The sequence below is a fragment of the Triturus cristatus genome, chromosome 5_1 (assembly GCF_964204655.1).
Source record: "Triturus cristatus chromosome 5_1, aTriCri1.1, whole genome shotgun sequence".
Classification (NCBI taxonomy): domain Eukaryota; kingdom Metazoa; phylum Chordata; class Amphibia; order Caudata; family Salamandridae; genus Triturus; species Triturus cristatus.
The window spans coordinates 828748395-828892573 of NC_140587.1; positions in this window are offsets into that span (position 1 = coordinate 828748395).

Sequence of the window (144179 nt, forward strand, 5' to 3'; positions counted from 1 at the left end):
GGAACATTAAAAAACATTTACACATTTTTTACTCAAAACCAATATTTAGAACACTTTTATGTTACGTGTTAATGTAAATTAATTTTACATATTTATTTAAAATGTATAATACAAGAGAAAAAGGCTATCTTGCCATTATCTGCAATTAAGTCTTTATTGAACTCAAATATAATACATTTAAATTATTTTCAGAACTTTAAATAATAATTACCCATCTAAATAAACACATATATTTTTTCCTTATGCCTTAATATTTATTAAAGGTGATGTATGCAATAATTAAAGGTGATTTAATTATATCTTAATGAACAAAAATGTTAACTTTAATGTTTAAATTCAGAAAAGGTGATTGAAATATTTTAAATAATAAATATGTACTATAAGGTGGTTAAAATATTTTATAATGAAATAATAAATAGGTACTATTTTAGATTTTGTTAACGTTAAATTGTATTTATTATATTTTTAACAATATCAAATAATGCATTTTAATTTAACATTATTTCCTATAGGATTTTATTTAAAGGCCCTAACTTTATTGCATTCTATGGAAAGGTGCCCAGCACCAGTGGTTGGCCATGTGTGGTTCTGGACTTACCGAGGTGTCTTTTTTTACAGTAATACTTTACAATTGCATTTTGTGAATACCAACTGTGTGGAAATAGATTTTTTAGTGTTATTGTAGTACTACAAGACGGTCTACAAAATGTAGTTTATGAATCAGGTCCTAAATCATTTTGCCTATTTTGCAGCAGCCTATTGTGTACTGTTCGTAATCAATGACTGTCAAATTTTCAGTGCTTACAAGCGCAGACTGGGACCTCACAGCCCTATAAATACATATGTCTCTATTCCTCCATTCGCTAATCAGGGTTCATTTCAATGACTGTCTAGTTATATGCAAATTTGCAACAAAAATGTATACTACAACCTCTGAGTAGCAGTGGAAAAACAACCTGTGGACAACTCTCATAGATGTTTTAAAAGACCCTCATTCACTCTATTAGTGGCATTTCGTCAATGATGATATGCTATACATGATTTTGGTGAGGGAAACTGTAACCTGCATTCCTAGAAATTCTCTCTCTCCTTCTGATCTACCGTTGCTCTCAGTGGCATTAGTTCCTGGGTTTTTGCTGGTTACAAACATAAACATCTGCACTGATCACATTACCCAAAAGAGTTTTCATAACATAAAAGAGTTCATTTCCCACTGATTACTTTACCTTGCATTGATTTTTCATTCAAATTGAGTGTGTTATATTTCATATAAATGATATAATCACTATGTATGATATGCGCTGCAGTGCAATGTTGCCATCCGACCCCTCTCCTCCAGTCAGGTGTGTACTAGCCAGGAATCTTCATTTGGGTGGCATCAATGGAATCCCCCGTACACCCAAGAGCACACTAACAGTGGGCATTGAAAGGCAGAGCCATCTGGTCTCCTCCTCCGATCTAACAATGTCTACCGGGCTCTATGTTCCCAAGCGCTCCAGCGAGTAACAGGCGATCAAACTGCACGCCCTGGAGCCTGGGCCCGAACTGACCCCTGTGCACGCCACCAACAGACAATATCAGCAACTAGAGCCAGCTAGGGGAGACCCCCACCAGTCTTCTGTGGTGCCCTCGGTGATGTAGGTCGGCCGCAGGGCAGGGATTTCTCAGGACATGGTGTTTTTATTATTTTGTTTCCCTTAGAGGTGTATTTGTATGCTCTTTTTACCAGTAGACACTGAAAAGTGACGTTGGGCTGACTAGCGTGATTTTTTTTGCCGCAAATCGGCTGGTCATCACTTTTTTAAAGCTAGTTTTCTATTGCCTTAATGCTAGTGTTAGCTACAATTTTTTCTGGCCACTAGCTGATCCTAACACCATGTAGTGACTTCTTGTAAATACGTTGCAAACATAGCGTTAGGATTTGGCGATCAATAGCTGTAAAGAAATTGCCGCTAAGCAACGTCAAAACTGCTTAGCGGCAATTCTTGTAAGTATACCCCAAAGTGTTTGTGTTAGGAAAAGAAAATCCCCAAGGTTTTGTTTTGGATAATTGTTTTTCACAAAGTTTTGTAAGTTTTGGAAACATTGAAAACTTCACAAACATTATTAACGAATCAGTCCACAGTGGGGCAATGTAAAGCTTTGTAAAGAAAAGCTGAGCTTTTTAAATGCTCACAATATTTGCAGTTATATTGAATAAATAATACTGTAATCGTTTTTCATCCACTGAACCAAACCTTGCCCTTCAGAGGATTGCGTAAAGGGAAAATGTACCCGGTGATACTTACACAATGACCTATAGAAAAAATCAACATAAACTACCGTCAACGAACTTGTAGTTGGAAGTGGGAAAAGGTACACATTTTGTTTGATGTTGCTTTTATATTGTAAAACAGAAAAAAACGTATTTTGTATTACACACACTAGTATTGTGGGTGGACCAAATGTCTCTGCATCTTTGCATTTCTGAAAGTTTATTTACATCATCCATTTTTTTTTAATCGACCGATTTAGCACGGATATTTGCAGTACTGAATGATTTAAACTATATATCCAACTATATAGACATTCAATAAACAATAAACACTAAACACATTCTTTAGTTATTGTAGTAAATGCTAACATATGAACTAAGATTTTAATTTTAAATGACTTTTTCTTGAAATACGATTGACGGTAAACTCAATAAAAAGGTATTTGCCCTGTCCATTAGATGGTGGTTGCACACCATTTGGATGGATGCCGTGGTTTAATCTCTTTTAATTTTTTTATTACATTTTACGATTTTAAGCTTGGCGTGAAATGTTTTAAACATGCTGCACAGCAGAAATGTGTCAAAGATATGCAAATTTACACAAACAAGAGTTCTTTCTATATTGTCGTGAATAGCTAAATCAATAAAGGAATCTGGGGGCATATTAACAACAACCGGCGATAATTATCGCTCAGCGCTTAGCGTGAGGATAATTATCGCCGGCTAGCGTGAATTTTTATCGCTGAGATAGCGTGCTATTAGCAACGCTTATCTCAATAGCGATAAAAATCCACACGCTAACAGGCTAACGTGAGATTATCGCTGGAAACCCAGCGATAATCACACGTTACCTTGTTGATAGGGACAGGCAAACTTAGCCATGATGTCCTCCTTCCATAGGATATCATGGCTAAGTCTGAAAATTAGCAGACGTAAAAAAGCAGCGTTAACCGCGGTTAGCCCTGCTTTTTTGTCTCTAACAGGGTTAGCGACATTCTTGATAATAGTCTGGAATGCCCACTTTGCATCTCATTAGAGATGCAAGGGGAAGCGTAGAGTAAAAGGGTGCTAACATGCAAATTTGCGTGTTAGCACCCTGTTGGTGATAGGGCACTAGTTTTATCTCTGTTTTTTTGGCTTTTAAAGCCAAAAAAGCAGAGATAAAGCCCTTGTTGATATGCCCCAAAGGTACTGACCTCCCAGCAACAATTCGTCATAAATTACAATCAGGTTACGCACATCTGACAATGTTTTCCTGGGCACATTTCACAAGAAAACATTCATGTTAAGGAAACAACAAATGAATCCAAATCAAATAAGCCATCAACATTTAGAAGCAAAAAGGAGTAAAATGATTTGTTAGGATTCAGCTGACTTAATAAAACTGTCACCAGAAGAGACTCCCAGCCATAATCCTTCTTTAATAACAGTAGAGAAAAAAGATATCAGCTCGACTGGTGCATTTCGCCTATGTGTCCTTTATTCTCAAAGCTAGGTCAGCTGTGAAAGGCAGCTGATTTACAACCCGGAGGCGATTTTCATGCAAATGGGAATCAAAAATGTCTTTCAGAGAAGTTGGCTGAAGTGGAAAGCAACTTTGAACACTATGGAGCTGACACTGGCAGATCAAATGATGAGCAAAAATGAAGAATGTGTTCAACTTTTTCAGAGCCTTGATATGCAAGACACGTTTAATTTAATTTAAAGCACAGAACGGTGACATGTTACCGGACAGACTTGATCAATGCAGTGAGCCCATACACAATGTGACATTTGAGAGACAGGCTTTCCATCAGGCGTGACAGCAGCAATTGGAAACCATTGCTGGAACTACCAGTTGGTCTTGTGGTTAACTCTGTGTGCTGTCATGGCAAGCGTTCAATTTCTCAGCAAATGAGGCTAGCAAAATATTATTTTGAAAAAAGAAAATCTAATGAAAGCATGGTCGTTCAATACAGACAATGATTTTAATAGTTAAAAAAAATCGCCCATCCAAATATTTGCTGATCCTCCCAGATATATGCATCTGAATGAGTGAAATTATTATTGATTACATTTTATTACATAGTATTTATTGTGTTGAGGAGGTGAGTGCACAGTTATGGAACACACCTTAACATTTAGTTTGTTGTAAACCCAACAGCTCCAGAGCTAGAGTGCAAGGCACTTGCTTCATGCCACTTTAGAACACTGGAATGTTGAGAGCTTCACTGAAGGCAGCAATGAGTGTGCAGTGAGGGTCTAACACAACAAGCATTAGCAAAGACAAGCGGTCTGGCCTTCTCAAGGTGATGCAATCTTGTTTTTTTATTTATTTTTTGTCATGCATAAGCTACACAAATAATGTGAAAAACATGCAATCACCTAAACGTTGCTGCCATTTGCTCGCAATCAAAATTAGAAAATGTTTAAGAATCACTTTTTATGTAACAAGCTTTTCAATTGTGCCATGTATTTTTTTTTTACTAGTACCATTTGTGAAGTAGACAAGAATGCATGGAACTCCTCAGGGATGTCCATTATGGCCCCTGATTTCGGTATTGGATATTGAGCCATTAGCGTACTGGCATTGAGATTTTCATTCCCACTGAGGGATACAGGTATGTTGGGTCAGATATTTCTTTGCTTATATGCAGAGGATAGCATCTTGTTTTAACAGCATCTACAGGGGAACATAGATCTGCTCATCTGGGATATTATAGGATTTGGAGAATACTCAAGTCTCCAAATTGATTGGCCCAAATTGCAGTTATTACCATTGACAGACTGCCCAACTCCCTGGTAAAGGAACTTTTTACTGCACTGGATGGCAGATGGAGTAAAATATTTGGGAGTCCATGTCACAAAAGACATGGAAGAGTTGACTAGGCAAAATTACGGCGTGGTACTCCACTTACTCAAAGCCTGAGTGGATAGATGGAAACAACTGCCCATATCCTTGCTGGAGTGAATCTCCATACTTAAGAGGATTGATCTGCCAAAGTTTTTATATTTATTTGAATACGTCCCTGCAGTCTTAACCAAAAGTATTCTTCCACCAATTACAGCAAGTACTTACCAAACTGATTGGGTGAGGGGTGCAGCTGATATATGCTGGATGGTTCTCATGCAGTTGTGATACACAACAAATCCCCCCAAGTGATTTTTTTTTAAATGTTCAAAACTGTCACATGCAACATATTCATGTAATACCAGCCTGCTCCTAGACTTACACAAAAATGTGATGGGGTGTTCTCACACTCCACCAGATCTCATGCTTCTTCATAGGATTCCCCACGCTCATCAAATCCCCAGTTAGACGTTGAGTGGGCTAACGCCCTTAACTCAGGGGGGCACTTGTTACTAAGGGGTCCTTTAGGATGTCGGGGGGTGGCAACACCGCGGTGCTGTTGGTGCGGAAAAATACCTTTTTCCGCCCGCGAGCAGCGGTCCTCACGTCCACCATATTAGTATGGCCAAACATAGCCCATTTCCCATCTGCCGCGGTGCAACGCACACCGCAATCAAAGTGCGCCCGCCACCGCGGGGGTGGGAGCTAATGAAGACTCTCCACCCTGCGGAATGACGTCCGCCCGCTCCACAAATTAGGCCCCAAACAAGCAGACGCACCGCAGCGGAGATACCACCCAACCAGAGACAGCAGAAGCTGGACAGCGGAGAGTGAAACCAGAGTCACGGTCCACACCACCCGGTCACGACCGCCATGGATCCAGCTCTACACGTTTTTCCGGTGCTGTACCTGTTACATCACTAGGAACTCATGGACCGCTGTGGACACCGCCACAGGAACGCAATAACACAAAAACAACCCACAACATATGGGCTGAAACAGTGTCCAAATCCACATCAGACACCCTGGTGGGGACAGGGACACATCCACAAGTGCACCCACACATCACCCACCTGCCACCAAGTCACTCCTCTGCATCCCGGACACACAGAAAGCGCCACCATGCATCAATGTCCCGGTCACGTCACCGCAGCAGTGAACACAAGGAAAAACATGTGCACAATGCAGAAGGCAGGGCCAGTGCCAGGCATGGGCAGGCCACAAAGACCACAGAGCCACACCCTCTCCCACCACACAATAGCACACCCCATGAAGGCACATGCCATGTGCCCCTCCTGTGCACACCATGCATAACAACAAGCAAGGTGAATACACACCCTGCACCACACAACAAACAACCAGGGATACAGCCACTGCAGTAGTGGCTGCACAGGAACACACAGCACACAGCACAGTAGCACAGGGCCAGGGAAACACACACCACCACAACACCACACTCAGGGAAACAAAAATGAGGACAAGCACCAAATGAACACGCACAAGGAACACACATCCATATGGACACATAGCCTGCCAAGTCACACAGACATACCACAGACTGACACAAAGACACATACACACACCACATGCCATCAGCAATGGAGCACAACAAATAGGAAAACCAAAGTGGGTTGCACACAAATGGAAGGCCATGGAGACACAAAACAAGCATGTGTACATCACATGCAAGACAAGGAACAGAGAACAACACCCTCAGACCAACAAAGCACACACGGCTGGTACAGTCAGTGAAGTCAAACCACAGACATCACAGTGCAACAACACAGGGAGACAGTAAGGCAAACTAGGTATAGGCACAAGGATGAAAGGAAGGCCCTGAAGTCAAACTGTGAACAGCCACACATCTATACAACTACTTCACAGGAGTACACCAGCAGTACTACACACAGGGCCTATTGACACACTCCATGACTGACAAACACCAGTAGGAATCTCTACACGTACCCCTCCTCACACCAGCAGCACATAACACCAGTGCCAAACACATTGAAGGCTGGCAATACTTGCCAATCCATACACACACAAACAATCACACACCCTGGGGGTAGCCACAAACATCACACACACACAGGGTTGCCAGAACAAATGCCTGCACAAAAACAACAGACAAACACATAATCCACCAGAAACACACATACAACCACAACAAGAACAGACATGCCCTGTGCAGCTAAATTGTGGAAAGGCAATGGGAGCACAGACCCAATAGGAGTGCACAACCTAATCACTCAGCAACAATGCACAGACAACATACCACAACACACACAAGAAGTGCACCATCACAGAACAACAAAGCCACATCAAACAAACAACAGATGCACAGGCAGAAAAATCACAGAGCAAACACAGCAGGACATCAGGGGATGCACACCAGGCAATGACAAGGCAACATACACACACAGCACTGCATGCACAACAAGCAGTGTGTGCACACCAAGCATACCAGCCACACACAGACATCAGTGACAGAAACAGCAAGCCACACAACACCACACAGCACAGCACAAAGACAACAGCACACCCAGGAAGTGAAGCAATACTACAGCCAACACACATACATCCAACACAACACCAACAGATGCAGAAGTCTGGGACACAACGGTGGAAACAACTTGACCAGATGACTGGGCAGCACACACAGTTGAACTGCATAAGAGCAACTATGACTGACAAACAGCACCAGAACATCACACACAACCCATAGGTGAAATGCCCTGAGTGACACATTGACCCTGGCCAAAGAACTGCAACACAAAGCACAGTGTCACAAAGGAAGTGATGGGGAGACACACACACATGTAAACCAAGGGGACAGCTGACACCAAAGTGAAGTGTACTGCATGGCAGGAGTGTAAAATACACAAAGAGAGGGAGTGCAGACCCACATTGGGTAGGCATCTTAAGCACAGATAGGGGATGGTATGACAACACACACAACATGCCACACTGGAGGCAAGAAGGCACCATGTGACAGCAATACATGAGAAAACACAACCACAATGGCAGTCTTGAACAGCAGGTCTGCACAGTCTCCACAAACAGCAACAAGACACATACATGGATGTGCAAAAAAACACAACACTGACTTGCCAGTCTCACACTCTGCATACTCACAAGTGACAAAAACAACAAGTAGGAGTAAGACAGAACTGCAAGGACACACCAACACACTGTACAGTGCACAACATACAACTCACACATGCGCATACAACCACATCCACAGGGCTGAACAATCAAAACAACAGGCATACAATTCCTGGATGACATATGTGGGTAGTTGACAATGCAGGGGCATGCACACATCAACATTCCCGATAAACACCCCCTTCACACTGCACACTACCTGACCATCCAAGAGCACACATGGAAAGTAAGCCAGGTGTGTGGTCACAAGATGACCACACACATACACCACCGGGCACACATAAAGGAAGAATACACATACATGATGACCCTGGCCAGCCTGCCTGGAATACTGTGTGGAGAAACCCACTCTGTGCTGGCAGTGCCCCCCAACCTGACATGTGTAGAATATAGCCAACTTGAACAAAGTAAGTAAATGACAACTGCTTTCCACGGAAAATTGACACCATTGCCCCCACAAGTATCTGGGTCAGGAAGGACTAAAGACCCTGTCACCCCTCAAAAGAATAGATTAATTGAGCCCAAACATTGACTATGTTGAAGTGGCACACAGACCATGTGGCACAGTATAATAACTTTATTCAGTAAGGACACTGACAAAATAGACAACACGAGCAACTGTCTTTATTCACATATTGCAAAGATAGGCACCACGAGAAGAGAAAAGCAAGGCACAAAATGCAGAGCATGTCCATGAGAACCTGCACAGGCAAGGGCAAAACATCACGGAACAACAAGGCCAGTGGCCACGGCAAAGTGCAGAGTATATCCATGATAAGCTGCACAGGCAAGGGCACAACAGCAGTGAACAACAAGGCCAGTGGCCAGGGCAAAGTGCAGAGTATGCCCATGAGAAGCTGCACAGGCAAGGGCAAAACAGCAGTGAACAACAAGTCCAGAGGGCAGTCCAGGGTGCAGAGTATGTCCATGATAAGCTGCACAGGCAAGGGCACAACAGCAGTGAACAACAAGCCCAGTGGGCAGTCCAGGGTGCAGAGTAGGTCCATGAGAAGCTGCACAGGCAAGGGCAAAACAGCAGTGAACAACAAGGTCAGTGGCCAGGGCAAAGTGCAGAGTAGGTCCATGAGAAGCTGCACAGGCAAGGACAAAACAGCAGTGAACAACAAGGTCAGTGGCCAGGGCAAAGTGCAGAGTAGGTCCATGAGAAGCTGCACAGGCAAGGGCAAAACAGCAGCGAACAACAAGGCCAGTGTCCAGGGCAAAGTGCAGAGTAGGTCCATGAGAAGCTGCACAGGCAAGGGCAAAACAGCAGTGAACAACAAGGCCAGTGGCCAGGGCAAAGTGCAGAGTAGGTCCATGAGAAGCTGCACAGGCAAGGTCACAACAGCAGTGAACAACAAGGCCAGTGGCCAGGGCAAAGTGCAGAGTAGGTCCATGAGAAGCTGCACAGGGAATGTGTGTGACTGTATCTTTACATGGTCAGCAACACAGTCAGTGGGTAACAATGTTCAGTACAGGCCTATGTGTATGAGAGACAGGTGTGTGAGGGTGACTAACACCCAGACTTGGCTGTCAGGTGGACTGGGAGCTGGCTGTGTCTCGGGGAATGTCGGGACACTTGACCGGGGAGAGAGCGGAACAGCTGAGGTAGAGCTATCAGCGGCTTGGCAAGCCGGAGGGCTCCTTGGACCAGGTGGTGTAGTGGCACGTGGAGGAGGAGTCATGCAAGACGGGAGACATGGTGTGGCTGGGAGATTGTGGAGGGGTGCCTTTCCACTTCTTTGGGATCGTAAATGGCTTGCCTGACTCAGGATCAATGGGAAGTGGTGTGCATACAACAGGAACACTCACCACCAAAGCTGCATCAGGTGCAGACGCTGGCCCCCCCTCTGGTGATATGCTGGACCCAGCACATCACATCGCCTCTGCCCCCCTTCCCCTGTTTACTAGGTGTCACCCCTACAGTGCTTCCCCTGCTTCACTGGGCTTGGAATGGGAGTCAAGGTGGTAGGAGAATCTTCCTTGGAGCCCTTCCTAGGTGTACCCTTGGCATGCACCACCTCCTTGGTGGGCACAGGAACTGCATGCTTCTCTTTGCGAGATGCTTTAGGTGCAGGAGAGTCCTTGGATGGGGATGCCTCTGAGGCATGAGTGCCTGAGGTCTGCTGCTTTGCTTTTTGTCCCCTGGTGTCGCCTGACGGGCTTTTCTCTCTGCGCTCTGGGGTTGCTTTGGTCTTCTGTGGGGATGGTGTCTGTGCCCGGGACCGCTTAGTTGCAGCTGCTGTGTGCTTCATGTGCCGTATCGTGACTTTGATGTATGTGAACCATGGTCACTATCGTCAGAAATGGCCACTGTCAGGGGGGTGGACAAAGGGACCGGAGCTGGACTGTGAGTATGTGCCTGTTGAAGGGCAGACGTCACTGTTGAGGAAAAAAGCCTGGACAGTCCGGTGCAGCCCACCCACATCTGAATGTATGCCCTCCATGAAAGCAACCACCTGGGCCAATTTTCTGGCATGGTCAATGAAGGCATTAAGGAGCGCTGACTGGCCTACATACAGCTGGCACAAAAGGTCCAAAGACTCAGCACTGATGGTAGCGGGGGGACAGGGGCAGGGGCAGCGGTGCCAGGGGTGAAGGACCCTCTTCCGCTCTTACTGAGTCAGACACGGGCAGCACCAGAGGAAGGGGCTGGGAGGGTGGGCACTGGCCGCTGTGTGGTGGAAGACGATGCAGAGTCCCCGTTTCCTGTGCCCGCCAATATGGATGCATCCCCGCTGGCATCAGATGATGTGGTGCTTTGCGTCTCAGGCTGGGATTCCTCCAGCAGACTCCTGTCCCCCTCTGAGGTGCTGGTGACATCTGTGTCACTGGGCTCCTGTGCAGCTCTTGTGCTAGTTTTACCCCCACTGGTGTCCATCTCCTGTCCCTCCGTGACCACAGGAGATGCTGCATGAGAGAGAGAGATGTAGGGTCAGGTCAGTGGCAGCAACAGAACAAACATATGCAAGCAATGCATAACAAAAGATGACCAAATCTACATGTTGCACACCACCCTGGGCAATCACATCGTGCCAACTCACTATATAGACTTAAACAGTGTGTGAAAAGTGAAACTCAGGCAGGAGTGAGCCATGTGATGACCACACAGCACAACACCCTGCTTGTGGCTCTGTTCAACCAGACACACAATTAGCTCTGAGCACACCAAGGGATATGATGGGGGCACACTACTTGTTGCCAATGACAGATCGGGATGGAACAGGAGGGGACGACACAGACACAGACTACAACATGACAGTCCACAATGGCCATTAGCCCATGCCACCCACAATGTCATACTTTATGGCCCAAAGACTGGTGCACATTGTCCTCAGATGTCTAGTACTCCCCATTCTGGGTGCATGCAATGGACGCATTGATAAAGACACAGTCAGATCGGGCACACTGCCGTTACCTCCCATGGAATTCCCAAGACTACCCCAATGCAGAAGAAACCTGAAGAGCACAACTCTGAATGCAATGGGAATGTAGAGCATCCAAATCACCTTTGTAAGTACAGGTAGGGCAAATGCATGACACTGGCACCCAGCCCAGCGGCCACTTACATGCCACTGCATTATGCTACCAATATCACATAGGCCAGCGCTGGCACAGGCTCTGTACACATGCAGCCACTTCCAGCCAAAGTCACCCTCCCCAAATGCTCACCTCTGGCTTGCTGCTGATGCTCCTTCAAACGTGCATCCAGCTCAGGCTGTGTCACCACCAAGATGCGCCCCATTAGTGGTGTCATGCTACGCCGTGCTAAACGCCCAGTGCGAGGAAGCAGCCCCAAGGTCATATCCGCCACGTTCTTTGCCACCCGGCTGATGTCGTCCCACCTCTTGTGGCAGTGGGTGCACCATCTGTTTGAGACCCCCAGAGCTCAGACCTTCGCTGCAATGGCCCTCCACACGGCCTTACGCTGGTGTACCTTGAGCTGCAGGCATGGGAGAAAAGAGGGAAAAATGATCAGTGAAACAGTGTTATGTACCGACAGCTCTCTGTATAGCAGCAAGATACAGACTCATCACATATCCAACGATATGTCTATCAGAGACTAGAGTACATCTCACATGGTACATCTGCATGGGTAATGCTGATGTAAATGCATGCAGGTGTGAGGGGGAACACAGTCCCTGCACATCTCACACACATGCAGGATGCCAACACTGAAACACCTATGTAGCCTGCCCACATCTCTAGTCCATTGTTGGGTTGAGCAACACATACATCACATATCGACCTGTGTTTGGGGGTAGACTCACTGTGTACAAGACTGTGCAGACCTCAATGTCTCTGCCCTGTGAATAGCTAACTGTGTCATGGCTGTCACATTGAGGGACATGATCTCACAAATCCAAAATCCTCTCCACAAGGCCGGTCGTGTGCAATCTACAGTGCTGAGATGGCCCATAGCTGGAGTGCAATGTGAAAAGACTGATGTAATTCTCTGTGAGTGAAGTGATGTGTTCTTGTCTTTGTGGGCGGGGACTGTACTGGCCAGCTGGGCTCACACTGAGGTGGACTACAGGGGCACACACAGCCATTCAGCCACGCAATCACTGTCCTGACTCCTGCATGAACAAACTTCTGTGTCACTGTATGGCTGACAACACAACACAGGTCACTCATACATACATACATGTGCAGGCAGGGAAACCTTTGGCATTGCGTACACACACCTTCCCCCTGGAGACAGCATGTCAGGCAGTGCATGACACAACCCCACACTCCCAGGCACATACTGCATCAGTCCAACTACATGTGTGCCCCCCCGCCCTATCCCCCACTGTTGAGGACTTACCGCGACATTTGGGGCACCATATAGCCTCAGGTACTGTGTGAGTACCTCGTCCACCAGGACCTCCAGCTCCTCACTCGTGAAGGGACTAGCACAGATCTTCTCTGTCCTTGCCCTCACTTTGGACAGGAGACAACAGCGGCGGAATTGGGTGGTGAGGGGTCTCTGGCAGCAGTCCCTGGAGGCAGCAGCAGGTGAGGGGTCTCAGGCAGCAGTCCCTGGAGGCAGCAGCAGGTGAGAGGTCTCTGGCAGCAGGCTCTGGGAGCAGTGGAAATGTGAGGATCACTCCCCCTGGGCTCATTTCAAAGGTGCCAAGCTGCAGCAATTGGTGGTCCAGGTCTGCATCTTTCAAATGCATCCAATCACCACCTCTGTGGTGGCAGAGCACGCCTACCATGATCTTCAAAATTGCATCATGCCACCGCAATCAAGGTTACCATTGGCTCTAGGGCATGCTCCATGGCGGTGACACACCGCCGGGGCCAGGCGGTAGCTACCGTGATATGGGTGCCATACATTGACACAAGGCACCGCGATTCAGGCGGCGGAGCATTGCAACCGCCATTTACCCATGTCTACATGCCTACTGCACTTGTGTGAATGGGGGGTGCTGGTGACATACCGCCAGGGCCAGGTGGTAGCTACCGCGATATGGGTGCCGTACAATGGCAATGGCCATCTGGCAAACATCAACAGTGCACAGTGCCCACATGGTCAATGGCACATCATTGTGCACACGATGCCAATGTTCCATTTGCTCCCAGGTGACTACGCATGCCATGTTTGTGCATGTGATTTCGTAGATTGGCCTGTACTCCCTCACATGTCACTTATGAATTTGATGGTCGAGTAGGCAGGAAAATGTTGTCCTGGGCTCTACAATGTGTACCCATGACAAAGTGTTGAGGTGCAGTGACAATCACAGCAATGCTCGTCTCAATGAATGATGATCCTTTTTGCATGGCCTCTTATGTCTGCTCATGCACACATTTGTCATTTCTGCGCCGACTGTGGTCATTGATTTGTAGATGTGTGCCATGTTGAAATGACGCATGAAGGTGTGAAAGGTACAGCAGCTATGTAGGAGACAGTGAGGTTGATTTGTTACACATATGCGGGATGCTATACTCCCAGGCGTACCCATGTGAAATGTGGCCATATCCCTATATGCATTCACAATGACCAAGGTGCTGTTTGAGCTACTTGTTTTTTGTATGTTGACAGGTGTGCCCTTTGTGTAGCTGAAGGTGTCCCTGCATGTAAGCTGGTGTGTAACTCACTGTTGATGCAGTCATTGTTGTCATTGTGTCATCCAGAACGTAAGATGCTGTTCCCATCTCATGATGTATTGCATTGACATGTGTCCACTTTCATCTCAAATAGGAGGAGGCCAAATCTGATTCGTCACTTGATGGTGCTGGAGGAGGTGGAGGATGTGGCGATCATCCAGAAATGCCGGCTGGATAGAGCCACCCTAAAAGCCCTTTGTTGCCCCACCTTCAGCCTCGCAGGGTATATCCAACAGCTTTCACCCCTACTTATAAGGTGATGGCGCCATGATGATATACAAGGACAGATACATCCATTTCCCCAGGGGTGCTGAATTGCCAGTTATAAAGGGAGACTTCTATCCCCTTCGCCACATCCCCCATGTTGTTGGTGCCATTGATTGCACCTATGTCGGGCTTGTGCCACCACAGGCAAGTGAGCACATTTACAGGAATCGCAAACATTACCAATCCATAAATAGGCAAGTGGTGTGCCTGGCAGATATGATCATCTCCCACGTGTGTGCTGAATTCGCAGGCTCGGCCCATGACTCCTACTTCCTGCGGAACAGCATTGTGCCCCAACTGATGGCTAATCTGCTTCCCGAGCTTGCATGGATTGTGGGTGAGTGTGCCTACTCATATGGAGTGCTGAGTGTGTGACCTGCTGCCCTCTGCCTCAGCAACATTGCAATGTCTATTTGTGTTTGTCATACCTAGGTGACTCTGCATATCCCAACCATCCCTGGTTGCTGAGCCCACTACGGAATCCCAGGAGCCCAGCTGAAGTCTGCAACAATGAGGACACTTTGTGTGGTGGAACGTACTTTTGGTCTGCTCAAGTCACGTTTCCGCTGCCTGGACAAGACCAGAGGTGGACTGGCATACTCACCCGCGAAAGTGTGTCAGATTGTAGTGGCATGCTGCTTGCTCCACAACCTAGCCATTCGCAAGAAGATTCCCCTGCTCCTGGAAGATGGTGAGGACCCAAGGCCCCAACCTGCAAACCAACCCGTGTCCAGTGATGAGGACAGTGGATAGGAGGAAGGTATTGACCTGTGTGAACAGCTCATCAACAGCTACTTCACTTGAAGGTGGGTGACAATGTACAATATACCCATTGTCTGATGATATTGCTGTTGTCGTGTAGGGGTATGTGAGAATTATAACAGCAGCCAGTTGCAGACTCAGCAGTGGTTGACAATGTTTCTGAGACAGGTCATTTGGGAACATCTACAGGACGTGTATGTTGACACTTGTTGCCCATTGTGACGTGTGCATGTTGGATTATCTTGATGGTAGGTGTTGTGTGATGTCTGTGATGCCACACCCAGACCAGTGAATGTTGTTCTGTTGTGTTTTCCTAGGTGCCTTCAACTACTCCTTGTCTACATACAGTCAATGCCCCTGGTACATTGTGGTCATGTTGAAGACTGTACATCCTGCAATAAAGACGGAGCAGACACAACAACATGTGTATAAGGATTTTTTATTTGCCAAGGTGACATGTTAGGGGTGGTGTACATTTCCATTAAGGAGGTGGTGGAGCAGTGAGTTGACAGATATGGTAAATGAGATAATAGAGTGTTCACCACATTGATGTGGTGAACCAGTCCAACAGACAGATGTCATTTACAAGGCACTGTGGGGAAGGACAGCCCAAAAAGTCAATGCAGTGGTGAAGAGGGTTGCCATCAGGGCTGACTCCGTGACTGGTGTTTGGCAGGTGCCTCCAGATACTCCCAGGGTCTTCTTAGGATGGCTCCTTCGTCGCTTGGCAGGGGGTGCCCTGCCGCAGGGCTAGTAGGGTCTGAGGACTCACCCCTCTCTGTGGGCTCAGGGAAGGATGGTGAACTGTCAGCCTGCGGCCCACCAGAGGGCGGTGTAGTTGTTGGTTGTGGTACAGGCCTGTCTCTCAGTACCGCGACTTGCTGGCCCAAGAGTTCCACAATTTGTCCCATGCGGGTGTCGATGGACCTCATCAGCAGGATTAGCTTGTGTAACAGATCGTCCAACCGGCCCGTTCGTCCCTGTGCCTGTTCATATGCCCCAAGGACTCTGGTGATGTGTTCCAGGGATTGGGTCCCAGCCTCCTGGTGTCTGTGGCTGACCCTGACCCTCCCACCTACCCTGCTGCCACAGACCTGTTGCCTCACAACTGTGGCCACCCGCATCCTCTCCCTGGCCTCCCCAGTCGGTGCTGTGGGATGGTCATCCTCTGGGACAGGAAGGGTGTTGCAGGCAGCACTGGTGGTGGTGGTGTCGGTGGCTGCACAAGCCGTAACACTAGGGGTCTGCAGTGAAGTTGTTATTGCTGCAGATATGGTAGGAGGGACGATGGGGTCCTGGGACCTGTTGCTCCCTAGAACACCAGATGGGCCGACTTCGAGCTCATCATCCAGAGAATCCTGGGAGTCAACATCCGAGAGTCCATGTACCAGTGGGGAGACTGGGGAGACTGGCTCTGCAGGTTGCTGGTGATGTCCTCTGCAGTGAGTTCTTGGTCACCTGTGGATCAGATGGGAAATGGTCATTGTAGTGCACCCCGCAAGCTTTGTGTTAGCTGTGTGTCATTCACTGTTTGTATACTGCACAATTGCCTGTTCATCACATTGTTTCCTATATGCACTGCTGTGCTTCCTGACATGATGCAGTGGTACATGCATTACTTGTCCATAGTGTGAGATGTCAATGCATACCATGTGACCCGTGCATAATTTATGATTACAGGGACCTGTTGTCATCTAGGGACTGGCACAACATGTTTTTCATTGAGGACTCTTTGTTGATTTGTCTGACCTGGAAGATGTCACATCTGGCCATGGACTGGCCATTGTCATCTCCTGCATACCTTTGTCCTGTCATGTGCATATCTTGATTTATACCACCACACATGCTTTCTTTTTTCTAGAATGGTCCGTCTTGCTCTTGCCCCATGCCGATGCACTTGTCAATAGGTGCTGTGCATGATGGTGCCCAGACTTTCTTCTACATGTGTCACACCTTGGTAGCTGTGACAGTTTCCTTTGCTTACCTGTGTGCACACTGCGCGTGGCAATGGGGTCGGTGTGCATATTTGTGCGATCATATGTTGTCATATGGCACCATTTCTTTTGTGACAAATGTGTGGGTGCAAGTATTGGTAACTTACCGGTTACATGCTCGCATTTGTATTTGTGATGTGACACATCTGTGGGTGCATGGTTGAGGCTTACATCCTGCTCAGCGGGGTCATGATCCTGAATGATATGGCTACATATCTGTAAGTTTGTTTGGTGTACTGCAATGGCTTCCAACTACTTCTGGGTGGGGTGGGGGGAGTGTTCCATCCTGCTGAGCTGTGGGACAGGGGGAATGGTGGGAGTAGTGGTACAGGCCTCCCACCCCCAAACACCATCCTAGGGAAGATGACTACCTACCTGTAAGTTTGTTTGGTGTACTGTAATGGCTTCCAATTGCTTCTGGGTGGGGTGGGTTCCATCCTGCTCAGGTATGCGACAGAGAGAATGGTGGGAGTAGTGGTACAAGCCTCCCACCCACAAACACCCTCACTGTGATCTTGGCTGCCTACCTGTAAGTTTGTTTGGTGTACTGCAATGGCTTCCAACTGCTTCTGGGTAGGGTGGGGGCAGTGTTCCATCCTGCTAGGCTGTGGGACAAGGGGAATGGTGGGAGTAGTGGTACAGGCCTCCCACCCCCAAACACCCTCACTGTGAAACTGGCTACCTATCTGTAAGTTTGTTTGGTGTACTGCAATGGCTTCCAACTGCTTCTGGGCGGGGGTAGGGGGAGGTTTCCATCCTGTTCAGGTGTGGGACAGAGGGAATGGTGGGAGTAGTGGTACAGGCCTCCCACCCACAAACACTCTCCCAGGGAAGATGGCTACCTACCTGTAAGTTTGATGAGGGTGATGTGATGTGATGGCTGACACATGCTTCTGTGTGGGGTTTGAGGGAGGGTTCCATCCTGCTGAGGGGGGCAGGGGGCATGGTAGGAGTTGTTGTGCTGGCTGCCTGTGCACATGCCCCCATGGTAATGTTGGTAGCTACGTTTGGGAGGAATGGGAGTGGGTGAATGTTGGATCTGTTGAACATGTTTTTGTGAGTGTGTGGTGCAGATGGATGGAATTTGTCCTAAGTGGTGTAGCTTTGTAGTTGTGCAAGACAGTACATATCAGTGTGGTGGTAGTCATTTGTTTGTACTTACCAGCCTCTACTCCCCCAGCTACTCCTGTGAGACTCTCTGGATGCAGTATGGCAAGCACCTTCTCCTAAGAACCACAGTTACACCCAGGGTCTGGCCCGGGGAGGGAACTAGAGGCGTTAGGGCACTAGAGAACGGTCAGCCTCCAACCAAAGTTATGAACCACAGAAAGGACCGTCTAAGAGATGCCCAATTTAGTGGGGGCAAATCACAAAAATTGACAGACTGGCATCACACACCACCAGGTGTCATGCTTCATCATCTGCCAGTCCTCGCCCTCTAAAAACCGCGTTTGATAGAGGGCGGGCATACACCTGCTTCTCCTCTCTTTGACAACCCTCTTCAGATCATGCCACCGCTTCATGATCTCCTTTTTGGATCTTGGGGTGGTCCCTAATGCATTGACCCTTTGGACTATCCTTGCCCACATTTGTGTCCTTACGGCAAATGGTGTCTGTTGTACCAGGCTACCAAACAGTTGTGGTTCCACTCTGACTATCTCATTTACCATGACTGTCAACTCACTCTCTGTGAATTTTGGCATTTTGTGTGTTCCCATGGTGTGTGGTGTGCAAAGTGATTGTCGGTGCAGGGGTGTGAGTGGTGGGTGTGGTTGTGATGTGTATGGTGTGTGATGTGCAGGGGGGTTAGTGGTGCAGGTGTGGAAGTGATGGTGGTGCTGTGTGTGGTGTGGCTAGTGAAGTTGTGTTCTTTGCCTCTCCTTTAAGCTGGGGTGTAGGTCCCTTCTCCCCTGGAGTGTTGCAAAGGATTGTGGTCAGGGAAGGGGCTGGTTTTCTACTCAGCTATGTGGGTGTGTCCAAATGGGGTATTGCTGTCAGGTGTGTTGTGTGTGTTGTCCTGGAAATTGTATTTTTGTATTTGCCATGTGGTTGTGTCATTGAGGAGTGTTTTGTGTGTTTGGGGGGCATGGCTAGTTTGCTGTGTGCACTTTTTGGCCTTATTGTGCGTTTTTTTCTTCGTCTGCCATATTTTTCAAGGTCCATTCGCAGCGGTGGCTATGCTGCAGCTCTTCCGCTGGCTCTCCCATTCATGCCAGTGTGCGACCGCGGCAGTCGGTAACAGCGGAATGTACCGCGGGACTGTTGGGGAAATCCTAATTTCCCATGCGGTGTCTCCACTATGCTTGCGGCGGGTTGTTGTTTTTCCGCTGCGTATCCGACCACTGCGGACGGATTTTGGCAATCACCGCCCACTACGGGTGTTTTTTCTTGGTACTGTTCCGCTGCGGTCGGTGTTTTTTGTAGGCCCGGGCGGTAAATTCCGTTCCGCTCGCGGAATTTGCGGAATTTCGGTAATTTTGCGTTCCGCGGAGAACGCGAAATCGCCCAAAATTCTGCTTTCCGCGACTTCGCGAAATTTTTTCTTGTTCGCGTTCTCAAAATGCGTGTTCGCAAGATATTTCTCCCCGAGCACGCAAACAGCAACTGTGAACAGGAAAAAAGCATCGCGAACAAGCAATTCCGCATGTTCGCGGAATTTCTGCATGTTCGCGGAGATTTTTTACCGTTTTGCGGAGATTTGCGTAACGCGATTACGCAAATTCCGCCCACCCCTAGTTTTTTGCCGGATGATCCTAATTTGCCCGCCGGTTTTTCCACGGTGCCGGCGGGTGGTTGTTTTCCGCTTCCATGGCGGTCGGGGTGGTTTTCCGACCGCCATCCTAATAGGCCCCTAAATATGGATCCATGAAAAATATCAACATTTAAAAAAAATTGTGACAAATCTAGTCGACCCTTTATACTCTATGGAGTGCAACTCGGTAGTAAAAATCAGACTTGAGGAATAGGGGAGCTAGTACCCCAGCCCCACTAAACCGTCAACATGTTTCTGCCTTGTGGCTCAACAGTTTTCATAGCATTCGTCAGGATGGACACTGGATCATCAGGTGCAGATGTACCGTACACAGGCCACTAGGTATGCGGTCTAACCTATGTCACCACCCTACGCTCCAATGTGCCTAGGTTCCTGTAAGACATTAAACATAAAGCAAAATTACAGACAGCCATAGACAGGTTGATAATTCATGGTCAAGGATCTACAACTCTATGTAGACATCAAATGCATGTGGTATAGATGTGAAACTGCACTCGTGTACCACACGCATCTCAAAAAGTGTCATGCTGTGAGACCAGCTCACATATTCTAACAAATTAATCAGGGTCATCTGGACCCCATGGAGAGAGGGCTTGGGATCCTCTATAGTCACACACTTCCAGCTCGCTACACAATCACTGCCATAAGAGGTGCCTGCATTTGAGAAAGTAGTTCTCAGGGAAATGGATTGATTGATGACAACAGTATCAACACTTTTCACAACCTCACAAGGATTGAATCCCGAGTTCTAGAAAATCTAAAAACTAACAATGAGCTGGTAATAAACCCAGTCAACAAACCAGAGGCAATAGTGGTTATGGACATAGTGGTCTATGACACTGAATGTGGCCGCCTCCTAGCGGATAGATGTAACTATAAAATCTTACATGAGGATCCCAATTCCAGGCTGTGCAACAGGGTTAAAATTATGGTAGAGGAGGCCAGCACACATGATTGGATTACAAGACACGAGGCAGAATTCCCCATAGCTCAGAATCCTAGGATCCCGAGATTCTGTACTCTGCCAAAAATTCATAATCAGAGATATCACCCCCAGTGTCCCTTTGCCTCTGGGATTGGGTCACTACTGGAACCTTTATCACAGTTTTGTGACTGGTTTCTTAAACCTATCATTCAGAGACCTATGGCCTGCCTGTGTGACACAAATTGTTTTTTTATGCCTGTTCAGGGAACTGGATATTAGAGTGGCAGACAATATGCTCATCACAATGGATATAGAGGCCCTCCATACCAGCATCCCACGGAGATGCTATATTAAAGTAATCAAAGGGATCCTGGAATGCACTGAGTGGAACTTCATTACTCCACTGAGGTTTGTGATAAAGTGCGCAGAACTGGAACTCACTGAAAACATTTTTGAGTTTAAATGTGTGATTCACCACCAGATACAAATAACTTCAATGGGCAGCACTGTTGCCTCCTGTGTAGCCGGCCTCTAAGTACACCACTTCGAGGCAGACCACATATTCATCCCAGATAACCCATACAAGGATGACATAAAAGTCTGGTGCTGGTATATTGACACATTGCTAATAATATGGCATGGCAATGAGGAGCTGACTGCTAAATTTGCAGATAGGATAAACTCCAGAAATAGACTTCTGAGCTTTGCATACACAATCTGTAAGGAGGAAGCAATTTTCCTGGCCTGGGCAATCAGCATTGAAAACAATGAAATTGAAACCAATGTGCACAACAAAGTGATACAGTGCACAACAGTTTTTACCCGAGGCCCTTAAGGAAAAATCTCCCAGTTGACCAGTTTAAAAGAATGAGGCACAACTGCTCTTCTTTAGAAACATTTGAGACAAAGGCCACAACCCTAGAAGACATGCTGATTGCACATCACTACCTGTAGAAAATAGCAAGAAAAGACAGAAAACGGCTTAGAAACAACAACAGAGAGACCATACTGGAGATGAACCCCAGACCTGAGACAGACAGGATCACGTGTGTAGCCACTCATACTCTGATCCCCAACAGAGAACAGACTATTGTCTGGAAACACTTGAGAATACAAAACAGCGGAACCAAGCAATGGCCAACCCCACTCTTCGTGTTTAATTGCAACACGAGCATATGAGATATGCTTATGCATACCAAGGTTCATAAAACCGAGGTTCTACCACAAAATACTCTCTAGGGGAGCCAACCCTTGGAGGACATTTACCCTGTGGTAATTGCATGGCAGGTACCGTTACCGCTCAAATGAAGGAAGTGAACATTAAGATAGAGAAACCATGGAGACATAAGGCTCTCATCAACTGTAACAGTGAAGATATGGTCTATTTAATCACCTGTCCATTTTGATTGCTCTGCATGAGCATGACAACCAAGAAAAGAAAGGTCTGGATTAATGAACCTCTAGTACCATCCAGTGCAAAAAGAATAACACGAAGCTGACACGCCACTACGTGGATGCCAACCACACTAATAGAGAACTTTCCTGGGTGGTCCTTGAGAAAATAGTGACTAGTGTGCCTGACATTTCCAAGAAACTTTTCATCTGGGAACAACGATGAGTGTACTGCCTTAGCACATGGTAGGTGGGCCATGGCTCCAACCATTAAAGGTGAAATCTTTGTCGTATACCACCCTGGTAGTGGCACATGGATTTAGGTCCTTATTTATAAAGAGCTTGCACTGCCAATAAATCAAAAAGTTTGACACTTTTGCGGCGCAAACATTACTCAACATTTATAAGCTCATGTAACTGTAAGTATGCGTCTCTTTTCCTACCCCTGCGTCAAGAAAAAACTGCATCGGAACGAACTGCATCACGTAAGTATTAAAATATGCAAGGTAGGAATTCCATAGTAAATTCCTGCATAAAAGTGGTGCATGGATATTTATGACATTTCACACAAGTGACGTAGCTGCAGCTTAAGTGTCGCAGTGTTGTGGTTACATCAAAATCACTGCGCCTGCAAAACACACGTGTAAGACATGACGCATCCATACAGATATATAGTGAGAGGGGCTTATTTACAAGCCACTTGTGCCACTGGTAACACACTTTTTATATGGGGAAAAAAATTATGCACCAGTGGTGCAAGGGTCTTGTAAATAAGCCCCAGAAGCTGGACAGAACAGTTCTGCAACTATAACTACAGCATTGAAGTACTAATTATGCAGCTGTGAGGCAGACAGAGATGACCACCACCACCATCCACCCCACCACAACTACCCTCCCCCCCACCATCACCCCCACAAAAGCAACACAGGAGAAAGGAGCACTCTGACAGACCTCAGGGAGGAGGAGGTCATCACTCTTTATCGCCTGAAGAAACAGTCCATAACAGACCTGCTACACCTGATTGTTCCAAGGCTAGAGGTCACAGCTAACAGGCATCTCAACATACCTTCACAGGCTAAGCTCATGGCAGTGTTACATATGCTGGCATCGGAATCCTTCCAGACAACAGCTGCCAGAGTGTCTGGAATATCTCAGCCATCGTTCTCCTCATTCATTCTCACTGTCCTAGATGCCATCATCCAGCTGACACCTCGCTACCTCATTTACCCCAACATCTAGGAGCTTCAGATGGAGATAAAGCAAGGTTTTTATGATATAGCTGGGTTCCCCCATGTGCTGAGTGCCATGGATTGCACACATGTGCAATTTGTATCCCCTGCAGCCACATCACACATGTATAGGAATCGGAAGCACACTCACTTCATCAACATACAGGCCAGTGTGGATCATCTGGGACTTTTCACCAACGTGCTGACCAAATACCCTGGAAGTGTGCATGATGCTTTTGTATACCGACACTGCATCATTAATGACCGCTTCAAGAATGGCCGATATGGCAATGGCCTACTTGTAGGTTTAAATCGTAATACCTATCACAACCCCTAACATGCATGGATGGGTCATATAATACCCATCATAGTGTCTTTTGAGGCAGATAGAAATTGAAGTAAGAGGCATGTGGTACTCATATGCACCATGTATCATGGTAAATGAGTCAGGTAAACCAATTAAATGACAATGTTAAGACATATAAAGGCACTATGCTGTAATTAGTATTGTGGAAGTGTATAGAGCAATGTATGTTTTGGACAAATGTGGTGTAGCATCCATGTATGTAAGTAAATGCATCCAGTGGGGACGTGTGTGTGTCAACACGGAACCGCCATGGTTTAACTGGCATGTCAGGTATCCCAACACACACATTTGTGTCTATTCATGGACATGTCAAAAGGTCCCGATGGCAGAACAACTACACAAGTATCTAGCATTTCCTGCTGGTTGAATATTGTTGTGTGCGCACATACCATGCAGTGCATACGAGGTACTCTAATTAGACATCTGTGCAAAATTTAAAGATTCACATCACATTCATGAAGGTGATGTGTATGATCTACTAGCTCATGCTCATCATTTACATAACAGAGAGCAATGGATGAGAAAAGTCCCAATGTATCAACAACTGAGTGCCTGACACATAGGGGCTTAACAACAAGCTATTTCCACTGCCGGTATGTCACTTTTTATATGGGATAAAGTGATGCACCACCAGTGCAAATGGCAAGTAAATTTGTCCCATATTAAGTTAACAAAGTAAAATATACGTGTGATAATGTACCAACATATAAGGCATATGGCCTGCCTTGTATCAGTAACTGTTTTCAAATAATTGACAGTAGTATTTTTGTCGATTTGTTACAGCTGAACAGGGATATCAGATCCAGCTGTGGGTCATGATACCCTATGGAAACCCTCAAATGGCCCCGGAAATGGCCTATAACCAGGCTCTGTGCAGGACAAGCAACATCGTTGATAGGACCTTTGTCCTGCTGAGGGCCAGGTTCAGGTGCCTTAATATTTCAGGGGGATGATTCCTGTACTCCCCACAAACAGTCTGCAAAATGATATTGCCGTGTGCAATACTGCACAACATGTGTGTGCAAATAAATGTCCCCAGGGATGATGAGATCCAATTTCCTGACCAGATGGAGGAGAATGAGGAAGAGGATGCCCAGGCTCAACACAATCTAAACACAGCAGTAGGCATTCACGGACGTGCACACATTGTGCAATTTTCTTTTACATGAAACATGTTTGTCACTGTGCATCATACAACATGAATGGAGTTTTCAACATCTTAATAAATGACTAAAACCAGTACTTGCCAGTGTGTTCATTACATGTTACCGAGAATATTTCAAATTACAGACATCCTGTCACCTAGCACTAGCCTTCAGAAATGAACAGTCATGTAGGATGCCAGGCATATGCCGCTATCAGCTGTAAACTATGCACTGCCCATTGGCAAGTGTGATAAGTCAATTGCGCCTTTATACATGACATGTTGTTGTAGTATGTTATTATAATCTTCCCTCCTGCCCTTCTCCAATTCCTTCCTTCCTTGTACACCCCTCCCTTTTATACCTAGTTGGTACCTACCATTCTTTAGAGCTCTCATGTAAAGATCACATTAGAATGTTGAGAGAATCCTGTTAGTAAGTGTTTGAGGACCACTGAGAAAAAAACCTGTTCTACATTTCTCTAGTGTCATCTTTTCTTAACATTTTGGCAACGAGGATGGGATCCAAACCCACGTGTGCATAGCACAATAGAACAAGACTATTGCCTTTGCTTTTGCTATTCATAGCATAAGTTCTGCAGCCTTTTTATTTTATTTTATTTTGCCTGTCAACTGCTGATGGGCACAGCTACTACCATCTATGTGGAGGTTTAGTCAATTACTGGAAAGAAAAAAATACATATATTTTTATATTTCGTTCTCCATTTAATTGCAATTAATATGTTCTAGCCTTGGAGTGTATTACATGGAAGTATTTTTATCAACATTTGCTTAAGTTATAGTGTTATAGCCTTCTTCTTCTTCCTCAGTCTCTACCTTACTATTCTTCTCTTGATTTCTTCTTCTTTCCTTCTTTTCTGCATTTTTTTTCATATATTCTTCTTTTTCTCGTATCCATGGCTTCCTTTGCTATGTCTTAACCTCGTTCTTTCTTGAATGATGAGGGTGAGCCACTCATTCCTTGGAAAAAATGGGTTAATCTTTTTGAATCCTATCTAATAGCAACAGGAGGTGACAGATTTTCCAATGTGCAGAAACAACATATTCTTTTACATAATTTGTGATGATCTTCCCGATCTTGCATCAAAGTATCAATGAGGATGCAATGGGTGATACTCAACTCAACGTCTATCACAACACCCTTAAGAAATTGGATATTTGGTTTGGGGAAAAATTAAATGCTGTTTTAGAATACCATACATTTTTTTCTAGTTCCCAAGGAAAAAATTAGAAAGTTATTAACTATATAGCAGTTTTCAGAGGGTTAGCTGCAACATGCAATTTTGGTACGTTGACTGAATCTTTAATTAGGGATCTGCTGGTGAGATGTACCAGTGATAAAAAAATCCAAGAAAAGTTATTGCCCAATGCTCCTGATCCTAAACAAGCTATAGACATCACAAAAAGCATAGAACATACAGCTTTTTGTATGAGTGAAATGAGAGACACTGTAGATGTCAAGCAAGTCATTGATAAATTGATAAAGGCATGTATAAAGTATCAGGAAGAGACAATAAAAACAAACCTGTTAACACTGAGAATCTTAAGTTAAAAAAGGAAACTACTAAATTTTAAAGTTACAGGTGTGGCAACTCAAACCATTTAGCCAATATTATCAAGCGCCCTGCTAGAGGAGTAATATGCAGGAAGTGCAATAAACGTGGGAATTTTGTCAAAGTTTGCAGAGACATGAAAAATAATGTTACACACTTGGTCAATTGTGAGGAGGTTCCTAGTCAAGATATCATTTTTCAAATTTCAGATAATCTAGAAGTCTAGAACAACAATTACCACATGCAATATATTTTTTAATGAAGTTCCTTTGACAGTTTTGGCAGATTCATGCTCCCCGTATACTCTGATTAACTAATCATATTTTATGGAGAATTCTAAGAACACGAGCTACACTCTTCAACCTCCTGACATCCATCCTGGGGTTTATAATAATGATCCCTTACCATTGGTTGGAATGCTTGTTATGCAGATTAGCTTCAAGAACAGATACCAATATTTACAACTAAATATTTTTGTGCAAATACCATACATTCCTGCAAAGAAACAGTACTTGGAGACATGTTACTCTTTCTTTTTGTATTGCAGAGAGAGGAAATAGCGAGGAGAAATATATATATATATATATTTCTCCTTGTTACACCTCTGTTGGAAAGAAGTACCATTTTGACCTATTCCCAGGTTTAGCATTCTTAGCAAATCTGGAAATGTACTAAAATCCATGGGTGGATACATGGCAACACCCACACTACAGCCATGGAGCACCTTTCAAATGCAGAGTAATGATAGGCAGCAATTTACGCTGCCTTGCATTACTCTAGGTTTATGAAGCCATGCAGAGCCACGCAAGGTAGCTTTGTGTGCTTAGTAAACCTGAAGTATGGGCTTGTTTTGCCTTCCGTCACCTTGCATAATGCAAGGGCAATGCAAGCACTTAGTAATTCTGGGCTAGGCTTTCCTGTCACATCGCTAGGAGATACGATTAGAAATGTGTAAATTACCTCAGGTAACCTTAATTCTCTGTTTTTTTCTGCCATAAACACTTTTTCTTTTATTGAAAAAGTGTAAAACATAACTTTAACTTGTCAAATGTGCAGGACAGCCTTATTGACTGATATGAATTCTGATTTAGAGTTTTGATGCTGATTTTCAGCAGCCTTTTGTTTTTACATAATTGTATACAAATATTTTGACTTGAAGAACCCATGCATCATTCTGTTTTGGTTCTCAAGAAATTCCTCGCCTTTTTCTCGTAAAAGTTTAGATTTAAGGGTAATGAGTGAATTTCACAGATTGAAGCAGGCTCCTGCTCACCAGGGTAGTCTCTTTGTCTCATAAAATGTCATCTTGTGTTGATCTTCGAGTTTGTCAGAATTAGCAATCAAGGCCCCTTGTTAAAATTACCATTTTTACACAATGGGAACATACAGATATCACTTTAGAAGATTAAATTATTGAAAGCATTTCATGTTTTAGTGGCAACTGACTTGTGTGATTTAGTATGCTGCAATGTATTCATTAGTGAAGTTACTGCAAGAGTTTATTAAATAAACCAATGCAGTGAAAACGTCTATTCAGTTCGACTGTGTTCTCTCCTGCCTGGATCAATGCAATTCAGTAAAATCCACGTGTAGCTGAAATGTTTCAAATACAAAATGTGTACTTCATGCAGGTGTCTCTAGGACAGATTCTGTTTGCTGTGAAAATAGTAAATTAGCTACAAAAAGCATAATTTGTGCTCTCACCATGAAACCAAGAGCAAACAAAGGATGGACGGAATGCTGACAATGTAAACATTCTCCCCCAGTCAAAAGATCTAGGTTAAATCCATCGCTCTTTTGCCCTTCACCCCAGTTTGGACTCAGCAATATGCAAATCAGTCTTGACCCTGTGCCTCATGGGAACAGTCCAGACCGAACTGTCAAGTCAGGTCCTCCCTGGACCAGCAACAAGCAGCCTGGGAGCAGTTTCAGAATATCTCACCCTTCTTCAGCCAGGCTAGCTTGAATCCAGTGGCGCAGTGTGCAAGGGACCCACGTCTGGGCATGCCCATATCACTGAGGGCGAAAAGTGTAAGAGCAAACAAATGATGGCCGGAATGCTGACAATGCAAACATTCTCCCCCTGTCAAAAGATCTGGGTTAAATCCATTCTTCTTTTGCCCACTACGCCACGTCAGTTTGGACCCAGCCATATGCAAATCAGTCTTGACCCTGTGCCTCATGGGAACAGTCCAGACCGAACTGCCAGGCTTGGCAGTTGGGCTGGACTGTTCCCATGAGGCACAGAGTCAAACCTGATTTGCATATGTCTGGGTTCAAACTGGAACGGCATGGTGAGCAAAAAAACGATGGATTTAGGCCCAGATTTCTGTACTGGGGTGAATGTATGACATTGTTCTGCATTCTGTCAATCAACTGTTGTTTTTGCATTTGTCACCCCGAGTGGGAAGGGTATGCCCAGATGTGGGTCCCGTGCTCTCCATGCCACTGGAATCAAGCTATTCTGGCTGAAGAGGGGTGAAACTCTGAAACGGGCCTAGGATGCTTGTTTCCAGTCCAGGGAGGAACTGGCTTTGCAGTTCGGGCTGGACTGTTCCCATGAGGCACAGGGTCAATACTGATTTGCATATGGTTGGGTTCAAACTGGAGCGGCATGCTGAGCAAAAAAACGATGGATTTAGGCCTAGATCTCTGTTCTGGGGTGAATGTATGACATTGTTCTGCATTCTGTCCATCAACTGTTGTTTTTGCATTCGTCAACCCGAGTGGGAAGGGTATGTCCAGATGTGGGTCCCGTGCTCTCCATGCCACTGGAATCAAACTATCCTGGCTGAAGAGGGCTGAAACCCCAAAACCAGTCCTAGGATGCTTGTTTCCAGTCAAGGGAGGACTGTGCCCATGAGGCACAGGGTCAAGACTGATTTGCATATGGATAGGTTCAAACTGGAACGGCATGGTAAGCAAAAAAACGATGGATTTAGGACCAGATCTTTGTACTGGGGTGAATGTATGACATTGTTCTGCATTCTATCCATCAACTGTTGTTTTTGCATTTGTCACCCGAGTGGGAAGGGTATGCCCAGACGTGGGTCCCGTGCTCTCCATGCACTGGAATCAAGCTATCCTGGCTGAAGAGGGGTGGACCCCGAAACCGGTCCTAGGATGCTTGTTTCCAGTCCAGGGAGGACCTGGCATGGCAGTTCGGGCTGGACTGTTCCCATGAGGCACAGGGTCAAGACTGATTTACATATGGCTGGGTTCAAACTGGAACGGCATGGTGAGCAAACAAACAATGGATTTAGGCCCAGATCTCTGTACTGAGGTGAATGTATGACATTGTTCTGCATTCTGTCCATCAACTTTAGTTTTTGCATTTCGCACCATGAAGCCAAACCTCACCCCTCAAATGGACCCGTAATGATGACCTCACAACATTAATACCAATACATTATAGGACTTACCAAAACAGGCTGAAATCACAGCTATTATTATCAAACATGTAGAACTGATAGCTGGACTCAGGTTCTGAATTTTGCTACAGAACCCAAAAAATACTTAAGGTGTGTGTGTGTGAAATGTACTTTTCTTTCTACTACTACTAGTACTACTATTACTACAACTACTGCTACTGCTACTACTACTACTACTACTACTACTACTACTACTACTACTAATAATAATAATAATAATAACAATAATATTTTTTGCATATGACATAGGAAGCTTCTATCAAGAACACGTGGATACGAATCTGGCTAATCACTGGACTGATGTTATAACAGTGTCCAAAGTGGTTACCAACTGTTCTGACATCCTTTGCTCCATCACCTCCCCTGAGTCCATAGAGACCTGATCACAGTAGCAGAATGGTGGATAGTAATCTTATCTGCCTTCTCTTCTGCCTCTATTGGATCTCCACAGATACAAGGGAGGTGGTAGAACACAGGCCTGCTCCAAAAGCCTTCTTTCCTGTCAGTGCAGTTCTTTGCAGAAGCACGGTGACAAGAAAGGAATCCTCCATGCACTGGCAAGCAGCTCTTCCAGAGCAACCATCAGCACATTGCTGCCTCTCTGCTCTCATTGAGAGTGGAAAGAGTACTTTGGGCAGGGAGGGCGTGGGAGAGGGTTGGGAGGGTGGCTGGCTGGAGGCCACATGTTTATTTATCAGTTGGGCAAGGTGGAAGGTTATGCAGAGGGCGTTGATGATGGATGGTTGAATGTCACGCTTGTTTTTCAATTCGAGGGAGGTAGGGAGGGCGTATGTTGAGGGTGGTGAGGATAGATGAAAGGAGGGCAAGCATTTTGGATGTGGGCAGGAGTCACTAATATGCAGAGGATGGTGGGAAGAAGGAATGTCCATTTCATATGTTCATCCCCCATTACTCATCTGTCCCTGCATATATGTTGTAAGCAGGGGCAGATAATTTAAGGGGAAAACAACATAAAGTTATAGGTGGATAAACTGTGAATAACAGTGACATCATGAACAGCTCAAGCTTTGCTCTTATTCTCAATTTGATGTCACCAAGAACCCTGCAGTAAAAAACATCCCTGTTTTTCATAGTGACTCTATATCATAAAACAGCAGCAGATATCAAAAGAGAGACGTTTTACTGTATCCCTAGTGCTGCAATCAATAATATGAAGGGTAACCCTGGGTGTAGTTCGCGAAGTAGTACTTCGCGAAGCTACGCAAAGTGCAGTTCGCACTACGCGAGCTATGCGTAGCACTTCGCGAACTGCGTAGTACCTTGTTCGCACTGTGCCAGATGTCGTTTTCAATGATTGCACAGTGCGGACAAGCAACCGGCACTGTGCAATCATTGAAAATGGCATCTTGAGCAGTGCGAGCTGTAGTTTTCTGCTGCTCGAGTAGATTTTTACTCGAGCGGCAGTTTTCTCAACGCGAACTGGTAGTTTCTCATCGCGAGCGGTCGCGAGCATACGCGATCACTCGCAATGAGAAACCTGACCTCCTCGCGTTGGGAATCTCACCGGGAGGTTTATTTTCCATGCTCGGGATCGCCAACTTGATGTTGCTGATCGCGAACAAGGAAAAAGTCTCGCCGGGATGTCATTTTGCTTGCTCGCGGTCGCCAACTTGACGTTGAGGACCGCGAGCAAGCAAAAAATGACCGCAGCACTACGCAACACTACGCTACGCGTGTTCGCACTGTGCTACGTGCAGTTCGCGTAGTGCGAAGTAGCGCGAACTTCGCAAACTACGCGAGCGTAGCGTAGTGCTTCGCCCAGGCTTAATGAAGGAGAAGATAATATGAAGTGTCACCAGTGAAGTCTTTAATATGAACTACTATGTCATATGCTACATCACAGATGGAACGTTTTAATCAAGCCTGGGTGTAGTGGGCGAAGTGGGGCTACGTGTAGCAGCGCGTAGTGTGGCAAAATCTACGCACACTCGCGCGCTCCGCGTAGCCCCACGTGAGAAATGCGCATGTGCGGGCGTCCGCGCATGCGCATTTGCGTGAAGAAGTTACCGTCAGAAAGAAGAGGGAGCCCCGGGACGCCGCGCTGAAGTTAAGGAGGTTTATATTTACTTTTAACCTTCTTTAAATTATTTTAAAATTAGGGCGGGCGGGAGGCGGGTGGCGGGCAGCTCTGCTTTGCTACGGTGTGTGCGTAGCGCTGCCTGCTACGCCTACTTCGTAAACGGCGAAGCAGGCAGCGCTACATGCACTCCGTGGGCGAAGCGGAGCACGATGCCCAGGGTTGGTTTTAATGAATTTTCACGGAATAAAATAGAAAGCTCTGCCAATATTCACAAGCAGGCCTGGAAAAAAGTTTAATTATGCCCGAGTAATCAGTGTAATTTCCGTAATCATGTATTACTCTTGTGATGCGAAATACCACAATTAGACCAGCATGAGTAATTAAGAGTCATTTGAGACTGTTGCAGGGATTCTGCACATATACAGAACTATGCGGAGGAAACCAGGACCTCAGTGAATAGTGGTGTACCAAAAACCCACCCTAGTGCCCGGAACCCCAATCTGACTAGCTATAGTGTCTCATTCGTTCTCGGTACTACAGCGAAGCTACCAATGATTAGACATCCTAGAACATGGAATTCAGATTCTCCGGGAATCGTGGGAGAAAGAATACTCTTTCATTCACTCACTCATACTTGTCCACATCATGAATAATCAGAGACACTGCATAGTTTAAAATGTTTATTTTAACTAACGTGCTCTTTAATGCAGTGTACGAGCCAATACTAGCAACAAATGCATAAACACAAGAAGTAAGCATTGTTACAATTCCATAGAAAATGAACGGGGATATCATTTTATAAAGATAGTGGAAAAAGGACTACAGTGGATTGCCACCCTCCCCGTGCTTGGAACTAGTTTATAATAGAAATAGAAAGACCTCTGGGCTTTGTCAGGAGGGACCCCATACTTCCAGGTTTAGATGCAAAAGTTCACATCTCCGTTCAAGCACCGCTCTTATCTCTGAAAAAGTATTCTTGAAGTACCTAACATGCTTGCAATGGCATATTAAAAGCACTCAATTTTCAGTAGTGTAGCTGTGTGTGTATTATGTCTAACATGTGGGGGACTGACCAAAGCAGATTAACCAGGGACATTGTTTTTCGACTTTGAACACAGTGTGCAGAAGAAACCCACAGAGTACAGCAAGAAATGTGAAAGGAAGAGGGTTCTAATGTGAACGAGCACAAGCAGAGGATTTGCGAAAACAAAGTCATGTAGAAACGTGTGCAAAAGAGGCAACATGGCAGCCAAGCGTGTACTAACATATGCTAACTTAGCAATGTCCGCAGTGAATCCCGTATCCTCACTACACCCTCCCCTGGTAAGTCCATTGGATGTAGGCATAGGACAAACACAGAGTTCAAGAAGCATGAGCAGAGTTCATGAGCGTCTATAATTTATCAAATTTGGAAAAGAGTGGTGGACAAAAAACAAAAGAATAAAAAAAAGGGGTTTGTAAATTGGTTACAAACAACGGGTTTGCCTAAAAATACCATACAAAAATAGCCAAAGATGTGCGCCAGCCATTTTAATCCATCAGACTGTATGAGCAGTAAACAGCCACGGCCTCCAACAGGAAATCTTTGTCATTGGTAGAAAAAAGAGATGCCATCCAATTTAGCAAGCAAAATGAGCAAGCATGGTCATCATAATTCGGAGTGTCCAGGACCACCACAGGACAACTTGCGTGATATTCAATGTAGCTACATTGCAGGAGATCCTGCGCAGCTGCACAGATATCCCATTGTGCCAACACTCCAAGCGCAGCCGCACATGCCATAAAACCAACCCCGGAGCATTCTTGCACATTGGCCACTAAGGAACTCATCAACAGGTCGTAATCTGGGACGGGAGATGATGTGTTGGAGAAGCAGAGATCCAATGCCCATTAAAAGGAGCATTCCAAGCAGGAGAAGACGGGTTGTACGCAAGTGTAGTACGAAAAGTGGAAAGACAGTCCATAAGCCACGCTGAGTATCCCCAGCGACAGTGTACCATAGCATTCAAGCATATGGTCACGGAGTGTTTGTAGCCGATCTGGGTTGTGTAGGACCACAAGAGGTGCATCCATTGCGTAGCAGGCAAATCAGTAGAAGGACATAGGAGGCTATGGTGACCAACAGAGGTAAGCCTCCAAAGACGCTGGAAAAAATAGAATGAATAAAGGCTGGTATTACACCAAATATAGTCTGAAAAGAGGTCACAAGGCCAGAGCCAACTATTTTTAAAAAATGTACCATGCCATGTGAATCAGATGCATTGAAGATGCGGTAAATTAATTCACCAAAATGGAATGGGAGTTTGGTATTTAAAAGGGCCTGAATTTCAGAATTAGTGCTCGCTATCTGCAGGATGAAAGATTCACGTGCAGAAGTGAGCGGGACTTCTTGCTGAAATAATAGCGCTTTTATTCTGCTCAACTTATTGAAGTCTGTTTTCAAAGTTGGGATGCAAGGCCAAATCGAGGCATCGAGCTTCCCTGCGGGGGCGGGAAAAGCACATTTTTACAGCAAACTTCGCGCTATGAAACTGTTACAATGTATGGTATGCCAGCCAGCAAACCACAACATTCTTTGTTATTTAAAAGAAGATAGCTACCGTTAGCAAGCAGAGTGAAAGTGGGTTTAATAACTGGTACTGATATACCTTTTAAAACACATGCAAGATTTGGGGTGGTAACACTACAAGCCCTGTGTAACTGTATGTTTTTACAGACAAGGGAACGATCTATCATAGAATCACAAGATTCCCCTGTAAGATATACGTCCTTGTCATCTCACAAACATCTTTACGTGAAAGGCAAGGACCACACCTCATGCAGGAAAGCGCTGCCTAGGGGTTCGTAGCGACCTATGCAGGAGCTAAATTTAAACAAAGAGAATGGTAAAGAGATAACCCCATGGATGAGCCAGACAGACAGCAGAGTCAGTTTCAGTCACGGAGAAGGGTAAAGGGTTTTATAACTGGTTCTGGTATACCTTTTAAAACACATGCAAGATTCGGGGCGGTAACACTACAAGCCCTGTGTAGCTGTATGTGTTTGCAGACAAGGGAAAGACCTATCGTAGAATCACAAGATTCCCCAGTAAGATATACGTCCTTGTCATCTCGCAAACATCTGTACGTGAAAGGCAAGGACCACACCTCATGCAGGAAAGCGCTGCCTAGGGGTTGGTAGCGACCCATGAAGGAGCTAAATTTAAACAAAGAGAATGGTAAAGAGATAACCCCATGGATGAGCCAGACAGCAGAGTCTGTTTCAGCCACGGAGAATGGTAAAGGGTCTACCTTTTCAATATGTAAAAGAGTGTATGTTGCATCTTTCATGGACATAAACTGCTGTTTCTCTGTCAAATTAAAAAGCAAAAACAAAGTGAATGCATTTAAATAATCCCATGGCACTTTACCCATTTTCAGAGTTTGCAAAGTCCATGCAAACTGCATTACTAAACGCAATTGATTTTGACCATGATATAACACAGACACATCATCTTGAACAATATCAACAACAGATGAAACAATATTATCTAAGCTGTAAATGCAGGAAGACAGTGTGTTAATACTATTATCAATGACAGCAAGTACCTTTTCTAGATTAGCTTGATCTATTTCCCTTAAGATTGATGCAGCTTCAATTTGAGACAGCTTCCAAATTTCATTGTAAGCAGTGTAAATACATTTTTTTCTCCTAGGACCAGCAGGTCCCTCAATAAAGTTGTCCAAATCAATGTTATTGAATAACAATGATATATATTGTTTCACAGACTATAGGGATGAGTGCTGTAACCAATTTTGACATAACTTACCCACAGAATACGTGGTAACCGAATGTGTATTTGCAAAACATGGATCAGGATTAACCTGTTTGTACCCAGGGACTGCATTATGAAAACGTAATTGGTAGGCATCAGAAGTCATCTGCCAAACTAACCATCCTAGCGGGTCAAAACTAGAGACATTAAATGTCATATTTTGAAATAACAACTACAGTTCCTCAATGGAATAATTGGTATGCAAGCTCAAGTTATTATATTTAGCCAGAGTAGGAATGGTAGGGGCATTCATCTGTTTGGCAGACGCCAAACCAAAACTAGTAGTTTGATAAATCTAATCATTTAAAAATAGAATTTGTGTTGGGATAAGGCACGCGCAATGCAAAACTTCAGTGCCGCGAGCCGGCCATGATCTAGAAACCCAGACAGATTTCAAATCCACAGTGGCCTTCCAATGTTCATAGCCACCCACTGATAATCCATTTATAAACGAATTGGAATACAACAATTTTGTGTGAGTCAACATCACTTTGGGAGTAGAGTCAATGTTTAATTTAAAATAAAAGGACTCTGGGTTGGACCTATCAAAATCTGTATATATGTAAATTTCTTTAACAGGGTTTTGGAGCTGCCTTCTAATGGAGTTAGCCAATGTTCCCATTGTGTGTAATTAAAAACATTTCTAAATGTATTAGCCTTATGCAGGTAATGGTGTCCAAAATTATGGTAACAATATAAATCGGCATAATTAGCAGTATTTAAATACAAATCTTCACCATCAAAGGCAGCATAATACGTCAAATCTGAAAATAAAGATCGTACTGCTTGCACATCCCAATCGTCTTAACGTATGTTCTGTTTCACTACATCACCCATTGATACACAAATTACATTTGGTACATTAATAATCTCTGTTGGGCCATGAATTTGGAAATCCACAGCATCCAAGACTATGCCATCAGCGACTGGAAGGGCAGAAATGTTGACAAGAGTCTGGTCTCGCTTCCTGATGTGGGAAGACGCGAGCGAAGCCAAAGTTCCAGTTACCAACTGAACAGCAGAGCACTCTGGCAAGTAGTGACCATTGATGAGTAAGAAAAATACTGTCACAAAACCAATAGACATGAACTGAAAAAATAGGCACCAACCAGATGCATGTCCAAGAAGGGACCAAATATGGCTATTTAAAACAAGAGACAAAAATAGTGAATTTTTGTAGGGTCAAATGATGAGATGGAAGTCGAGTCCCAAAAAAAAGTGGGGGCATATCTACAAGGCGGCGTTAAAAAATTATCGCCGTTTTTGCAGCTGTTTTTGGCCGAAAAGTGGCGATAATTTTAACGCTATATCAGGAAGGGCACGCTATCGCGTGAATCCTTGCCTTAGCGCCTGTTTTCTGAACGCCCAGCTTTGCATCTCTAATGAGATGCAAAGTGGGCGTTCCTTCCTGAAATAACTGGAGAAATGTTGCTAACCGAAATTTTTTCAATTATCAAGGGAATCGCTAACAAGCATAGCGATAAGAAAAGTAGTGCTAACCTCGGTTATCGCTACTTTCCTTACGCCTGCTTTTCAACTGACTTAGCCATGATATCCTATGGAAGGTGGATATCATGGCTAAGTCTGCCTTGCCCTATCAGCAAGCTTTCGCCAAACATTGTGCGAATATCGCTGGATTTCCAGCGATAATCGCACAGTTGGCAGCTTGCGCATTGAATTTTATCGCTTTGGAGATAAGCGTTGCTGATAGCATGCTATCTCCGTGATAAAATTCAGCATTGGATGGTGATAATTATCCTCGCGCTAAGAGTGCTAAGCGATAATTATCGCCTGGCCTTGATGATATGCCCCGTGATTGGTTGAGTGAAGTTGTTTGCAAACCAGGCAAACCAAGACTCGGTTTCGGGATAAGCATATTCAATTTCCTCAGTACAGGTGGAGGCTGGTGGGATCAGCAAGGGATTAGTAACAAAGTTCATTGCGATGGCAGTGTTGTTTTGCACGGTCTCAGATGCGCCAATCACAAGAGTCCTTGAAATCGCTGGACATGATGCAGCCGGTGTTATACTATTCAGAATCGGCCAGATGTTGTAGCTTGACATTGTCCACTGAGATGTATCTGTTGTCTTTGGGACCAGGAAATGGTGGTAAAATTACTGTATGAGTACACTTCACGCCAAGCACTGGAACTGTTGCATGATAAGAGATGCCAAATTCTTTTTTGTTCTCCACCTTCTCTCGGACCAGATCTCCAATCTTCAGTAGCCAGCCAACTACCGGAATCTGTAGTGCAGTATCAGAGGTTGATGGCAAATGTTCTTTTGCAAGACTGTAACGGGTCTCCTGTATGTCCTGTAACATAGTAGAATGATTATCTACATCAAAGGTGGCAGTTGTCGCTGCCATGTCTAGACCATCAAGATCCGGAACAAACATTGTGATGCCAATGAGCATTTCGTATGGGGTCCGCCCACCCAGAGATCTTCTATGGAGATTATTTAGTGCACGTTCCACGCTTTACAAGTGAGCAAGCCAGTTCCTGCCAGTACCTAAGACTTTACCTGTCAAGGATTACTTTAAGTCACGGTTCATTTGCTCCACAACTGAGTTGCCCTCAGGCCTGTATGGAGACGAAAATTTCACCAGTACCCCCAAAGACCTCATTGCATCCTTGTACGCCTTAGAGGCGAACGCTGGACCCTGGTCAGAATGGAAGGTGCCACATGCAAAAATTCCCACAAAGACACGCAAATCCCTGATAACATTTCGAGCGTAAGAACTGCATTGTGGCCAAACCCAAATGAAACGTGTGCACGAATCAACTGCAACTAAGATGTATTTATAGGCAGCATCTGAAGAAAAGGGACTGCAGTGATCCAGATATACACAGCCAAAAGGCTTATTAGAAATGCAGAGCTGTGTCTGCGGTGGGCTTGTAACCGTAGATGGTTCAATCTGCTGACAAATTTAAACTTAACACCTAAACTATTGCGGCCAATGGTCTTATAAGCCTGAGCAATAATTTCTGGTAATTCGCGTGGCTTCTCATCCTCTGGGACGAGAGCCAAAGCATTAGCTACTTGAAAGCTTACTGCATCTCCCTTCACGTTGGCAAGGATGAGATCAGCAACCACATCGAACACCCCCACCAATCTCATTCCAAATTCAACTGCCGCTTCAGGGCCGTGCTCATCTTGAACATGCTTCATCACGGAGGTGAGTACGGTCATTGAGGGAGTGCCGACACACTTCACATATACCGCTGCAAACACCTTACCCCAATTGTTACAATCTGTTAACTCGGGTGTTAAGTCTTTCTGCAAACTAATAGTCAAAATTCTGTGTTTTTCCACAGGAGAGGTATTCGAAAATACCGCCTCCAGCTGGTCAAATTTTTCAGCAAGCCAATAAGGTAAATCATTCTTATTCTGTGGTCACTTGCCCATTACCGAATTAACCATAACTGGACTGATAGTCACACCGCCAGGCCCAGCTGGCTGCGCAGCAACTCCAGGTGGTACCACCTGAACGTTGCGAGATACATATTGTATAACAGCCCTGTGCACCCTAATCAAGGAGGTGTGCAAGATGGGGAGCTCCGCTATGGAAACTGTTAGATGCCGTGGATGTGGTCTGTACCCAGCCAAAACGGGCCAAGTGGCCCAATCTATTGATAAAGGGCCTAAACGAATCGGAGTCACTGGGTGAGGGAGGGCCCCATTAAACCAAATGTGGTGTTGCCATGCTGACAACAGAACTTCAAGAGTCCTATAAGGCCGATATATGTTAGGAAGGGCCGTAAGAGTGTATACATGGAACAACTTGTTGGTTCCATCCACTGCCGGAAAGGTGACCCAAGAACAAAACACCTCAAAGTGGTAAGCTGGGTCAGCTCCAACCAAAAAGATAAGGGCAACACCTACATCTGGCATTCCATAACTGGTCGGATGACGACAGAGCGTAGCATGACTCTGCACCGGAATATCAACTTCAGTCATGAAGTCAAACAACGTATAACAACCTAATGCGTGGCAGAGCAATAAAGGGTTAACAATGAAGAAGAAACACCTTTTAATAATATCAAGCTTGAATAAACCTATATAAACATCAATATAGGAGGCCACACCGTCACAGCTGTTTTCAGAAACAGATGCGAGGGGATTGTGGACGAGCACAAGCACTACTCAAGAGTCTCGCAGATAAGAACCAGACCAAACGGTAGGTGCGCCATGTTGCAGGGATTCTGCACACATTAAGAACTATGCGCAGAAAACCAGGACCTCAGTGAATAGTGGTGTACCAAAAACCCACCTTAGTGCCCGGAACCCCAATCCGACTAGCTATAGTGTTTCATTCGTTCTCCGTACCACAGCGAAGCTACCAATGATTAGACATCCTACAACATGTAACTCAGATTCTCCCAGGAATCGCGGGAGCAAGAACACTCTTTCGTTCACTCATTCATACTTGTCCACAATGTGAATAATCAGAGACACTGTATAGTTTAAAATGTTTATTTTAACTAACGTGCTCCATAATGCAGTATACGTGCCAATACTAGCAGCAAAATGCACAAACACAAGATAGTAATCATTGTTACAATTCCATAGAAAATGAACGGGGATATCATTTTATAAAGATAGTGGAAAAAGGACTACTTTGGATTGCCACCCTCCCCGTGCTAGGAACTAATTTATTATAGAAATAGAAGACCTCTGATCTTTGTCAGGGGGGATCCCATACCTCCACGTTTAGATCCAAAAGTTTACATCTCTGTTCAAGTACAGCTCTTCTCTCTGGAAAAGTATTCTTGAAGTGCCTAACATGCATGCAATGGCATATTAAAAGCACTCGATTTTCAGTAGTGCAGCTGTGTGTGTATTATGTCTAACATGCGGGGGACTGACCAAAGCAGATTAATAAGGGACATTGTTTTTCGACCTTGAACACAATGTGCAGACGAAACCCACAGAGTACAGCAAGAAACGTGAAAGGTGGACGGGTCTCATGTGAACGAGCACAAGCATAGGATTTGTGAAAACAAAGTCATGTAGAAACGTGTTCACAAGTGGCAACATGGCAGCCAAGCGTGTACTAACATATGCTAACTTAGCAATGTCTGCAGTGAATCCTGTATCCTCACTACAAGGCAATAATCCTACTGCAAGATCACAGGAACAAAGAACAAAGAGAGAATGAGCAGCTGCTGACTACTAGTGATCTTGTCCTGTAGAATTAGTACTATTTTCATAGCGCAAAATGCATCGTCGGGCCCATTTTGGATGCAAGGATGGGTTTTGCACTTGGAGAATAGTGCTAAATGCTGGATTACTCTCCTCAGGCAACATACAATGATGAGTAATTTTGTAGTAATTACACTAAAGACAATTACTCCACTTACGCCCACATTTTAGTCCTCAATGGTAGTTCATTTAACAGCACAAATTGAACTCCTTTTATTCTGGGTTGTGGTAAGTATCTTTTTTTAACAACAAATACATATGAAGAAAAACATGAAGCAAACTACCACTCAGATACTCAGGGTGAAGTATGCTAATGTTGCTCATTGGTGAGAGAAGGGAGGGCCACCTAGTCTCAATTAACGCTTCATCTATATATTTCACAGTGGCAGTCAGTTATGGTTCAGACGTATGTTATGTTATGTTATGTTATGTTATGAATATTTATATTGCGCACATATCTTTCGGCAATTGGTTAACATAGTCAGCTAAAGTCTGGCACTTCAATTTGTGTACTGTTCACTTCAGGGGAAACAGTTAAAGAGGTCAATCAATCAATCAATCAATTACAAGAGCTTTATTTGGTTAAGTAAAACACCATGAAAGCCGACATGTAAAATACAGTTAAAAAAGATATGACAAGCAATAAAATACAAATCCTGTATAAAACAAGTGCAGTTCAAACAATGATAAAAACAAGCCGAAGATAATCATTTGGCTGAATGCTTTCTCTTATTTCTTTGGGCGCCCACCAAGAAACTTGCAACACTAAAGCAGACAACATGGCTAGTCAACATTTGCAGGTACACCACAGCTGGTCTGACATATCTAAAACACTACACTTTTAACAAAGGCAAAATATATCTTTGACGTAAAACTCGAAATAGGTCCCAGAACATAATAAAATGCATTGTATTTCAAGGGGAGAAGTTGTCACAAGCACAGGGTTTAATTGCTTGTGTTTCCCCCTGAATCTTGTCAACAAAAAGTGGTGATGTGGAGATGTAACTAGGACCAAGCAGTGCTCCACAGATGGACAGGTTTTTAATAAAACGTACGACCGAACTGTGGGCTTGGTGAATTCAAGCACCTCTCTTTCTGCACACTTATACTGAAGACACTGCTCTTTCACCCAAATCAGATCTCTTTTAGGGCCAGATGTACGACCCTAAATTGCATGAGCAAACAGGTTTGAGACCCGTTTGCACATGCAAAATGTAACAGGGCCATGTACAATTCCTAATTAGCGAGTCACAAGTTAGGAAGGGATGTGCCAAGGGCGTCCCTTCCTAATAGCAAGTCTCTACCCTATGTAAGAATGTTTTGCGACCATAATTGTGGTCACAAAACACTCGCAATGTATCGCCCTCTTCAAGAGGGTGGTAATGGAGCCGCAAATGAGAAGGGGTTCCCCGGGGACCCCTTCCCCTTTGTGATTGGCTCCAAAAATATTTTTTAAGGGCAGGCAGTGGGCCACCACATGGCTTTAAAAAATGAATCAAATGAAAAGGTTTAATTTTTTTCAAATGCATCCCATTTTTCTTTAAGAAAAATACTGCTTTATTGAAAAGCAGTCCCAGAAAACGAGGTCTGATGAGCCCAGCATGGACCATCCTTGGGAGGGCCAGCCATTCCCAATAGGGTCGCAAATTGCGAGTGGCTCATTAATATTCATGAGCCTCACATTTTGGAAATCGCTAACAGTGTCTCTAACACTGTTGTACATTTGCTTTTGCGACTTGGAATTTGTGACTCGCAATTTTTCGCAATTTGCGAGTAGCAAAAGCAAATGGCATTATTGAGCCATGGGATATCTAGAGCCCTGTGAAGAGAAAGGCTGTTATTTACCGCGGCCTGATTACTCCATATCCTAACCAATCTAAGTAAGGGTGAAAGTGCTCAGTGGTGAGCAATATACCCAGCTGTACATGGACAGTGTAAGAAGGTATGGACTGGAGGACAGATAATATTTGTCTAAGAAATGTATTTTCTGCAACTCGCAACTCCCTCAAGTCTGTATAGCCCCAAATATCACTACCATAACTGGCCACCCACATGCACTTCACTTGGTAGACTTTAATAAGTGGGATACCTCACAAAAATTCTAAATCGCTAAAAAGTCGCAATAGAGTCTAGTGACTCCATACATACACCGCACATATCTCAAGTAATTATATATGAAAAGACCGATATAATTTTTGTTCAAAATATTCTATATTTAATATAACATACAATATAAGCACAGTAATTGAATATATATAATGTCCCTCATAATAATATTAATTCCAAATTTGTAATGCGCAACTTATCACCCCTAAGGATATCCAGGTCCTGGGAGCAGTCAGGGAGCTTCAGTGAGCTATTGTTGAGAGTCACATAATGCTGAGCTGAGCTGCCGCCGAAGTTGAAAATGTGAGCCCTGCGCTCCGGAGGCAACCCCTCTGACCACTGCGCCACACCTCTTCTTCAGATACAAAAATGTAAAAGCTAATACAGATACACACTCAAACTCCCAAAAACAATTATACTCACAATTAAACAATTTATATCACATTTGAATCAGAAAATATGTTTTTTGAAGGATAACAAGGAGCAACATCCAGATCCCTTATCTTAAATATTTGTATATGTTTATATGACAGATGCCACACATATATCATTAAATTCTGTATTGACTTGGAGATCACTAGATTCTAAAAACTGTGTTGGTCAAATATTCTGTTCCTTGTATTCCAGTCCTAGGTGAGCGCCAAAGCGCATTTCAGTGGAGACCCTAATAATGGACACACCTTCTATAGGGCACAAAATTGGTAAAGACAAGCCAAATGGGGTGGGGGAAAATAGAAAGTATCCCAGGGTGAGGTAAAATATAAGACCCTTCAAGAATATAAAAACATATTATACGGGCCAAAACATGTGGCCAATTAAGTTCTGCAATATAAGGGGAAGATCCTTTAACATGGTCCACCATGCCTCAACAGTCATGAAAGAAATCAGCAAATGATTGATCATGACAGGGGAAGGGGAAATCCCCTATTCCAAAGGTAAACTGGTGAAAACACTATGCACCCTTCAGTGAATGTAGCTAGAGGCCTCATATACTGCTATCAGCTGTGGTGAGTGCGTCCAAGTAAATGTCCTCACCCTGAGATACTTTCTAGTCCCCCCCCCTATTTGGCTGGTCTTTACATATTTTGCGACCTGAAGAAGGTGTGTTCATTATTAGGGCCTCCACCGAGACATGTGTCAGTGCTCACCTAGGGCTGAAAGACAAGCACTAGAAAATTTGACCAACATAGTTTTTGTAATCTAGTGAACCACCAGATCCGGAGCAAAAATAGAAGTTGCTAAGAACAATGGGCAGTGCCCCTGTAGGTGAGGTAGGAAATATCCAGTAATCCAAATATTGATGGATTGTGCATTCTTCATTGCAGAAAGGAAAAGGTTTCTCCGACCTGTATTTAACAAATATGGAATCCAAATGAGGGAAATTGGTCTGGATTTGATACATGACATCAAATTCTGAGATGTAGCGATAGCCATTGGCCAGTATTTGTGTAAAATCTTAAAGTCACCTGTGAGATTACTCAATTTTTTTTAGGATTTTAACATAATGTTGGCATGGGAGTCTTCTTTACTTAGCAATCTAAGCACAATTGCAATGACAGGAAGTATATCTTAAAATGAAGCAAACTTAAGAGTGATAATTGAAGTTGTAATGAGCTGCTATTACTGTGTACTTTATAAATGCTGATAGGTGTAATATGAATTGTTTGTGATCGGCTAAGATTTTATCATTTTGTTTTTTCAGAGTTGTAAAATATATGTGAGATTTTGTGCTCTGCACCATATTGAGCAACGATACAGAGAAATGTGTATGTTTCATATGTTTTTAGGTGCAGAAATTGTAATTATATGAGGATGCAAGATACGATCATAAATTGTTGTTTAGGCTATTTAACCAAATATTGTATACTTACGAAATATGAGTATATTGTTTATTAGATTTTATTTCTTGGAAATAAAGTATTTGATTGACTGACAAGACCAGGACCAAAATGACCATTCCGAGCCCAGGAGAACCAAATAAGGGGGACCAGTGAATGCAGTACCATGTGGCCCGCAAGGACCAGAATGAGAAGAATCAGGATTACCCTAATTAGGAAGACTAGGAGTACCAGCCCCAGAAGACCCAAGCCAATAGGGCTAGGTGGATAAGGACCCAATAAACCAGCAGGAGGAGGATCATTAGTACCAGGATCAGGAGGCCCAGGCAGCTCTAAAACAAAGTTGAATCCTGAGAAGGGCCAGGAAGACCAGCGTGAGGAAGGAGTGCAACCAGGAACACCATATTCAGGAAAACAATACAAGCATGCCTAGAACTATTTAGACAAGGGCCAGGATGAGGATCGGGAGGACCAAAATAGCCAACAATAGGAGGACTTGAAGCAGGACTAGGAGGAGGACGAAGATGAGCAGAAGAGGGGCTGATAGAGATCACCCAGATCGGTCATCTTAGAAGGCCCAAAGAGGGATTGTGTGTGGCCCCCAGATCTTTGCACTGGTATACCCTATGTGTAAATGTGCAGTGAGTATGTAGCAAGTGTGTACTAGTAAAACTCCTTGTTTGATGAAATTCTAAGTGCATGGCCAAGTGGGACAAATTTTGCATGATGTCATGGAGAGTAGATACGGCTTCCCTACACAGTGAGCATATTGTGACTGCATCCCTGTGGGTTGAGACCCAAAACTCAAGTTTGGGAGCATGGAAAAAAGGCTACCTAAAATAATCCTCTGAGGTCCTTTTTTGCAAAGAGCTGCAGATTAGTTCTTCTTGATTGAAAACATAGGATAGATGGTAGGGGTATGGGGCAGGTCACAGGGGTCTCTGTTTTAAAGGTGTCAAAGTTTCTAAGCATGACTGGCATTTGGCTGTGCTTGATGACTGCTACAGAAGGCTTGTGACAGCCTGGTACAGATATCTCATGCTTCATTGTGTTCTTGTTTTGGATATTTGTGCTTGCAGCCAGCACTATTGCTACTGCTGTGAGAGCCATCACCTAGCACAAAAGCATTGTCTGAGCTACAGCCAGGAAATAATAATCGAAAGAGAATCACTCCAAATCAGTTGTGATACTTCAATAGCAGATGCACATCAAATGTCCGAAAATTCTGAAAGTGGAACTCAGAAAAGATCGAGCTATAGGTCACAAGAATTGAGGTAACAAAGTGCCTTAGGTTATTCAGTGTCTTGCTTTTTGCCACATTTGTGACAAAGGTAATGAATAAAAAATGCTGTTACTTTCTTTTCTTCTGTATCTTTGATACTTATATGTTTCTTTCTGATTTACCAGAAAAATGCATTCATATTTCATTGGCATTCAGTCAAATTAATTATAGTCCCATTCCTTTGCTTGTTGCTCCTTGACAGAATTGCTCTGATGGCCTGACAGAGTAGGAGCCGTCAAACGAAGAACTTTATACCGCCACCCTATTTAGAATGAAACCTGGCAGTAAGGGACAGGACAAATAAATAATGACTCCATCACCCTATGAGGAAACTCCCAGTGCATGGGACAATTAGATATTTTTTTTTAAAACAAACTCCTGATTTGAGAATTTGTTTTAGAAAAAACCAAAAAATATTTGAAAAGTTTGCTGGCCAGCTACCATGTCTGATGGTAATGTTCTCCAAACGTATTGAGCATAGACAGGAATTGCAGGGTAGACAGTTGTCCACCGGGTCAGCGGCCAACTCTAAATTTGTCGGGCAGAGGTCCTTCAGGTGGCGGAGGTATTATCCTCCACCATCTCGAAGGAGTTAACTCCATCCTTAGAACTTTAATCAGGCCCATAGTTTTTCTTCCTTTTGTCATGAGATTGGAATGAAGCCTCTCAAGTATACTGTGTTGGTCACTTCATGAGGCGATATGCAGTTGTTTCTAATTTGATAAATAAAATCACTGCATTAGAGGATTCTATGTCACTAGGATACAACATTTCCAGTGTTGGTGTTTGCTTTTACAAACCATTGTTTTCAGGTGTTTTTGTCTGACTTGTTTAATTCAAAAGAACCAAAATCGATAATTCCAGAATGCACTGATTTGCTGCAATATAATAGGTGGTCTGATAAAATGGAGCCTTTTGGTAATACTATATCTGGCCCTGGTATATTCCCATGGCTTTGTGAGTAAGAGTGATTACATAGCATTAGAAGAGTAATCAGTTTTAACAAGTCTTTTAAAAGTTCTAATCATCTTTACCATCAGTCAGCTCTGCATGTAAAGGTAAAGCATGTGTGGCCCAAAACAAAGCTCAATAAAGAGCCTTCCATGTCTCTGTGTCTTTGCCCATGGTGTAGTGAAGTGGCATTCATTGTCATGTCTGTCAAAATAACTTGGAACGATTCAAACATTTGGGACCTTTAGACCAATTAGTCAGTGTCTGCATCTAATCCAGTTGTAGCACTAAGGCTCTTATGTCGCAAAATCACAGGTTTGTGACCCCAAAATACTCATTATAGACAAACCCTTTTTGTGACTTGGAAAATTATTTCAACTAGTCAAAGAACTTGTGCACTTGTTTTCAAATTGCAAATAGGAGGGTTCATGACAGGGTTTTTTCTTCCCCTATCCAATTCATAAAGGAATGTTTTGATAGTTTGTGACTGCAATTGTTGTCACAAACCATTGATGAGCTAATAACCCATCAGTTGGGTTGGCAACTAATTTGCAAAGAGGAAGGGGTCTCCTTAGGACCCCTTTCCCTTTGGAAATCATCTTAGCAACCTCAGGTTAGAGCAGTTTTCCAAAACTGATAATGTTTTTTTTAGACCAACATGGGCTGCTTTGAAAAAAAACAGTTTTCCATTTTGGAATGCAGTTATAGACATGATGGCGTGCTGTCCCTTGCAGGCCACCATCCCTGTGATTGCAGTCAATCACAGAGGGTCACACATTTGCACATGCCTAATGATCATAAATTAGGCAGATTGGTCTTCAAACCCCTGCAATTCAGCAATTTGTGAACCGACCAAACAGTGCATATGTCAATTTGCAAAATACTATTCCATTTGTAAAACGCATGTACGGAATTTACAAGCAGGTTTTGTGAATTAAATAAGAATAATGATAGACCCTAACTTTCAAGAGGAGATAGATGGCAATTGTGTTAATTTGTTGTCTGCAATTGTACCTGGTGTAAGTACATTTTACAATCTGCAGAAGCCATAATAAAACACAATTGAAGATGTTTAGACAGCAACTGGGTAAATAGTGAAGGTCATCTGCTGCTTGACTACAGGTCAAGTTGTACACACCGTCTAATATTTTGCTAGCCACCAGGTACATAATGAAGTTTCTTTTCACTTTATTTGCAAGGCCACAGTCAAAAAGTACATCATTTCTGCTATTTAGACAGCTGGTGGATACATTTGGAAATGTCTTTGCTATTTCCCAAGCTACTAGTCAAACATTTTTAAAATGTCTGCTATTTAACCAGCAGTCACATAGTGAAATACTTTTATTTTCTATTTGCATGACTGCTAGATTAATGGTATAATCTGCTGTTTTGCAAGCAAATGGGTAATGAGTGAAGAGTGTTTGTTTGCTTGACTGCTGGCCAAATAGTACAAAACCTCTGCTAATTAACCAGCAGCCAGCGAAATAGTTAGGTTCCCTTATCATTTGCATGGCTACCGGGCAAACAGTGCAGAATTCCTACTATTTAGCCAGCAGCCAGGTTAACAGTGATGTTTTCAGACCATTTGCATGGCTACAAGTCAAAAAGTGCAGAATCTTTATTATTTAACCAGCCACCGGGTAAATAGTGAACTTTTTTAGCTATTTGCATGGCTGCTGGCAAAGCAGTGCACAGTCTATACTATTTAGCCAGTGGCTGGGAAAAATAATGATTTTTACTACTATTGCATGGCCGATGGCTGATGGCCAAATAGTGCAGAATCTCTACTATTGAAATGGTTAGCGTGGTAAAAAGTTAAATTCTTTTGCTGTTTGCAGGCAGGTAAATAGTCTATTTGCATGGCTGACAGCCAAACATTGCGGACTGTCTACTATTTAGCCAGCGGCCGGTAAATAGTGAGGTTTTTCTCCTATTAGCAGGGCTACCAGCCATCTCAGAATCTCTACTATTTAGCCCGCAGCATATTACATGCTACCTATTATGATAGCAGGTAGTCTTATTTTCAGGCACCTATATACCAAACATTTTATTAGTTAACTCACTGAGATTTAGGGGCATATTATCAAGACAGGCAATAAAATTATCGCCGCTTTAGCGTCAGAAAACTGCAGCTAAAACGGCGATAATGGGCTTGATAATATGCTCTATGGAATTCCAATTGAAGCCCATGTTAGATGTGAAGGACATCTAACCTGTGCTTCAATTGGAATTCCATAGAGCATATTATCAATCCCATTATCTCCGTTTTAGCTGCAGTTTTCTGCCGCTAAAGTGGCGATAATTTTATCGCCTGTTTTGATAATATGCCCCTTAGAGCTTTAAGAATGTCGGGTTTTATATTTTGTCCATGCTACCAATTTAAAACAAAACTAGATCTTTTATGACCTAAGAATCAGAAAGTAGCAGTGGCATTGCTACATATACTGTGAATGTTTTGCTGAACGTTAACTATATGTATGCATATTTTGCGAAAAGGGTATATGCACAAGTGTGACACTGCACCCAGCACGCCTAAAAAGTTAGGAGAATTTGATGAAAGTGTATTTACATTATGACCATCAGCTTCTTGTTTAAATGCTCTCTTGTTCTTTTGATTATTCATCTGCCTGCATAAAAATTAAATTGCTGAAGCAATTTAATGAGATTCGCAAAAATTAAGAGGACTCATTTATCAGGCTGCACAGATTGAAGTCAGCTATCTCAAACTATCAGTTCTGAGGTAGTACTTGACTTTACAACACATCCAGCACACCTCGAAAAGTCAATATTTCTGATTCTCTGTGTTCTGCAAGGGAATTTAACCTCTTAGTGCATGTCAGCCAAGTAAGAAGATTTTATGTTCTAATGAGAGATAAATATATATGCAGAGTTTTATTTAAAGTCAGAAGGCCTCTGAAAAGTACTGCATTGGGAAAAATAGGCCACCAGAACTTGTGCATTGTGTGTTTGAGCAGACATAAAAATATATAAGTCAAAAGAGTAGATAACATTTGTAAGTAACTAGAAAACCCAGCACCACTTTCACGGTGGCTGCGTTAGCGGCCAGTGGCATAGCCAATGTGTCATGGGACCTAATGCAAATAAGTAAATGTGCCTCCTTTCCGCTGTTTGAACTGCGGAAACTGCTGCTTGTACTCGCTATTCATGTTTTGTTACATTGTGAGGGCCATATTTGCACTAAGAAAATAGCACTAAAAGCAGAATTACACTTCTTGCATAATTCTGCGTAATCTTGCTAAATGTTTAGGTAATTCTGCGTGATTGTGCTACATGCAATGACGTGAGTTACATTAACCCCTAATCAAAATATTTTATTCTACATTTATACCTGGTCAAATGGTAGAAAAGCAATTTAAAGTTATTTTTCACCTTTATAACATGACTATTTGAAAATCTGCTATGAAAATCTACACACCTCCAAAGCTGGAATGCGCATCATTGACTAGAGGAGATAATGATGCTGCCTCAGAAAGCAACAGCCTGCCACTAAGACCAGGTTGGCCACGAGGGTACTATCTATTGGCCACTAAGCAGGGATTAGCCATCTGGAGGAGGGTGCCGAACAGCTGAGAGATCAAAGGCAGCCTTCATACTTCTTCTTTTCAGTTGCAAATTCCAGACAGGGTTTCTCTTATTCACTCCTAGCCCTCTCCCAACCAGCACGCCTCCAGAATTAACTTTGACCTGTCAGGTCAGAAGAGAGCTCATCAAAGTAGGTGAGAAGCTTAGATGCTGTAGAGAGAGCTGTCTGGTGGTAGAAGGGTTCCGCCACTTTGAAAAAGGGGCTCCTGGCTAATCTTACAGTAAGGTGAAGATGGAGGGTTCACAAAGAGGTAGGAATAGGGTAAAAAAGTAGCCAGGACTGGGTGATAACATTCTGTAATCACTGGCTAATGCAAAGAATAAATCTCAAGCACCTCAATCAACACCTCAGGCAATTCCTGAACCTCGGGAGACTACACCTGAAGAAGTAAGCTCTGTTGGAAGAAAGAAAACCAATGACTCCAGCTGCAAGAGGACTCACTCCAGGATTCATGCACCCATGACTTCAGCTGGCACCCAGGGACTGGACCTGCTCTCTGAGGTTCAGGTGTTAGGCCTCCTCTTTGGAGCCTTCACGGACACAAAAATCAATAGGACGTCTGACACCGAGAGGGCTCAGCTAAACACTGAGAACTCTACAATGCAGGATAGGAAAGGAAAGGCTGGCGGAGGCTGGGTTCGGGGGCCTGTTACGGGCCCCCTCTGTGGTGGGGGAGCCAGTTGTGCACTGGGGGGGTACTTTTCCATGCACAAGGTGGCAGGCACTGCACAGTGCATGCAGCAGCCCCGTCCTCAATGTTATAAGGCCACGATGCACCCGCCATCCTAAGTGGACTGGTGGGACCTCCGCACGTCAGGCAGGCGAACCCAGCACCACTATAATGGCGGGCGTACTGATGTCCGCCCGCCATCATAATGTTTTTCCAATCTGCCAACTTAAGAATATGCTTGGATCTGCTTTGTGTATCAGATTTCCGCTAAATCACGGTTGGACTGAAATTGTGCCTATGTCCCATCAATCACTTTCTTCCTCTTCCACTTCCAGAGAGAGTTAAATTTCACCTTTTCAAGTAAACAATTGATGATCTTTAAACTCTGCTCAACCAGACTTCTCCTAATAATAGCCTCACTCTCCCAAACAGTCCCCCTCTCCATACTGTACTATTGCTCTGACTATTCTCACTTCATTTCTGCTCTTTCTCCTTCTGCTTAGTCTCATTATTTTATCCTGAAAAAGCTCATTTACTTTCCAGCAATGATGGCAATATATAAGAACAAAGAATAAACAAAATGACGCTCAGAATTTGAAGATAAAGGATTGCACTCTGCCTAAACACAGGAATATTTAGCTACAGTTAGAATGAATGGATACTCCTCTGCTCCATTTTCGATCTCCATGCATACGCCAAAGGGTTGTCCGCTATCAACCTTGTTGTTCACATTATATATGGAGCCGTTATCTCAGAGGATCTGAGATACCCCCACGATTGAGGGGTTAGCCTTCAGAGGAGAGGAAAACACCATTAGTTTATATGCGGATGATGTTATAGCACCTCAGGTAGACCCTACCACTTTCCTACCTGCCTTCATTTGCAAATTAGATCTATTTAGCCAGGTGACAGGTTTCAAAGTTAATGTGCATAAGTCCCAGGCTCTCAATTTATCACTTCTGTCCTCCGCATCTGAATCCCTACAGCAGCGGTATCCCATTCAATGGAAATCAACGTCTATTCCATATCTGGGGATTCACCTAGCTATCTCAGCCGATACAATGGTGGCTCTTAACTATAAAAACTGTTCCAACATGTCATATCAGAGCAACAATGATGGAAACCTTATAATCTCTCATAGCTTGGCTGCATTGAGGTTCTCAAGATGACAATACTACCAAAACTCTTATTTCTCTTCCCGATGCTCCTTTAGAAACTCCTCTGTGACAATCCAGACTCTTCAGTGGGAGCTTAATCGCTTTTAAATGGGCAGAGGGGCGAGCTCGAATGCGGCACAAGCTGAGCTATAGATCCCCAGGGGAGGGAGGACTGGTCATTCCGGATCTTTCTCAGTACTATCAGGCAGTACAGTTTAGGTTATTTTCAGACCGGTCACGCACTGAATCTGAAAAGCATTGGCTTTTCATTGTTAGAGCAGTAGCCGGCGAGTCTTTATGGAACATCCCCATCCCTCATTAATCTTCCAGACCCAGGAGTCTCTACTCCTCTCGCATTACTAGAGCTTCCCTTAATACTTGGGATTGAGTGGCTGAGTGAAAAGGTCCTCCTACATTCTCCTCTCCCCTGACACCAATTGTTGGGAACCCAGATTTTACTCCTAGAATTGATTTGTCTGCTTTTACACACTGGTCCCAGATGGGCTGTAGATTGATTGGCCACCTGTTTGATATAGATGGACTTCTCCCCTTCGAGAGCATATGCTCTGAGCACACTTAGCCTGAAACTGAGCAACTACATTTTATGCAAATTAGGCACTGGTTGATGCACCCTTTAATAGGGCCTAAAGACCAATACCTTCTTACTCCTTATGAAAAATGGCTCTTCTCTAAGATGTCCAGCACACGTCTCATTACTGAATTGTATAGCCTGCTCTGTCCTGCAGCTGACCATCCCAAATCCACAGCCCAGAAAAGATGAAAGAATTGAACTAGTTCACTCCCTTACACAGCTAGAATGGGGAGAAATTTAATATTGTGCAAGACATGCAGCTCGCAACATAGCTGGGCTTGAAATGGCCACCAAGATCATCACGTATTGGTATCTCGCTCATCCTCGTTTACTCAAAAGCAATACAAATCAAAAGCCTGAATGTTGGTGTGACTGTTGTTCCTTGGGCACATTACTACATATACTTTGGGACTGTCCTACACTCCCATCCTATTGGACGCAGATATTATATGATATTGACACTCATTTCAATATACAACTCTCCCATTTTCCTTCTTATGTACTATTAGGCCTACCTAATGCACTTACCTTCCTGTTTAAATCCTGGCGAAGCAGACAAATTGGCCTAGCCTTAGGTGCAGCCTTACAAAACATTTTGTCACACTGGGGCACGAGTGGAAAACGGAGCAAATGCTACCATCAAAGTATGCTTTAATTTCTCTATATTTTCCCATCAGTAAATCCCTTATTCTCACTGGAATAAATAGCGGCCTATCTGTTCAGGGAAATGCTATCTCCTAGTTTCTATAGAATTCAACCATTGTGTTTTGCCATCTGTATAGACCCTTGAGGTTCTGCTAAATGTCAAGGCAATCAGCGTCCACCGGTAGACATATAGGGCCCCATGCATCAAACTAAAAATCGGTCGCAAACGGGCAGATTCCCAGAAATCTGCCCCATTGCGACCGTTTTTTTTGCATTTGGGATACATCATCCTAAATGCAAAAAACATTATTTAAGGAATCGCTAAATTTGCGATTACTTAAATTGCAATTGCATTTAAGGAATCGCAAATTGCGATTCCTTAAATGCAATGCAATTTTCGATTTCTTTGAAAAGTCACATGTTACACACACACATGCCCGTGCGCAACATGTGGTTAAATTGCAATTTCAGGGATGCAACAAGGTATCTTTTTGGAACCCTTGCACCCTTGAAATTGCATGCGCAATTTGCAAGTACCTATTGGGTACTCGCAAATTGCGCATGCAATTCACATTCATTTCAATGGGCCTCTTGGCGGTTCCTACATGCATAGGCAATAGCGGTTCCTACATGCATAGGCAATAGCGATTCTTTAATTGTGATTCCTTAATAATCGCAATTAAAGAATCGCTATTGCCTATGTTGATGCATGTGCCCCATAATACCCAGACATGACAGAAGTTGTTTCCACCCAATATTTTCGCTGGGCGAAGACCAGCCTCACCATTATGGAAGCCCGCATGTATAAGGCCTATCGTAATTTAAACCTGACTAAAACGAGTTTGGTCTCATCAGAAAATAATAGCAAGGACATTCAAGTCTATCATTGGCTTGACTAGATAAACCCAGACTGCTTCACATATTGATAGCATCATCTCCCTGGTATTCCTAATTAATTAACTCTTCAGCTTCCAGACTGGCATAATGGGTAATCTCAAGATTACCTGTAATGAGCTGCCTCTCTTCTGTAAAGTGAAGCATTTCTTCCAGAGGACAACTTACGAATGAAATCGATGCAGGCAACACCATGTTGCTGTCGTCTCAAAAGTCTGTCCTACACCTCCGAAAACCCGTTTAAATGCAACAGCATGATTCATTCAAGGTATCTGAACATTTTTTTTAAATTACATCAGCAATCAGATATTTCCATGAACTATTGTTGTCCATATGTATCAACTTTTTGACCTGTTGCGTTACTTAAAAAGTGATTGATAACGATACTCCAGCATACTAGAGCCTGCATTACATAAGTACCCTGAGAGCACAACAGGCATGTGTGTCAACTTTGTGGGCACCGAGGGCACATTGGTGTTGCAGAACTCTGTTCCCTTATTTGCATGGGGAAAGGCCCAAAGGTAAAGAGACTGTGAGCCAGTTAAATGCTTATGTGCCACAAAGAGGTGGCGCACAGTTAATGGTCACCCTGAGGTACCCTTGCTAAAGGCCTTGAGAGATGCATGAACCTCCCACACATCCCCCTGAAGACAGGTGCAGTCACTCACTGCTCCCACCTGCAGGGGGTCTCCTTTCTCCTTTGAAGTGTAGACCGAGTATGTGAAAAGCAGACCAGCTACTCCAAATATCCACAAGCATCTCACTAATGCTCTGCTCCCCAGGCAGCCATTTGTTTATGTCTGCCCTGGGGTCAGGCTATTATATGTAATAGGGCCCAATGGCCCTGTTTGCACACCACGCACCACTTTATCAAAAAATGAAGACCCTACTTTTCAAATAACACCCATTTCGCAGGTAACCGCATGGCCGCCCACCTGAAGAAGATGTCACCAACTACTTCCTCTCATCCATCCCCGTCACCCAGCACATCCCATTGCTCCCCCTATCCCGGTAACTTAAGAGTAATTCCCCATGTCAAGCATAGAACCCCACCTTCAAGACATGCTTCATTTCCCCTGACAATGCCTCTTTCTTCAGCCCAATGTTTCAGGTCCCTTTGTAACTGTGTTGACACTGGTTAGTTATTCACAGCTTCAGGTTTTGACTAGGCCTGGGCTAAATTTCCGTTCCGCTCGCGGAAATTGCGATAATTTGACATTTTTGCATTCCGCGGAGAGCGCGAAAATGTAAAATGTCCGCATTCCGCAGCTTAGCGATAATTTGTGTCTTGCTCGCGCTGTAAAATAATACATTGTCGTGCGCGCGCGATCGCCTTACCTGAATCCCCGCGTTCGCCGACAAGTTTTCCCGATCCGGTCACGTTCTCGACGAGATGTTGGACTGTTGGTAGCCATTTGCGCTGTCTCGTGACAGTTCGCGGCCGCAGTACTGTCATTGGTCGCGCGATCACGTCTTTCTTCTCGCGATCATGCACCGCGAGAAAAGTGAAAACAAGATGGCTGCGCCCGTGAGCAGCCGCATGGGTAAGTTGGCGAGCCGCGACCACGTAGAAAATACCGCGAACGGGTGGGAAAAAAACTTCCGCACCATCGCGATATTTCCACGTGTTTGCGGAGATTTTTAACATTTTCGCGATAATTTGCGAAAGTCACTTTCGCAATTCCGCCCACCCCTAGTTTTGACCACTACACGAAATGACACACATATGAAGCGAACCCAGTGAGAAAGACAGAGAAGGACTTGTTCATGCCTTTGAACTTTTTCAAACAACTTCGAAGGCTCATATCATATTACGCTGGTATGAAATACAAATATGTTCACTAGTTTGTGTACGTGTAGTTGACATTTTCTTTGCTCTGCTTGCTGTGCATTCATTCCATTTTCCAATGTTCATTCCCGTTTCCGTACAATCTGGTGCCTTTGTCGTTTCAATGATTCACCAGTGTTTGCTCAGCTTCTACAAATGAGCTTTCAGGGCAGTACTTAAGAAGTTTGTACAAAGTATCACATCTACCTAAGCATTAAGAGATTTGTGTAATTCGGTCTCTGTCTATCAAAGCTTAACAGCGTTTATCCTAATCCTGGTCGAACACACTCAAACCATGTACCCTTGATTAATTCCTTTGACTAGAATAATTTAAGGGGCTTAAGGAAGGCCTCGAATGGATGAAGCTGCTGATTTTTACATTGGCCTCGGCTCAAAGATGTCCCCTGCTAATTGTGCTCTTTGCAGGAAGGCACGTTGCACATTATTTAATTGTACAGAAGAAACACTTGAAGAACAGGACAAGAAAAACGAAACTGGAAATGTGATGGAAAAGTGAAAACGTGAGTCTCTGAAGTCCAAACCTTATTTTCTGTAAAATTTATTGCGAGAACACTCTGGGCTGTTTCTTCCTATTTAACTACGGTCAATAGACCTTTGTAGTAGCCTGAAAGGAAGAGGGATTAAAATCAGTTTAAATCTCAAACTACAGTGTGTTCATCAGGATCACGAAATAAAAGACTGAGGGGCATATGTACAATATGTACAAGCCCCAATCGCCACAGGAACATCACTTTTTTTGACGGTCCCATGGCGATAGGGGCCTTGCCTTATGTACAAGGCAGCGTTAAGCCACTTAACGTGGCTTAACGCTGCCTTCTACATAAGGCACCCTTTCACGCTGTTTAGCGTGAAAGGGGTATGCAGTGGGTGTTGTGGTGGTCGTTCCACTGCAACACCCATTGTATTTGAGGCTGCCCCCTATGTACAAGGGTGACGTACATAGGAGGCAGCTCCAAAATTAAAAACAGGAAAATCCTGGTCTTAAGTGGCAAAACAGGGAGAAATGCATTATTTCTCCTCGTTTTTCCCTTTTCCATGTGTGCTGCCTTGTGCAACACACATGGAAAAAGCAAATTGGCATGGTTTGTTTATGTACAGGAAGGTGTCCCTTCCTGTACATAAACAAACCTTTTTAGAAAATGCCATTTTGTAACTTTCATGATTGCTGCATGAAGCAGCACACATGAAAGTTACAAAATGGCATTTTAGGATTGTTTATGTGCAGGAAGGGACTCCTTCCTATACATAACCAATCCTCCAGTGCACACAGATACCCTTCCACTCTGGTGCAAGGATGCCTGCGTTGGCACTAAGTTGTTAAACTTAGCACCGTCGCAGGGGGAAACGCAAGGCTGCACCACAATCTTGTAAATATGGTGCAGCCTTGCGTTTTCGAAGTGGCGGAGCGTGTCGTTAAGCCCAGGAGGCTAACGACACGCTCTACCACTTCATTGTACAAATCCCCCTGAGTCAGTAACTTGTCATTAAAAGGTTTATTACAAACTCAAAGCTAGAATAATATAAATCAACCTCAAGAACCCACTATAAAAGTATAAAATTATCAATGGAAGTCTGAAGCATCTTACAATTTTGGTCCTCAACAACACAGAGCATATCAAAATCTCAGTTGCAGCAATGCAAAATATGAGGAAAAGAACTTGATGGCTAGACCAATAATTTTGATCCTTTTCCCCATACCTGGAAAAGATTTGCAGCATCTAGTTAACCCCACAGTATCCTAAAGATAGGAGAAACCTTATTGAATCAAGGTAGAAAGAAAGGTTTCAGCATCAGAACCTAAGTAGAAGTTCTAAAGCAAAGAGCCATGTATAGCATGAAGCCATTAAATTAGAGATGTCAAGAGAGGTCTGTACGTCTCCCGGTCTTTTTATTTTTTGGGTGGGATTTATTATAGCGCGAACTCGACCCGAAGGTATCCGAGCGCTTTACATGAGCAGCAGTTGCGTCACAGATGGGCACATTCATTTTGTTAGGTATGGGGAGATTCCAGTGCTCATTAGGATGTCAGTGGAAAGGCCTCTGACCAAAGGTCGGAGGCTTCCTGACCGTCATCCATGGTTTAAAGTACGAGCGCTTAATTACAATGTAGGCGGTTGGAGTTTAAACAAGCTGGTCATTTCGCCTGGCTTCTGACGAGCTCAAGGAGCCCATCAGGTAGTCGGAAACCACCACATAATCCCTTATGTAAGGCATTTCCACTGTAGGGATTACGATGTCGCTTTCCGTGTGGGGCATTCCATGAAAAGCCTGTCGGAAAGTAACTTAAGGGGCCCTTAGCAGGGCTCTCAGCGGCATCCGGTTTGGGGCCTTTGTAAATCCCTGCACCATGAGGTGAATGCCACATGGTGCAGGGATTTGACAAACTCCCATTACTCTATGCGTGCTTGTTCTACGGGTGGAAACTCTGAAACACAATGTGCTTTCCACTAACTAACAAATGCAGAACAGAGACAAATATTTAGAAAAACAACTTTCACGTTAAGGTTAAATGTCTCGACTGCAAGAATATAGCATCATGCTAACTTAACATCTTTCAGTAAAATGCTTAGTTCTGTAAACTTCATATAATCCAATAAATGAAATATTTAATAATGAATCAAGCTATAGCATGCAGTACTTTATATGTGGCAAAATGATTAATATCTTTACATTTAAGTGAAACAATAACTGGTCACAATGGAAAAAGGAAGCATTAAATCATGTGACTAATTCTCATTATACCCTGGCGTGTGCACTCTATTAAATGCATTTTAGCATACTACCTTACAATCTAAACCTATATAAAATTTTATATCAACAATCCAGGTGTCTCTGAAAAGGAAAATATTAATATGCACACACACACACACAGACTCACAAACACATACACTCACACACATATTATATATATGTGTATATATATTCACTGAAAAAACCATAGGTTTCAGGGCTGTTATAGTTAGCTGGATATTTCACTCGTACAAAACCATTGAAATTCCTCCGTTATAGTTAGTTGTACTCACTATAACTCGCGCGCCCGCAATCCACTGCTGATGATGTCACATATTACATCATTCATGACATGGTTAGTGATATCACTGATGACATCACTGATGACATCTCAAATGACATCACTGATGACATCACTGATGACATTATGCAGTGAATGTGGTTTGGTTCGTTAGTTAAATATGTATTATATATATAGCAATCAGCATTGAAGAATGAGTGGCTATATAAATATAAATATCTGGATGGAGGATTTAGTAGCAGTGTGATTGACTGTTTACTTGACTAATTTATAGTGTCTCACTAAATATATTGCATAGTTACTAAACTGTGTGAATATCTGTCTCACTTTGTCAGTTGTTGTGTAAACTGCTTTACCAGTTGGTTACTAGCTATGTGAAAGTCTATATTAGTTATTGATTAGTTAACTGAGTATTTGTATAGGAGAGTGAATGTGTGTGTGGTTCGGTGGGGGGTGTGTGACTGCCGAAAGATGTGTGAATACTTGATTCAGTAGGTATATGAGGTATACATAAGACTCAGTGATTGTATGAGTGACTGTATGGATAACTGTAATACTTGTAATAGTGATTTTATAACACACTAAGTATGAGTTAAAATCTATATGAATAAATGAAGTGGTGTTTGTATAAGTGTGTAGCTGAGTAAATGTAAGTATGATTCATTGTTTGCATAAATGAGTAGGATGACTGCATAAGTGAATAGGATGTGTGCTGGTGTGTAATGTCGATATAGGTGTATAAGTATATTTGATAGTGTTCTATTGATCATTGGCAGCATGTATGAGTGAATCTATAGGTAAGTGATTAGATGTGTGAGTAGATCTAGGAATCACTGAGTGGGTTTTTAGAAACTTATATTGGTGAGTCAATGGATTCAAATATGGTACTTTGTATTTTAAAGTGAGTAATGAATGGTTATACTAGTGTATGATGAGGTGTATCTGATTGTCACATGGTTGATGTCATCAGTGATGTCATCAGTGATGTCACTGACCATGTCATGAATGATGTAATATGTGACATCAGCAGCAGTGGATTGCAGGCGCGCAAGTTATAGTGAGTACAACTAACTATAACGGAGGAATTTCAATGGTTTTGTATGAGTGAAATGTCCAGCTAACTATAACAGCCTTGAAACCTATGGTTTTTTCAGTGAATTTCTAAGGTTTTCTAAATGCTAATTCTTAACTAATTAAATGATCATTTTTAAATGTAATAATAGTTATATGTATTTTTTATACTGATTTTCTACAGTTTTTTAACTGTTTATTTTTACACATTTTATCTTTTAAATTACATTATAGATTTTTAATATAAATGGAAATAAAAATGTTTTTTAATATATTGAAACGGAAATATTGTTTTTTTTGTTGAATGTATAAGTGCAGAACTATAAGTGTGTTGGTTAGTTAGGATACTGCATGCATAGTGGATAGGGGTTTGAGGCAGTCCATGTGCTAATGCCTGGCTTGCTGCATGAGTACTTGGATACTGACTGAATGATTAGAGTACTGCAAGAAGAGTGCCTGGGTGAATTTATAAGTGTTAGAATTACTTTTCAGGATCAGTACTGGGTTCAAAGATGGAGCACTGAGGTCTCTCCATGTTCACGGGAGTACTATTAAGCAGGAACAGGGGTGGGAGCACACCACTTCACCTCCCAGCAAGGTTTGCCCCTGGCATTGTGGTAAATGCAGTTTCAGTTACTTGCTTGCTTCAAGAGTGTTCGAGTGTTTCGCCACAGTTGCAGCATATAGTGCTAATCTCTAGACACATGTTTCTGGTTCTTTAACCGTCATCAGTAGAGATTACAGTCTTTCAAATTTGGGGTTTGCTGACTATGCTGCAAACATCTTTGTCAGGTCAGGTACCTCTCACAGGCATGCGGGTGCTTCATCCATGAGCTCGTCAGCTCAATAACTCATGGGAGTACTAATAAACAGGAACAGGGGTGGGAGCACACCGCTTCACATCCCAGTAAGGTTCCCCCCTGGCATTGTTGTAAATGCAGTTTCAGTTACTTGCTTGCTTCAAGAGTGTTCAAGTTTCTCGCCACAGTTGGCGCAGATAGTGCTGATCTGTAGACACGTTCTTCTGGTTCTTTAACCGTCATCAGTAGAGATTACCGTCTTTCAAATTTGGGGTTTGCTGAGTAGGCTGCCAACATCATTCTCAAGTCAGGTACCTCTCACAGGCATGCAGGTGTTTCATCCACGAGCTTGTCAGCTCAATGAATCACGAGAGTACTATTAAACAGGAACAGGGGTTGGAGCACACCGCTTCACCTACCAGCAAGGTTCGCCCCAGACACTGTGGTTAATGCAGTTTCAGTTACTTGCTTGCTCCAAGAGTGTTCTAGTGTTTCGCCACAGTTGGCACAGATAGTGCTGATCTCTAGACAGGTGTTTCTGGTTCTTTAACCGTCATCAGTAGAGATTACAGTCTTTCAAATGTGGGGTTTGCTGCATAGGCTGCCATCATCTTTCTCAGGTCAGGTACCTCTCACAGGCATGTGGGTGCTTCATCCATGAGCTCATCAGCTCAATGACTCACGGGAGAACTATTAAGCAGGAACAGGGGTGGGAGCACACCGCTTCACCTCCCAGCAAGGTTCGCCCCTGGCATTGTGGTAAATGCAGTTTCAGTTACTTGCTTACTTCAAGAGTGTTTGAGTGTTTCGCCACAGTTGGCGCAGATAGTGCTGATCTCTAGACACGTGGTTCTGGTTCTTTAACCATCATCAGTAGAGATTACAGTCTTTGAAAATTGGGGTTTGCTGAGTAGGCTACCAACATCTTTCTCAGGTCAGGTACCTCTCACAGGCATGCAGGTGTTTCATCCACGAGCTCGTCAGCTCAATGAATCACAAGAGTACTATTAAACAGGAACAGGGGTTGGAGCACACCGCTTCACCTACCAGCAAGGTTCGCCCCAGGCATTGTGGTTAATGCAGTTTCAGTTACTTGCTTGCTCCAAGAGTGTTCGAGTGTTTCGCCACAGTTGGCGCAGATAGTGCTGATCTCTAGATACGTGTTTTTGGTTCTTTAACTGTCATCAATAGAGATTACAGTCTTTCAACCGTGGGGTTTGCTGCGTAGGCTGCCAACATCTTTCTCAGGTCAGGTACCTCTCACAGGCATGCGGGTGCTTCATCCATGAGCTTGTCAGATCAATGACTCACGGGAGAACTATTAAGCAGGAACAGGGGTAGGAGCACACCGCTTCACCTCCCAGCAAGGTTCGCCCCTGGCATTGTGGTAAATGCAGTTTCAGTTACTTGTTTGCTACAAGAGTGTTCGAGTGTTTCGCCACAGTTGCCGCATATAGTACTAATCTCTAGACACATGTTTCTGGTTCTTTAACCGTCATCAGTAGAGATTATAGTATTTCAAATTTGGGGTTTGCTGAGTATGCTGCAAACATCTTTGTCAGGTCAGGTACCTCTCACAGGCATGCGGGGGCTTCATCCATGAGCTCGTCAGCTCAATGACTCACGGGAGTACTATTAAACAGGAACAGGGGTGGGAGCACACCGCTTCACCTACCAGCAAGGTTCGCCCCAGCCATTGTGTTTAATGCAGTTTCAGTTACTTGCTTGCTCCAAGTGTGTTCGAGTGTTTCGTCACAGTTGGCGCAGATAGTGCTGATCTCTAGACACGTGTTTCTGGTTCTTTGACCGTCATCAGTAGAGATTACAGTCTTACAAATGTGGGGTTTGCTGCGTAGGCTGCCAACATCTTTCTCAGGTCAGGTACCTCTCACAGGCATGCGGGTGCTTCATCCATGAGGTTGTCAGCTCAATGACTCACGGGAGAACTATTAAGCAGGAACAGGGGTGGGAGCACACCGCTTCACCTCCCAGCAAGGTTCGCCCCAGGCATTGTGGTAAATGCAGTTTCAGTTACTTGCTTACTTCAAGAGTGTTTGAGTGTTTCGCCACAGTTGGCGCAGATAGTGCTGATATCTAGACACGTGGTTCTGGTTCTTTAACCATTATCAGTAGAGATTACAGTCTTTGAAAATTGGGGTTTGCTGAGTAGGCTACCAACATCTTTCTCAGGTCAGGTACCTCTCACAGGCATGCGGGTGCTTCATCCACGAGCTCGTCAGCTCAATGACTCACGGGAGTACTTTTAAACAGGAACAGGGGTGGGAGCACACCGCTTCACCTCCCAGCAAGGTTCGCCCCTGGCATTGTGGTAAATGCTGTTTCAGTTACTTGCTTGCTTCAAGAGTGTTCGAGTGTTTCGTCACAGTTGGCGCAGATAGTGCTGATCTCTAGACACGTGTTTCTGGTTCTTTAACCGTCAGCAGTAGAGATTAAAGTCTTTCAAATGTGGGGTTTGCTGAGTAGGCTGCCAACATCTTTCTCAAGTCAGGTACCTCTCACAGGCCTGCGGTTGTTTCATCCACGAGCTCGTCAGCTCAATGAATCACAAGAGTACTATTAAACAGGAACAGGGGTTGGAGCACACCGCTTCACCTACCAGCAAGGTTCGCCCCAGGCATTGTGGTTAATGCAGTTTCAGTTACTTGCTTGATCCAAGAGTGTTCGAGTGTTTCGCCACAGTTGGCGCAGATAGTGCTGATCTCTAGACACGTGTTTCTGGTTCTTTAACCGTCATCAGTGGAGATTACAGTCTTTCAAATGTGGGGTTTGCTGCGTAGGCTGCCAACATCTTTCTCAGGTCAGGTACCTCTCACAGGCATGCGGGTGCTTCATCCATGAGCTCGTCAGCTCAATGACTCACAGGAGTACTATTAAGCAGGAACAGGGGTGGGAGCACACCGCTTCACCTCCCAGCAAGGTTCGCCCCTGGCATTGTGGTAAATGCAGTTTCAGTTACTTGCTTACTTCAAGAGTGTTTGAGTGTTTCGCCACAGTTGGTGCAGATAGTGCTGATCTCTAGACATGTGGTTCTGGTTATTTAACCGTCATCAGTAGAGATTACAGTCTTTGAAAATTGGGGTTTGCTGAGTAGGCTACCAACATCTTTCTCAGGTCAGGTACCTCTCACAGGCATGCGGGTGCTTCATCCACGAGCTCGTCAGCTCAATGACTCACAGGAGTACTTTTAAACAGGAACAGGGGTGGGAACACACCGCTTCACCTCCCAGCAAGGTTCGCCCCTGGCATTGTGGTAAATGTAGTTTCAGTTACTTGCTTGCTTCAAAAGTGTTCGAGTGTTTCGTCACAGTTGGTGCATATAGTACTGATCTCTAGACACGTGTTTCTGATTCTTTAACCGTCACCAGTAGAGATTAAAGTCTTTCAAATATTGCGTTTGCTGAGTAGGCTGCCAATGTCGCAACCCTATGACAGAGGCGAGGACACAGAGCGTTACGCAGGCTTCCTAATCCTTACCATAGACCGAGAATGCTTGGGTGTGCATGAGCCACAGATGAAAGGCCACTAGAGGGCACTTTGAAGACTGGAACTACTATTCCCAAAAGCCTGGAAAGCGACGGGCAGGAAGTAGACCCCGGCGCTCAGGCAACAAGAAACTACAAAGCACCTCCTCCTCCGAGGATCGGGGCATGACAAACGTCCCGCACTCCCTGAGGATACACAGCAAATACTTCTCGTCGGTATTTCTATGGAGCTACGCTCCGTTTGGATGCGCTGGATTCTGGCGCCTTTGGTATCCCGCTTCCCTGAGGTTCCGTTCGGTTCCTCCACCACTCTACATTTCCCGCAGCTGAGACTCGGCCCGCGGAAGGTGGAGTGCAGAGTCCCAGAGTATTTAGTCACTTGGAGCGTCTTCAGAAACGAGGAAATCCACCCTTGCAAAAAACCCCGAGAGGCCAAGCACCCGGAGTGCCTCTTACGTGAAGCAACGGAGGAGGCTCCGTCTTTGGTGCAGCACGACTTCAGCAACACACTGCTCTCGCAGTGTTCCGGTATTTAGGTTCCTTACAAGGAGAACTGCGCAGAAGCGCATATTTTGGATTTTGTCCCTGCACTTAAGTCGGGGTTATTTACCTTTCCAGCAAACAAAACAAACGGTGATATGGACATATTTTCCTAAAGGATTTCTTGGCTGCATCCTTACTTCTGCTAAGGCATACATGGAAGGCGGCATACTGAATAGTTCCTTGTGCAGACTGCTGCAAAGTGGAGTATGTATGTGTGATTGGTCTTTCTTCTGTTTGGGGTAAAGCCTTATGTTCCTCTAATCCCCCTTCTCTTGTCTCCTTTCCCCTCTGCAGTTGTCTCTGCTGTACTCCCCCGTTCCCATACTGATGCTGCCTGAAATCTACACAGACGTAGATCTAGGAGCGACCTGAGGGACCGCAGTGTTTATTATTTTCTCCTTTCCCCATTTTCCCTGTGGCGCATTCATTCATAGTGGTGTTTGCTTCACCCTGTGGGGGGTTGCGCCTAGGGGAGTAAGGGGGCCTTACTGCCTGCCATCGTTCCTGCTGAAACCCTTCCGAGTTTAGTAGCAACTGTAACTCCTTGCTACTAACGTCACGACAAACAACATCTTTCTCAGGTCAGGTACCTCTCACAGACATGCAGGTGCTTCATACACGAGCTCGTCAGCTCAATGACTCATGGGAGTACTATTAAACAGGAACAGGGGTGGGAGCACACCGCTTCACGTCCCAGCAAGGTTCGCCCCAGGCATTGTGGTAAATGCAGTTTCAGTTACTTGCTTGCCTCAAGAGTGTTTGAGTGTTTCGCCACAGTTGGCGCAGATAGTGCGGATCTCTAGACACGTGCTTCTGGTTCTTTAACCGTCATCAGTAGAGATTAAAGTCTTTCAAATGTGGGGTTTGCTGAGTAGGCTGCCAACATCTTTCTCAGGTCAGGTACCTTTCACAGGCATGCAGGTGCTTCATCCATGAGCTCGTCAGTTCAATGAATCATGGGAGTACTATTAAACAGGAACAGGGGTGGGAGCACGCCACTTCACCTCCCAGCAAGGGTCACCCCTGGCATTGTGGTAAATGCAGTTTTGGTTACTTGCTTGCTTCAAGAGTGTTTGAGTGTTTCGCCACAGTGGGCACAGATAGTGCTGATCTCTAGACATGTGTTTCTGGTTCTTTAACCGTCATCAGTTGAGATTACAGTCTTTCAAATTTGGGGTTTGCTGAGTAGGCTGCCAACATCTTTCTCAGGTCAGGTACCTCTCACAGGCATGCGGGTGCATCATCCACAAGCTCGTCAGCTCAATGACTCACAAGAGTACTATTAAATAGGAACAGGGGTGGGAGCACACAACTTCACCTCCCAGCAAGGTTTGCCCCTGACATTGTGGTAAATGCAGTTTTGGTTACTTGCTTGCTTCAAGAGTGTTCGAGTGTTTCGCCACAGTTGGTGCACATATTGCTGATCTCTAGACACGTGTTTCTCGTTCTTTAACCATCATCAGTAGAGATTGCACTCTTTCAAATGTGGGGTTTGCTGAGTATGCTGCCAACATCTTTCTCAGGTCAGGTATCTCTCACAGGCATGCAGGTGCTTCATCCACGAGCCCGTTAGCTCAATTACTCATGGGAGTACTATTAAACTATTAAACAGGAACAAGGGTGGGAGGCAATGATATCCTACTGAAGATAATTCAAGTTACTGTTAGGTACGCTTAGAATGGCTTTTCAGGGTCTGTGCTGGTCTAAAAGATGCAGCACTCGGTTCTTTCCTGATAACAGGTGAGTAAATCGGAATTCGTAGTTCGGCTGATTTTAGAGCAATATTTTTATGTTTCCAAAATCGACACTTAAAAACTTTTCTGCTGAAAACCACAAAATGGATTCTTATGGAAGGAAATACAAGTTACTGGTAAGTACGCTTAGAATTACTTTTCAGGGTCAGTGCTGGTCTAAAAGACGCAGCACTGGGTTCTCTCCTGATAACAGGTGAGTAAATCAGAATTCGTAGTTCGGCTGATGTTTGCGGAATATTTGTACTTTTCAAAAATCGACACTTCGAAACTTTTATGCTGAAAACCACACAATGGATTCCTATTGAAAGAAATACAAGTTACTGGTAAGTACGCTTAGAATTACTTTTCAGGGTCAGTGCTAGGCTAAAAGATGCAGCCCTGGGTTCTCTCCTGATAACAGGTGAGTAAATCGGAATTCGTAGTTCGGCTGATTTTAGCGGAATATTTGTACGTTTCAAAATCGACACTTCGAAACTTTTCTGCTGAAAACCACACAATGGATTCCTATTGAAGGAAATACAAGTTACTGGTAAGTACGCTTAGAATTACTTTTCAGGGTCAGTGCTGGGCTAAAAATGCAGCCCTGGGTTCTCTCCTGATAACAGGTGAGTAAATTGGAATTCGCAGTTCAACTGATTTTAGAGGAATATTTGTACGTTTCAAAAATGGACACTTAGAAACTTTTCTGCTGAAAACCACACAATGTATTCCAATGGAAGGAAATACAAGTTACTGGTAAGTACGCTTAGAATTACTTTCCAGGGTCAGTGCTGGGCTAAAAGATGCAGCACTGGGTTCTCTCCTGACAACAAGTGAGTAGATCGGAATTCGTAGTTCGGCTGATTTTAGAGGAATATTTGTACAATGGCGAAGGAAGGGGGCGGGGCCTGAGTTGACGTGTGCAAACACGCCCTTTGGCGCGTTTTAAGTTGGGAATTAATTCCTCTTCAATCCTGCGGTCCCCTGGGGGCCAACTAGCCCACCAGGTACCTTCAGTATGCGCCAAGGAGCTGCATTGTAGAGAGGTGTTTAGAGGCCACGCCCCTTTTTACAACACTCTGCAACGCAGCTCCGTGGCGCTTACTGGAGGTACCTGGTGGGCTAGTTGGTCCCTAGGGGACCTCTGGATTGAAGAGAAATTAATTCCCCAACTTAAAACGCGCCACAGGGCGTGTTTGCACACATATCACCTCAGGCCCCGCCCCCCTACCTTCACCACTGTGCAAACGCGCCCCGTGGCATGTTTTAAGTTGGGAGATTAAGTCCCCTTGAATCCTGAGGTCCCCTGGCAGCCAACTATCCCACCAGGAACCTCCAGTATGCGCCAGGGGGCTGCGTTGCAGAGAGGGGCGTGGCCTCATTACACCTCTCTGCAATGCAGCCCCCTAGCGCATACTGGAGGTTCCTGGTGGGCTAGGTGGCCCCCAGGGACCCCCAGTATTCAAGGGGAATTAGATCCCCATCTGCATACGCGCCAGAGGGTGTGTTTGCAGAGTGGTGCAAGGAGGGGGCGTGGCCCCCGGCCCGATCCCGTCTTTTAATTTTTTTATTTTTTTCAAAGGGGTGCTGTGTAGCTCCCTTCTTTTTCTAATTTATTGGCCCTGGGGACCCCATGCCCCAGGGCCTGCCCCCAATTTGTTTTTTTAAATAAAAAAAAATTGGGAAGGGGGCCGCGTGGCCCCCCTCCCGACGCCATAATTTGCCCCAGGCACCCAATGCCCTGGGGCATGGCCCTTTTTAAAAAAAAAAATATTTTGGAGTTGGGCTGCCTTGCCCCCCTCCTGTGGCCACTTATGGCCCCAGGGGCCCCATCTCCCGGGGCCGTTTTAATTTGTGCTTTATTTTTTTTAAAAATTTAGACGTGGGCCGTGTAGCCCCTCTCCTGGGCTACTACTAGCCCCAATCCCCCCACGGTCCCAGCCAGCTCCCCGCGTCCTGTGGGAGCCGGCATTGCTTTTCCACATGGGGAGCAGCTAACATGCTGCTCCCCATATGGAAAAGCAATCTGCTTTACTTCATTGAAGCGAGAGCAGGCTTCCCAGCTCTCGCTTCAATGAAGCAAAGCAGTTTGCAATGACATGCCATTGCAAACAGCAGTGTACCGGAGGTCGGCACCCTGGGACATTGCAGGAACCGGCCCTGGGGGGTGGCGGTCCCCAGGGCCATTGAGGGCTCCAGGAGGGGGTCCGTGCGGCCCCCTTCCCACTTAATTTAAAGCCCCGGGGGGTGGTGGTCTCCGAGGCTTGGGGGTTCGAAACGGACCCCCTGTGTTAAATAATTAGTGCCCCAGGGAGGTGGTGGTCCCCGGGGTATTGGTGCGGGGGGATCAAGCCCCCCCCCCACAAGTTAATTTTTGGAGAAAAAAAACCCTGGGGGGTGGCGGTCCCTGGGGCTGTGGGGGGCAGTGAGCTCCCCCGCATATATTATCACAACGTGGTGGCAGTCCCCGGGGTTTGGGGCGCCTTTGAGCCCCCCACCCTTGTATATTAAAGCCCAGGGGGTGGCGGTCCCCGGGGCTGGAGGGCCCCTCTGGGCCCCCCATTATAATATACATATTGTTCCCGGGACTTGGCACCCCCGGGGGCTAAATAAAAACAAAGCGTGGGAGCCCGCGCTTCGTTTTTTTTTTGGCAGTGGGATGCGCGGATCCTAAGCGCATCTCGCTATTTTTAATCAAAGGATTGAGGACGAGTCCACTTACAGGGTCCATACAGGACAACATTTGTGTGCTATCCGGACCACATTTCCCACAACTTCGAACTTCCCATTGGTGGGTGTGCAATGTGAAAATGGCGAAATGGGTTCAGCGTTTGCACACACCGTCTCCGTTCATGCCTCTGAAGAGAAGCATATGGAGCTTCAAAACGCGTCAGGCAATTCCATTACGGAGCGGCTTCTACAAGCAAATCCTCGTCCCTGCCTATCATGAATAAAGCTGCTGATCGAGTGCTACTCACCAGGTGGACAACCTTTGGAGCAGAATATATATATACATATATATATATTATCTACTGGCGGTCGCCAGTAGATAGTTATAGTTAGGACCGTGTTTCCATAGGAAATCCGCAACATTTTATTTGGAATAACTTTGGTGCCGGTTGACGAATCCTCGCGAATTTTTCAAAATAGGTGGGGCGCTACGCTCCGCTCCTACCCTGAAAGTCTCGGGGGGATTCGTCAAGCGGGGGCTGAGAAAAAAGGGGGGTCCCAAAACACGTTTTCCCCATGCATTTTCCCATAGGACCTTTAGTCCGAGCTACAGCCCGAACGGCTGAACAGAATTACTTGAAATTGGGCAGAGAGGTAGTCCTCAGGTCAGGGATGTGCCTTTTGCAGGTCTGGAGTAAATCTGTTCAGTAGGTCCTGAGAAAATAGCATTTAAATCAATATATATATCTGTAAGCGCGCTCCGTGCGCTTACGGTAAGCTTACCATACGCGTACGGTGCCGTGCGCGAGCTCAATTCTGATTGGTGGTTACATGACTGTAAACATTCGAATCGGTCGAAATCAGAAAGTGTCGGCCGCCATTTACTGTCTCTCGCTCTGAAAAACAAAGGTGGATAACGTGAAAAGGGGGCAACGAAGAGAGTTGCAGACCCCCTAGCGTTTGTCAGGGGGTCCACGAAGGACCAAAAAGTACGAAAAATAAATGTAATAATTTTTAAAAAAAATCGCGGAGTGCGCGTACGGTAAGCTTACCGTACGCGTACGGTAAAAAAAAATAAAAAGAATTAAGAATCACATTTAATATATATATGTAAGGACCCAAAAGGGAGAAAAAAACAATTGATATTTTGTAAAAAATGGCGAGGCGTGCATGGTACGAAATGCGCAACGTGGATGCTCGGTGCGCGAAGCGCACCGAGTGCCCACAGCGCGCGGACGGTGCGCGAAGCGCACCGTGCACGCAGGGTGTGTGCACGGTGAAAAAACTGAATTTTTTTTTAAAAATAAATACATAACTTAGCATTTAAAAAACCGTACAAATTCACTGAAAAAACCATAGGTTTCACACACGTTATAGTTAGGAATTACCATTTAAAAAACCTTGCAAATTCACTTAAAAAACCATAGGTTTCACACAAGTTATAGTTAGCTGTACATTTCACTCGTAAAAAACCAATGAAATTCCACGTTATAGTTAGATCAGGTAACTATAACTTGCGCGACCGCAATCCACAATGTGTCATTTCAGATGTCATCATTGATGTCATGAGTGATGTCACTGACCATGTCATGAGTGATGTAATATGTGACGTCATCAGCAGTTTATTGTGGGCGCGCAAGTTATAGTTACCTGATCTAACTATAACGTGGAATTTCATTGGTTTTTTACGAGTGAAATGTACAGCTAACTATAACTTGTGTGAAACCTATGGTTTTTTAAGTGAATTTGCAAGGTTTTTTAAATGCTAATTCCTAACTATAACGTGTGTGAAACCTATGGTTTTTGTCAGTGAATATATATATTATCTACTGGCGGTCACCAGTAGATAGTTATAGTTAGGACCGTGTTTCCATAGGAAATCCGCAACATTCTATTTGGAATAACTTTGGCGCCGGTTGACGAATCCTCGCGAAATTTTCAAAACTAATGGGGCGCTACGCTCCGCTCCTACCCTGAAAGTCTCGGGGGGATTCGTCAAGCAGGGGCTGAGAAAAAAGGGGGGTCCCAAAACGCGTTTTCCCCATGCATTTTCCCATAGGACCTTTAGTCCGAGCTACAGCCCGAACGGCTGAACAGAATTACTTGAAATTTGGCAGAGAGGTAGTCCTCAGGTCAAGGATGTGCCTTTTGTAGGTCTGGTGTAAATCTGTTCAGTAGGTCCTGAGAAAATAGCATTTAAATCAATATATATATCTGTAAGCGCGCTCCGTGCGCCTACCGTAAGCTTACCGTACGCGTACGGTGCTGTGCGCGAGCTTAATTCTGACTGGTGGTTACATGACTGTAAACATTCGAATCGGTCGAAATCAGGAAGTGTCGGCCGCCATTTTCTGTCTCTCGCACTGAGAAACAAAGGTGGGGAACGTGAAAAGGGGGCAACGAAGAGAGTTGCAGACCCCCTAGTGTTTGTCAGGGGGTCCAAGAAGGACCCAAAAGTACGAAAAATACATTTAATAATTTTAAAAAAAAATCGCGGGGTGCGCGTACGGTAAGCTTACCGTACGCACATGGCAAAAAAAATAAAAAATAAAAAATAAAGAAGTAACAATCACATTTAAAAAATAAATTGAAGGACCCACAAGTGAGAAAAAAACAAATGTTACTGTGAAAAAAAAGGCGAGGTGCGCACGGCATGGACTGCGCAACGTGGGCGCTCGGTGCGTGAAGCGCACCGAGCCCCCACAGCGCGCGCATGGTGCGCGAAGCGCACCGTGCGCTCAGGGTTTGCGCAAAGTGAAAAACCAGAAAAAAAAATTAAAAAAAAATATATAACTTAGCATTTAAAAAACCGTACAAATTCACTGAAAAAACCATAGGTTTCACACACGTTATAGTTAGGAATTATCATTTAAAAAACCTTGCAAATTCACTTAAAAAACCATAGGTTTCACACATGTTATAGTTAGCTGTACATTTCACTCGTAAAAAACCAATGAAATTCCACGTTATAGTTAGATCAGGTAACTATAACTTGCGCGACCGCAATCCACAATATGTAATTTCAGATGTCATCATTGATGTCATGAGTGATGTCACTGACCATGTCATGAGTGATGTAATATGTGACGTCATCAGCAGTTTATTGTGGGCGCGCAAGTTATAGTTACCTGATCTAACTATAACGTGGAATTTCATTGGTTTTTTACGAGTGAAATGTACAGCTAACTATAACATGTGTGAAACCTATGGTTTTTTAAGTGAATATATATATATATATATATATTTACTTAGGGGTCGATTATGAATTTAGTTGTCAGGAAACCGTGGCTGCTAATGCAAAAATCTACACACTGTGGAGCCCCCGAGTTGTTATTGACAATTAATGAAGGCTTCCTGTGGCTTGTGTGTCGGAAGGCGCCTGAGGCTGCAGGCGAAGCTCGCTGCTGTAGTTGCTTAAACTGGGAGAGGGGATTGCAGCATTCAAGCTGTGTTGACAGGATTAGCAGCACCACAAATTGACTTTACAGTATCTTGGCGACCAATTTGCAAGAACGGGAGGATTTGCTACACCAAAGATCCTGTGCTTAGTTAGAACTGCTGTAGGAGGTATGTTACATGCTGCAGACAATGGTCAGTGGCACTTGTGGAAAGCAGATATTTACATTTTTTATGAGGTATGGGGTGCATACAGTTGTGAATTATGTTGTATTCAATCGGCACCTTTGATTTGTTTGGCACCTGGAAGTACAGGGATAATAGAGAAAAGCGGGTACAGCTAAAACCCTGATGAACATGATTAGCGCCGCAGTTGAAAATATGAGAGGACCAGTAAAATTTGATTTTAGTACACTCATGTACTGTGAGTAGTGATTTGAGAGAAGTTGACTTCATAATTTATAAAGACTTCTTTTCAATTAGCTAGGGCGCATCTGGAGGGGAGACAATGGTTTTCCCAGGTCGCATCCATGAATTACAGCATCTAAATGAGCATGGACAATATTAATTAAGTAATAAAAATGTTTACATTCCTCTGTTCTTTCAATTGTGGCGGTATTGGTATGGGCGCACTGTATGAAGAATAGTAAGAGTTTAACAGGCATGATGATTAACCCGTTTTGTTATTTGTAATTTTGAATCTATGTATACTGCTTAGTTATTATGCATATGTGGGGGTATTATTATTGAGACGATCCAATACTTTTCAATGGTATTTAACTGGAGGTCTTTGTTGTTAAGAACATCAAATGTGCAGTCACTTGACTTGCTGCACTTTTATGATGTAACGGTTGTCAAATAATAATAATAATGCTAATACGTCTTTATCATTGTGGCATTAGAGCAGAGGATAGCTGTATTTGCAGTGTTCTTTTATTTCCATGCACCATGTGCACTGTTCAACAGCATAAATGGTGAATTCAGCATGGTGCTCTATCTGTGTGAGAAAGGCCGAATTAAAAAAACCTTAAAAACTCACTGAAAAAACATAGGTTACAAGAAAGTTATAGTTAAGCTCAAATTTCACTCGTACAAAATCATAGAAATTCAGCAGTTATAGTTACCTCAGCTAACCATAACCTCACATATTACTTCACTCATGACATGGTGAGTGACATCACTGATGACATCTCAAATATTGTATGATGCAGAAATATATGGACTGTGACACAGTCCTAAAAGGAATGAGAATCTTTATTAACCCCACGTTCAATAATCTGCACTGATCTGCACTGCACTGTCCCATTCTTGACCTCTGGCTGAGCCACCTCACTGCTTTCAATTGCACTCTGCTCATCGTAGCTCAGCCAAATCTCTACGAGTCACCATGGACAAGAACCTGAATTTGAAAAATCATATCAGCAATACATGTAAAGGAGCAAACCACTTGACAAGGCCACTCAGAAACATCAAACCTTTCCTTCCACTTAAGGATTTCAAGCAGGTGGTTCAAGCGCTTGTCCTACCGAGGTTAGATTATGGTAGTGCTACCCCCTATGGCCTACCCAAATATACCCTGGCTCCGCTAAGGGCTTCACTGAATGCTGCGGCTAGACTGGTTACAGGCACCAAACGCAATGAGCGCATATCGCCAGTCCTAAAAACTCTAAATTGGCTCCCCTATGAAGCACGAATCCAGCAAAAAATTGCCACTATGACGCACAAAGCTATCCACTTCAAGACGCCCAGGTACCTAGCACAAAAACTTGAACTAACTTGTGGTGTAAGAGCCTCTAGAAGCGCCACTACCTTACTCTTGAAACCACCTATCCTGAACAAAAAGAGAACCTGTCACAGAGCCTTCTCTGGCGCGGCTCCAAAGATATGGACCTCTCTTCCTCCAGAAATACGCAGAATCTCCAGAACAACGGTGTTCAAACTGGAAGTCAAAAGATTCCTGATGAATAAACTCCTTCAGTAATTGGACTAGCCCCTTGGCCCGCTGACATTGTTACTACTACCATTGTTTCAACATTTACTACCACACATTTTTTTTTTTTGACATACTGTGTCCCTCTGTCGTTACACTGTACTTTGTTTAACATAACTTCCATTTGAATTTTCGTGCACCTTATGATCATTTGTGTTTTTAACTTGTTGTTGTTACATTATTAGCCTTCCAGTTCTAGTTTGATTGTAAAGTGCTCTGATATCCCTTGGGATCTTGTTTGCGCTATATATAACCCTTACTCCTGAGGCGGAAAGCCGGGAGCTGTATTTCCTGTTTTAGCTGTTTTTAAACATTTTAAACCTTTGAGTGTACAGAATTTACCTTGTGTCTCGCCTCTATTGCCCAGGAGCCCGCTGATTACGAGCAGCGCCTCCTATCACTCTCTGTAAACGCCCTCTGGCCGCCGCCATTGACAGCGTGCAACGAGGCCACGCCCCCTCGCTGGCCACGCCCCCCGCCGAGTACGTAAGCGCTGAATACGAGCGCTGTTGTCAGAAAACCCTTACTCCTGAGGCGGAAAGCCGGGAGCTGTATTTCCTGTTTTAGCTGTTTTTAAACATTTTATACCTTTGAGTGTACAGAATTTACCTCGTGTCTCGCCTCTATTGCCCAGGAGCCCGCTGATTACGAGCAGCGCCTCCTCTCACTCTCTGTAAACGCCCTCTGGCCGCCGCCATTGACAGCGTGCAACGAGGCCACGCCCCCTCGCTGGCCACGCCCCCTCCCCTGCCTCCCCACACTATAACATGTGCCACTGGAGGAAGCGCAGCGGACGAGCGCAGCGGGACCGCCGGATGCGCGCCGAAGGCACGCCAAAGGCAAGCCCGTCTGGGCCCGTCCGGGCCCAGACGGACCCAGGACCAGGGACTCTGTCTGATGACCCTTATGACCGCGTGGCGTATACCAGAGAAGCGCACTCCAACCTAAGAAGGTCCTTGCGTGCTACCACACGCACGTTGAAGGTATACCCTTCTCCAATTGTAAGCACTGCTATCCGACTCCCCTGAGCTCGACAAAACCCGGATTGAAGATAGGACTTCTTAACTGCCGCTCCCTTCCTAAACACGCGCTCGAAACCAACCTGTTAATCCAAGACCATGATTTCGATCTATTGTTTTTAACGGAAACATGGCTATCAGATAGCTCCGACTCGGACATCGTCACTGCCCTTCCCCCAGGTTACCTTTGCCAAGCCCTACATAGACCCAAAGGGAGGGGAGGGGGGTAGCCATAATCTTCACGGAACAATTTACCTGTAGAACCTCCAACGCCCATATTGAGGACTGCGAAAGCTGTCAATTCTCCATCCAAACTTCCCCAGCCCACTCCCTGTCAGGGCTACTGATCTACCGCCCCCCAGGTGCCCCAGGGAATTTCCTTAATGCCGTCATCGAATCAGTGTCACAACTAGCATCTTCTGCCTCCAAATTCCTTATGCTAGGCGACCTAAACCTCCACTTCATGAACCCTACGGACCGGATAGCCTCTGACCTCCTTCAAGACCTATTGTCACTCAATATCCGACTGGTCAACAACGAGCCTACTCATGAGAAGGGACATCTACTGGATCCCATCCTCACTAATGTAGCAACTATCACCACCAGTCCACCCGTGACCCTTCCATGGACGGACCATTTTCTTGTCCCTTTCTCCTGGGAAATATCCGCCACGAACCCCCAAACCACTAAAACTCAGGTCACCGACAGAAGGTGGCGTAAACTCACACCTGGGGAATGGGCCGCCGCCCTTGCAGACTCCATCCCCGAGCTCTCAACCGATCCTGCCACAGCCGACAAGCAGTTTAATGAGTGGATTACCTCTTCTCTAGACACACTTCTCCCCAAAACTGCAACCTTTAAACATCCCAAAAGAGTATCCTCTGCTCTATGGTACACCCCAGAGCTTAAAGCCCTGCGCCAAGAGTGCAAGAGAACGGAACGCACTTGGAGAAAAAACAAATCGGAAATTAACAAAGACTTCTATTCTACCTCCCTCTTAATTTATACAACCGCTATTCGAAAAACTAAAAGCGCTTTCTTCCAGGAAAGAATAGAGAAAGCGGGATGCTCCAGTAAGGAATCCTACGCCATCCTTAAAGAACTCCTGAAAACCCCAGAACCGGGATCGAGACACCCCACTGACCCTAAAGCTGATCAGGAAAAATGCCAACAACTGGCTAATTTCTTTCATGATAAAATTCGAAAAATTCTTGATTCAATCCCACTTGCGAACCCGTGCGAAGAAAACGATCCCCCGCACTCCCTAATACCCACTTGTCTTTCTTCCTGGGGTCAAGTTACAACTGAAGAAGTAGGAAACATGCTAAAATCCATTAAGAGCGGATCTCCCAGGGACCCCGCCCCACTTTGGATCCTTAAGGAGGTAGCTCCCACGATTATTACCCCCCTGACTCATCTGATGAACGCCTCACTCCAACAGGGAGTTGTACCCCCGAGCTGGAAGACGGCCATCGTAAAAGCTCTATTAAAGAAACCTTCCCTCGACCCCGAAAATCTGGCTAATTACAGGCCCATCTCCCTACTCCCAGGAGTCAGCAAGATTGCGGAAAAACTGGTTAATAGGAAACTCTCCCAGTTCCTGGAGGTCAACAACAAGCTTAAAAGCTCCCAGACGGGCTTTTGTCCAGGTCAGGGCACTGACATCGCCCTCCTGGCAGCGGTAGAGGAGGCCAGAGCACTATTAGACGGTGGAGGATCAGTGGCAGTGATCCTCCTCGACCTAAGTGCGGCATTCGATACCGTCAACCACCAACTTCTCATTAAAAGACTCAAGAGAGTTGGTGTGGAAGGCTCTGCCCTATCCTGGCTCTCATCCTTTCTAGCTCAACGGACCTATCAGGTCTGGGAGAAGAACGCCTGCTCCTCCGAAATTCCCCTCCAATGTGGTGTGCCTCAGGGCTCCTCCCTGAGCCCCACATTATTTAATATCTATATGTCCACATTGGAGGAGGTCATCACCCCATTCGGAGTGAGCGTCGTCAGCTATGCTGACGACACACAACTAGTGGTGTCTCTATCTCACCCCAGACAACAATCAGCAGATTTATTTAACTGCCTTACGCAGGTCCACTGTTGGATGAACAACTCAGCCCTAAAACTAAACGGGACGAAAACTGAAGTCCTGCTTCTCGGCCCGAAAGGACTCTCACTCTCCCCGAACATCTGGCCAGCTTGTCTGGGCCCCCCCCCTGATCCAAAAGAAGAGGTAAAAAGTCTTGGTGTGTGGCTCGACACTGACCTTTCGTTCACTGCGCAGGCAAAGAAAGTAGCCGGGACCTGCTTCGGGCTCCTAAAATCATTGAGGAAAGTCCTGCCCCTCCTGCCTTTCAACTCCCAAAAATTGCTAATTCAAGGCCTAATACTCTCGAGGCTTGATTATAGCAATGTGATCTACCTAGGCGCTCCTGAAGCGACACTTAACAAGCTTCAGAGAATCCAGAACACTGCGGCCCGGATTATCACAAACACCCCTGCCAGAAATTCGGCTAAACCTGCCATAAAACTCCTCCACTGGCTTCCCATAAGGGAGCGGGTCAAATTCAAGGCCCTGTGCCTAGCCCACAAACTACTACAAAATCAAGGCCCCCCTGTTCTCAGGAATCTCATTACACCCTATAAATCCGCAAGATCCCTCCGTTCGGACTCAGAAAACTTCATCACCACCCCAAGATTCAAGAAAACCGGCATAGGAGGAAGACGTTTTTCAGTCCATACTGCACGCCTCTGGAACTCGCTCCCCCGCGACCTGCGACTCGAACCACAATACCTTCGCTTCAGGAAGCGGCTCCAGACTCACCTTTTTCCCCAGTGATTCATGCTTACCCACAACCCTGATCTTCTGTCCCCCCCCCCTTTTTTCTGCTTTGCCCTCGGCTCGCTGAACTGAAGAGATAGGGTTTCTTTTTTTAGCGCTGGGATACCTCAGGGTGACTACGCGCTCTACAAAAAAAAATTATAATAATAATAATAATAATATAAAACTTTATAAATAAATAAATAAAATAAATAACCCAGATCCTGAGATGATGGAGAGATAGGCAAACAATAATCATGACTGCTCAACAGCAATGCTCAAAATACTTGTTAAATATCCAAAGAAGGATTGGGAGAGATTATCAGCAGAAATTGATAGATTCACCAACACATTGAATTAGAAGTGTTCTAAAGAAGAATTTTAGAATGAAACGAGCAAATCAAGGGGCATATTATCAAGGCCTGCGTTAAAATTATCGCCGCTTTAGCGGCAGAAAACTGCCGCTAAAGCGGCTATAATGGGCTTGATAATATGCCGCAGAGAATTCCCATAGAAGGCCATGTTCACATCAGAACATGGGCTTCTATGGGAATTCACAACGGCATATAATCAAGCCCATTATCGCCGCTTTAGCGGCAGTTTTCTGCCACTAACGCGGCGATAATTTTAACGCCGTTTCTTGATAATATGCCCCCAAATGTCCAGTTGAAGAAAGCAGAAGAAGAGAGAGCCTGAAAATAACACAAATAATATCCATTGTATTACAAATGCCAAGCTCCTCTTTTTATTACTTCCAATAACCGTCTCCTTTTCCAAAGTCATCTTAGAAACACTCCTCGCACCACCGTTAGATTATGGTCACTCCATTGGGGTTCACTAAAATCTACTTAAACTGTACACAATGTATATACATTGAAAAGTTTCTTCCTCTTTATTCACTTTCTGGTATGTTTTGATTATTGCGATTAAGAAATAAATCACTCTCACTTTGGCTGAAGTGAGCAGGATTGAGATATATTGTCTTGTGGGCTTTTTATGTTTTATATATTTACAGAATCGTATTAAGATCGCATCCTGTAATCCCTGTTTTTTTGTTTTTTTAATTAATTCTTGCAAGTTAAACTGTCTTGCATAAGTGCATATTGTTAGTTCAAATGAGTTCCTTGTGAACGTTGTTTTTTTTGCTTAGTATTAATACCCAGCTCACAAGGACGCATGGATCGCTCTTGTTGCTTTAGAAATCATTCATTTCATTTTCATTTCATTTTCATAAAGCTTTATTCGGTACATATCAAGAATGACCATAAAAGCACAAAATAACATGCATACATAAGCAAGCAAAAATGCAGGGGTAATTAATTCAGTTGACACACAAGATTTTAAAACATAATACTTTTCCTAACGTGAATTGATTTGTATAAAAAGGCAGCAGTAAGAAAGCAAACATCCGGATTATGCATACTAAAAAGCAATTTCATAGCATAGTTAACAGTACGGACTCCATATTTTACAAGGATTGGTTTTAAATAAACAATGCGGAAATACCTATAAAGGTTACATAGCAAAAGAAAGTGCAAAGTGCATTGTTTAGATTGACCGTCACAGGGACAAGGGCCAACCAGGTGTTTTTTAGGAGACGGGAAGGCCACCAAATGATGTACTAGCCCGAGCCTCAACCTAGTAAGGACAAATCTATGCGAGGGTCTGGTCACCTGACTTAAATATGATTGAAATCCCTCGTTACCCACAAATTTTCTATAAAACATGCAGGTGGACAGTAAACCATTGCCACTCGCCCACCTCTCTGCCTTGTAGTTCATGAATATGCTCTTCATCTCATGTTTTGACATTGCTACGGCAACATATGGGTCGGCCAAAATATTTATATCAAAGATTTCCTCGAAACTGTGTATTATGTATTTTAACCAAGGGTTCTTGGAATGGTTATCCAGAGAGAGACAGTCGTTAATTACAGATCTATTCAGGGCTGTCTCCTCCTTTTGCCAGATCTAGCGCCATAACATTAACGGTCTCAAGGATATCAAGTCTGACAGATAATTGATCCCTAATTCTCTGTGGGTTAAATCCTTTGGGGCAGAATTTGGTAAACACAAAAGTTTTTGGAGAAAAATATTTTCCTCAATTTGCAGGCAGCCATTAGAACAGCGTCCTCAGACCCCAGCCCCATATAAGGCAATTGATACACATCGTGATTGATAAATCTGCAACATACCCCTGATGCGTCTGTCGCCTATCTTAGCCACAAATCTAAAAACCCCATGGGCACTTTTGGCCATTTTGGCCCGCACATTGGTAATTTCATGTGCCCAGGTTCGATCTCTGGCATAGGTGATTCCCAGGTAACAAAATTTGTCAACTTGAAGCACTCTCTGTCCATCAATGAAAAAGGAGTTGGATCTCCTGCGGCCAACCCCACAGATCATACTATAAGTTTTAGTTTTGTTTATAAGCAGTTTCCTATCCCTGATAAAAACGGAGAACCTGTCAATCAAATGTTGGAGGCCGATGGGGGTCCTAGACAGTAACACGGCATTGTCCGCATATAACAATACCGGCACGTCAAGGCCATTAAACTGTGGAGCATCGGCACTGATTGTTTTTAAAACTGTATCTACCTAATTGATAAAAAGTGTAAAAAGCAAGGGTGCAAGAACACAACCTTGTCTTATACCACTCCTAACCTTAAATTTAGGAGCGCATTCCCCATTTATGCCATAACGGACACTAGTTTGAAGTTTATCATACAACCGGGCTAGAAAGAAAATAATACCTTCCGGGGCCCCAAGTTCAAGCAGCTTCACCCAAAGAATGGAGTGATCCACCAAGTCGAAAGCACTACTTAGATCTGCAAAGCAGAGGTAGAGAAAACCCCGTTTAGCCTGGGTATACTTCCCAATAAGCAAATCTAAGTTTAAACACTGGTCTAGTGTTCCTCGCCCTTTCCTAAAGCCATACTGAGTGCTGGCCATGATACCTTTGTCCTCTGCCCATTCTTCCAGCCTTACCAGCAGTATCCTGCTCATAATTTTGACAGAGGAATCTAATAAGGAAATAGGGCGGTAATTTTTAGCATCCCCCCTATCCCCCTTCTTATAGATCGGGATTATAATGGATTCCCCCAGGTCGATGGAACTCCTTTGCTCACGGCAGCATTAAATACAATAGTTAACACGGGGCTCCACAGCATTGGGAGAGTTTTATACATATTGATTGGAACCCCATCCGGCCCCTGGGCCTTCCCCCCTTTGCTAGCACTAATGCCTTGTTCGAACTCGGCAATAGTGAAATCCAGAGGGACTATAGGCCAGGAACTATCATTAACACTGTGGGGGTTGTCAGACTTAAATATAGTGGAAAAGTGAGCTACCCATGCCTCACTGTTAACATTAGATGTAAGTTCAGGGGCCATATCGTCTTTAAGAAAAGGGGAATTAACTGTTGCCCAAAATAACGCACAGTTAGAAGTTTACGCAGCCTCTGTCAGCGTTTCCTAGGCCTCTTGTTGTAACTCTACCTTCCTATGCTTAAGGGCTACTTTACAATAAGATCTCAGTTGGGTTACCGCTTTCTTATCTCTCGGCCTAGCTGCTAAGGCCTGCTTTAGTTCGATAAGCATTACAGTACAGGTGTGATCAAACCACCCCTTATTGTGAACTGCTTTCCCAGAGCCAATTTTAGTAAACATAGTGTCAATAACTTTGTTAATAAACATAAAATTCCTTAAGATGCATACTGAGTCATAATCGGTATTTAAGATGGCATTGATTTCCCCAATGCACCCTTTAACAATAAATTTTAGAACCGCCTCAGATTTTTCTCCATTCCATCTTAATCTCACACCGTTGGGTCTGTGGGGTTCGATGTTCATCACAGTACGCGAAATGGGAGAAGGGCTGCCTTCCCAGATAGTAATTTCTAGAATAATACAGCTATGGTCACTCAACAAGGTTTCTTCGATCTTTGGGACCTTACATAGCGGTGTGATATTAGATGATACACATACATGATCAATCACCGTATTTTCATGCCGACCCGTATATGTGGGAATAGTATCACCAAGTTCGTTCTTGGCATAGGCCAAAAGTTCTAAATCATAATCCGCCATTATTTTATTTAGTGCCTCGCCATATGAATTATGAGGGAAGTGCAAGTCATCTTCCTCTAGATTGCTTTTAACCCAACATACCCCTTGGGTCGACATTGAACAGGTAGGAATGTTAAAATCTCCCACCCAAATAAAATCAAAAATAACATTTTCCCCTGCAATCAATTCACCTATAGCGGCCTCTAAATCCTTCTCAACTTGGTACCGCATGTTATCAAAAACATTATTATAATAATTAATTAAAAGAACAGTGCGGGCTTGTTTCTCATACAACCATAAAATCTGTGAGTGATCCCCAACCTTCAGGTACCTCCTCACAATAATGGGGAGATTAACAGATACCAATGTCAAAAGGCCTCCCTTTGCTCTACCTGAGACTGAATACTGTTCTGGTAGATTATAGGAGACGTGACCATCATAGCTAACCAAATCCTGACACCAAGTTTCCTGGAAACAAATGATGTCATGGGAATTAATAAAATCTGACCATCCCAGTGTGTCCCCTTTTGAGGCTAATCCAGCAATGTTCCAGCTAACAATAGAACAATGGGAGAGATATTTCCCTTTATTCTGCGGGATGACGATCTGATCCGGGCCGGGGACTCCGGACCAATCAACCCCTCCCTTTGCATATTAATAAAGCCAACCCTTTCCTGGGTATCATTACTAGATTCAACCACATACATGGCCCCCATCTCCCCTGTGTTACCCCTCTCCATTTCGGCACTTCTGGGGGAAACCACCTCTGCCATAACAGTATGATCCTGATTAAGTCAATCATTTACATCTAGGGTGCTCATAGATTGATATCTATTAGATACAGGCACCTCAAACATTCTGGCTATATCAGGGGGTGGGCGTGAGTCTCTATTGGGTCCAACATTAGTTTGGTACATTAAGTGGCTATAAAAATAACCAAGGGGGCATAATGTGACTCCCTGTTCATTGTATGGTAATGATGTTGCTCTAATCAGGAACGTTGTGGCAAAGTGGGGATTTTTTAAATTTATAATCACACAGTCTCCTTTGGTATTTTTAGTCGTCTTTCCAGATCCAGTTGACCCTTCTCGTGGTTGGGATCTGGTCGGATAAAGCCACCGGGAACCCACATTGATGGTTAAGCCCTGAGACAGTTTTGTTTTCAAGAGATTCATGGGTCTCCAGCTGGTTTGGGGACAGATTTTCATTCAGTGATGGAACATTAGTTAAGATGGCCACATATGGAGCACAATCAGGGGGTAAATTTATAGTCTTACTACGCTTGGTATTATAGGTTGTTTTTTCCCCCCTAGATTCTGGGACTGTCTTACTCTTTACAATACTAGGGATTTGTCTAGTCAACTCTTCTGAAGATGCATGAGCCCTCCCATTACTATTTAGAACTTCAGGATTAGCCATTTCCCCGGTGGCGACACTAGCCCGACAGTTCTCCTTGGCTTTCACTTGGGTTTTTAATAATTCGTTTTGAAGAGAAATCTCGCCCCCAATCCTCTTGACCTCACTATTTAGGTTATCCAGTCTATCAGATAGGGGTTTAATAGATCCTTCAATTTTGGCAACAAAGGTGTTCATAAGTCGCTCAACCTGTATATCGTTTAGTATCACTGTGATAATATTACCCAAATGGTCATCTACAGTAGATGCATTCCCAGCTAGATTTTTTACTCCCTTGCCCAAATTAATTGGACCTCGCTTAGTTTGAGCTTTTCTACATCCCCTTCTGGTTCTTGGGGCAGGTGATCCATGTATAAATGAATTAGGGGTAGCAACAGATACAGTGGGTATCTCAACTAAGCTAACTTGTGATGTAGCGTCTGTGCTAATGTTCTCCCTACTTTTTTCAGGTGATACCAGCAAGGCTAGAGGTGATACTATTGGGCTACCTAAATCGAGCGAGAGTCGCCGCTCTGCTCTAACTATTTGGTCATTGATAACACTCACAGCTCTCACAAGATAGTTATCAAAGGTAGAGCTGGCATGCTCGACTGGGGTTTTACATCCCTTACGCCGCTGCATTGTACTATTAGAGAATAAAACCTTCTAAAAGAAAAAGCCTATGAAATGAACCATATACACAATACTGTTGTTATTAAATAAAATAGGGATGGGTGCTGCACAAGGACCCTTAACCGGTCCAGTCCAGACGAGTAGAGTACAAGTAGTCCTTACCCGCCAGGTGGTCTTAAAGTTCTTTCTTTTGCAACAAGGGCTAGATCTTGGTAAGAAGGTGGAGTAAATATAAACCAAGAGCTCTATTGCCCAGCCCAGCCTCTACAGTCTCGGACGGGCTCAGACGGGCCCGCCCTTGGCCCGGGCTTTGCCCGGCGCCCACCCGCGTGCTTCCCGTGCCGCGGGGGAAGCCGGGCAAAGATATACTAAGAAGAGGAGGGGCTAACAGTCCTCAGGTGTTGCCGGCGCTGTGGCGAGCGCTGGGTTTGCTGGGACTCGTAGTCTCAGAGTCCCTCACAGCAGGCAGGTGAGCGCGGGGCAGGCTGATGTTCGCCTTCTCCCTCCTTCCGGCTCCTGGCAGGTATACAGCAAAGCACCCCACACAGAAGACAGCAAAATGCCCCAACAGGACACAGCAGCAATGACAGACCACGGTAAAACTCCTCGGCAAAGCGGCTTTATAAATCATTTTGTTCTACAGCACATTTTGACTATACAAAAAGTTGTGTTGAATTATTCAAGCAGTGGTATGCCACCAATCCTCCTTCAACCTGTGTAAGTAGGAGGGAGAGGCCCTCCTTTCCGTTCTGGGTCATTCACGGCCCAGGGACCGCCACCTCCCAGGGCGTCCCTATTAATAAGAAAGGAGGGGTGCTGTGTGGTCCCCCTCCTAGAGCCATAGATGGCCATGGGGACTGCCACCAACCAAGGTTAGCTCTTGCTATGTTCCGGGGTGCCCAACTCCAGGATATTGCTGTTTGCTGTGCCTTGGTGGGAGCTTTACGACTCCTGCCAAAACACATCAATCCTTCTGCTTCCAGCAAGCAAGAGCACTACATATGCTCTCAATTCCTGGAAGTAGAGGAGGATTGCATTCACACACAGGGAATTGCCTTTCCAGTATCTCCCTGTGTGTGAAAGCAATGCTGGACCCTGCAGGAGGTGGGTAGTTAGTAGGGACCATGGGGGCATTGAGGTTCTCCTCCATGGTCCAAGTGGAGACTAGGTGTCCTGGGGCTACCCAGCAAACACAGTCGGGCCCTGGAGGATGGGATACACAGGGCCAAAATGAGCTTGTGGAGGGGGGTCATACTGGCCCCTTCTCTATTTAAAAAATAGTGAGCCCTGGGGATGGGGTCCCCAGTGTCAAAATCGGCCAAGGTATGGGGCCATGCGGCCCCCCTGCCCTATTACTAATAGGCCAGACCCCGGGTAAGAGGTCCCCAGGGCAACAATTGACCCACAAAGGGGGCCCAGGACCCAGGGGATGGGGTCCCTGGGGCTGAAATCGCCCCAGGGACACTGCACTGCCCCTCCCATTCCAAAACAGCCTGGCCCAGGGGTATGGGGTCCCTAGTGCTGAAATCAGCCCAGGGAAGGGGGCTACATGCACTTTCTCCACCACTCTGCAAACGCACCTCCTGGCACACTACTGGTTGGGGATGATGTCCCATTGGATGCTGAGGGTCCTCAAGGGCCATGAACTCATCCTGTTGCCTTCAGTAAGTTCTAAACAGCATGATGAGATGGTCAGAGGCCCCACCCCTTTTCTCCACCACCCTTAAAATGCACCGTCTGGGTGTTACTGTTTGGGGGATGAAGTCCTCTTGGATTCTGAGGGTCCTTATGGGTCCAAGAAAGGCTCCTGTTACCTCCAGTAAGTGCAACACAGCCAGATTCCTAGGAGCTGGTCATAGGCCCCTCCCGCTTTCTCCTTCACCCTGTAAACACAACTACTAATTTGAAAACCATAGAAATTCATTTAAAACACCAAAGGTTACAGGGACGTTATAGATAGACTCAGATTTCACTCCTACAAATCCATTGAAATTCAGCAGTTATAGTTACTTGAGCAGACTATAACTTATGCCCTGAATGCACTGCTTATGACCTTCTTACATATTACATCACTCATGACCTAGTCAGTGACAACACTGATGTCATCACTCATGACATTTCAAATTACATCACTGATGACATCATCTGCAGAACCACTTACACACCTACTCACACCCCCATACAACCTCTCATATGCCCACTCGCATACCCACACAAGCACTCAGATACCCATTCCCAGGCCTATAAAGTACTCACACACCCACTCACACCTCTAAAGAGCCACTCACACACCCACTCACTCACTTGTACAGGCACTCACACAACCATTTACTCATCCATACAGTCCCTCATACAACCAGTCACTCACCCATACAGCCCGTCACATAGCCACACACTCACCCATATAACTACTCACACACCCACTTATTTACCTACACAGTTACTCAAACACCCACTCACTCACCCATACAGCCTCGCAACACAGCAATTCACTCACCCACACAATCACTCACACATGCACTCACATACCCACACAACCACTTACATACTCATTCTCACATTCATATAATCATTGGCACATCCCCCATACATACAGACACTCACTCTCCAATACAGCCTTTCACACACTAACTCACTTAATCAAACACCCACTCACTCACCCATATAGCCACATGCACCCCCATTCACTCACTCATACAGCCATTTAGACACCCACTCACTCACACATACAGTCACTACACACCCACTTAGGTCTTGCCATTTCCTCTTTTACAAATGCAGGATATTATCACTGTATCCAAAGCATGTATGCAGGTGTGTTCATCCAGTAAGAATCTCTGTCTCGCCTACTCTCTTGCATCGGGAGTTAGCAGATATACAATCAAGAATACACTATCTTTGACAATCAAGAATACACTATCTTTGCAGTCGAGAACATTTTTTCTGACAATAATCTTTTCAAGACTGGTCTACATATATATTATTCTCATCTGCCCACCATCCAGCTGAGTGGCGTTTCCAGTCCCAAATGGGTTTCTACACTACCTCAGAAACATATAAGTTTGAACTACTCAATCTTTGGCTTTCCTTATGAAGGCGCTTGGGTCGCTGAAACGCTCGTAGGCACGACACGACAGAATCCATCCACGATTAAAGCCACTTCACTGTCTCTCAATTTGGATATATGGGTTATTTCATAATTATTCTCTTGTTTTTTTCATATATTATTGATTTTTGACAAATATGTAGATATTTGTCATGACTTTATTTGAAAATATTTTTCTAATTTGATTAATTGTGCAATATTATTCCTACATTAAATCTATTGTTGAAGTTACATACAAGACATGATTGTTTGATTGTAGTTGTTCATTGAGAGACATTTAGTCAATAGAGCATGTTTTTTCTTTCTTTGTGCCATGTAACATTACAGGCAGGATGCATCATAGATTTTTAGATAATTTGTATTAATTTTTAAGTGATCACTTAGTCTTTTTCAACATCATAATGCAATTATATCATATAACGCAAATTGGAACATTCATTGCCTAGGGACTTGTTATTTACAATTGTATTTTCTCTGCCCTAGTAATAGGTACAAGTAGAAGGGGGTCCTTATATACACGCTGACTACATACCCACTTACCCACCCATTAAGCCCCTCAAACTGCCACTCACTCACCCATACAGCCACTGACACAGCAAATCACTCACCAATACATCCCCTCACACAGCAACTTACACACCCACTTATATACCCATACAGCCATTCACACACCTGCACACACAAGGATACATAGTCACACAGCCACTCACATAACATATGTTATAAGTACTATGAATCACTCAGTAGTAGTGTACCTAGTATACAAATTTGACTTTTTTAGTCAGTTAGTATATATGTTTAACAATCATAAACATTTAGAAATTACTTACACTCACTAGATGATGTCATCAATGATCATCAGTCATCACGGATGTCAATTGAGATGTCATCACTGACTATGTCATGAGTGAGTAATGTGTGAGGTTATAAGCAGTGCATTGTGGGGGCGTAAGTTATAGCTAGTTCAAGTAACTAGACCTGCTGAATTTCTATGGTTTTGGACATCTGAGCCTGACTATAACACCCCATAACCTTTGATTTTTTTCTGTGAATTTCTGAGATTTTTCAAATTCTATTTCCTAACTTTAATGTCCCTGTAACCTTTGGGTTTTGTAAGTGAATATATATATATATATATTTGGCAATAACTTTGGTGTCATTAGATGACTCCGCAAAATCTCCAAATCTAATTTGCCAGTCACTCCAGCTGCTGTCTTCAAAATTTTGATTTGATCTGTCAAGTGGGGGCCGAGAAAAAGGTGGGGCCCAAATCGCATTTTCTCCATGTTCATTTCCATAGGAAACTTTAGACATGGTTACAGCCTGAACTGCTGAACGGAATTACACCAAATTTGGCAGAAATGTAGCTCTTGGTCCAGAACGCAAAATTTAAAGACATTTTAAGTGGTATATATAAGTATGCAGTGGATTCACAACCCTTCCTTATCTCATACCTGAGATATGATTGGCTGTCAACACTTCAAACCAGGAAGTGTTAGCAGCCAAAAATAGAAAAAAAAGAAAAGGGGCAGGGTGTAAACACCCTGATGCTCTATGCCTCTTGGGGAAGGACCCACAGGGACCCCCATACCATGGCCACAAAAGCATTAAAAAAAATAATCCAGCTGGCTTCTCACTGGATCCGTGACTACTGCAAAAATTTACAAAAAAAAGCATGGGCTCCCATTCTTTGTTTAATATAGTTCCAGGGGCATGAGTAAATAATTACACAGGGGCCCGCACGGGCCTCCTGCAGCCCCAAGGACTACCACCTCCCTGGGGCTAAGGTAAATATGAATGAGTGGAGGGCTTTGCCACCCCCACGCAGCCCCAGGGACCCCAACCTCCCCGGTGAACACTGTTTTTTATTTGCAGGCCTCCCAAAATGCAGGGGAGGCCTTCGCAGTCTGGGGGACCACCACGTCCCTAGGGCACAAATTCAATAATTAAGAGGATCCATTGCAGACCCAAAGCCCCCTGGACTACCACCTCTCCGAGGCTTAATTCACAAAGGAGGGGGGCCACGCAGCCCCCTCCAGGAGCCCAACATGGCCCAGGTGGACACTCCCCCCAGCAGTGTCTAAGGAGCTCACCCCGGGACATTGCAGTTTACCATGGCTTGGTGGGAGCCCCACTCCTGCCAAGCCTAATGAAACAAGTAATTTGAGTTCAGCAAGCGGGAGCATAAAATGCTCTCACTTGCTGAAAGCCGAGCAACTGTCTGTTACCCTGCCGGCTGTGAAGTGAGCAAGGAAACAGACTTTGCTTTGGGACCCAGAGAGTTGCATGTTAGCAGTTCCCTGGGTCTCGAAGCAATGTCGGCTCCTGCAGGTGGTGGGAAACCAGCAGGGACCGCAGGGCCTTCAGGCTTCCCCCGTGGTCCCCCACAAAGTAAAAGGGGATTGGGTCCCAGACGATATTGTCTGGGGAAGGAGGCCAGCTAGGCCCTCCTCCTCATTTAAAAAAATATAATGAAGCCTGGCCTCGGAGGATGGTGTCCCCGGGGCTGAAATCTGCCTGGGTAGGCGGGGGCTGTGTGATCCCCCTCCCATGTAAAAAAAAATAATTAAAATAATGGGCAGGCCCCGGGGGTAGGGGTCCCCGGGCCCAAAAATAGCCAAAGCGGGGCCACGCTGCCCCTGTCCTAAAAAGTAGGGGAAAAAGCAAAAACTCTATCAGAGGCCCCGCCCCCTTTCTCCACAACTCTGCAAACATGCCTCCGGGCATGCTGCTGGTTGAGTGATGAATCCCCCTATGCTGCTGAGGGTCCTTAGGGGCCAACAAGACCTCCTTCTACCTCCATTGAGCCCCATACAGTGGGATTGCTGAGAGGTGTTCATATGCCATGTCTCCTTTCTCCACTACGCTGCAAAAATGCCTCTCGGCACACTGCTAGAGGGGGGATGAGGCCCCCTTGCCTACTCAGGGCCCAAGCAGCACCACATGCCTATTGAAGCAAACCGGTTTGCTATAGTTACTCAAGCACCTGCCGCTTCTAACTCTTTCAAATCCTTTATCAACCTGGATATATTCTTAAAATACTTCTGCAGGTTCTTACTTTTGTCTGGAATGTAAGTAGAACATTGCTGAACTTTTAGCATCCGGCAGACTCTGCCCTTTTTTTGCGCAAAAGATCTAATGCAAGACGATTCTTTCAAACCGTAAACCTTATAGCAATAATCTTAGCATTTACAAGTAACAAGGAATTTGCAGTGCTGGTAGCCAATTCATCCACTGCTGTAGAGAGCTTCCTGATTTTCAGGTCATTCAAAATTAATCCTACATATGGGATTAAAGCACCAAAAATATCTCCTACTACTTCTGCTGCACTAACACTTCATTTGGATCTGGACTTCTCTTCCCAAGCAGGATTATTAAAATGTTGTACTTGATAAATCTTGGGGAAAACTATCTCAAGATAACAGGTATCGTGCCATCCATGTGGCAATTTGAAATATCCATTTTGTCCACAAATAATCACAGGGTCCTTTCCATCCAGGAAACAAGAATTTTTCCCTCTTTCCTCAAAACGTGTGTTCACACTCACTCTGCCTCAAAAAACAACGGATCTATATAACTCTGATCAACATGTACAGGCACTTTTTACTTGTGTTTCCAATTTACAACTAGAGCAGCTAAATTTCCTTTTTTTCCTGATGTTCCATTTCTTCACTATTCCACTTGTTATTCTTAAGGTTCTTTGTTTCCATTTGAGATTTTCGGTCTCTCCCTCTATTATCCACCAAATCCAAACATTTTATTTCCTGCATCTGACATCAATTAAGTCAAATTATGTCTTTTTGCATACGCAGTGTCTAGTGACTTAAGAGACACAAACTGCTTGGCTGTAATCTCTGCACCTTTACGATAAGGCCTTGTGGAAGAACTACATCAGAATTCCCCAAAAAATAATGAAAATTACCCGCTCTATAAAATATACTTAATAGGAGACTACAAGAAATATCATATGTCAGAAGGAAATGGTGATAGGTAATTCCCTCTGATGCAGACACAGTTAACTGAGTACAAACATAGCACCTCCTTGCATTCATTGTGTCTATATACTCACAAAGCAATCTAAATAAACATTTAAGGTATAGTCCCCTCATGATACATCTATGTGTAATATCTTAACTCCCCACAACTGCATGTTGCTATTAGGAGAATTTGCTGCCGTAGGGGCAACAGTAGACTTAGATTCTACTGAGCTATCTGTAGCTGAATATAACACTAAAGCCATTAATGTGCCTATTATACACCTACTTGTATTAGCATCAGCTTTCTTTACTTCGTTGGAATCTAAACCTTGAGCAGAACGTAGCAGATGCAGAAACTTCTTTGCCGGGTTCCAAGTGTAAAACAGCAACACCAAATTGCAAAAGGCAAGCAACAAAATTATGAACAATGTATTTATAAATCTTCACTTTCCCCTACAAATCTATGATGATAATCGGTTCTAATTCATACATGATTAGCCCCAGTATGAAATGCACCAGTACATCAACCGGCACAGGAAACTCATTGAATCCAAAAAGGTAAATTCAGCCACATTTAGGATAAGAAGTCTCAATGCACTCAGTCTTGTCAAGAAAGGAAGTGCAAAAATTAGATCAAACTGGAGATCAAGGTCCCAAAGTTTGAATGTATCTTTCACAATGATCCCAAAATTCAATGAACTCTTTCTCCCTGTCATTTGCAAGAAAGTGCGTCCATTCGAGAAATAAGTACCTTCGACAATGCACTCTTGCTCTCTTTGACCTCCTGAGTGTTGTCTCTTCTCCTTCTTCACTCAAGTCTTAGCCCTCTATTTCCTATGGGATATCTGGTAAATCACTTTCTGCTTGTGGGACCAGTCTTACCCTCTCCTGCGTTCTCGGCCAACGTTCTTATGCCGCTGCTCATGGTTTTCTGTCTCTAGGCCCTTGGTCAGAGTCTGAGCCTACCTCTGTAATGACCAGGCGAATAGCCTCTCCTTCACCAGTTTCATCACTCAACTCTCCCGAACCCTCCTCTGCCAATCAAGTGCTATTTCAGTTTCTGACAGTTCTCTTAAAGATTGACTAACCTCCTCCTATGATTTCTTGACCACTACTGGCTTTTCTGGGAGAGGTGCTGTTGTTGCATCAAGGGGACATGGAACCCTGTGAGTATGGGGAGCATGGATCCAATTGAGGAGACCTCCGCACTTCACAGCAGTTTTAGTCACTAATATGACTTGGTATAGCCCTCGAAAATGGGGCTCCAAGCACGACTTCTGTACATGCTTCTTCACCACCACCCAGTCTCCAGAACTCCGGTCGTGGCACTGGTCCTTGTGCGGCAGGGCTGTTGCAACTTCAGCCTGATGAGATACAGAACACACCATGTCAGACAATCTTTTTGCAATACACTAGCATTAGATCATCAGTAATGTTCACCAGAGAATTTGCAGGTACTATTGACTATATCATGGCCCTTCCCATGATGATCTCAGGAGGAGACAGTCCTGTCCCACGATCAGGTGTGCTACGAAAACATGTCAAAGCATCTTGCCATTTCAAAGACGTAAAGGCACACACTTTGGCTAGTCTTGATTTCAGTGTCCCATTGACTTGCTCCACCAAACCTGAAACCTCAGATCAGTAACTAAATGCAGTCTCTGCTCAACCTGTAAGGCAGCACATAGCATCCTCGGGTCTTCTTTATTAAAATTAGTGCAAAGAATTTGGGAAGCGGTACCTTTTTAACAACTCCCTCAACAACAACTTTACCACTGTGAGACTATCATTCTTTCTTGCGGGATATGACTTAACTCATCAGAAAAAGCCCATTGCACATAGGCATCTCAATTAAAGTCCATTGACATCCTGTTAAAACGGCCACCTGACCTCCATATGTGGCTCATTGATAAAATAATGCTTCTGCCATCAACCTGAACTCTGGATTAAACTATGTCTGGCAAAACAATCTGACCATAGCATCCCTCCCTACGTGAGTCAGACCACGGTAATGTCTAGCCATTGGCGGGAACAAACTGTTTGGCAATACAGGTATAGCATCTCCTGAAATCAAATTCCATCCTCATCTTTCTTGGCACAGCCTGCATTTACCCAGCTCTTCTGTTCTGCCTCTAACACTTCTTCTAACCTCTTCATTGTGCAAAATGTTGTAATTGATCACATCTGTTTCCTCATTTACATACTCTCCATTGAATATATAAGCATTGTGAGCACAGTATCTTGTGACTTTGTCAGCATATCTGTTGCCGACTATCATATACTCATCTCCTTTTTATTGTGAGGAACATTTCAAAATCACAACTTGCTTAGGCATTTGCAAACCCTCCACAAGTTTTCTCACCTGCTCACCATTATGATTAGGAGATCCCAATGACATTTTAAACTCCCTCTGGGGCCATAACTGTACAAAATTGTGCACCACACCAAGGCCATACTAACTATTGGTAAATATAGTCACATGTAATCGATCTGAAACATGGCATGCTCAGATAAGAGAAATCATTTCAGCCACTTGCATGGATACTACTGCTTGAAGCAAAGCAGCTTCTACTACTTCTGAAATAGTACAGACTGCATAATTAGCTCTCAAATTTAATTCATGATCTTGTAAACATGAGCCATCCACAAACAATTCATAATCAGATTCAGGTAGTGGTTCATCTTGTATATCTGGTCTCGGCTTGCTGCATAGTTCAGTGACATTGAGACAGTCATGCCCCACTTCATCATCATCATTGCCATTATCAGGAAGGGGTAAAAAGGTGTCAGGATTCGAAACAGAACATTTCTTTAGGGACACATTCTCAGCCTCCAATATGATTTTATCATACTGAGTGAGGCACCTGTTGATGAGGTACTGTATCCTCTTTCTAGTTAATAAAATATATCAACAGAATGAGGCACATACAAAGGATGACCCATCACTATGCATTCACACCGTTCAATGCTGACACCTGTCAGAGCTACCACCATAAGACAGCCAGGCAGTGCAGCATCTACTGGGTCTAATGTGACTGAGAAGTAATCAACTGGTTTTCGGGCTCCTTTATGATTTTGTGTTAGCAAAGAAAGAGAGAAGTCCTCTCTTTCACTGCAGAAAAGTGAAAATGCTTTGTTGCAATCCAGGCATTCCTTGTGCCAGGGAACCACTGAGATTTGCTAGGGAAAAGTTAGGTATCCACTGACGACTTTAGCCCACCATTCCTGAAAACATTCTGACTTCCTTTTGGACTTCCTTTTGTGTTGTTGGCAGAATTATCTTGTGATGTAGTTCCCAAGAATACATCGGCTCTTCGAGTTTAGATAATATAAATTAAGGGATTGGTGTCCAGACTGATTCCAGACACCGCCACAGGACATGTTAGCAGTTAGACCAGCTAACTCACAGTGTCACTATAATCCCCCTAACCTTACCAAGGAACAAATAATTTCTGACCAAATAATTTCTGACCACTATCAAACATGACAACCCTTGATCCTTCAGGGATCGTAGAAACAGTACAGTACGCTCAGTCACTTGTGTTCTCAGAGAGCTACACAGAATAAACTAAGGGGACATTTTCAATAAGGATTTATTGAATCAGCATCATTCTAGTATAAAACATGTTTGCTGCAACAATCCTTAGACAGAAAAAGTTATATAAGATTACTAGCACCAACAGAGTAAATAAAGTGTAGAATTCTACCATGGTGCTAACACAGTAAATATATGCAGGCCTATCGATTCATGGAAGTAATCAAGCTTACTCCTATCCAAGTGTACCTACCATACATGTAAAGCCAAGAATCCCCCTAGGAAATAGCAAACCCCTTTAGCTGATGGGAGAGAACGAAGGACCCTGTCTTGGTCTCAAGTTGGACACTCCGCAAGGGATGTCAGACCACTGCGTGCCATATTTTCTGTGTGCAGGGACTTCAGCATTTCGTGTCAGCGTTAAGGCTGGGCGTAGTGGGCATAGTGAGGCTACGCGGAACATTTATTTATTTATTTATTTATGGGTTTCTATAGCGCTGGAATCGACTCCAACCGGAGTATCTCTGCGCTGTGATACCAAATAGAGTCTAAATAAATATGCAGATGAGGGGCAGGGTCTAGATTTTATCAGTAAACAGCAGAGTTTTCAGTTGCTTCCTGAATTTTAAATGGTCTGTGCAGAGCCTGAGGGCCAGAGGCAGTTTGTTCCACAGTGTGGGCCCTGCAACAGATAACGCTTTCCCTCCATGTCTGGTTTTTTTTGCACGAGGTACTGCCAACAGAAAATTCTCACTAGATCTCAACGATCTGGAGGGAGTGTAGGGGATAAATTTCTGCTGCTTACGGAGTGGGGGCAATTCTTCGCCCACCCGCACACTCCGCGTAGCCCCACTACGTGCCACCTGCCTCCCTCCCTCCCGCCCACTTTTGAAATACCTTAAATATAATTAATGACAAATGCGCATGCGCGGGCGGCCGCGCATGCGCATTTGTGAGGAAGTCGTAGGCGCGAGAATGAAGAGGGAGCCCCGGGACGCCGCAGCTCAGGTAAGGTATTTAATTTACTTGTACATTGTTTTTTAAAAGTTTAACATTATATTTAATGTATTTTAAAAGCGGGCGGGAGGGAGGTGGGTGGCAGGCAACTTGCTCCGCCGTGGGTGTGCGTAGCTTCCATGCCCTACGCCTACTTCGCGGATCACGAAGTAGGCAAAGCTACGCACTCTCCGCGGCCGGAGCGTAGCACTGCGCCCATGCCAAGTCAGCGTGGGAGCTTCTCCTCTGGTTGCCCAGTGATGATGTTGTTATTTTATACCTGAAAGGTACCCTCAGGGGTTCTACCTAGATGTGTAATGGTACTGTGTGTCTATCTTTCAAGGATGACGATAGAGGTGACTTTTGTACAGAATTATTATACAGAAGATGGTAATCCTGCTGTGCATGTCCTAGGCAGATGATTAAGATATGATACTAAGATACTAAGAATTCTCATGCATAATATATTAGGCTAGTTTTTTAAGAAAACCACACAACATTTATTCAGCACATAACTAGGATTAAAGGTCAGCACCAGAACCGTTTAAGGGCAATGTAGGACAAATGTAGGTAAAAGGTTGTGCAGCTACCTAGGCCTACATTGGGGTACATTGGGGCTCATAACAATCTGCATAATTGCCAAGATTCTCTCTTATATCACCCTTTCTAGCCCTTTTTCAATATGATGACCAAGATATGTGCCTTCCTTCAAACAGTACTGCAACTTATTTGAGGACACCTTATGTCCATTCTGAGGTAAGTGGCTAAGAGACAATAGTGTCATTCATGCATGCCTCACATATATTTGATGCAACTAGCAGCAATATACTGGACCAAGACAGAGTTACAGGGCGTATCCAAAGACTTCAAATTCTTCTTAAGAATCTGGTTAAAAAGAGAAGGGCTCTTTGTATACACTTGTGGGATCAGCACTATGTCAAAACACAGTTCCAGATCTGAAATGCAAAGAGGAACTGAGGGGGATATTTGCAACGAAATGGCACAGCGCGGTGCTGCAATAATTTTTGTGGTACAGAGGTGCGACATTTAAAATATGCAGAGAGGGTCTGTAGTTACAAGAATACAGCGCATGCATGTCCTCTTCCTTTTGCTAAAACAGCAGCCATGTGCCAATGCAGGCATCCTTGCAGCATGGTGCAGTGTTGCCTGCTGTGCATGCACACCTTCCTGCACAAAAACAATCATTAATGGTGTTTTGCTCCTTCTATGTGTGCTGCTGAATACAAAAGGATACACTTCCTGTACAAAATACTATGCCTAGACATGAGGGAAAGCTTTTCCCACTTTGTATGCGTGCTGCACAGTGCAGCACGCATGCAAGGTCAGCAAAAAAAGGAGAAATGAAAACATTTCTCCTTTCTTGCACCTAGTTTAAAAGGGCGTAGTTTTCTCTCGCTAAACCCAAACTACTGTATTTGGTAAATTGGGTTTAGCATGAGAAACCTTGGGTGGTTGCATGGTAACAACCATGACCAACCTTGGCACACCCCCATGGCGCAAAGTAATGTGAAGCAGCGCTGTGCACAGCCTCGCATTACTTTTAAGATATTACCAGCACTAAAAAAGTTTCACGCTGGAAAGTCAATTAGGAAAAAAAGATTTTGCGTCACTTTTGTACTGCAAACACAGCACAAAATCTTAGTTAATCTCCCCGAAAGTGTCCCATAACTTTAGGCTCCAATGTTTCTATTCCACTACACTGTTTGAATCCATGTAACTGTCTCTCATAGAACACACAAATCGTCTCCTTTGGTCCTTAAGTCTTTCAATCAATCTTGACCTAGTGAATATCCTGAGGTGACACCTTAAAGGAAGGACCATTAGTCAAAGGGTCTCTGGTCGACTTTCCCTTGGGACACTCTATGACTATTTTACACGACGCCAACAAATCAGTTGGGACCACATGTTCGAACAAAAGGGCAGATTTACAAGAAACTTACTCATCTGTAGAGATGCGTCCGTTTTCCTGCACCAGCCTGCGATACCCTTGCCCCATCATGGATGCGCCGTATTTACAATACGGCGCACCATGGCGCAAGGATTGACAGATGCGTCAGAAATTATGACGCATCTGTTGGCACAAAAGTCACGCATTGCAGAAGTAGTGTTGCAAGCCACGATGCAACTCCAGCAATGCTTGGGTGAGGCCTATACTTAATACACTGTGTCACTCCTTACCTGCTTTAAGCAGGTGTAAGGGTTTGACGCAGTGACATCCTAGAAGTGGCACAGTGTAATCTTGTAGATTTCACTGTGTCACTTCTATGAGACTTTCCTGCATGGGAACGCCCTACCTTCATACATTATACCTGATGCAGGTATAAAGTGACGCAGAGCTTTACAATGTGACGCATGTCCATAGATGCGTCATGTTGTAAATTGACTGCATTGTTTATGTCACCACTGCGCCATAAAAGTGATGCAACGGCGGAGTACAAGTGTCGCAAGGTGCTTGTAAATCTTCCCCAAAGTATTCAAATCAGTCCACACAATTTACACAAAGCACTCAACTTGTTTGTACCCTACCACAAGCTTGTCTCTCAATTTCTGGAATTCATTTGTAAACAACGCAAGATCACTCCTACTTCAAGGTACAGATATATATATAACCGATAGGAACCTTCCGCAAAGGAAAGCTTGTAGCTCCTGTATTCCAACATCCAGGCGGAGGCGGCTCTCCTATCATTTTCTTGGGAGTCGTTCTTTTGACCATTTACCTTTCTACTTATCTAATTCACTCCAAATTCAGATCCTGTGGATTAATTGCTGAATTTGTATCTTCATTCCTGGTATTCTCTAATGTTCTATATCCTGATCACTGAAAGCGAGTCAGTAGTTCTTCTGTAAAGGCTTTGTCTGCTCTAGATCGGTCTCATATTTCTGGGATAATTCAGATAATTTTTCATGTGCTTGTCTAGGTCTCCTAGTAACATCTTCACTCATGAACAAAAGTTGATTCTTCTGTTTTCCTCTTTCTCTCCAATTCTCTAGTTTTCTCCTATTTCTCCTCTCGGTCCTTCTTTCCACTTCTCTGTAATACTGGAAAAATATAATTGTTCTCCCTATATCAAGTCTGTTCTCCACTTTTTCTTCTTGGCATCCCGCCTTACATCTGCGTACGTATGCACTGCCCATTTTGTTTGTCCCTGATACCTTTATTTTTCTCTAGCATGAGTCAAATACATGTATGTAACCCTACATTTATCACCATATAATAATCTATGGTATCTTCAGGCAGGGCTGTTTCCCACCCTTGCAGGCGCCATATTGAGTGGGTCAGCCGCCTACGAGGCGGTACCCGCACGGCGTATTACCATAAAATCAATGGAGACGCGGGCGCGCAGCGTTCGCGCGCAGAGGGCGCACCGTGGGCGCGCCGGAGGTGCGCCAGAGGTAAGCCCGTTTGCGCCCGTTCGCGTCCCGGCAGCTCCTGGCTCCAGAGACCCAATGACGACACACTTAGTGTATTCTCGGGAGGAACTATGTGCTCTGAACCACCATTCGGCCTCACATAAAGTTACTGCCGTATGGCCATTGTCTTCGCCCCCCATTTCCTGTGGCCTTCTTAATGTTCGCTCCCTTGTAAAGCACTACGACGAAATCTCTTTGTTGATTGAGTCAGCCAAACTGGATATTTTATTCCTGACAGAGACCTGGACTACATTAGATAGTGGAGCAGAGTTGGCCTGGGCATGTCCCCCAGGATATTTCATCAGACATATCCCTCGAACTACGGGTAGAGGTGGTGGAGTGGGGTTTATCTGTAAAGACACACTTGCCCTCTCACAGTTTTCAGTCAAACAGGTGGTGGGCTTTGAACTCCTGGGATTTTCCTTATCGGCTCAGGGTGGCACAGTTTTTTCTGGTCTTTTGTGTTACAGACCTCCCTCCGGTATAGCCTCTTCTTTTCAGCAATTTATTGACCTTGTGTACAACTTATCCAATTCACATTCCAACTTCATAGTGCTGGGTGATTTTAATTTACGGCCATTAGGCCCACAAGATCTAGCCTACAGGGAAATCTGCCAAGCATGCAACAACATACAGCTGGAGCAGCTTGTGCAATGCCCCACACATGTGAAGGGGAACATTCTGGACCTGGTCTTTGCTGATAAAAAATTGGTTGCCATTAATGAAGTCCTGGATCAATGCTGGACTGACCATGCTCTGATCCTTATGTCTATTTCTGTGGCTGGAGCGCAGCGTAGTGACCGTTCGGCTGGGTATAAATTTAGTAGACAGTGGTCTCGTCTACTAAGGGGGTCAAGTTTACCTTCTCTGCTGCCCACAACCTTTGAGGTGCAGGAAACGGTGGATAAAAGCTATACTACCCTGTGTCAACAGATTGTGACTTCATTAGATGTACGGATCCCTTTAAAAAGGGTGAAGAACAAGCCGCGGAGTACCAATGCCTGGTTCACCAGTGATCTCAGCCAACAGAAACTCCGCTGCAAACAGGCGGAGCGTGCTTGGAGGAGAGGGTACGCAGACTCAGACCGTGCACTATACAGACAGGCCCTGCGGGAATATAAAGACCATCTAAAGTTGGCCAAGGCGAAGTTTTTGGAAGATGCTCTGACTAAAGCCACCAATAAATCGCAGACCCTTTTTAAGCTGGTTGATAATTTGGCAAATCCGGCCTCTGCAGCCCCAGTTATTACACCATCTCAGGAGCTGTGTGATTCTTTGGCTTCTGCATTTGAGGAAAAAATCAGACTCATCTTGAGTGGGCTTTCGACTCCGAACCACGTGGCCCTGATGGAGCCCTCCCCACGGAAACCTCCTCACCCTTCGGGTGTTGAGGAGGTTAAGGGTGAACAACAATTATTATCCTGTTTCCCCACCCCTTCCTTGGAGGAATTCTGCATAGTGGCTAATGGTGTGTCGTCGGGTTCCCCATTGGACCCTTTGCCACATAGGATATGGAAGGCCTTTCAGACTGAGTTGCTACCTCCGTTGTATACCATCTGCTGTCAGTCTTTGGCCTCAGCCACGGTGCCTGATAGCTGGAAGCTTGCAATTGTGACACCGTTGCTAAAAAAGGCCTCTCTGGACCCGCTTTGTCCTGCCAGCTACAGGCCCATATCGCTGCTTCCATTCCCTATAAAAATACTAGAGAAGTTGGTTACAAGAACTTTATCAAACTTCCTGGAATCCAACGTTTGTTTGGACGCTGCCCAGTTTGGTTTCAGGCCGGCGCATGGGACCGAGACCGCCCTGATCACCGTGCTTGACGATCTGCGAACGCGCGTCGACATGGGTAAGGCAGCTTTTTTGGTGCTGCTGGACATGTCGGCGGCGTTCGACACGGTGGATCACGCTGTCCTGTTGGATCGCCTCAGGGGGGCAGGCGTGGGTGGTCTGGCGCTGGGCTGGCTTGAGTCCTACCTGGATAATAGGCAGCAAGCAGTGGCATTACCACCTTTTCGGTCAGATACACGTCAGGTGAAGCAGGGTGTACCACAGGGGTCTGCGATTAGCCCGATCCTCTTTAACCTATACCTCCGGCCCCTAATCAGTTTGATAAAATCTTTTGGTATCTCGGTTATCAACTATGCCGATGATACACAACTGATTTTTTCCTTTGAGGGAAAGGAGGCGGTTTCGAGGGACACTTTCCATCAGTGTATGTCGGCAACAGCAGAATGGCTCCGACTCAACTCACTCCAATTCAATGGGGCAAAGACTGAAGTGCTTCATTGCTCATTGGATCAGCCCTCCCGTACGCTACCAGAAGGATTCTGGCCAGCTTCTATCTTAGGTACGGTGACAGCGGCGGAGTCGGCCCGCAACCTGGGGATTGTGTTTGAGCCGGGGCTACAACTAAATGCTTCGGTGAATAAGACCATAGCTACGTGCATGGGCCTGCTTCGAGCCCTACGTAAAATCTTGCCGTTGCTCCCCCCTCAGGCTCGAATAGAGGTGGTGCGCAGTACTATACTCAGTAGGTTAGACTACTGTAACGCACTACTTCTGGGGGCACCGAAGTCTTTAGTAGGTAGGCTGCAGAGGGTTCAAAATATGGCGGCCAAACTGGCTTTAGACCGACCTCGCTCTGCATCATCTTCAGAAGCTCTGTCCGACCTCCATTGGCTGCCTGTTCAGCAGCGTATTCTCTTTAAAGCTGCCTGTGTTGTGTTCAGAGCACTGCACGGACTGGGACCGCTGCCACTTCAACACCTCTTCTCGTGGTACCAGGCTGCTAGACCTTTAAGATCCTCCTCGGCTTTTTTAACCATAGTCCCTAAATTCGTTAGAGTGAGGATGGGTGGTCGTGCCTTTGGTTTTACAGCAGCTAAGCTGTGGAATACTCTCCCTCTGTTGCTCAGGAGTAAGCAGGAATTCTCTTCCTTTAAAAGGGAGTTAAAGACCTATCTCTTTCCAAAGTAATGTAGTGTATTAGACCTGATGACTCACCTGTGGTCCAGCGCCAGGATACCCTTGGGGTGACAGCTGCGCTCAATAAGAATTTAATACATACATTAATACATACCCTTTAAGAGGTATCTGAACATCTCTTAACAAATCTTTTACAACTTTAAAACATTTCATTTTCAATTAAAATTGTTCATTTTTACACAAAATCAATATTTTACTTAAAATCTTTGTTTAAACAATAACAGCTCAGCACCTCATAATGTAGACAGTCAATAACAGGGCGACTTCACACCAACTGGCCTATCCCAGTGTGGCATGCTGTGATGACAATCTCACTCCTCGTAACAGTTCACCCTCCTTTACAATTGTCGCACACTCACTCTTTTTAGCACCATGCTTGCAAGTAAATATAAAACAATAACAACAACTAACAACTGTCTGCTTTGCTAAGGAATCAACAGAAATCAATCATACAAAGTAACACAAACACACATTCAAATTAAATCTAGTCCTGCAGGGAATCACTCTCATCAATGCAATTTTCCTCAGGGCAAAATGTCCACCACACTAATCATACCTAACTTTCACACAAAAGATCAACATTACTATCTCGAATAGGCTGTCGACCACATATCATGACAAATCCCCACAAATCCTCAGCAGACAATTACAATATAGTCCCTTCTACACTTTTCAATATCATCACGGGACCTTAGACCATGTTTGACCCAATAACGACTTCTCCCCTCTAATCGCTACACTCACACAATCATCTAAAATATTACCACAGCATATCAAGCAATCTCTGCAAGACACCACACAGTTGCCACAAACACCGTAAGCTAAGCATAAGCCTTACATACACAACCCAATTAACACTCACTCCTTTGCTGTTACAATTTGCTCTTGAACCACCGGAACATCACAGACGCTGGTTATCCAAGTCAAAATATGAACACTAAGCGCTGATATTGGATCTGTACTAATCCAAAGTGGCAGTTTTCTAAACCCCTCTCCTTCAGGTACTGACCACATTTGGTATGTTACCATCTTGGAACGCTCTGGGCCCTGTGACTATTAAAACCACAGAATAAAAGACTGAGTCAGTAGCTTTATTAAGTAAAAAAGAGAGTGAGAAACACAAAGGCTAATCCTTCTCCCCTCAATCCTAGTAACAAACAAAAAGAACAAGCCTAAAAGCATATTAATTACCTAAAACCTGTTGGTATTGAGTAGTCTTACCAAAGAAAAATTGATTAGGTTCTATAGTGAGCCCTCACCCACCAACCTAGTTAGTGGCATGCTTCATCATTGGATCCCAACTAGGGGGCTGAGTGCCTCCTAGGTGTGCTGCAACGCCTGATTACAGCGTAGCGGGTTTGTTGCGGTAGATACATGAATTTAGGGAATGTGAACCTTAAAACTACCTCCAGGATACTTAACCAAACCAAATTAAAGAAGAGTTCCTGTGGTAGGTTTGAAAACACAGGTGGATATGATAGAGGTTAAAGGATTGCACACATCCAAACATGGTCCACATGTTTCAGCCATTCCAACGATAACTAAGGAGGCTTTCTTCAGGACCAGTGCTTTTAGGGCCAGAAGAGACCCTAAAAATGTGCTTCATATACACACACACACTAAGGTGTGTGTAAGTGAGGGTGAATACCTCAGAACATTCTTTAAAAGTATAAAATTATCATTGGGAGGATGAAGGATCTTCCAATATTTGTCCTCAACAACATAGAGCATATCAAAATCGCAGTTGCAGCAAAGCAAAATATGAGGAAAATTACTCGATGGCTAGACGAATAATGTTGAACCTTTTCCTCATACCTGGAAAAGATTTGCAGCATCTGTAAACCCTACGCTAACCTAATTGCATCAAGGTAGCAAGAAAGGTGTCAGCATCAGAATGTCAGTAGAACTTCTAAAGTAAAGAGTCATGTATAGCATGAAGCCACACAATCAGAGATGTTAAGAGAGGTCTATACCTCTCTAAGTCTAAAGGGAATCTGACTAAACCCAAGGTGGGTTCACTAATTAAAATGCACAAAGAGCATTCAAGAAAACATGATGTCAGGCACATCGTAATATGTTTTTTTAGTTCCTAGAACTGAACTTGCCGTCTTGAACATTACCCCATCTTCCAGTCCCCGCTTCCAAATCGTCCTTGGTTCTTCCTTTCATCTGATAGTATTGACTTGTAACACTACCTTTGTTCTTCACCAAATCATTTGACCTAGCCAACTCTTCCTCACCTATCTATCTCTGAAATACAATGTGCTTTTCATTAACCAACAAATGTCTTTGGTCTGCGCCTGCAGAGGAGAGAAAACTGCAAGCATAATCATGCTAACTTAACATCTTTCTGTAAGAGGCTTAGTTCTATCATCTTCATATAGTCCTATAAATGAAATCTTTGATAATGAATCAAACTATATCGTTCAGTACTCTTAAATGTGGCACAATAACTAATATGTGTACATTTAAGCAAAACAATAAATTATCACAGTCTATAAAGAAAACATTAAACACATGTGATTAATTCTTATTAATCCCTGGTGCATGCACTGCATTAAATACATTTTAGCCCACCACCTTACATTGTAAATCTATAGATGATTTGATATCAGCAATCCAGATGTCTCTGAAAGGAAAAAATTAAAATGCTCTCACAAATACATGCACTGAAACTGAGACGTTTGGACTCTCGTCTAAATATACGATTTAGAACAAAACAACCTAAGGGTCTGAATGGGGATGAGGACATATATGTACATATATAATGAAATATAAGTACAGTCAGTTTGGGCATGTGTATGAGAAAAACTGTTGAATTTAAAATAAGGAAATATGACACTTCAGAAATATAATGCGAAACAATAAATACAAAGAGAAGTGGAACAAAATTAAGAGGGACATAATGCATTAAATAATACAATATGGGAGTCATTGCTGGCACTGAGCTAATAACTATGACTTTGTGAGAAGGTACATACTCAATATGAGGTGATAAAAAGTCACTAAGCCAAAAAGTTGGGATTTAGATATTGACCACAATATATATGTTACACAGAACTAATTATGTGTATTCAATACCAAAATACACAGGAAAACGTAATAAATATTAAGCCTTAAACATAATTATCATTATGGAATTAATCAACAACAACCCACTTAAATGTAATAATGAACTAGAGAAACTTGGTGCATTTGTATTTATATGTGTTAACACGTACCCTCGATCAAATGTCACAATATGTTCACTAAGCAATCAAGAAATTCTATGGTATTAGTTGTTTGGAACTTGTTTTTAATGGAGACAGTAAAATGTATGTATCCCACAAGGCTTCATTAAAAGTCAAGTGGGCTTGTCTGTATAAATAGCAAAATGGTAAAACGACTCACCTACCGTGATCAAGACTTTTTAGTCGAAACACTTTGTTGCTTGTGGTGTGATTAAAAAAGCACAGAATAAAAAAATCCTGGAGTGCGGGATATTCTTTTGTAGTTTGTATATATATGTATGTTGTGGTTCCGTGAATTCTGAACCCATTCAATGAAGGTTGTTGTATCGTGATGATTTTGATATCAGCGAACCGCGACTGACAAGTGCGGTTTGCGTAAGCGTTTTCGTCATGCTACACCGATGGATTCACTGTGTATTTGACAATCTAGTCTGCACCCTTGGGTTTCATTTTGTGCATAACCGCCATTTTGTGGTTGCCCTCACATAGGCTAATGGCTACAGGATGACTGTGGCCAAGCGAGCCTCTAAGGACGCGTGCACTTTAGTTTGAGTTTGTGTTGACTCCTGTTTGACCTGAGTCAACTGACCCTGTTGCCCGAGGCTAAACTTGTTGAGCCAGTACCTTGTTAAGCAGCTGGTCAGATAGAGATCAAAGAGCAGGACATTATTGATTCTATGGCACACGCACACACCCCTCTATCTTGCTTCTCATCTGTTTCTGCTCCTTCCTTTTATGGCCTTATGGCCTAATTATTGATTTGGGTTGAGGTCTTTTATGATGGGCCCGTCCGGCCTGTTCGAGCAAGAATGCTGGATTTTTGCCTTGTCATTGGCGATGGGTTGGATAAATGAAAGTGGGTTTGTCGTTATGTGATGCCTCTGTAAATATCATCCTCTGATTGGTCAGGTTTGTGAGTAATTGATGCTAGCCAGGAACGTGGTTTTTGACATAAAAGACGATGCTCCGCTCTATTATGTTGAGCAGTCTCCTGAGAACATACACCGTGTTGTACTTCTAGGACCTCTGTTACTGGCTGCAGCTAATAAATTTGATCTTTGATATCGACAGAAGAATCCCATGTCTCTGTACTCTAAGACAGGTGAACCCGAAGACTTCGGGCGTGTCCCCTGCGCCGCTGGGTTTAAATCCCGGTTCTTCAGTTGGCGCCCAACTCTGGGGCGACTTCAGCGGTACCGGTCCAAGCCTGAAGATCGTGAGGAGCTTTGTGTGAAAATTCTGGAGGGAGGCCTACCACTTCATCGACCCCTGTATGTTGTTGTGGTCCGAAAGTCTTTGCTGCGAAGTTCCCCGCATTCCGACGGCTACGAAGGACTGCTGCCCTGACTGTCGCCCTGTCTTGGAGCCTTTGATGACTTGTAAAGCGAGACGATAGACGGGTCTTCTGGCGACGTCATCGATATTTCAGTTAAGTATGAGTGGAGCGTCTCCCAGTCCTTAGTTTGTTTTGGTATCCTTCGGGATCGCTTTGATTTGGTACCTGCAGGCCCCAAAGCCGAGGGACTCGTGTATTCACGAGGCTATCGTTTTGATATTCCCTTGAAGTTTGAAGCTAGACTAGTGAGCGAAGATGCCTGGTCTTAGCAGACTTGGAAAGATATTTTGTTATGGTTGTAATAGGGATTCCCGATTGGAGGACTCGTGTCCGGTGCCTCCGATTGGAACTCCGACCTATGAGCTCCATTTAAAACACGACGTGGGCCCCATCACGTATAATGATGTATAGATTAGGTATACAAGGAAGGATGGTGTCCTAAAGTGGCCCCAATATGGTAGTTACAACACGGAGATTTTAGATAATTTAGAGGTTAGACACTTCAAGAAAGCCCGGCCGGCAATGTTTGACTCTTTCCGCCTTTGGCGAAAGGAAGCCAAACAAAAGGAAATTAAGTTAGCGAAACGAATTAAGCGTGCACGAGGTATGTCGATGGTGCAGGCTGCTATACAGTTTAAGGATAATGAGGAAGAGCAAGAAAGCGAACAGATGCTTTGCTTAGGCAACGTAAATTAGCGGTAGACAATGTTATCCAGCTTTGCCGCCTCAACAGCAAGAAGAAAAGAAAGATCTTGCGAAAGATCCTTTAATGTCGCATCTATTAAGTTCACCACCCCCTTATGCTCAGAGTGCTACCGCACCTCTGCCACTTGTAGTTGCGCAACCCCCGGTTGTTTTACCTCCAGTGGTTCCTCAACAGCCAGCTCTCCCTCTACTGGCTACTATTGCCTCGGCGCAGCCTTCTCAAGGGCCGCCGTCTTTGCTACCTCCTTCGTCTGCTACTCCTATACCTGTGTTGTCTGTCCCCTCTGTCACTGTTCCGACTTCGGTTCCTTCTCATTCTGCTTTGTCTCCTGTTCTTTTGTCACCTTCCCCTTCTGCTCGACGGAGGATGACTGATGCGGTTGATAGCCTTTTTTCTCCTCTAATGGGTTCATTGGGTATGTCTCCTGTTGTAGAGCGTAAGCAATTGCGTAGTCAATTGCCTGGTCCTGATGAACGGACAGTGTTAGATCACTTGGCGCGTAAATGGGTTACCTTTCCTTCGCACTATGATCTTGAGGGTGTTATGGATGTTTTCCATCAATGGGAAGCACCGAAACAGAGATACGTATTTGATGTGATGTGTTCTTTCCTTCGTGAACAGTGGGAAGATAGCGAGGTAGGACAGACTCCGCACGAGTTTGCGAAAGGAACTATAGTGGGTCTGGATGTAGAAAGAGCAGTCGCAACATTGTTGTCGTTTAGGAGTGAGTTTCCTTCTAGGTCATTATTTGAGCCTGATTCTTCAGTTAGGAGAAAGGCACGTCAATACCCGATGCGTGAGGTTCCTCCCGTTTGGAGACCTGGTGATGCGAATGCTAATCCACCTGTTCTGGCACATTTCCAGCGCGTTTGGGTGCATGTTCCATGGAAGCGTGCTGAAGTCCTAGCTCTAAAGCAGACTCTGCCTGATCCACATAAAAATCCTGCGGGGTTTTATAAGGAGCTATCTCAAACTGCGGGTTCATGTATTATGAATTTGGCTGATATAGATATGTTATTTGGGAATGTTGTTCCACAGCCTATATGGAGTAAGATTCGTCATACGGATCATGCGCAGGAATTAGGTGATACATGGAATAACCTTAGAACTGCAGATGAAAGACAAATAGGTGGTGCTAAACCCGAGAATGTGATTGCTGATCTCCCTGGTAGAATTATTGATTACATGAAGACTTTGATGTCTGCTATGCGTGTCAATTGGGACAAGTTGTCTGCATGCAAGCAGAAGAAAGACGAAACTGTGTCCGACTTTTTCACTCGATTTGAAGAGACATTTGCAGACCACAGTGGTCAAGATATGAGTACAGAAGGTGGTCAGAGGTTGTTCGTTGACAAGTTTGTGCATAATTTGCTTCCCGAGTTGTGCAATAGGTTGAAGGATTCTGAAAGTGCCTGGGCTGTTTCTTCGTCAGCACAGATATTGGCTACTGCCCAGTACTATGAGAATATAAATAAGGATGAGATAGAGAAAGCGGATAAAAAGACTAAAGAACTGAAGACTAAGGTTCTTTTGCAGCAAGCATACCCGCCTCGCAACACCCAGCGTGATTATCAGCAACCCCAACAATATCAGATAAACTCGCAAAGGTTCGAGTCTTCTCAACAGCGTTTTCCTGTAGGTCCTAATCAGTGTGCGTATTGCAAAGAAGAGGGTCACTTCAAGAATAGTTGCCCGACTTTATTACAGTGCACGAATGGTGTTTCTGGTATGAGAGGTCGAGGTATTCAACAAGCTCCACGAGGTCGAGGACGTGGTATGTCTCAGATTGCGCGTTCCTTGCCTCCGCGGAACTCGATGAATTGTTTTGATCAACAGAATGGTGCGTCTGGTAGGACGGCTCAGTACTATGAGGATGATTATTACGTTGAAGGTGAGAATATGGAAGGTAACGATTGCTAGGACAGCCACAGACAAAGATAGTGAGTCGTTTCAGTTCCAGTAGATCAGAGTGGACCTTATGTTAAAGTGATTGCATCAGGTGTGTCAGAGCCTTTTCTGTTGGATACTGGTGCTGCGAAGAGTTCTATCATGCACTGTAAACTCCCTGGCGCACCTTTGTCTGGCTCAACAAATGTTTCAGTAGGTTTTTCTGGCGCACCGGTTAGAAATCCGATTTCTAGTCCTTTGTCTCTTTCTGTTGGTCCTTGTGAATTCGAAGCACCCCTCATTCTGACGACAGGTTGTGGTGAGAACTTGTTGGGATTGGACTTGTTGAAGAGATTGTATGCGACGCTTTATTGTTCTCCTTCAGGAGTACAGCTTACATTGGGAAAGAGAGTGATCTCTTCGATGTATTTGGCTAAAGACCGACTTCCAGCTGAATTGTCTTCTCTTCCTGATTCTCTTTGGGCTACTGGTCCTAATGATGTGGGTCTTTTGGAGATTCCGCCATATGTTGTGACATTGAAGGCGAATGCTAGGTTGCCACGCATTCCACAGTATCGTATCTCAAGTGATGGTGAAAGAGCACTCTTGGCGATCATCTCTGATCTGATTGAGAAAGGTGTGATTGAGGAAACGAGAGGTAATGTGTGCAATAGTCTGGTTTTGCCTGTTCTGAAGAGAACCGATTCTTCACAGCCTCCTGTATATAGGTTTGTGATCGATCTTCGCGAGGTGAATAAGATCGTTGTTCCACAATTCCCTGTCGTGCCTGATATCACCGCTTTACTGACTTTGATTCCGGCCACAGCCACGTGGTTTTTGGTGATTGATCTGAAGAATGCTTTCTTCAGCATCCCAATTGCCGTGGAGAGTAGAGATATTTTTGGCTTCTCTTTAGGAGGATGAAGTTTCCGGTTTAAACGCGCTCCTCAAGGCTATTGTGAGAGTCCATCGATCTATAGTCAAGCCTTGAAGACGCAACTCGATTTGTTGGTTTTACCTGACGGTGCTGCCCTTATTCAGTATGTTGATGATCTTTTAGTTGCTGCTGACAATGAAGAGACTTGTAGAGAGGCTACTCTGTCGTTGTTACGTCACTTGTCTGATTTCCATCATAAGGTTTCTCTTTCGAAGTTGCAGTATTGCCGACAAGAAGTTACCTACTTAGGTCACCTCTTATCGAAGGAGGGAAGAAGATTGACCCCAGAAAGAATTCAAGCGATTGCGAAAATGAGTGTGCCTACGACACAGAGAGAAGTGCGTGCGTTTCTAGGGATTACATCGTACTGTAGACAGTGGATCCCTAATTTTTCGTTGCTTGCAAAGCCTTTGATAGCTCTTACTGTTAAGGACACTCCGAATCCTATTCCTTGGACTGACGAATGTCAGAAGAGTTTTTCAGAATTGCGTGATGCGCTGTGTTCGGCTCCTGTGTTGGGTACTCCCGATTATAGTAAACCCTTCACATTGTATGTCCACGAGAGAGAGGGATGTGCATTGTCAGTTTTGACTCAACAGTTTGGCGATAAGCAACGTCCATGTGCTTATTTTTCGTCGACTTTGGATCCGGTAGCTAGAGCGTTGCCGATTTGCTTGAGAGCTACAGCGGCAGCGGCTGTTTCAATCTGACAGTCTGCTGGTTTGGTGATGGACAATACACTGATCGTGATGGTTCCACATGCAGTGGATACCTTGTTGAACCGTACCAAGACACAGCACTTAACTAGTGCTCGGTTGTCAGGTTACGAATTGACCTTGTTAGCAAGTCATGTACATATAAAGAGATGCAACACGTTGAATCCAGCCACGTTGTTGCCGATCTCAACTGAGACATATGATACCGAACAGCATGATTGTTTTCTTAGGACTGAGGAAAAAACGAGAGGGAGGATAGACCTTAGGGACACTCCTCTTGCGGAATGTGATTGTACTTTATGGGTTGATGGTTCGTGCTTCAAGCTTCCGAATGGTGATACGACTGCGGCATATGCAGTTACGACTTTGCATACGATTGTTGAAGCTGCTCGTATCCCACATAATTCAGCACAAGCGGCAGAGTTGATTGCATTGACAAGAGCGTGTGTGTTGTCGAAAGGGAAAAGAGTGACTGTGTACACTGACAGCCAGTATGCGTTCAGTGCTGCTCTTAGCTTTGGACGATTGTGGAGAGAACGTGGGTTTCTGACTTCGCAAGGGACCAAGATCCAACATGGTCAATTGGTGAATGAACTTCTTGAATCTCTTACTCTGCCGTTGCAAGTTGCGATCGTGAAATGCAGTGCGCATAAGAAAGTCACGGATGATGTTGGTCGTGGTAATGCGTTTGCAGATGAAGTCGCGAAAGAGACTGCGAGAGATGTGATGAGTCGAATGTATGTTGCGGGTTCGGCGAGATGGGTTCCAGATAGAAGTATGTGTGAAGATACGATTGAGAGTGTGAAATCCATCCAAGCTGAAGCTACAGAGAAAGAGTTGAATGAATGGAGAGAAAGCAAGGGTAAATTGGACTCGAATGGTTGTTGGGTTGAGTTGTCAGAACATCAGCGATGGTTGTTGCCTGACGCGTATGTACTTCCAGTGGTTACGATGGCACATGGAATGGCCCATATCAGTGTGAAAGGGATTTGTAAGTTGTTGGCCCCAGTATGGCAAAATGCTGGAATTCCTAAATGTGCAGAGAATTTGGTCAAGAACTGTATGGTTTGTTTGATGTACAAACCTGGTAAGGGAACTCCAACTCCAGCTGGTCATTTTGCTCCTCCCACGTATCCGTTTGAGGCTTTGCAGCTAGATTTCATCCACATGGAGAGGTGCAACAACCTGAAGTATATCTTAGTGGTTGTTTGCTCTTTTTCTAGATGGGTGGAAGCCTACCCTTTGAAGGACAATACTGCCTTGTCCACAGCTAAAGCCCTTATTAAGGAATTTTTCCCTAGGTATGGGTTGCCGAGAATGGTCTGGAGTGAAAATGGGAGCGAATTTGTGGGTCAAGTGATGAAGAGAGTGTGTGATGGGTTAGGAATCCGGCAGAAGTTCCACGCTGCCAATCATCCCCAGTCAGCTGGTCTAGTTGAGTGCTACAATGGCACGTTAAAATTGAAATTGGCCAAAATTCAAGCGAGCTCTGGTTTACAATGGCCTGATGCTTTGCCGTTAGCCCTTCTGTCCACAAGAATGACTGTGCATTCGCGAATGGGTCTGAGTCCTTATGAGGTTGTGTTTGGTCGCCCGGCAAATATTTGGGGAGTGCCGCGGCCGACAAAATTTAGTGAGATAGAACACCCTGTATTGCTTGACTACCTGTACGAATTGACGGCTAAATTGCGTGTTCTGCATCAACAGGTTCATGATACTTTGCCACAGGTTTCTGAAGATCCAGGGCACACCATTGAACCTGGCGCGTGGGTGCTCGTGAAGAATTTTCAGCGAACCAAGAACGAGCAGCCCCGCTGGACAGGACCGTACCTAGTGTTATTGTCTACCCATTCTGCGGTACGAGTGCACGGTAAAAAGAACTGGATTCACGGCGTATATTGTAAGAGGGCCCCTTTGCCTCTGCCGTACGACCGGTGGGTCCAAAAAGGACTTCCTGATTCTGAGACTGAGACAGTGCCTCGTTTTCTGCCTTTCAGCGATGCCCGTTTGATTGGAACAAACACTGAGCCAGAAAGCGATAATCTTCTTCAAGAAGCTGTGCCTCCATCGAACCGTTTGAACACTGTTAAACCTGAGCTACTTTTCCGAGAACAGACATTGCCTGGCAAAGAGCGTTGCAATTTGCGACCAAGAGTCGCGGGACAAATAACGAATTAAGTTCCTTCTTTGCTATTTTTTTAAGGTCAGCTACCCTCCGAGAAACTATTTTGATTTTTGTTTTTCGAACCACCATCCGGGTTCAGCTGTAGGGTCGCGGTGCCAAGTCCTTGGAGTGCAAGCCGAAGACGTTAGGTCGACGGTTCTGGTTGGTCTAAGGGCGTTCCCTGGACCAACAGGCGCATTCCTTAGCACGGAACACCCATCCGCCGCAAGCAGCACGGTCAGAGGATGGAGTTTTTCGGGATGGAGAGACCTACTAAAAGAATGAGCTTCAAGAACGAAATGTGTATAATAATGAGTAGAAAACGTTTTTTAATATTATGTCTGTTTATACTGTTTAGTTTAATGATGTTTTTAATCGGATATGTGACATTTTCTATTCAAGTAACATTTATGCCCACTGCACAACCCATGCCTCCTCCTACTGTTTCTTCGCATTCTTTTCACCCTCTGCCCGAACATGAGTCCATTAGGAGAATGGAATTCATTAATAATTCCTTTGTTCAGCTTCTGCACCAACACCAGCTAGTAGTGAACACAACTAATTGTTGGGTGTGTGGCCTTATGCCCCATACTACCGATAAAGGTATTCCTTACCTGGTCCTGCCATTTAGCTACAATAGTTCTGTGTGGGCATACAGAACAATGTTCATTTATGCCCGTGAAGTTAACCCCCTACGTTCTGTGAAGGATAATCCGAAGAATAGTGCTCTGGTCAAGGGAGTTGTCGACATGATTAGAGGAATAGGTTCTTATGAGACTATCCGGAGAGATGAGACGCTAGCGTATATTGGATGGAACGTTACTGGATATGAAGCTAGTCTGAGTGGGAACCAGCGAGCGAAGAGATCCTCCCCGATTTGGATAGTACCCCATCAGGGTCATTACTGTCTGCAAGGTAATGGCAAGAATCCTAGAGCTCAGCTAGGGAAGAGTGTTTGCATTGAGACATACGTTTTTGCATCCCAGACTTCCCCACCGTTTCTAGCAGCTAAGGGTACCTACTTCATTTGCCATGACAGAGCATATACATGGTTGCCCCCTGATTTCTCGGGCACATGTTTTGTCTCGTTCTTGTTACCCCCTACATTTACAGCTGCGGCAGATTACCACAAGATGAGAGTCATTAGAGGTGTCTTCAGAAAGGAAGATACCGCAGGACAAGAATTGGGAGATTTCTCGAAGGGTTTTCTGCCGTTTTGGGGACCTATGGTTAACAGCAGGAACATATGGCAATTGACGAGAGTAGTTGAGTCCACCATAGTCGAGACTGCCGGCGCCCTTAGTAACTTGACTGCTGAGCTCCAGTCGGATCGCCTTATGACTCTTCAGAACAGAGTTGCGTTAGATGTCATACTTGCAGATAGAGGAGGGGTCTGTAAATTGATCCAATCAAGCTGTTGTGTTTTCATTCCAGACAACGCTCCGACAGTTTTCCAAGCCATCTCCAAGCTACATAAGCTCTCCGAGTCCATACATGTGGACGAAGGAGATTGGTCGTTAATGGGATGGTTCTGGGGATTGTTATCCACCTGGGGATGGAAGATTCTGATGGTCATTGGGATGGTATTAGCTATCCTTTTCCTGTTCTGTCTTTGTATACAGTGTGCTCCTGCGATCTGTGGCCTTTTTGCTACCTCCTGTTCGAGGAGACCTGTCCAGAGAGAGTTACTAAGTACCAGGATGATGCTACAGCAACATCTCAATGATCTGATGAATATAGACCTGGACTCAGATTGACGTGAGTTTAGGTTATTGCCTATGTAAGGGCAAAGGAGGGTCTGTGGTTCCGTGAATTCTGAACCCATTCAATGAAGGTTGTCGTATCGTGATGATTTTGATATCAGCGAACCGCGACTGACAAGTGCGGTATGCGTAAGCGTTTTCGCCATGCTACACCGATGGATTCACTGTGTATTTGACGATCTAGTCTGCACCCTTGGATTTCATTTTGTGCATAACCACCATTTTGTGGTTGCCCTCACATAGGCTAATGGCTACAGGATGACTGTGGCCAAGCGAGCCTCTAAGGACGCGTGCACTTTAGTTTGAGTTCGTGTTGACTCCTGTTTGACCTGAGTCAACTGACCCTGTTGCCCGAGGCTAAACTTGTTGAGCCAGTACCTTGTTAAGCAGCTGGTCAGATAGAGATCAAAGAGCAGGACATTATTGATTCTATGGCACACGCACACACCCCTCTATCTTGCTTCTCATCTGTTTCTGCTCCTTCCTTTTATGGCCTTATGGCCTAATTATTGATTTGGGTTGAGGTCTTTTATGATGGGCCCGTCCGGCCTGTTCGAGCAAGAATGCTGGATTTTTGCCTTGTCATTGGCGATGGGTTGGATAAATGAAAGTGGGTTTGTCGTTATGTGATGCCTCTGTAAATATCATCCTCTGATTGGTCAGGTTTGTGAGTAATTGATGCTAGCCAGGAACGTGGTTTTTGACATAAAAGACGATGCTCCGCTCTATTATGTTGAGCAGTCTCCTGAGAACATACACCGTGTTGTACTTCTAGGACCTCTGTTACTGGCTGCAGCTAATAAATTTGATCTTTGATATCGACAGAAGAATCCCGTGTCTCTGTACTCTAAGACAGGTGAACCCGAAGACTTCGGGCGTGTCCCCTGCGCCGCTGGGTTTAAATCCCGGTTCTTCAATGTGTCTGTTTAGCCCGGAGGTATTAACATTCAGATTCACTGCCTCTTGTTTTCCACTGGGTCCATCGTTGTGTCAGCGTCAGGGCATATCATTTTTGTATTCCCAAAGTGAGGGTCAAAAGTCAATGACCGGCATATTAGATTTTCCCCGACTTTAGATTGAGGTTTAACTAATGCTCTCAGCTGAATGCACGAGTAACATTATGCAGCACGGTTTTATTACACTCGCATTTTATGTTTCAGATACGAGGGCATTTCCTTTTGAGTGAATGGCGCCATGTGTTTATTTTGTGCTATGCTCCCACAATAGGCTGGCAATGCATCTTTAAGCACAAGCTGGGATTGCAAGGGGCGGTGATTTCACTACTTTGTGCTGCGTCATGTATATTTCATGAATTATGTGACTAGCCATTTTTATCATTGCTGTTTTTACATCTTGATATTGTTTTAACAGTATGTATTATAAGTACATTGCCTTGACATAGGAGTATTTTCTTGATGTTTACTACTGCCTTTAGTGGGAGGTACTATAAATGCTTACATGTTGATGGTGCTAATCAGATTGACAAAGGCTTCTTTAGAGCCGAGACGCGTCTCTTTGGTCGCGGGGTCGAGGGAGACCCGAGAAAATAAAGGTGCCGTATTCCTACAGCCTTGTGAGCGTGCCTTCTTCTTGGTTGGAGCAGGATTGTTTTTGCATTTAATACAGCGTTAGCGGCCTAAACGCTGTCCACGTTACACAAGTCATTTGTGGCTCTCCCTTGTGACCTCAATTTTTTGGATGAGCATTGGTGTGCTAAAGGTGGAGCCCCCAGATAATGTGCCAGGATAAGGAACAAGGATGACAGCATATGGGAGATCAGGATCTCGCAGCGGGGCGGTTTGATGACTGCCAACACGGGGTCTACATTTCCCCAGTCTAGAAATGCCTTGCTTGGTAGACTGGCCATCTCTGGTGACTGGGCACCGCGAACGCCTACGCGGAAGCGGTGTGGACTGTCTGGCATATTTGATTTTTATTTACTGGTCTCCTCCGACCCTGCGTTAGAGTCCTTCTTGTTCTACATTCAGTGTTGCTACCACGAAATCAGCTGAGGCATTCCTTTCAGGAGACCATTACTTACTGTTTGTTTAGGAGTAAGTACTGTTACCGGCAAAATTATGTAAAGACACAGAATCTCTCACGGGTGTATGCCTACGATCTTCTGACTTTGGACTTTGGTCATTTATGAGGTCTACATAAGGCATGATGGGATCTGTAGTCCCCTCGGGGACGTGAGCATTTACCTAGTGGAAGACATTTATGTCAGAAATGCACACACTATGTGTCTGTTTAGCCCGGAGGTATTAACATTCAGATTCACTGCCTCCTGCTTTCCACAGGGTCCATTGTTGTGTTAGCATCAGGGCATATCATTTTTGTATTCCCAAAGTGAGGGTCAAAAGTCAATGACCGGAGTATTGGATTTTCCCTGACTTTAGATTGAGGTGTAACGAATGCTCTCAGCTGAATGCGCAAGTAACATTATGCAGCACGGTTTTATTACACTCGCATTTTATGTTTCAGATACGAGGGCATTTCCTTTTGAGTGAATGGCGCCATGTGTTTATTTTGTGCTATGCTCTCACAATAGGCTGGCAATGCATCTTGAAGCACAAGCTGGGATTGCACAGGGCGGTGATTTCACTACTTTGTGCTGCGTCATGTATATTTCATGAATTATGTAATTAGCCATTTTTACCATTGCTGTTTTTACATCTTGATATTGTTTTTACAGTATGTATTATAAGTACATTGCCTTGACATAGGAGTATTTTCTTTATGTTTACTACTGCCTTTAGTGGGAGGTACTATAAATACTTACATGCTGATGGTGCTAATCAGATTGACAAAGGCTTCTTTGGAGGCAAAACCCGTCTCTTTGGTCGCGGGGTCAAGGGTGACCCGAGAAAATAAAGGTGCCGTATTGCTACAGCCTTGTGAGCGTGCCTTCTTCTTGGTTGGAGCAGGATTGTTTTTGTGTATATATATATATATATATATATATATATTCACTGAAAAAACCATGGGTTTCACACACGTTATAGTTAGGAATTAGCATTTAAAAAACCTTTGAAATTCAGTGAAAAAACCATAGGTTTCACACACGTTATAGTTAGGAATTAGCATTTAAAAAACCTTAGAAAATCAGTGAAAAAACCATAGGTTTCACACATGTTATAGTTAGCTGGACATTTTACTCGTAAAAAACCAATGAAATTGCCCCGTTATAGTTAGTTCAGCTAACTATAACTCGCGCGCCCGCAATGCACTGCTGATGACGTCACATATTACATCACTCATGACATGGTCAGTGACATCACTCATGACATCACTGATGACATCTCAAATGACATCACTGATGACATCACTGATGACATCATCCAGTGAATGTGTGTTTTTCTGAAAATTAAATATGTTTTATATATGTATATCTCAAGGTCGATGGAAGAATAAATGGGTATATAAGTGTCTAAATGGATGATTTGTTTTTGAAAAATTGATTGTGTAACTGACTGATTAAGTGTATCATAGTGAATACATGGCTTAGTGAGTAATGTTTAAATATGTAAATATCTGTATCAGTCTCTCACTTTGTGTATAAGTGGCTGCATGGGTTGGTGAGTAGCTACATGGGTGTCTATATAGGTTATTAGTTGGTTTTTTGAGTATCAGTCTGAGTGTCTGCATGGTTCGGTGGGGGGTATTACGTAGTGCATAGGTGCATGAATGAGTGACTCATTGTTTGTATGGGTTGAACACAGCATGTGTGCAGGACTGTATGGGTGGATGAGTGTGTGCATGGGTGTGTTAGTGAGTGAATGACTGTCTCAATATTGTCTTTATGAGTAACTACATATGTTTTAAACTAGTATATGTGACTATTGGTGTATATATGTGAGTATATGTGAGAGTGAGAGATTGAAAGAGTTCCTGTATGAATAAGTATGTGTTTCTATAAGTGATTGTTTAAAAGACTAAGTATGTGTAAGTTTCCGTAGAAGTAAGTGTGGTGGTGTGTGTATAACTGTATATGCAAGTAAATGTATGTTTGATTCTTTGTTAGCATGAGTGACTATGTGTGTGAGTAACTCTATGGATGAGTGGCATTGTGTAACAGGATGTATAGGTGTATGAGTACATATGATGAGTGAGTACATGTATGAGTGACTGAATTGGACTGTTGGTGAATGAGTGGATGTGTATGTGGATCTTAGAATTACTGAAAAGGTTGTTTTAACTGGTATTGGTATGTCCATTGTTTTGAACATTGTAGTTTCTATTTTTGAATGTGTGTGTCAAAGGTTATATTAGGGGAAGAGGAGGTCTGCCACTCTATCACAAGGATGATGTCATCAGTGATGTCATCAGTGATGTCATTTGAGATGTCATCAGTGATGTCATGAGTGATGTCACTGACCATGTCATGAGTGATGTAATATGTGACGTCATCAGCAGTGCATTGCGGGCGCGCGAGTTATAGTTAGCTGAACTAACTATAACGGGGCAATTTCATTGGTTTTTTACGAGTAAAATGTCCAGCTAACTATAACATGTGTGAAACCTATGGTTTTTTCACTGAATTTCTAAGGTTTTTTAAATGCTAATTCCTAACTATAACGTGTGTGAAACCTATGGTTTTTTCACTGAATTTCAAAGGTTTTTTAAATGCTAATTCCTAACTATAACGTGTGTGAAACCCATGGTTTTTTCAGTGAATTTGCAAGGTTTTTTAAATGCTAATTTTTTTTTATTCTTCAATTTTTTCAAACATATTTTTAATTTAATTTTCTTACCTTTTATAAAGACTATGCTTTAATTTTTAAAATCCTTAAATATTTTTTTTTAATATATTTTTTAAAATAAACATGTAAAATTTATTTCCAGTTCTTTTTTTTTTTTTTTTTTTTTTTTTAGTACGCGTACCGTAAGCTCACGGTAAGCGTACGGTTTACGCAACGTCCGTAATATATCTACGCTGCTTGCGTATAGTTACGCACTTTGCGTAGCCGCGCGTACTGCGCGTGGGACGCGTGCGCGCTTACGCCACACGCGCACGTTACGCGGAAGTGCCGGGGAGTGACTGTTATGCGCATGCGCGCAAGCGCGTGTCTTTTTTACGCGCACGCGTACTTTTTGCCGTAAGCGTACCGTAAGCGTACCGTAAGCGTACGGTAGGTCATGTGATCTTGAAACACAACTTTTGATTGGTTGAAACTACTTTCAGTTCTAGAACTCTCCTACACCACACCCATTCCCCTCATTTCTGCTTGTGATCCCTTGGGAGAAGGAGCTGGTTTGTCTTTGGGATACGATGGCAGAACAGCAGCGCTCTTCTGAGAGTGAGGCTAGCACTAGCAGCACTGTCTTGAGGCAGAGATCGAGGAAACAAAAGCCTTCTTATGTTTGGGATTATTTTACTTTTCCAGAAGGCCAGCAAAAGGTGAATGCACCCTTAGTTACTTGCAAGCTGTGTCAGCGTGTACTTTCTAGAGGTAATCCTAACAGGAAGTATTCCTTTGGGAATCACACCATGAAGAGACACCTCCAGGATGTACACAGAAGGACACATGGTCATCTTTTTGGAGGTAACTCTTCAGAAAGACGAGCCAGTACATCCACAGCAGCTCAGCCTGGACCATCACCTGCAGGGCTTACTCCTTCTTCTGCAGGTCAGGTGAGCCCTTCATCTGTGGGGGGAGAATCTCCTTTTGCTGGCCCTCTGGAAATGAACCCTCGATTTCGGAAGGTTGATATTCATTGCACATTTTGTAAAGATCTAATTTGCCATAGGGAGACCAGTGTTTCCCTAGTGAACAACAAAATAGATCAGCACATTTGTCGCTTTGAATAATTTTCCCATGCTTCCTTTCCTCTGTCCCTGCATGAACACAACGGTTCTTTTAAGAGCCAACCTTATCTTTCATCTTTTTTTTACATATGTTTTTAAAAACTTTTTTTTATTTATTTTTTACCGTACGCGTACGGTGCGCGTACTTTTTTTTTATTTTTTAAAAAAAACACTAAAAATCATTTATCACATTACATTGTCCTTGAGAGACTACAATTATTATTATTGACTTACCATAGTCACTGAAAAAATATTTATTCATTTCTTTTTTTTAAAAATAGTTTTAAAAATGTTTGTAGTTTTCGAAAATTTTCTATATCTATCTGGAAAAAAAGAAAAAAGTATTAATATTTTTTAAACATTTTATAATACAGTACACATATTTACATTTTTTACCAAAAAATCTTTTTGCCTTATTTTTGCTGTTTTCAGAATATATTGCATTTCACTATAAATTGTGAAAGCAATTGCATTCATCATTTTACAGCGGGCAAAAAAAAATACCAATCACAAAGATTGTATTAAAAAAGCCCTGATTCTTTTTTTAATTAAACTTAACATTATAGAAATGCATAATATTGTAAAAAAATATCATCTAATACCAATACTTATTTCTTTAAAATACCGTCTGATATGTTTGTTTCAGAACTATAATCACAATATTATATCTCAAATAACTCCAAAATACATCTGATTTCATTTCCTTTAGGCCAAATAGTAATTTTAATTTTTTTTTTGGAATAAATTTCCAACGGAAATCCAATAAAATTCTAAAGTTTAATTTGTCCAGATCTCACCGATTCTCTGTAACATTTTGGTTCACGAAAATTTTTTGAATAATTTATTTAGTCCACAATAGAATTGGTTACTTTTCCACATGGCCAAATAGTAATTTTTTAAATCATTTTTGAAAAAATTTCCAATGGCAGTCCAATAACATTCCAAAATTTAAAATGTGCAGAAGTTACCGATAATCTCTAAATTATTGGTTTTTCAAAATTGCATTAAAAATTAAAAAAGTCCACATTACAATTGGTTATCTTTCCATTAGGCCAAATGATAATTTTAAAAATCTTTTTTTTACAAAATTGCAATGGTAATCCAGTAAAATGGTAAAATTATTTTGTCCAGATCTTGCCAAGTCTCTCTAAAATTTAGGTTTCAGGAAGATTAGATAGGAATTTGCTAAATCAAAAGGCAAACGTTGTTTGAAAATCAATTGGAAATCATTACACAGTGTCCAGCCTTTTTCACATTTTAGATAAACTGTGTAATGTCCAGAAGTAACAGTAGGTCCATCATGGAAAATTATTGCAACAGTTACAAAAGTTTTTCCTGAAATTGATAATTGCTGTCCTGTAAACTTCTTTATTAAAGTATCCAATTTTGAACCATCAGCTCGACATCGTTGCATCATTAAAATTACATACTGTCCGTATTCCTTTAAAATTAATGTTGAAAACATGTCAGAATTACAGTCACCACATTTCATGCTATGATTAGCATCTTTAACTAATTTTGCAAAAGTGACTGTTTTACTCTCTGGCAATGTCAAATAAATAAACCTTTCATTATCAACAATAGAGCCACATATATTATAACAATTATCACAACTATGTTCCCATTTATAAGAGAGACCAAAAAAAATGTCAATGGGAACTCCTTCTTCTTCCACTACCTGAAGAAAATACATCAAAAATTCATGTGCATCTTGCTGTTCATTTTGAGAAAACTGTGTTCGTCCTGAACATACATCTAAAAGTTTTCTAATGTCAGTAGCACTTTCTATTTGAGTTTTATCTTTACTCAACTTTTGAAAAAGGAGACTCAGCTCTGAACAGAATCTTTTTCCCTGATTTACTATTATCTGCTCTTGCAAACTTTCCAGATAAAATGCAACATTCAGCACTACATTTGCGTAGCAGTTGACACCAGAGCTATTTTCAAAATGACATCCTACAACCTGTTCTTCATTTTCCTTTTTCTTTTTGCTTGCAATTACATCACTCCTCTTTTTTTTCCTCTTCTCTACATCTTCACTACAGATATTCTCATTTTTTCTTTTACGAGAAACTACACGTTTCTCCAACACAGGATACTGACCTAAATGAGGAGCATAGCTTCTTCTTAATCTATTATACTCCTTTACACAATTTGTATCAGCACTAACTTTTGATTCTTCAAAGTCTATCATGAATAAACCTGATAATGTTTTGACTCGTGACAAAGCAACATATGCCATACCTTCTTTGAACACAGTTGAACCAATGTTCACAAATGCACAATCTACAGTCAATCCTTGAGACTTGTGAATAGTTACAGCATATGCTAGAGAAAACGGAAACTGCTTCCTACGTACATATAAGTCTTTCACAAGCATAAAACGAACTGTACAACGACAAATATCTTTAACTTCATCTATCTGATCAAATTTTATTTTTAAACATTCAATTCCTTCTTTTTTCTGATAATTAATAAAACCCACAACTCTTCCCATCGCTCCATTAACTAAACCTTTCTCAACATCCAAATTTCTCCTTAAAAACACTCTACAGTTCATGCAAACATATAGATTTTTTTCTAATCCAGCTGTTTTGGAGATGTTCTTCTCTAGTGAGTCCAATTTATTTTTCAGTTTGCCTGTTACTGTGACAGTAATTCTTCCATCCTCAATTTTGTCCACTGCTTCCAATTTCCTGATCTCTTCCTTTTCCAATTTCAAAAGCTCCTCATTGAATATTGAGCATTCACGTAGAGTAGGCATTAAGCAGATGACACTTTTGTTTTCTGCAATGTTCTTGTATATCTTCTCTGCAACTATTTCTTCCTTTGGAAATAAATTATGTAGCAGCCGAGTCTGTAATGCTTTTTTGCCAGCTTCTGTGAGTAGTCCAATCCTGATATCTTTCAGAATACTTCCATATTCTTCATCGTTTGCTTGCCTCATATTAGTTGTAAGTTCCTTGTACTCAAAGAAGGACCAAATATTTGTATTAGCGATGCTTCCCAATGACTTCTTCGTGTCTTCATGTGTCACAGTATTAAACACTGGTTGTCCTTTAACTGGAGTAAGTTGCAAAAGATCTCCAAAAACTATGACGTGTTTTCCACCAAATAACACGTCATAGTCTGTCTTCAAAATTTGCTGCATTCTTAAATGCACAAAGGCAAGCATTAAGTTTGATACCATGCTCACCTCATCAATAATGAGAACTTGCATCTTCTTCAATACTCGTGAAACTTCCAAGGATGCTTCTCCAGTTAGCTTGTTGAATTGTATTTTGTTCTCATGCTCCACTGGTAACATTAGCAAACGATGTAAGGTGATTCCTTTTATGTTATATGCTGCTAACCCAGTTGGAGCAGTAACCACACAAGACAACGTAGAATCCGTTTTTTGCTTTAGGTAGCTTCTGATGACTTTAATTAGGAAACTTTTTCCAGTGCCAGCTTGTCCGCTTACATACATCCTGATTGGATGAAATGATGTGCATGAGCACTCTTTTTTTACATGTAGAAATCCGTGATCAATTTTGTTTTTGATCTCTTCATAAATTTGTTGCTGCTCTTGATTCAGTTGTCTTTCCAAATTTTCTAAGTCTATAAATTCTTCTTGAGCTTGATTCATAGCTGTTTCCACTTCATTCATGGCTATTGATGCTTCATTTTCAACGATTGGTTGTCCTAGGGGATCTTGACTGTGTGTTCCTGAACTTTGGCTGTCCTGAGAACTGTCTCTAGCTATTTCTGCTGCAATTGTAGTTTCCTGTTCAATTTCTTCATTTAACATTTGCAGATAAGTTGTGAATGTATTGCATTGTATGCTGTCTTTGCAAGCATTAAATGAATCCTCATAGCTTTGAAATTCTCCCAGTAGTTCATCCTCTGTACGCCATGGTTTAAACAACTGTAAAAGAGCCAAGTAGTAAAATTCTTTCTTGTCGGTAGTGTCGCAACTCAGCTTCCGGTGATTTATCAAACTTCCTTTGGTTTGCTTCACCAAACATCCTTCTTCACCAACAACTTTATATTTTCCATTATTAATGTCTTCTGCAGCTTTCCGTGAATAAATGTAGTTCTGCAACACTTCATAGAGACACATGTTCTCCAGATGATGACTTCTCTTGGGATAATATGTGTCCAACATGTTTGTTTTCAATATATCTGTACATTCTGGGTCATTCTCGGCCAAATATTCAATTTCTCCAACAGATTTCAGTACCCGATTTCTCATTGCTGCAAGGCCTAAACTTGCCCAAATTATTCTTCTTGACTTTGAGTAGAGACTTGCAGAAGATAACCTATCTGAACATTCGTAGGATCCAATTTCTCGATGCGATAACATCTTCAAACTGAAACTGTACAGCTTCTTACTAACAGTCTTCTCGTGAGAAATCTCTTCCCACATTTCCTTCAATTCTGTTTTTTCTGATTTCGTAATGTAAGACGTTACATATCGTGCAACAGCAATGGAATTGTCAGCTACATACTGTATATCCATGTTAGCGTTCCACATGGATAAAATGACTGGGTTGTAGTCATTTATATTTTTTGATTCTTCTTTTCTTTTAAGGTTGTAGGTATTCTTAGGTGATTTTCTTGTGATAGTATGTCTCACAGCTGACATAAAACTGTTTACTCTTCCATTTGAAAGAACAGGTCTAGGAAATCCAAATCGAGATTTAGTGTAGTATTTTTCTTTGCTCTTGTATTTCCGTCGACAGTATTTTCCACACCGATGACTTTGGAAACGTAAAACTTGCTCCTTTAACTTGTTCTCTTCTGTGCTTTTTGGTATACCACATGTTGCATATTCTTCAATGTAAGATAACACTGCTTCATCAGTATCTGTTCCAAACTTTGGGGCATCCTTGATCCACAACAGCATATGAATATGAGGAGCACCTCTTGCCTGGTACTCTTTTCTCCAAAAGAAATCCACTACTTCTCCAAGGGGTGGATTTTTTTTATTGCAGATGAAGGACATCATAGCCTCAAATCTATGATTGAAATATCTGCAAACATTAACCGGATCCAATGAGCACAGTTCTCCTGCTGTCTTGTATTCGATGTTTTTAATGTTTGAATTGGCCTCTCGTAGAAAATCCAGTAAATCATCCCAAGCGTACTCGGCACAGCTTAGGGTAAGGAACCATGTTGGTGTTCCTAAATTGCGTAACATGCATTTTAGTTCACCATGGCGTCGGTACCAATATTCATTTGTCCCACGCTGACAAGCCATCAGATTGATCAGTTGTGTTTCCAAATGATCATCTCGGTGCTGCACTTTCTCCATAAAATCCTTAGCAGACACATTTTGTAAATGTACTCCACTTTTTAAAATGTGATTTACTGCATAAGACAGTGCAGACAAGTCGCTTTCAAATAAAAGATGGAACAAATAAGGAATACTTTGTCGAAATCTGGGATCTTCAGCATATAGTCTTGTAGTCCGATACTCTGAAGCTGGAATCTGTTCTGGACGTTCATCGTATCGTCCTCCTTTTCCCGTAGGAAACAGCTGGGGAAAACATCGAGCTTCCAAGCTCTCCTCCCATACACTCACGGGAGTTCCTTTTGCTTTCTTCATCTGAAAGAGATCAATATTGTCTCCCATAACTTCTTTCGAATGAAGAGGATGTATGCTAAAATGTTCATAAATTTCTTCTTCCTTTGTCTTGTCCACTTTTTCAATTTGTCCAGTTGGTGTTTCTGTGTCTTCTTGAAAATCTTCGTCTTCTTCTTCTTCTTCTATATAAATTGATTCATACCATTTGTTATTTTTTTTCAAATACAAATTTGCTCTTTGTACTTTCCGCACATCTACCAGCTCCTGCCAAATCTTCTTATTCTTTGTAGGTACACCATTAACCAGAATAATTAATGGTTCAGTTTCCAAAGTATCCGCATCAATAGTTTCCATATTTTTTTTCAAATCCAAGGGCAAATACACCACTCTACCTTTTAAACCTCTCAGTAAATCTGAAGGAGGTAATTTACCAGTTTTGGGCTCCATACGTACTATGGTCTGGAATGGATGAACACATTGAATGAGTATAGACTCATATGTATTTAATTCAGAAAGTTCAGCAGGAATAGCATCCAATTCTAAATTATTATGTACAGCTCTGGTCGGCATTCTATTTTCCTCTAACTTGTTGTAACAGTATTTACAAATACGCTGATCTTCACCCAATTCAAAACAATTTTCAAGAAATATATATGTGGCAAAATCCATCCACTTATAATTATCTTCATTTTCACTCTTTCTGTAGAGATCAACATTCCTAGTTTGTTTTTTATAATGAGTTCTGCGGCAACAAATACAAGTAACATTTGGTCTTTCATTAGAGACTATTGCAAATTTTGTTATGTGATCATTAAATGTCTTACTTACAGAAGGTTCTACATTCTCTTCCACTTCTTCCTCATTTACTGTGTCCTTCTCTGCACTGTTTTGTTCAGGACCAAAGTAACAAAACTGAATTTCATCAACAACCTTCTCTACATCTGATACCGTTCCTCGGAACAGAGCCCTATTCAATTCATTTAACTTTATTGCTGGACTTTTGGCAAAATACAACCGTCTCACAAACTTTCTCATTTCAGTATGATGAACAGCCAGCATCCTAAAATGATGGAAAACACTATTGCACACTTTTCTATATAGACAAGCCAGAGAATGACCCTGCAAACCAGTATTCTCTCTCACTCTGCATGGATCCAGACTTTGAAGCACCTTAATCTTCTGTTTTACACTTTTTTTACTATATTCTCTTAGAAACTCTCGAAATTTGTCAATAGATTCCTGACGCACAGTGCAAATACTACTACAATTCCAAGTGTACACTGGGGCTTTAGGACGTCTCCCCATTGCCTCATCTGCCATCACTTGTACCTCATCTCGTGGAACCATTATCTCCTTCTCCATTATGCAACCATTTTTTACTTCGTATGAACGACCTCTGGTGTCAACTGCATGCAGCAAACTATTACTTTGAAAATAGCTCTCTTCATTAAAAAAAGGTTCACTACTTGAACTATGCATCCACTTTCCTAAAAACACTTTACAAAAGTTTGTTCTGTTCACTACTCTTTTGCTTTTGCTTTGTGATTTCAGTACATTAACCATTTTATCTAATGTACGCATCCTATTCAAAATTAATATGAATAGTTTCCTTTTTAATTCTAATGCTTTTGCTGCAATGGCTTCAATTTCTTTTTTTCTCTTGTAATATTTTGCCTTTTGCTTATATTTCTTCACATCCTTTATCAAATTGAACATAACTCTTCTCTGAAACATTTTTCTACGTATCTCTTTAAACGCTGTTTTTCTGTTTATGTAAAACTTTTCAGTTGCAGAAGGTATATTTGCATTAACTAAATTCTCAATTTTTTGCTGTTCTCTTCGTTTTGTTACATTCTTCCCAGGACAGACATTTTGTACATTTTTCTTTGTTTTGAATATTTTTTTAAGAAATTGTTTTTTCTGCTTACCAGAAGATTTTTTCTTTTTCCCAACATGAGCATCTTCTACTAACTTTGGTCCTCCAGTTGTCTTCAAATATAGTTTTTTTTTTAGCGTTTTTTGAACTCGAGATTTTGTAGGCATCTTAAATTTTGTTCACTGTTCTTCAGCAATACCTGAAAAAAACTAAAAAAAAAATCCTTTATTGTATTTAAATATATTACTACATTTCTTTTCACAATAGTCACAAAACAAAATTTCTTTGCCAATTTGAATGCACACAAACTGCTCTTTTTTTTGGGCAAGTGAAAATCTCTTTTACAAACTGTCACATTATGAAACCACTTTTCAGATTTTTTAAAAAGCCCATGTCCAGAGTGCTACACTCCAGCAAGGGCAACCAGCCTTAGTGAAGCTCAATGTATTTGCATTACAGACTGAAACCTGAAAACCCCACTCGCTTGTAAATACTGTGCATGACTATACATGGCAAGCACATGGGTGTGTGCTAAGACTCTGCTTCTTCCCCCAAAAATTCGCTCCCCCTTTCCATCTAATGCAACTGTGAAATCACCAGAGCAAGACGCAATAAATCTCTGCCTATAATTCCTCTATGCACACAGAGTCATTTTTTCACATTAGTCCCAAAACGAAATTTCTTTGCCATTTTGAAAGCACACTTACTGCTCTTTTTTTTTCGGGCCAAGTGAAAATCACTTTTTACAATTGGAAATCACTTTTACAGACTGACACATTATAAAACCACTTTTTTTGATTTTTTTAAATGCCCATGTCCAAGCTGTTTTTTCAGACCACCACCATGTGTATTCTCTGTGACTGCCTACACTCCAGCAAGGGCAGCCAGCCTTAGTGATGCTGAATGTATTTGCATTACAGACTTAAACCTGAAAACCCCACTCGCTTCTAAATACTGTGCATGACTATACATGGCAAGCACATAGGTGTGTGCTAAGACTCTGCTTCTTCCCCCAAAAATTCGCTCCCCCTTTCCATCTAATGCAACTGTGAAATCACCAGAGCAAGACGCAATAAATCTCTGCCTATAATTCCTCTATGCACACAGAGTCATGTTTTCACATTAGTCCCAAAACGAAATTTCTTTGCCATTTTTAAAGCACACTTACTGCTCTTTTATTTTCGGGCCAAGTGAAAATCACTTTTTACAATTGGAAATCACTTTTACAGACTGACACATTATGAAACCACTTTTTTTGATTTATTTAAATGCACATGTCCAAGCTGTTTTTTCAGACCACCACCATGTGTATTCTCTGTGACTGCCTACACTCCAGCAAGGGCAACCAGCCTTAGTGATGCTGAATGTATTTGCATTACAGACTTAAACCTGAAAACCCCACTCGCTTCTAAATACTGTGCATGACTATACATGGCAAGCACATGGGTGTGTGCTAAGACTCTGCTTCTTCCCCCAAAAATTCGCTCCCCCTTTCCATCTAATGCAACTGTGAAATCACCAGAGCAAGACGCAATAAATCTCTGCCTATAATTCCTCTATGCACACAGAGTCATGTTTTCACATTAGTCCCAAAACGAAATTTCTTTGCCATTTTGAAAGCACACTTACTGCTCTTTTTTTTTCGGGCCAAGTGAAAATCACTTTTTACAATTGGAAATCACTTTTACAGACTGACACATTATGAAACCACTTTTTTTGATTTATTTAAATGCACATGTCCAAGCTGTTTTTTCAGACCACCACCATGTGTATTCTCTGTGACTGCCTACACTCCAGCAAGGGCAACCAGCCTTAGTGATGCTGAATGTATTTGCATTACAGACTTAAACCTGAAAACCCCACTCGCTTCTAAATACTGTGCATGACTATACATGGCAAGCACATGAGTGTGTGCTAAGACTCTGCTTCTTCCCCCAAAAATTCGCTCCCCCTTTCCATCTAATGCAACTGTGAAATCACCAGAGCAAGACGCAATAAATCTCTGCCTATAATTCCTCTATGCACACAGAGTCATGTTTTCACATTAGTCCCAAAACGAAATTTCTTTGCCATTTTTAAAGCACACTTACTGCTCTTTTATTTTCGGGCCAAGTGAAAATCACTTTTTACAATTGGAAATCACTTTTACAGACTGACACATTATGAAACCACTTTTTTTGATTTATTTAAATGCACATGTCCAAGCTGTTTTTTCAGACCACCACCATGTGTATTCTCTGTGACTGCCTACACTCCAGCAAGGGCAACCAGCCTTAGTGATGCTGAATGTATTTGCATTACAGACTTAAACCTGAAAACCCCACTCGCTTCTAAATACTGTGCATGACTATACATGGCAAGCACATGGGTGTGTGCTAAGACTCTGCTTCTTCCCCCAAAAATTCGCTCCCCCTTTCCATCTAATGCAACTGTGAAATCATCAGAGCAAGACGCAATAAATCTCTGCCTATAATTCCTCTATGCACACAGAGTCATGTTTTCACATTAGTCCCAAAACGAAATTTCTTTGCCATTTTTAAAGCACACTTACTGCTCTTTTATTTTCGGGCCAAGTGAAAATCACTTTTTACAATTGGAAATCACTTTTACAGACTGACACATTATGAAACCACTTTTTTTGATTTATTTAAATGCACATGTCCAAGCTGTTTTTTCAGACCACCACCATGTGTATTCTCTGTGACTGCCTACACTCCAGCAAGGGCAACCAGCCTTAGTGATGCTGAATGTATTTGCATTACAGACTTAAACCTGAAAACCCCACTCGCTTCTAAATACTGTGCATGACTATACATGGCAAGCACATGGGTGTGTGCTAAGACTCTGCTTCTTCCCCCAAAAATTCGCTCCCCCTTTCCATCTAATGCAACTGTGAAATCACCAGAGCAAGACGCAATAAATCTCTGCCTATAATTCCTCTATGCACACAGAGTCATGTTTTCACATTAGTCCCAAAACGAAATTTCTTTGCCATTTTTAAAGCACACTTACTGCTCTTTTTTTTTCGGGGCAAGTGTAAATCACTTTTACAGACTGACACATTATGAAACCACCATGTGTAACTACAACAAAAACAATTCCCATTTCTATTATTCATTTCTTAAGTTACCACATACATCCCCTCTCAAACTGTAAACTCACCTTTAAAATTAGTTAGTTGTGAAAGAAATGTGACACTCAAACAGCAGATTATCAGAGCCAGGATCTCTGTTGTGTTCACCTCTCTCCTCTCAGCAGAACCAGATAATGGCAAACTTTCCCTCTATTTTTCCACACATATACATGTAAGTTTCAAATCTCAGTGCTTCCCCCTTTTTTTCAAATGTAATCACACATTTCTATTGGTTGAAAACCAACCCTTTTCCAAAAGTACCCTTCCCCCAACTTGACTTCTGCCTAGTACCCTTCCCCCAACTTGACTTCTGCCTGCTACCATAGCAACAGCTCATGGAACACTGCTGTGTAGAGTTAGGTCAGAAGTTCGACACACAATGTTTCAATTCCACAGAGCAAGAGTGCTTGACTTTTCAAACCTTACAGCAAATCCATAGTACTGTTCTTTGGTTACACATTTTTTTGTACCAATACAAAACATGCTTCTATTAATTTACACATACAGCCTAGTTTTTATTCTAGAATGGTATGAAACAGCCAATCAGTTCTTTTTGTTTTGAAAAAAATATGTATGCCTCCATTTCCAAACTGTCTTTCTTTTCATATTGGCATTCTACTGAAAGACACCTCCTGAGTGCATCCAGTTCTCCTTTGAAGATGTTCACAGTGTGGATTGTAGGGCACAGCTATGTCTTCTGGAGTGAAAAGTTTGCAGAGAAAACAGGTATGGTGAGAGACCTTGCTTTGCCAAATGTAGACATTAAATGGATTGGTCAGAGAGGGTTAAAGTGGCACCAATTGATGCCATTGGTGAAATCCTTCATGCAAATCCAACACCCTGACCTCATAATAGTGCACTGTGGTGGCAATGACCTAGGCACTTTGACTGGGGTAGGTCTGGAAATGCTTATGAAGGACACCTTTGCACAACTGTTTACACTTTTCCCTAAAACTGCCTTTGTGTTTTCCAACATATGCCAAAGGCAAAAATGGAACTGGTCCAATCATTTCTGTCCGCAGATTGACAAAGCAAGAAAGCACGTCAACAAATCTGTTTCTGCTTTCCTCCGTGACTATGGTATGGGTGCCATTTACCACAACAACTTGCGTTATGACATGCAAGACATTTATAGAGGAGATGGTGTGCACTTCAATGATGAAGGGAACAGAGTCTTCCTCTTGAACCTTAGACTCTGCATCGGTACTTACTTGTAGGTACCACTAAAAAAATGACTTCATAAACACAACAGCTCTTTTTAGAGCTCCCTAATTTCTAAACTCTTAAATCTGCTTTTCATTTTTTTTATTTTTTTTTTTTTACCGTACGCTTACCGTAAGCTTACCGTACGCGTACCCCGTGATTTTTTTTAAAATCAATAAATGTTTTTTTTGTACTTTTCTGTCCTTCTTTGACCCCCTTACAAATGTTAGGGGGTCTGTAACTCTCCTCATTGCCCCCTTTCCTTGTTTTCACTCTTTTTTTTCAGAGTGAAACACACAAAATGGCGGCCGCCGCTTCCTGGTTTCGGCCGATTCGAATGTTTACTAAGATCTATGGGCCAATCAGAATCTCCTTCGCGCACGCCATGTTTCTTCCGTACTCTTACCGTAAGCTTACCGTACGCGTACCCCGTGATTTTTTTTAAAAATCAATAAATGTTTGTTTTGTACTTTACAGTCCTTCTTTGACCCCCTCACAAATGTAAGGGGGTCTGTAACTCTCCTCATTGCCCCCTTTTCTTGTTTTCACTCTTTTTTTTTCAGAGTGAAACACAGAAAATGGCGGCCGCCGCTTCCTGGTTTCGGCCGATTCGAATGTTTACTAAGATCTAAGAGCCAATCAGAATCGCGCTCGCGCACGCTACCGTACGCTTACCGTAAGCGTACGGTAAGCGTACCGTAAGCGGGCTCAGATATATATATTGATTTAAAGGCTATTTTCTCAGAATCTACTGAACAGATTTACACCAAACCTACAAAAGGCACTTCCTTGACCTAGGGACTACCTCTCTGCCAAATTTTGAGTAATTCTGTTCAGCCGTTCGGGCTGTAGCTCGTTCTAAAGGTCCTATGGAAAAATGCATGGGAAAAACGCGTTTTGGGACCCCCCTTTTATCTCAGCCCCCGCTTGACGGATCCCCCCCGAGACTTTCAGGGTAGGAGCGGAGCGGAGCGCCCCACCTATTTTGAGAAATTCGCGAGGATTCGTCGACTGGCGCCAAAGTTATTCAAAATAGAATGTTGAGGTTTTCCTATGGAAAAGGGGTCCTAACTATAACTACCTACTGGCGACCGCCAGTAGGTAATATATATATATATATATATATATTTGCGTGCATGTCACTTTAAGTTAAAAGTAAAAAAATGCAATATAAAGTACCGTGAGATGTATGGGCGCGTCATGTAATCAAGGTCCTTCTGGGATCGAAACGCATCATGCCGACTGTGTTTGCCGTGGCTGATTAAATCTTGGATGGTAACACGATTCTTGTGGTCTGCACTCTGGTTTGTGACAGCGAAAACGACGACTGTTTACGGAGACAAGGCGATATAAATCAACCGGTTTGGAATCCTCCGGTTTACTGCAGACCCCCTCCGACGTGTGGCATCGGCTGTCACCAAAGGATCCGAGACTTGGGCTCAAGTCACTACAAGCAATAATCCGGGAGGATTTTTTGACAGCCAGGCCCCCCAGCGAGCACACAGCAAAGAAACCTGCAAACACCACAAGGTAAGCGAACGCGAGTCGGAGGACTCACGGAACGCCATTACCAGGTGCAAGGGCGGGATTTGAAAAGCTTAATGCTAGGTATGGAGGTCTAACAGAGAGCGTTACACAAGAGCGGAGAAATTATTCATAGCTTTTGGTGTTTTATGCTCACACAACCGCATCAGATTTATAAATACAGCCAATACAGCAGCACTATGTCGGCGGACGCGCTGAGAGAGAGAGAGAGGAGGCGGCAGCCAACATGTTTGACGATAACAACGGGCCAGTACAGGACTCAAATACCCACAATGCACCACCGAGCACTCGCAGCATTAGCCTTCGTGATAAGATAAGGCAACTTGAAAAACTAATGAAGAGTGAATTAAGCAAGTGGTGGGAGGGGAAATCCCTACAGAGATATCTCGATGTCAAAAGAGTCCCAAGGGGGCTACGAATTCTTTTAGCCCCCAGTTATGAAAAACCTGACAAGCAAATGATGAAGGAGTGGGCGGAGACCAATCTGGAATCTTCTATGAAGTTGATGGTCATATTGGTAAAATATGCGGAATCGGACCGCACTAAAATACAAGTGGAAATTGATGAACTCAACACAGAATTAAACGCAATGGGTCAACAAGAAGAAATTAAGAAACTTAAAGAAGAAATGACAAAGCGTTTGAAAAAGGAGGGTGGCAGAGTTTTCACTTTTGCCAAGAAATATGACAAATTGAAAATCTCCAAATATGGCAAAACAGCTCAAGGCACAGCAACAGCGCAATCACGACCTGAGAGACGGGGAGAAATGACATCAGTTTCCAGTGTGAGTTCGGAACGGGAAAGCGACACTGAATTGGAGGACCGCGCACATGCCATGTCACAGGTACCGGCCAGCATCTCTCTTGCGGATGAAGTTGATTTTTTATGCCTCGAACGCAGGGACACACTACGTCCAAGAATCAAAAACAAACAAGCGGGAACTCCTCAAGGAAAAGGAGAGAGAGAAGACAAGCAAAACAACGACGGTCCGCAGCAAAAACAACCACAGAGGAAACAACCCAGGCGCAATTGGAGAAGGTAGATGAAATACAACTATCAACCAACCAAACAGTCATTAACCTATCCGACACCACATTAAATGAAGCGGAAAGGCAACTCCTAGCGCTAGGTTTATCATACTGCCCGGAAAGCACATTCAATTATGCCTCTACGAGAATGGACATTTTCAAAAGCATACGAAAACTGAAGCTCAAGAAGCACTTTCTCCTTTTGGAACACAGCAGTAACAAAAAGCCAATTGTTGATACACAACCCCCAGCATCTCTACCAATGGGGCTTACTCCCAATGACTTACAAAAGCTACAGGCACTACAAGATCTGTCCCATGAAAATGATAACATTTCACAAGAATGCACCCATATACAAACTAAGATGACATGTACACCGTTCAAACCTCGGTCTACATTTAATCCGATTACCATGAGAGATTCAATTGATATTTTTAACGAACAAGTTGTCAGTGGCATTAAGAAACTCAACTATGCTGTTAACAACAACATCAAGAGGGACACTAGGAAATTGCAATATCAACAACTCATGAGCAAATTAAACAAAAACAAGGAGGTAATTATCCGAAACTGTGACAAGGGTGGTAACATTGTGCTACTCAACAAAAAAGATTATATGGAAGAAGCTATGTCCCAATTAAAGGATCGAGATTGTTATACGCGATGTGACCATCTAGTACTAAAAAATATGTACAATATCTTTGGCATGAAGTTGATAGCCTGGAAAAATGCGGGGCTACTAACGGATAATGAATACAAATATATGCGCAATGACAATCCCACTACTCCGATCATGTACTTCATACCCAAAGTGCACAAAAATCCTTTAAAGCCGCCAGGGAGACCTATAATATCAGCTCGCAACAGTCTCCTTGAAAAAACCTCAAGATATGTGGACTTTTTCCTCCAACCCCATGTACAGAGCCTGCCCTCATACATCCGGGATACTAGTGACTTCCTGTTAAAAATAAGGGACTGTGTTTGGCACAATGAATACTTGCTAATGACTTTAGATGTAACATCTCTCTATACGTCAATTAATCACAAAGATGGATTGCGTGCCTTAAAACATTTCCTTGCTCACAGGGGTACCTTATTTGCAGATCACAACAATATGTTGGTCAACATGGTTGAATTTTGTTTAACTAACAACGTGTTTCTTTTTGAAAATGCACTGTACCAACAGCAACGGGGTGTCGCGATGGGGGCCAGCTTCTCTCCCAGCTATGCATGTTTGCATATGGGCTGGTGGGAGGAGCTGGTCCTCGCTAGACATTACCCTATACAACTAAATAACAACATTGTCAAATGGATCAGATACATTGACGATCTGTTTATTATCTGGCGTGGTGATATTAATGAAGCAAATGTATTTGTGGAAAACCTTAATCAGAACAATCTGAACCTCAATTTTACAGCAGATATCAGTCCGATATCAGTTAATTTCTTAGACGTACAAGTCTATATCAATGAAGGTCAGATACATACCACACTACATAGGAAATCAACAGCTGGTAGTTCGATACTTCATGCCAGCAGCGCACACCCGCAACACCTTATAAACAGTATTCCTTATGGAGAGATGCTGCGTCTTAAACGCATATGCAGCAATCCCACTGATCTCAAACTAGTGCAAGATTCCAGCAAAAAAAGATTTCTGGCAAGGGGATACTCTCCGAAGATTATTGATAATGCCATCAGGAAGAGCAACGACTTAGATAGAGTAACTCTGTTTCAAAACAAAGAAAAACCTAAAACAATGGGGGACCAATTTAGATTCATTTTGAATTTCAGCAAAGAGGGCAAAACCCTCAAAAATCTAATCAATAAAAATTGGCCTATTATACTAGGCAATCCAATTATTGGTCATCTACTCCCCAAAAGAGCTGCTATAACATTTAGCAGAGCTCCATCTATGCGTGATGCTCTAGTCAGAAATGATTTGGAAAATCAACCACAAGTCACTTGGCTCAGCCAAAGAAAGGGATTTCATAGGTGTAAATCATGTAAAGCATGCCAACAGGGCACCAATACCACCGCATTCAGAACAACTTTCAACCAAAATGAAATCCCTATTACCAAACACTTAACTTGCAAAACGGATCATGCCATCTATGTGCTGGAGTGCCCCTGTGGACTCAGATATGTAGGAAGTACCATCCTCCAGGGACACAAGAGGGTACTTCAGCACATGAGAGCAATCAAAAACAAGGATCCGTCTTATCCTGTTGCAAGACACTTTGAGGATTGCCACAAATCTGACCCCACTCTTCTAAAATATTTTCTGATAGACAATATCCCTCACAAGAAAAGAGGAGGAGATCGAGTGAGAGCACTTAGGCAATTAGAGACCAGGTACATCCTAAACTTGGATACTAAGCATCCTAACGGCCTAAATCAAACTGAAGACCTATACACCTGCCTATGAAACCTTACCGGGTCTCCTTGCCTCTTCCTCTTTCAGTTTGACTTTAAGGCAACCATAGCTTTACTTACACTTTGTCATTTGTTAAACATGTACATTTACATACTCTACATGGGAAAACTTAAAAAGCATAGAATATTTGATGGAATACTATGTCCATATTCTGTATTCCCATATGCCGCTTTGTATATATTTTATTCCCAATCCATTCACATACACCAGGGGTTTTTTAGAAATGTCTTAAAATTTTGGAACAAGGAAGTATCCATTTGCACTAAGCACTTTAACAAAAATTTTTTTCACTTGCACAATTCTACATGCACTTATCGAGTCAAATGTTGGCAGACACAGCTCTATAAAACTGCATTGAATCCACTGCAACGTCTATAACAATTAACCTATTGAGACTCAATAACAGGGTATTTACACCTGGATGTTGCATCTGACAGATGTCAGTATAAGGTTTCCTTTTAACAAATCAGAGATATTTATTGGTTAATTTTAATCTTATTTATTGAAATGAGGTTGTTTTTTTAATCATGTCTGATCGCTAGGGGACAACACATATATACTTCACATCAATGTATATATATCAATTGGTTGTAAATATAATTTAGCATTGTAAAACAATTTTTAACATTGGCTATTTTTGCACATTTATGTAGTAATAATGTGAAACCGGTCAACATTATAAGATTTCATCTGTGTCTATAACCCAACTGAATATTTGCGTGCATGTCACTTTAAGTTAAAAGTAAAAAAATGCAATATAAAGTACCGTGAGATGTATGGGCGCGTCATGTGATCAAGGTCCTTCTGGGATCGAAACGCGTCATGCCGACTGTGTTTGCCGTGACTGATTAAATCTTGGATGGTAACACGATTCTTGTGGTCTGCACTCTGGTTTGTGACAGCGAAAACGACGACTGTTTACGGAGACAAGGCGATATATATATATATATATATATATTCACTGAAAAAACCATAGGTTTCACACATGTTATAGTTAGCTGGACATTTTACTGATAAAAAACCAATGAAATTCCCCCGTTATAGTTACTGTAGGCAACTATAACTCACGCGACCGCAATCCTCTGCTGATGCTAATACTGTATTTAGACACTTATTTGCCCATGTCTTCTTCCATTAAATTTTAGCTATACATATATTACAAATATTTTTTTTTCATAAAGACACATATGTCATCAGCAGAGGATTACGGTCGCGTGAATTATAGTTGCCTACAGTAACTATAACGGGGGAATTTCATTGGTTTTTTATCAGTAAAATGTCCAGCTAACTATAACATGTGTGAAACCTATGTTTTTTTCAGTGAATTTGCAAGGTTTTTTAAATGCTAATTCCTAACTATAACGTGTGTGAAACCTATGGTTTTTTCAGTGAATTTGTACGTTTTTTTAAATGCTAAGTTACTTTACGCCATTTGTGGCGTGCGCGCCCACTTAACGCAGTTCTTTCCGTGCGCGCACGGTGCGCTTCGCGCACCGTGCGCGCACAGTGAGCACGCGGTGCGCTTCGCGCACCGCATGCCCACGTTACGCTAGATGGGCCATGAACGCACGATGCGCTTCGCGCACCGTGCGCACATGGAGGACATATGATGAGCATCGTTGTGACAGGTAAAATATATGTTTTGTTCTATTGAAATAAGCCATGCACAAATGGTGCCCTTCGGGCACCATTTGCACACGGGGTGGTGAGAATGTGTTTTTTTTTTTTTTTTTTAATTATTTATTACCGTACGCGTACGGTAAGCGTAATCGGTGAAATTTTCGAAAAAATTAAAATTCCCTTTTTTCACTTGGGGGAGCGTTGGGGACTCCCTCGAAATGGCTAGGTGCTTGGGAGCTGTCTAAACAGCCCCTTTACATGGTTTTGCACTTTGTTTTTCAACCCCCTCTCAGAGTGCGAGAGAGAAAATGGCGGCCGCCGCTTCCTGGTTTCGACCGATTCGAATGTTTACTAAGATCTAACGGCCAATCAGAATCGCGCTCGCGCACGTCACCGTACGCATACGGTAAGCACACCGTAAGCGCACCGTAAGCTGGCTCAGATATATATATTGATTTAAAGGCTATTTTCTCAGAATCTACTGAACAGATTTACACCAAACCTACAAAAGGCACTTCCTTGACCTGAGGACTACCTCTCTGCCAAATTTCATTAAATTCTGTTCAGCCGTTCGGGCTGTAGCTCTGTCTAAAGGTCCTATGGAAAAATGCATGGGAAAAACGCGTTTTGGGACCCCCCTTTTATCTCAGCCCCCGCTTGACGAATACCCCCGAGACTTTCAGGGTAGGAGCGGAGCGTAGCGCCCCACCTATTTTGAAAAATTCGCGAGGATTCGTCGACCGGCGCCAAAGTTATTCAAAATAGAATGTTGCGGATTTCCTATGGAAACAGGGTCCTAACTATAACTATCTACTGGCGACCGCCAGTAGATAATATATATATAAAGTGCGAGAACTCCCACAACCTCCGAACAGACGGCGAAGAAGGAGAGACGAACCACAGGAATCTTCAGGCAAGAGTGTTTATTCGACCATTACGACCATTTCTCAGCAACACATGACGCATTTCGGGCTCAAAAGCCCTTGTTCACATGCGGAGACAGATTGCACTGAATGATTTTTATACGCTGCAAAGTGTACACCCTCTTCCAGGTCACATGATACTAGACCTGGAAAACAGACTTCGTATAGTACTCTAAAAGACATGGAATTCACATTGCAGGATAGTTCTGAAAACATGACACCATTTACAATAAATATTGTTGATATTGGCTGCAATGTGAAATACGGAAATATAATGAAAATATAATGATAGGTACTAGCATAGGCAGCTAGCATAGAGCTAATACACATGACTGAGCTTGTATGTGAATAAGTGTTGGTATAACAGGATAAATCCTTAAAAACACCCAGCTAACAACAAGGTCAAACAATGCCATGTATATACATATACCGTATAATTGCCAACAAGTAAAGAAACTCAAAATCTGTACAAGTGCAAAGAGGTGCGTAGCAGCATTATCAATGATTGTGCAAAACCGTGCGAAAGTGCAATATAATAAGGAATATGTGCAAATATTGCCTAACAGTAAGATTAAAATAAGAATAAGAATGAATAAACATTGGTAACAATAAAAACTGCAATCCTGATAATTATTGTTAAAATCATATAAAATTAATTTCTAAAATTTCATCATCTTACTGAAGAGTGCTATTTAGTCATGAATAAATGTGTGTTATATATATGACAGAAGAGGTATATGGAAGAATCTGCGCTGGTTAAATAAAATACCCAAATTCTTAAAGTGCATAGTGTGTAACAAAAAAATATATATATATAGTCATTCAAACGGATCTGAATTATACAAAGCAAGAAGTAAATATACAAATATATGTACAAATGGATAGAATGATCTAATGAACGCAAGAAGCTCAAGATAAATCAAATGGAACATAACATATATATGTAGAAATATGCATATAAATTCTTTTAAATGTTATGTCAACAGATCAAGACATGATTAAACAAAGTTATGCATATCCTCCGTGTTGTTAAGGCCGTTCGGCCATTTGCTATCAAACTCTAAGATCTTACGATTACCTCTCTGCCAAATTTCAAGTAATTCTGTTCAGCCGTTCGGGCTGTACCTTCGACTAAAGGTCCTATGGGAAAATGCATGGGGAAAATGCGTTTTGGGACCCCCCTTTTTTCTCGGCCCCCACTTGACGAATCCCCCCGAGACTTTCAGGGTAGGAGCTGAGCGGAGCGCCCCATTAGTTTTGAAAATTTCGCGAAGATTCGTCAACCGGCACCAAAGTTATTCAAAATAGACTTTTGAGATTTCCTATGGAAACACGGTCCTAACTATAACTATCTACTGGAGACCGCCAGTAGATAATATATATATATATATATATTATCTACTGGCGGTCGCCAGTAGTTAGTTATAGTTAGGACCGTGTTTCCATAGGAAATCCGCAACATTCTATTTGGAAAACCTTTGGCGCCGGTTGACGAATCCTCGCAAAATTTTCAAAATAGGTGGGGCGCTCCGCTCCGCTCCTACCCTGAAAGTCTCGGGGGGATTCGTCAAGCGGGGGCTGAGAAAAAAGGGGGGTCCCAAAACGCGTTTTCCCCATGCAATTTTCCATAGGGACCTTTAGTCCAAGGTACAGCCCAAACGGCTGAACAGAATTACTTGAAATTTGGCAGAGAGGTAGTCCTCAGGTCAGGGAAGTGCCCTTTGCAGGTCTGGTGTCAATCTGTTCAGTAGTTCCTGAGAAAATCAAAAGTAAAATCATATATACATATGTGGGCGGAGCCTAACCACACATCTCATCGTGAGATCTGATTGGCTGTCAGCACTTCATCCAAGAAGTGTTGGCAGCCATCTTGGGACCAATATACATGATAGCACCTCATTAAAAAGCATTGCAGTTAATAGAAGGTTTTAAGAGATTAGTTACATTATAAATCATTTGTTGATGGTACTATACTCATTTTAGGAATTGTGGTATGTTCTAAGGTGATTTCACCATGTGAAAAAGCCTTCTGCTGGGATATCATGATTGAGAGAAAAATATTTTCTCATGCTTTTCCCACAGAGGTTTGGAAGGTGATCTATAAGCTAAACTGAGAGCTTATTTTCTGTAAATTCACATTATCTTTCTCAGTCATGTGAGAATGAAGTCTGACATTCTCAGTAAAACATGTACATCCAACAAGGGCAGAGACTGTCAGTTGATTCCTTTGTGTTCCACTGCAGCTTCCCAGAGTGTTCCAAAGAACAACTAGAGCGCTAACAGTCCTACTTATGAAAAACGTATGGCACACCTGGAGCCATCTTGCTTGGATTAAAGTGGTAACTCTTAAAACATTTAATTTAAAAAGGAACAAAATGAGGGGGTTCATTTTTCCATAAAAAGTATGATTAGTGCTGCAGAAAGAAAAATTAGGGCACATTTTGAGTGACTTCTCAAATCCTCTTCTATTTCATTAAAAAATTCTGACATGCAGACTGAAACATGCACTTTCAATACCAGCAGCAGTTTTCCCTGGTGAGCAGTAGCTTTACTACAGTGATTTAATGAGCAAAAAGAGTGCTAACATTCTGAATTTATGGCAAATGTGTGACACATCTGAATTCCTTCTTGATGGAATCAAAGTAAAAAACTGAAAGTATTTCCTACTGAGGAGACTGCAGTAAATGAGGAAATTAGGAAACTTCATAACAAATAAGTCTCCCAAGATGGCCACCAGAGACAAAAGAGCCC